Source organism: Hemiscyllium ocellatum, chromosome 30 (assembly GCF_020745735.1).
Source record: "Hemiscyllium ocellatum isolate sHemOce1 chromosome 30, sHemOce1.pat.X.cur, whole genome shotgun sequence".
Classification (NCBI taxonomy): domain Eukaryota; kingdom Metazoa; phylum Chordata; class Chondrichthyes; order Orectolobiformes; family Hemiscylliidae; genus Hemiscyllium; species Hemiscyllium ocellatum.
Genome location: NC_083430.1, coordinates 2323863 through 2468041, shown reverse-complemented (window position 1 = coordinate 2468041; position 144179 = coordinate 2323863). Strand labels below are relative to the sequence as shown.

Below are 144179 nucleotides of genomic sequence, written 5' to 3'. Positions count from 1 at the left end.
GAACAGGAGGCAGCCATTCAACAGCTCAAGAATAGGAGACAGGAAGAGAAAGGAGTCACTCAACTGCTCGAGACTGGGACATAGAAACAGGAGGCAGCCGTTCAACTGCTCGAGAATAGGAGACAGGAAGAGAAAGGAGTCACTCAACTGCTCGAGACTGGGACATAGGAACAGAACGCAATCAATCAAATAATCGAGACTGCGACACAGGAACAGGAGAAATTCACTTAACTGCTCGAGACTGGGACAGATGAACAGGATCGAGTCATTCAACTGCTCTTGACTGGGACACAGGAACTGGGGGCAGTCACTCAATTGCTCGAAACTGGGACACAGGTAAGTGTTGGAGTCACTCAACTGCTCGAGACTGGGAGACAGGAACCAGAAGCAGTCATTGAACTCCTCGAGTCTGGGACACAAAATAGGTGGCAGGCATTTAACTGCTCGAGACAGGGACACAGGAACAGGAGGCAGTGACTCAACAGCTCAAGACTAGGACATAGGAACAGGAGGCAGTCATACAACTTCTTGAGACAGGGACCTAGGAACAGGAGGCAGTCATTCAACTGCTTGAAACAGGGACACAAGAAAAGGAGGCAGTCATTGAACTGCTTGAGACAGGGACACAGCACCAGAAAGAGTCATTCAACTGCTCGACACGGCGACATAGGAACTGGAGGCAGTTACTTAACTTCTCGAAACTTGGTCACGAGAACTGGAGGCAGTCACTCAACTGCTCGAGATGGGACACAGGAACAGGAGAGAGTCACTCAACTTCTCAAGACTGGGACATAGAAACAGGAGGCAGTCATTCAAATGCACAAGACTGGGACAAAGGAACAGGCTGCAGTAACTCAACTGCTCGAAACTTGGACACAGGAACAGGAGTCGGTTATTCAACTGTCCGATACTGGGGCAGAGGAACAGGCGGCAGTGGGTCAATAGCACCAGCCTGGGACACAGGAACAGGAGGGAGTCATTCAACTGTTCGTGACTGGGACACAGGAAGAGGAGGGAGTCATTCAATTGCTCATGACTGGGACATAGGAACAGGAGGCAGCCATTCAACAGCTCGAGAATAGGAGACAGGAAGAGGAGGGAGTCACACAACTGCTCAAGACTGGGACACACGTAGAGGAGGGAGTCACTCAACTGCTCGAGACTGGGACATAGGAACAGGAGGCAGCCATTCAACAGCTCAAGAATAGGAGACAGGAAGAGAAAGGAGTCACTCAACTGCTCGAGACTGGGACATAGAAACAGGAGGCAGCCGTTCAACTGCTCGAGAATAGGAGACAGGAAGAGAAAGGAGTCACTCAACTGCTCGAGACTGGGACATAGGAACAGAGCGCAGTCAATCAAATAATCGAGACTGCGACACAGGAACAGGAGAAATTCACTTAACTGCTCGAGACTGGGACAGATGAACAGGATCGAGTCATTCAACTGCTCTTGACTGGGACACAGGAACTGGGGGCAGTCACTCAATTGCTCGAAACTGGGACACAGGTAAGTGTTGGAGTCACTCAACTGCTCGAGACTGGGAGACAGGAACCAGAAGCAGTCATTGAACTCCTCGAGTCTGGGACACAAAATAGGTGGCAGGCATTTAACTGCTCGAGACAGGGACACAGGAACAGGAGGCAGTCATTCAACTGCTCGAGACATGGACACAGGAACGGGAGGCAGTGACTCAACAGCTCAAGACTAGGACATAGGAACAGGAGGCATTCATTCAACTGCTTGAGACAGGGACACAAGAAAAGGAGGCAGTCATTCAACTGCTTGAAACAGGGACACAGGAAAAGGAGGCAGTCGTTGAACTGCTTGAGACTGGGACACAGCACCAGAAAGAGTCATTCAACTGCTCGACACGGCGACATGGGAACTGGAGGCAGTTACTTAACTCCTCGAAACTTGGTCACGAGAACTGGAGGCAGTCACTCAACTGCTCGAGATGGGACACAGGAACAGGAGAGAGTCACTCAACTTCTCAAGACTGGGACATAGAAACAGGAGGCAGTCATTCAAATGCACAAGACTGGGACAAAGGAACAGGCTGCAGTAACTCAACTGCTCGAAACTTGGACACAGGAACAGGATTCGGTCATTCAACTGCCAGACTCTGGGGCACAGGAACAGGCAGCAGTAACTCAACTGCTCGAAACTTGGACACAGGAACAGGAGTCGGTTATTCAACTGTCCGATACGGGGGCAGAGGAACAGGCGGCAGTGGGTCAATAGCACCAGCCTGGGACACAGGAACAGGAGGGAGTCATTCAACTGTTGGTGACTGGGACACAGGAAGAGGAGGGAGTCATTCAATTGCTCGTGACTGAGACACAGGAACAGGAGGGAGTCATTCAACTGTTCGTGACTGGGACACAGGAAGATCAGGGAGTCACTCAACTGCTCTGGACGGGGACATAGGAAGGAGGTAGTGATTCAAATGCTCGAGACTGGGACATAGGAATAGGAGGGAGTCATTCAACTGCTCGAGATTGGGACATAGGAACAGGAGGCAGCCATTCAACAGCTCAAGAATAGGAGACAGGAAGAAGAGGGAGTCACTCAACTGCTCAAGTCTGGGACACAGGTAGAGGAGGGAGTCACTCAACTGCTCGAGAGTGGGACATAGGAACAGGAGGCAGCCATTCAACAGCTCGAGAATAGGAGACAGGAAGAGGAGTGAGTCACTCCACTGCTCAAGACTGGGACACAGGTAGAGGAGGGAGTCACTCAACTGCTCGAGAGTGGGACATAGGAACAGGAGGCAGCCATTCAACAGCTCGAGAATAGGAGACAGGAAGAGGAGTGAGTCACTCAACTGCTCGAAACAGGGACACAGGAACAGTAGGGAGTCACTCAACTGCACGAGAATGGGACATAGGAACAGGAGGCAGTCATTCAACTGCTCGAGACAGGGACACAGTAACAGGAGGCAGTCATTCAACTGCTCGAAACAGGGACACAGGAACAGGAGGGAGTCACTCAACTGCACGAGAATGGGACATAGGAACAGAACGCAGTCAATCAAATAATCGAGACTGCGACACAGGAACAGGAGAAATTCACGCAACTGCTCGAGACTGGGACACAGGAACAGGAGAGAGTCACTCAACTTCTTAAGACTGGGACATAGAAACAGGAGGCAGTCATTCAACTGCTCGAGTCTGGGACACAGGAAGAGGAGGGAATCATTCAATTGCTCGTGACTCGGACATAGGGACAGGAGGGAGCCATTCAACAGCTCGAGAATAGAGGACAGGAAGAGGAGCGAGTCACTCAACTGTTCAAGACTGGGACACAAGTAGAGGAGGGAGTCACTCAACTGCTCGAGACTGGGACATAGGAACATGAGGCAGCCATTCAACAGCTCGAGAATAGGAGACAGGAAGAGGAGGGAGTCACTCAACTGCTCAAGACTGCGACACTGGAACAGGAGGCAGTCATTCAACTGCTCGAAACAGGGACACAGGAAGAGGGGTCGGTCATTCTACTGCCAGACACTGAGGCACAGGAACAGGCGGCAGTAACTCAACTGCTCAAAACTTGGACACAGGAACAGGAGTCCGTTATTCAACTGTCCTATACTGGGGCAGAGGAACAGGCGGCAGTGGGTCAATAGCACCAGCCTGGGACACAGGAACAGGAGGGAGTCATTCAACTGTTTGTGACTGGGACACAGGAAGAGGAGGGAGACATTCAATTCCTCGTGACTGGGACATAGGAACAGGAGGCAGCCATTCAACAGCTCGAGAATAGGTGACAGGAAGAGGAGGGAGTCACACAACTGCTCAAGACTGGGACACAGGTAGAGGAGGGAGTCACTCAACTGCTCGAGACTGGGACATAGGAACAGGGGGTATTCATTCAACAGCTCGAGAATAGGAGACAGTAAGAGGAGGGAGACACTCCACTGCTCGAGACTGGGACACAAGTACAGGAGGGAGTCACTCAACTGCTCGAAACAGGGACACAGGAACAGGAGGGAGTCACTCAACTGCACGAGTATGGGACATAGGAACAAGAGGCAGTCATTCAACTGTTCGAAACAGGGACACAGGAATAGGAGGGAGTCACTCAACTGCACGTGAATGGGACATAGGAACAGGAGGCATCATTCAAATGCTCAAGACTGGGACACAGGAACAGGAGGCAGCAGCTCAACCACTCAAAACTGGGACACAGGAAAGGGAGTCGGTCATTCTACTGCCAGACAGTGGGTCAATAGCTCAAGCCTGGGACACAGGAACAAGAGGTAGTCATTCAACTGCTCGTGACTGGGACACAGGAAGAGGAGGGTGTCATTCAACTGTTCGTGACTGGGACACAGGAAGATGAGGGAGTCACTCAACTGCTGTGGACGGGGACATGGAAGGAGGTAGTGATTCAAATGCTCGAGACTGGGACATAGGAATAGGAGGGAGTCATTCAACTGCTCGAGAATGGGACATAGGAACAGGAGGCAGCCATTCAACGGCTCGAGAATAGGAGACAGGAAGAAGAGGGAGTCACTCAACTGCTCAAGACTGGGACACAGATAGAGGAGGGAGTCTCTCAACTGCTCGAGAGTGGGACATAGGAACAGGAGGCAGCCATTCAACCGCTCGAGAATCGGAGACAGGAACAGGAGGGAGTCACTCAACTGCTCGAAACAGGGACACAGGAACGGGAGGAAGTGACTCATCAGCTCGAGACTCGGACATAGGAACAGAAGGCAGTCATTCAATTGCTCGCGACAGGGACACAGGTACAGGAGGCAGTCATTCAACTGCTCAAAACAGGGATACAGGAACAGGAGGGAGTCACTCAACTGCACGAGAATGGGACATAGGAACAGGAGGCAGTCATTCAAATGTTCAAGCCTGTGACACAGGAACAAGAGGCAGCTGCTCAACCACTCGAAACTGGGACACAGGAAGAGGAGTCAGTCATTCTACTGCCAGACACTGGGGCACAGGAACAGGTGGCAGTAACTCAACTGCTCGAAACTTGGACACAGGAACAGGAGTCGGTTGTTCAACTGTCCGATACTGGGGCAGAGGAACAGGCGGCAGTGGGTCAATAGCGCTAGCCTGGGACTCAGGAACAGGAGGGAGTCATTCAACTGTTCGTGACTGGGACACAGGAAGAGGAGGGATTCATTCAATTGCTCATGACTGGGACATAGGAACAGGAGGCAGCCATTCAACATCTCAAGAATAGGAGACAGGAAAGAGGAGGGAGTCACTCCACTGCTCGAGACTGGGACACAGGTAGAGGAGGGAGTCACTCAACTGCTCGAGACTGGGACATAGAAACAGGAGGCAGTCATTCAAATACTCAAGACTGGGACACAGGAACAGGCTGCAGTAACTCAACTGCTCGAAACTGGGACACACGAACAGGAGTCGGTCATTCAACTGCCAGACTCTGGGGTACAGGAACAGGCGGCAGTAATTCAACTGCTCGAAACTTGGAGACAGGAACAGGAGTCGGTTATTCAACTGTCCGATACTTGGGCAGAGGAACAGGCGGCAGTGGGTCAATAGCACCAGCCTGGGACACAGGAATAGGAGGGAATCATTCAACTGTTCGTGACTGGGATACAGGAAGAGGAGGGAGTCATTCAATTGCTCGTGACTCGGACATAGGAACAGGAGGCAGCCATTCAACACCTCAAGAAAAGAGGACAGGAAGAGGAGGGAGTCACTCAACCGCTCATGACTGGGACACAAGTAGAGGAGGGAGTCACTGAACTGCTCGAGACTGGGACATAGGAACAGGAGGCAGCCATTCAACAGCTCGAGAATAGGAGACAGGAAGAGGAGGGAGTCACTCAACCGCTCGAGACTGGGACATAGGAACAGGAGGCAGCCATTCAACAGCTCGAGAATAGGAGACAGGAAGAGGAGGGAGTCACTCAACCGCTCGAGACTGGGACATAGGAACAGGAGGCAGCCATTCGACAGCTCGAGAATAGGGGACAGGTAGAGGAGGGAGTCACTCAACCGCTCGAGACTGGGACATAGGAACAGGTGGCAGCCATTCAACAGCTCGAGAATAGGAGACAGGAAGAGGAGGGAGTCACTCAACTGCTCAAGACTGGGACACAAGTAGAGGAGGGAGTCACTCAACTGCTCGAGACTGGGACATACGAACAGGAGGCAGCCATTCAACAGCTCGGGAATGGGAGACAGGAACAGGAGGGAGTCACTCACCTGCACGAGAATGGGACATAGGAACAGGAGGCAGTCATTCAACTGCTCGAAACAGGGACACAGGAATAGGAGGGAGTCACTCAACTGCACGAGAATGGGACATAGGAACAGGAAGCAGTCATTCAAATGCTCAAGACTGGGACACAGGAACAGGAGGCAGCAGCTCAACCACTCGAAACTGGGACACAGGAAGAGGAGTCGGTCATTCTACTGCCAGACACTGGGGCACAGGAACAAGCGGCAGTAACTCAACTGCTCGAAACTTGGTCACAGGACCAGGAGTCGGTTATTCAACTGCGTGATACTGGGGCAGAGGATCAGGCGGCAGTGGGTCAATAGCTCCAGCCTGGGACACAGGAACAAGAGGAAGTCATTCAACTGCTCGTGACTGGGACACAGGAAGAGGAGGGTGTCATTCAACAGTTCGTTACTGGGTCACAGGAACAGGAGGGAGTCATTCAACTGCTCATGACTGGAACACAGGAACAGGAGGCAGTCATTCAACTGTTCGTGACTGGGACACAGGTCGACGAGGGAGTCACTCAACTGCTCTGGACGGGGACATAGGAAGGAGGTAGTGATTCAAATGCTCGAGACTGGGACATGGGAATAGAAGGGAGTCATTCAACTGCTCGAGACTGGGACATAGGAACAGGAGGCAGCCATTCAACAGCTCGAGAATAGGAGACAGGAAGAAGAGGGAGTCACTCAACTGCTCAAGACTGGGACACAGGTAGAGGAGGGAGTCACTCAACTGCTCGAAACAGGGACACAGGAACAGGAGGGAGTCACTCAACTGCACGAGAATGTGACATAGGAACAGGAGGCAGTCATTCAACTGCTCGAGACAGGGACACAGGAACAGGAGGCAGTCATTCAACTGCTCGAAACAGGGACACAGGAACAGGAGGGAGTCACTCAACTGCACGAGAATGGGACATAGGAACAGGAGGCAGTCATTCAAATGCTCAAGCCTGGGACACAGAAACAGGAGGCAGCCGCTCAACCACTCGAAACTGGGACACAGGAAGAGGCGTCAGTCATTCCACTGCCAGACACTTGGGCACAGGAACAGGCGGCAGTAACTCAACTGCTCGAAACTTGGACACAGGAACAGCAGTCGGTTATTCAACTGTCCGATACTGGGGCAGAGGAACAGGCGGCTGTGGGTCAAAAGCTCCAGCCTGGGACACTGGAACAGGAGGGAGTCATTCAACTGTTCGTGACTGGGACACAGGAAGAGGAGGGAATCATTCAATTGCTCGTGACTCGGACATAGGGACAGGAGGGAGCCATTCAACAGCTCGAGAATAGAGGACAGGAAGAGCAGGGAGTCACTCAACCGCTCAAGACTGGGACACAAGTAGAGGAGGGGGTCACTCAACTGCTCGAGACAGGGACATAGGAAGAGGAGGCAGCCATTCAACAGCTCGAGAATAGGAGACAGGAAGAAGAGGGAGTCACTCAACTGCTCAAGACTGGGACACAGGTAGAGGAGGGAGTCACTCAACTGCTCGAGAGTGGGACATAGGAACAGGAGGCAGCCATTCAACAGCTCGAGAATAGGAGACAGGAAGAGGAGTGAGTCACTCAACCGCTCGAGACAGGGACATAGGAACAGAAGGCAGCCATTCAACAGCTCGAGAATAGGGGACAGGAAGAGGAGGGAGTCACTCAACCGCTCGAGACTGGGACATAGGAACAGGTGGCAGCCATTCAACAGCTCGAGAATAGGAGACAGGAAGAGGAGGGAGTCACTCAACTGCTCGAGACTGGGAGATAGGAACAGGAGGCAGCCACTCAACAGCTCAAGAATAGTAGACAGGAAGAGGAGGGAGTCACTCAATTGCTCGAGACTGGGACATAGGAACAGGGGGCATTCATTCAACAGCTGGAGAATGGGAGACAGGAAGAGGAGGGAGTCACTCCACTGCTCGAGACTGGGACACAAGTACGGGAGGGAGTCACTCAACTGCTCGAAACAGGGACACAGGAACAGGAGGGAGTCACTCAACTGCACGAGAATGGGACATAGGAACAGGAGGCAGTCATTCAACTGCTCGAGACAGGGACACAGGAACAGGAGGCAGTCATTCAACTGCTCGAAACAGGGACACCGGAACAGGAGGGAGTCACTCAACTGCACGAGAATGGGACATAGTAACAAAAGGCAGTCATTCAAATGTTCAAGCCTGGGACACAGGAACAGGAGGCAGCTGCTCAACCACTCGAAACTGGGACACAGGAAGAGGAGTCAGTCATTCTACTGCCAGACACTGGGGCACAGGAACAGGAGGGAGTCACTCAACTGCACGAGAATGGGACATAGGAACAGGAGGCAGTCATTAAAATACTCAAGCCTGGGACACAGGAACAGGAGGCAGCTGCTCAACCACTCGAAACTGGGACACAGGAAGAGGAGTCAGTCATTCTACTGCCAGACACTGGGGCACAGGAACAGGTGGCAGTAACTCAACTGCTCGAAACTTGGACACAGGAACAGGAGTCGGTTGTTCAACTGTCCGATATTGGGGCAGAGGAACAGGCGGCTGTGGGTCAAAAGCTCCAGACTGGGACACTGGAACAGGCGGGAGTCATTCAACTGTTCGTGACTGGGACACAGGATGAGGAGGGAATCATTCAATTGCTCGTGACTGGGACATAGGAACAGGAGGCAGCCATTCAACAGCTCGAGAATAGGAGACAGGAAGAAGAGGGAGTCACTCAACTGCTCAAGACTGGGACACAGGTAGAGGAGGGAGTCACTCAACTGCTCGAGACTGGGACATAGGAACAGGTGGCAGTCATTCAACTGCTCGAAACAGGGACACAGGAACAGGAGGGAGTCACTCAACTGCACGAGAATGGAACATAGGAACAGGAGGCAATCATTCAAATGCTCAAGACTGGGACACAGGAACAGGAGGCAGCAGCTCAACCACACAAAACTGGGACACAGGAAGAGGAGTCGGTCATTCTACTGCCAGACACTGGGGCACAGGAACAAGCGGCAGTAACTCAACTGCTCGAAACTTGGACACAGGAATAGGAGTCGGTTATTCAACTGCCCGATACTGGGGCAGAGGAACAGGCGGCAGTGGGTCAATAGCTCAAGGCCTGGGACACAGGAACAAGAGGTAGTCATTCAACTGCTCGTGACTGGGACACAGGAACAGGAGGATATCATTCAACTGCTCGTGACTGGGTCACAGGAAGAGGAGGGAGTCACTCAATTGCTCTGGACGGGGACATAGGAAGGAGGTAGTGATTCAAATGCTCGAGACTGGGACATAGGAATAGGAGGGAGTCATTCAACTGCTCGAGACTGGGACATAGGAACACGAGGCAGCCATTCAATAGCTCGAGAATAGGAGACAGGAAGAAGAGGGAGTCACTCAACTGCTCAAGACTGGGACACAGATAGAGGAGGGAGTCACTCAACTGCTCGAGACTGGGACATAGGAACAAGAGGCAGTCAATCAAATAATCGAGACTGCGACACTGGAACAGGAGATAGTCATTCAACTGCTCGAAACAGGGACACAGGAACAGGAGGGAGTCACTCAACTGCACGAGAATGGGACATAGGAACAGGAGGCAGTCATTCAACTGCTCAAAACAGGGACACAGGAACAGGAGGGAGTCACTCAACTGCACGAGAATGGGACATAGGAACAGGAGGCAGTCATTCAAATGTTCAACCCTGGGACACAGGAACAGGAGGCAGCTGCTCAACCACTCGAAACTGGGACACAGGAAGAGGAGTCAGTCATTCTTCTGCCAGACACTGGGGCACAGGAACAGGTGGCAGTAACTCAACTGCTCGAAACCTGGACACAGGAACAGGAGTCGGTTGTTCACCCGTCCGATACTGGGGCAGAGGAACAGGCGGCTGTGGGTCAAAAGCTCCAGCCTGGGACACTGGAACAGGAGGGAGTCATTCAACTGTTCGGGACTGGGACACAGGAAGAGGAGGGAATCATTCAATTGCTCGTGACTGGGACATAGGAACAGGAGGGAGCCATTCAACAGCTCGAGAATAGGAGACAGGAAGAGGAGGGAGTCACTCAACCGCTCGAGACTGGGTCATAGGAACAGGAGGCAGCCATTCAACAACTCGAGAATAGGGGATAGGAAGAGGAGGGAGTCACCCAACCGCTCGAGACTGGGACATAGGAACAGGAGGATGTCACTCAACTGCTCGTGACTGGGACACAGGAACAGGAGGGAGTCATTCAACATCCCGTTACTGGGACACAGGAACAGGAGGCAGTCATTCAACTGTTCGTGACTGGGACACAGGAAGATGAGGGAGTCACTCAACTGCTCTGGACGGGGACATAGGAAGGAGGTAATCATTCAAATGCTCGAGACTGGGACATAGGAATAGGAGGGAGGCATTCAACTGCACGAGACTGGGACATAGGAACAGGAGGCAGCCATTCAGCACCTCGAGAATAGGAGACAGGAAGAGGAGGGAGTCACTCAACTGCTCAAGACTGGGACACAGGAACAAGAGGTAGTCATTCAACTGCTCGTGACTGGGACTCAGGAAGAGGAGGGTGTCATTCAACTGTTCGTTACTGGGTCACAGGAACAGGAGGATGTCATTCAACTGCTCGTGACTGGGACACAGGAACAGGAGGGAGTCATTCAACTTCCCGTGACTGGGACACAGGAACAGGAGGCAGTCATTCAACTGTTCGTGACTGGGACACAGGAAGATGAGGGAGTCACTCAACCGCTCCAGACTGGGACACATGTAGAGGCGGGAGTCACTCAACTGCTCGAGACTGGGACATAGGAACAGGAGGCAGCTATTCAACAGCTCGAGAATAGGAGACAGGAAGAGGAGGAAGTCACTCCACTGCTCGACACTGGGACATAGGAACAGGAGGCAGTCATTCAACTGCTCGAGACAGGTTCACAGGAACAGGAGGCAGACATTCAACTGCTCGAAACAGGGACACAGGAACCAGTGGCAGTGACTCATCAGCTCGAGACTGGGACATAGGAACAGAAGGCAGTCATTCAAGTGCTCGAGACAGGGACACAGGAACAGGAGGGAGTCACTCAACTGCACGACAATGGGACATAGGAACAGGAGGCAGTCATTCAAATGTTCAAGCCTGGGACACAGGAACAGGAGGCAGCCGCTCAACCACTCGAAACTGGGACACAGGAAGAGGCGTCAGTCATTCTACTGCCAGACACTGGGGCACAGGAACAGGCGGCAGTAACTCAACTGCTCGAGACTGGGAAACAGGAGCAGGAGAAATTCACTTAACTGCTTGAGACTGGGACATATGAACAGGATCGATTCGTTCAACTGCTCTTGACTGGGACACAGGAACTGGCGGCAGTCACTCAATTGCTCGAAACTGGGACACAGGTAAGTGTTGGAGTCACTCAACTACTTGAGAATGGGACATAAGAACAGGAGGCAGTCATTCAAATGTTCAAGACTGGGACACAAGCAGAGGATGGAGTCACTCAACTGCTCGAGACTGGGACATAGGAACAGGAGGCAGCCATTCAACAGCTCGAGAATAGGAGACAGGAAGAGGAGGGAGTCACTCAACTGCTCAAGACTGCGACACTGGAACAGGAGGCAGTCATTCAACTGCTCGAAACAGGGACACAGGAAGAGGAGTCGGTCATTCTACTGCCAGACACTGAGGCACAGGAACAGGCGGCAGTAACTCAACTGCTCGCAACTGGGACACAGGAACAGGAGTCGGTCATTCTACTGCCAGACACTGGGGCATAGGAATAGGCGGCAGTAACTCAACGGCTCGAAACTTGGACACAGGAACAGGAGTCGGTTATTCAACTGCCCGATACTGGGGCAGAGGAACAGGCGGCAGTGGGTCAATAGCTCCAGCCTGGGACACAGGAACAAGAGGTAGTCATTCAACTGCTCGTGACTGGGACACAGGAAGAGGAAGGTGTCATTCAACTGTTCGTGACTGGGTCACAGGAACAGGAGGATGTCAATCAACTGCTCGTGACTGTGACACAGGAACAGGAGGGAGTCATTCAACTTCTCGTGACTGGGACACAGGAACAGGAGGCAGTCATTCAACTGTTAGTGACTGGGACACAGGAAGATGAGGGAGTCACTCAACTGCTCTGGATGGGGACATAGGAAGGACGTAGTGATTCAAATGCTCGAGTCTGGAACATAGGAATAGGAGGGAGTCACTCAACTGCTCGAGACTGGGACATAGGAACAGGAGGCAGTCAATCAAATAATCGAGACTGCGACACTGGAACAGGAGACAGTCATTCAACTGCTCGAAACAGGGACACAGGATCCGGAGGCAGTGACTCATCAGCTCGAGACTGGGACATGGGAACAGAAGGCAGTCATGCAAGTGCTCGAAACAGGGACACAGGAACAGGAGGGAGTCACTCAACTGCACGAGAATGGGACATAGGAACAGGAGGCAGTCATTCAAATGCTCAAGCCTGGGACACAGGAACAGGAGGCAGGCGCTCAACCACTCGAAACTGGGACACGGGAAGAGGAGTCGGTCATTCTACTGCCAGACACTGAGGCACAGGAACAGGCGGCAGTAACTCAACTGCTCGAAACTTGGACACAGGAACAGGAGTCGGTTATTCAACTGTCCGATACTGGGGCAGAGGAACAGGCAGCAGTGGGTCAATAGCACCAGCCTGGGACACAGGAACAAGAGGGAGTCATTCAACTGTTCGTGACTGGGACACAGGAAAAGGAGGGAGTCATTCAATTGCTCATGACTGGGACATAGGAACAGGAGGCAGCCATTCAACAGCTCGAGAATAGGAGACAGGAAGAGGAGGGAGTCATACAACTGCTCGAGACTGGGACATAGGAACAGGAGGCAGCCATTCAACAGCTCAAGAATAGGAGACAGGAAAGAGGAGGGAGTCACTCCACTGCTCGAGACTGGGACACAGGTAGAGGAGGGAGTCACTCAACTGCTCGAGACTGGGACATAGAAACAGGAGGCAGTCATTCAAATGCTCAAGACTGGGACACAGGAACAGGCTGCAGTAACTCAACTGCTCGAAACTGGGACACACGAACAGGAGTCGGTCATTCAACTGCCAGACTCTGGGGTACAGGAACAGGCGGCAGTAATTCAACTGCTCGAAACTTGGACACAGGAACAGGAGTCGGTTATTCAACTGTCCGATACTTGGGCAGAGGAACCGGCTGCAGTGGGTCAATAGCACCAGCCTGGGACACAGGAATAGGTGGGAATCATTCAACTGTTCGTGACTGGGACACAGGAAGAGGAGAGAGTCATTCAATTGCTCGTGACTGGGACATAGGAACAGGAGGCAGCCATTCAACAGCTCGAGAATAGGAGACAGGAAGAGGAGGGAGTCACTCAACTGCTCAAGACTGGGACACAAGTAGAGGAGGGGGTCACTCAACAGCTCGAGACTGGGACATACGAACAGTAGGCAGCCATTCAACAGCTCGGGAATGGGACACAGGTAGAGGAGGGAGTCACTCAGCTGCTGAAGACTGGGACATACGAACAGGAGGCAGCCATTCAACAGCTCGAGAATGCGAGACAGGAAGAGGAGGGTGTCACTCATCCGCTCGAGACAGGGACATAGGAACAGGAGGGAGTCATTCAACTGCTCGAAACAGGGACACAGGAACAGGAGGGAGTCACTCAACTGCACGAGAATGGGACATAGGAACAGGAGGCAGTCATTCAAATGCTCAAGCCTGGGACACAGGAACAGGAGGCAGCTGCTCAACCACTCGAAATTGGGACACAGGAAGAGGCGTCAGTCATTCCACTGCCAGACACTTGGGCACAGGAACAGGCGGCAGTAACTCAACTGCTCGAAACTTGGACACAGGAACAGCAGTCGGTTATTCAACTGTCCGATACTGGTGCAGAGGAACAGGCGGCTGTGGGTCAAAAGCTCCAGCCTGGGACACTGGAACAGGAGGGAGTCATTCAACTGTTCGTGACTGGGACACAGGAAGAGGAGGGAATCATTCAATTGCTCGTGACTCGGACATAGGGACAGGAGGGAGCCATTCAACAGCTCGAGAATAGAGGACAGGAAGAGGAGGGAGTCACTCAACCGCTCAAGACTGGGACACAAGTAGAGGAGGGGGTCACTCAACTGCTCGAGACAGGGACATAGGAACAGGAGGCAGCCATTCAACAGCTCGAGAATAGGAGACAGGAAGAGGAGGGAGTCACTCAACCGCTCGAGACAGGGACAGAGGAACAGAAGGCAGCCATTCAACAGCTCGAGAATAGGGGACAGGAAGAGGAGGGAGTCACTCAACCGCTCGAGACTGGGACATAGGAACAGGTGGCAGCCATTCAACAGCTCGAGAATAGGAGACAGGAAGAGGAGGGAGTCACTCAACTGCTCAAGACTGGGACACAAGTAGAGGAGGGAGTCACTCAACTGCTCGAAACAGGGACACAGGAACAGGAGGGAGTCACTCAACTGCACGAGAATGGGACATAGGAACAGGAGGCAGTCATTCAACTGCTCGAGACAGGGACACAGGAACAGGAGGCAGTCATTCAACTGCTCGAAACAGGGACACAGGAACTGGAGGGAGTCACTCAACTGCACGAGAATGGGACATAGGAACAGGAGGCAGTCATTCAAATGCTCAAGCCTGGGGCACAGGAACAGGAGGCAGCCGCTCAACCACTCGAAACTTGGACACAGGAAGAGGTGTCAGTCATTCCACTGCCAGACACTTGGGCACAGGAACAGGTGGCAGTAACTCAACTGCTCGAAACTTGGACACAGGAACAGCAGTCGGTTGTTCAACTGTCCGATACTGGGGCAGAGGAACAGGCGGCAGTGGGTCAATAGCACCAGCCTGGGACACAGGAACAGGAGGGAGTCATTCAACTGTTCGTGACTGGGACACAGGAATAAGAGGGAGTCACTCAACTGCTCGAGACTGGGACATAGGAACAGGAGGCAGCCATTCAACAGCTCGAGAATAGGAGACAGGAAGAGGAGGGAGTCATACAACTGCTCGAGACTGGGACATAGGAACAGGAGGCAGCCATTCAACATCTCAAGAATAGGAGACAGGAAAGAGGAGGGAGTCACTCCACTGCTCGAGACTGGGACACAGGTAGAGGAGGGAGTCACTCAACTGCTCGAGACTGGGACATAGAATCAGGAGGCAGTCATTCAAATACTCAAGACTGGGACACAGGAACAGACTGCAGTAACTCAACTGCTCGAAACTGGGACACACGAACAGGAGTCGGTCATTCAACTGCCAGACTCTGGGGTACAGGAACAGGCGGCAGTAATTCAACTGCTCGAAACTTGGACACAGAAACAGGAGTCGGTTATTCAACTGTCCGATACTTGGGCAGAGGAACAGGCGGCAGTGGGTCAATAGCACCAGCCTGGGACACAGGAATAGGAGGGAATCATTCAACTGTTCGTGACTGGGATACAGGAAGAGGAGGGAGTCATTCAATTGCTCGTGACTGGGACATAGGAACAGGAGGCAGCCATTCAACAGCTCGAGAATGGGAGACAGGAAGAGGAGGGAGTCACTCAACTGCTCAAGACTGGGACACAAGTAGAGGAGGGAGTCACTCAACTGCTCAAGACTGGGACATACGAACAGTAGGCAGCCATTCAACAGCTCGGGAATGGGAGACAGGAAGAGGAGGGAGTCACTCAGCTGCTGAAGACTGGGACATACGAACAGGAGGCAGCCATTCAACAGCTCGAGAATGGGAGACAGGAAGAGGAGGGAGTCACTCAACTGCTGAAGACTGGGACATACGAACAGGAGGCAGCCATTCAACAGCTCGAGAATGGGAGACAGGAAGAGGAGTGAGTCACTCAACCGCTCGAGACAGGGACATAGGAACAGGAGGGAGTCATTCAACTGCTCGAAACAGGGACACAGGAACAGGAGGGAGTCACTCAACTGCACGAGAATGGGACATAGGAACAGGAGGCAGTCATTCAAATGCTCAAGCCTGGGACACAGGAACAGGAGGCAGCCGCTCAACCACTCGAAACTGGGACACAGGAAGAGGAGTCGGTCATTCTACTGCCAGACACTGGGGCACAGGAACAAGCGGCAGTAACTCAACTGCTCGAAACTTGGACACAGGAATAGGAGTCGGTTATTCAACTGCCCGATACTGGGGCAGAGGAACAGGCGGCAGTGGGTCAATAGCTCAAGCCTGGGACACAGGAACAAGAGGTAGTCATTCAACTGCTCGTGACTGGGACACAGGAACAGGAGGATATCATTCAACTGCTCGTGACTGGGTCACAGGAACAGGAGGGAGTCATTCAACTGTTCGTGACTGGGACACAGAAAGATGAGGGAGTCACTCAACTGCTCTGGACGGGGACATAGGAAGGAGGTAGTGATTCAAATGCTCCAGACTGGGACATAGGAATAGGAGGGAGTCATTCAACTGCTCGAGACTGGGACATAGGAACAGGAGGCAGCCATTCAATAGCTCGAGAATAGGAGACAGGAAGAAGAGGGAGTCACTCAACTGCTCAAGACTGGGACACAGATAGAGGAGGGAATCACTCAACTGCTCGAGACTGGGACATAGGAACAGGAGGCAGTCAATCAAATAATCGAGACTGCGACACTGGAACAGGAGATAGTCATTCAACTGCTCGAAACAGGGACACAGAACAGGAGGGAGTCACTCAACTGCACGAGAATGGGACATAGGAACAGGAGGCAGTCATTCAACTGCTCGAGACAGGGACACAGGAACAGGAGGCAGTCATTCAACTGCTCAAAACAGGGACACAGGAACAGGAGGGAGTCACTCAACTGCACGAGAATGGGACATAGGAACAGGAGGCAGTCATTCAACAGCTCGAGACAGGGACACAGGAACAGGAGGCAGTCATTCAACTGCTCGAGACAGGGACACAGGAACAGGAGGCAGTCATTCAACTGCTCAAAACAGGGACACAGGAACAGGAGGGAGTCACTCAACTGCACGAGAATGGGACATAGGAACAGGAGGCAGTCATTCAACAGCTCGAGACAGGGACACAGGAACAGGAGGCAGTCATTCAACTGCTCGAGACAGGGACACAGGAACAGGAGGCAGTCATTCAACTGCTCAAAACAGGGACACAGGAACAGGAGGGAGTCACTCAACTGCACGAGAATGGGACATAGGAACAGGAGGCAGTCATTCAAATGTTCAACCCTGGGACACAGGAACAGGAGGCAGCTGCTCAACCACTCGAAACTGGGACACAGGAAGAGGAGTCAGTCATTCTACTGCCAGACACTGGGGCACAGGAACAGGTGGCAGTAACTCAACTGCTCGAAACCTGGACACAGGAACAGGAGTCGGTTGTTCACCTGTTCGATACTGGGGCAGAGGAACAGGCGGCTGTGGGTCAAAAGCTCCAGCCTGGGACACTGGAACAGGAGGGAGTCATTCAACTGTTCGGGACTGGGACACAGGAAGAGGAGGGAATCATTCAATTGCTCGTGACTGGGACATAGGAACAGGAGGGAGCCATTCAACAGCTCGAGAATAGGAGACAGGAAGAGGAGGGAGTCACTCAACCGCTCGAGACTGGGATATAGGAACAGGAGGCAGCCATTCAACAGCTCGAGAATAGGGGATAGGAAGAGGAGGGAGTCACCCAACCGCTCGAGACTGGGACATAGGAACAGGAGGGAGTCATTCAACATCCCGTTACTGGGACACAGGAACAGGAGGCAGTCATTCAACTGTTCGTGACTGGGACACAGGAAGATGAGGGAGTCACTCAACTGCTCTGGACAGGGACATAGGAAGGAGGTAATGATTCAAATGCTCGAGACTTGGACATAGGAATAGGAGGGAGGCATTCAACTGCACGAGACTGGGACATAGGAACAGGAGGCAGCCATTCAACACCTCGAGAATAGGAGACAGGAAGAGGAGGGAGTCACTCCACTGCTCGAGACTTGGGCACAGGTAGAGGAGGGAGTCACTCAACTGCTCGAGACTGGGACATAGGAACAGGAGGCATCCATTCAACAGCTCGAGAATAGGAGACAGGAAGAGGAGGGAGTCACTCCACTGCTCGAGACTGGGGCACAGGTAGAGGAGGGAGTCACTCAACTGCTCGAGACTGGGACATAGGAACAGGAGGCACTCAATCAAATAATCGAGACTGCGACACTGGAACAGGAGGCAGTCACTCATCTTCTCGAGACTGGGAAACAGGAACAGGAGGAATTTACTTAACTTCTTGAGATTGGGACATATGAACAAGATCGAGTCATTCAATTGCTCTTGACTGGGACACAGGAACTGGCGGCAGTCACTCAATTGCTCGAAACTGGGACACAGGAACAGGAGTGTGTCATTCAACTGCTCGTGACTGGGACACAGGAACTGGAGGGAGTCATTCAACTTCTCGTGACTGGGACACAGGAAGATGAGGGAGTCACTCAACTGCTCTGGACAGGGACATAGGAAGGAGGTAGTGATTCAACTGCTCGAGACTGGGACATAGGAACAGGAGGCTGTTATTCAACAGCTCGAGAATAGGAGACAGGAAGAGGAGGGAGTCACTCCACTGCTCGAGACGGGGACACAGGTACAGGAGGGAGTCACTCAACTGCTCGAGACTGGGACATAGGAACAGGAGGCAGTCTTTGAACTGCCTGAGACAGGGACACAGCACTGGAAGGAGTCATTCAACTGCTCGACACTGCGACATAGGAATTGGAGGCACTTACTTAACTCCTCGAAACTTGGATAACGAGAACTGGAGGCAGTCACTCAACTGCTCAAGATGGGACACAGGAACAGGAGAGAGTCACTCAACTGCTCGAGACTGGGACATTGAAACAGGAAGCAGTCATTCAAATGCTCAAGACTGGGACACAGGAACAAGCTGCAGTAACTCAACTGCTCGAAACTCGGACACAGGAACAGGAGTCGGTCATTCAACTGCCAGACTCTGGGGCACAGGAACAGGCGGCAGTAACTCAACTGCTTGAAACTTGGACACAGGAACAGGATCGGTTATTAAACTGCCTGATACTGGGGTAGAGGAACAGGCGGCAGTGCGTAATTGCTCGAGCCTGGGACACAGGAAGAGGAGGGAGTCATTCAACTGCTCGTGACTGGGACACAGGAACAGGAGGATGTCATTCAATTGCTCGAGACTGGGACATAGGAACAGGAGGCAGCCATTCAACAGCTTGAGAATAGGAGACAGGAAGAGGAGGGAGTCACTCCACTGCTCGAGACTGGGACACAGGTAGAGGAGGGAGTCACTGAACTGCTCGGGACTGGGACATAGGAACAGGAGGCAGCCATTCAACAGCTCGAGAATAGGAGACAGGAAGAGGAGGGAGTCACTCCACTGCTCGAGACTGGGACACAGGTAGAGGAGGGAGTCACTCAACTGCTCGAGACTGGGACATTGAAACAGGAGGCAGTCATTCAAATGCTCTTGACTGGGACACAGGAACAAGCTGCAGTAACTCATGTGTCCCAGGCTGGAGCTATTGACCCACTGCCGCCTGTTCCTCTGTCCCAGTCTCGAGCAGTTGAGTGACTCCCTCCTCTTCTTGTCTCCTATTCTTGAGCTGTTGAATGGCTGCCTCCTGTTTCTATGACCCAGTCTCAAGCAGTTAAATGCTTGCCACCTATTTTTGTGTCCCAGACTCGAGGAGTTCAATGACTGCTTCAGGTTCCTGTCTCCCAGTCTCGAGTAGTTGAGTGACTCCCTCACTTACCTGTGTCCCAGTTTCGAGCAATTGAGTGACTGCCCCCAGTTCCTGTATCCCAGTCAAGAGCAATTGAATGACTCGATCCTGTTCATATGTCCCAGTTGCGAGCTGTTAAGTGAATTCCTCCTGTTCCTGTTTCCCAGTCTCGAGCAGATGAGTGACTGCCTCCTGTTCCAGTGTCGCAGTCATCTGTTTCAACCCTCTATTTCTCGCCCTCTGTTTCTCGCACTCTGTTTCACCCCTCTGTTTCAGCCCCACTGATTCATACCCTCTCGGATTCAGCACCTCTGCTTCTCACTGTCTGTTTGTCTCTCACTGTTTATCGCACTCAGTTTCAGCCCATCTGTTTCAGGCCCTCTGTTTCAGCCCCACTCTTTCTACCACTCTGTTTCTCGCCTCTGTTTCAACACCTCTGTTTCACGCCCTCTGTTTCTGTCCCTTTGTATCAGCCCCTCTATTTCTCACCCTCTTTATTTCGCCCTCTGTTTCAGCCAATCAGTTCTCGCCCTCTGTTTCTCACCTTCTGTTTCAGCCCCTCTGTTCATGCCCCTCTGCTTCTCGCCTTCTCTTGAAGCCCATCTGTTTCAATCCGTCTGTTTCAGCCCCTCTGTTTCTCGCTCCCTTTTACAGCCCCTCTGTTTCAGCCCCTCTGTTTAAGCCTCGCTGTTTCTCGCCCTTTGTTCCAGCACCTCTGTTTCAGTCCCTCTGATTCCCGCCCTCTGTTTAAGCCCCCCTGTTTCAGTCCCTCTGTTTAAGCCCCTCTGTTTAAGCCCCTCTGTTTAAGCCCCTCTGTTTAAGTCCCTCTGTTTAAGCCCCTCTGTTTAAGCCCCTCTGTTTAAGCCCCCCTGTTTCAGTCCCTCTGTTTAAGCCCCTCTGTTTAAGCCCCCCTGTTTCAATCCCTCTGTTTCTCCCTCTCGGTTTCTCACCTTCTGTTTCAGCCACGCTCTTCCACACCCTCTGTTTCAGCCCCACTGTTTCAGCACCTTTGTTTAAGCCCGTCTGTTTCTCCCCCTCTCTTCAGCCCCTCTGTTTCAGCCCTTCTGTTTCAGCCCCTCTGGGTCTCGCTCCATGTTTCAGCCCCTCTGTTTCTCATACTCTCTTTCAGCCCCTCTGTTGAAGCCCCAGTGTTTCAGCCCTTCTGTATTTCGCCCCCTGTTTCTCGCGCGCTGTTTCAGCCCCTCTGTTGCAGCCCCTCAGTATCTCGCCCTCTGTTTCAGCCCATCTGTTTCTCTCCTACGTTTTCTTGCACTCTGTTTGCCGCCCTCTGTTTCAGCCACTTTGTTTCAGCCCTTCTGTTTCTCGCCCTCTCTTCAGCCCCTGTGTTTCAGCTGATTAGCCCTTCTGTTTTAGCTCATCTGTATCTCGAATTCTGTTTCAGCTGCTCTCTTTCAGCCCCTCTGTTGAAGCTCCACTGTTTCAGCCCTTCTGTATCTCGCCCCCTGTTTCAACCCCTCTTATTTCTCACCCTCTGTTGCAGCCCCTCTGTATCTCGCCCTCTGTTTCAACCCCTCTGTTTCAGCACCTGTTTCTCCACCTCTGTTTCAGCACCTCTGTTTCTGTTCCTCTGTTTCAGCCCCTGTGTTACTTGCCCTCTGTTTTTGCAACTCTGATTCAGCCCCTCTGTTTCTCTTCCTCTGATTCTCTACCTCTGTTTCAGCCCCTCTGTTTCTCGCTCACTTTTACAGCTCCTCTGTTTCAGACCCTCTGTTTCAGCCCCTCTGAGTAGGACTCTCTGTTTCTCGCCCTTTGTTTCTGAACCTGTTTCAGCCCCTCTGTATCTCGCCCCCTGTTTCTTCCCCTCTGTTTCTTGCGCGCTGTTTCAACCTCTCTATTTCTCGCCCTCTGTTGCAGTCCCTCTGTGTCTCGCCCTCTGTTTCAACCCCTCTGTTTCAGCCCTTCTGTTTCAGCTCCTCTGTTTCAGCACATCTGTTTGTCCACCTCTGTTTCTGTTCCTCTTTTTCAGCCCTTGTGTTACTTGCCCTCTGTTTTCGCAACTCTGCTTTAGTCCCTTTGTTTCAGTCCCTCTGCTTCTAGCTCTCTGTTTCAGCCCACTGTTTCATGCCGTCTGTTTCTCGCCCTCTGTTTGAGGCCCTCTCTTTCAGCCCCACTGTTTCAGCCCTTCTATTTCTTGCACTCTCTTTTCGTGCCCTCTGTTTCAGCACTTCTGATGCAGCCCCTCTGTTTCTCGCTCACTTTTACAGCCCCTCTGTTTCAGACCCTCTGTTTCAGCCCTTCTGAGTAGGACCCTCTGTTTCTCGCCCTTTGTTTCTGAACCTCTGTTTCAGAACCTGATTCCCGCCCTCTGTTTCTTGCTCTCTGTTTCTTGACAACTGTTTCAGCCCCTCTGCTTCTCACCCTCTGTTTCAGCCCCTCTGCTTCTCACCCTCTGTTTCAGCCCCTCTGCTTCTCACCCTCTGTTTCAATCCCTCTGTTTCTCCCTTTCGGTTTCTCGCCCTCTGTTTCAGCCTCTTTGTTTCAGTCCCACATTTCCACACCCTCTGTTTCAGCCCCTCTGTTTTTCGCCCTCTGTTTCAGCCCCTCTGTTTCAGGCCCTCTGTTTCAGCCCCTCTGTTTTTCGCCCTCTGTTTCAGCACCTCTGTTTAAGCCCCTGTTTCAGCCACTTTGTTTCAGCCCTACTGTTTCTCGCCCTCTGCATCTCGCCCTCTGTTTCAGCCCCTCTGTTTCTCCATCTGTTTCTCCACCTCTGTTTCTTCACCTCTGTTGCAGCCCCTGTGTTACTTGCCCTCTGTTTTCTCAACTCTGCTTCAGTCCCTCTGTTTCAGCCCCGCTGTTCCTACCCCTTTGTTTCTCACGCTGTTTCACGCTCTCTGTTTCTGCCCCTTTGTTTCAGTCTCTCTGTTTCAGCCCCTCTGCTACTCGACCTCTGTTTTAGCCCTTTTGTTTCTATCCCTCTGTTTCTCACCCTCTCTTAAAGCCCGTCTGTTTCAGCCCATCTGTTTCAGCCCCTCTGTTTGTCGCCCTCTGTTACTTGCACTTTGTTTCACCCATCTGTTTCAGCCCCACTGATTCACGCCCTCTCGGATTCAGCACCTCTGTTTCTCACTGTCTGTTTCTCGCTCACTGTTTATCGCACTCAGGTTCAGCCCCGCTGTTTCAGCCCCTCTGTTTCAACACCTCTGTTTCACGCCCTCTGTTTCTGCCCCTTTGTATCAGCCCCTCTATATCTCGCCCTTTGTATCTCGCACTCTGTTTCAGCCCCTCTGTTTCTTGCCCTTTGTTTCAGCCCCTCTGTTTCTAGCCCTCTGTTTCTACCAGTCCGTTTTTTTCGCCCTCTCTTTAAGCCCTTCTGTTTCACCTCCTCTGATTCAGCCCCTCTGTTGCTCGCCCTCTGTTTTAGCAACTCTGCTTCAGTCCCACTGTTTCAGTCCCTCGGCATCAGCCCGTTTCTCCACCTCTGTTTCTGTTCCTCTGTTTCAGCCCCTCTGTTTAAACCCCTCTGTTTTTCCACCTCTGTTACAACCGCTCGATATCTTGCCCTCTGTTTCAGCACCTCTGTTTCAGCCCATCAGTTTCTCACCCGGTGTTTCTCGCACTCTGTTGCAGCCCTTCTGATTCAGCCCCTCTGTTTCAGCCCCCTTTTTAAGCCACACTGTTTCTCGCCCTCTGTTTCAGCTCCCCTGTTTCTCGCCCTCAGTTTCTCGCCCTCTGCTTCAGGCCCTCTGTTTCAGCTGCTCTGTTCCTCGCTCTCTGTGTCAGTCCCTCTGTTTAAGGCCCTCTGTTTCCTCCACTCTGTTTCTCACGCTCTGTTTCAGCCCCGCTGTTTCAACCACTCTGTTTCAACCCCTCTGTTTCAGCCCCTCTGTTTCTACCAGTCTGTTTTTTCGCCCTCTCTTTAAGCCCCTCTGTTTCAGCCGCTCCGTTTCAGCTCCTCTGTTTCAGCCCCTCTGTTTCTCGCCCTCTGTTACAGCCTATCTGTTTCAGCGCCACTGTTTCAGCCCCTCTGTTTCTCACCATGTGTTACTCGCCCCCTGTTTCAGCCCCGCTGTTTTAGCCCCTCCGTTTCTCGCCCTCTGTTGCAGCCCTTCTGATTCAGCCCCTCTGTTTCAGCACCTCTGTTTGTCGCCCTCTGTTTTAGCAACACTGCTTCAGTCCCATTGTTTCAGCCCCTCTGTTTCAACCACACTGTTTCTCGCCCTCAATTTCTTGCACTCTGTTTCATCCCCTCTGTTTCTCGCTTCTTGATTCAGCTCCTCTGTTTCAACCCCTCTGTTTCAGGCCCTCTTTTTCAGCCCCTCTGTGTCAGCCCCTATGTTTCTAGCCCTCTGTTTCAGCCTGTTTCTACCACTCTGTTTCTCGCCCTCTCTTTAAGCCCCACTGTTTCGCACCATCTGTTTCTCGCACTCTGTTACAGCCTATCTGAGTCAACCCCATTACTTCTCGGCCTCTGTTTCAACCCCTCTGTTTCAACCCCTCTGTTTCAGGCCCTCTTTCTCAGCCCCTCTGCCTCTCACCCACTGTTTCAACCACTCTGCTTCTCGCCCTCTCTTTAAGCCCCTCTGTTTCAGCCCGTCTGTTTCAGTCCCTCTGATTCTCGCCCTTGATTTCTTGCACTCTGTCTCAATCCCTCGGTTTCTCGCTCCTTGATTCAGCTCCTATGTTTCAACCCCTCTGTTTCAGGCCTTCTTTTTCAGGCCCTCTGTGTCAGCCCCTCTGTTTCTAGCCCTCTGTTTGTCGCCCTCTGTTTTAGCAACTCTGCTTCAGTCCCACTGTTTCAGCCCCTCGGCATCAGCCCCTCTGTTTCTCCACCTCTGTTTCTGTTTCTCTGTTGCAGCCCCTCAGTGTCTCGTCCTCTGTTTCAGCCCATCAAGTTTCTCGCCGGGTGTTTCTCGCCCTCTGTTATAGCCCTGCTGTTTCGCCTCCTCTGTTTCAGCCCCTCCGTTTCTCACCCTCTGTTGCAGCCCTTCTGATTCAGCCCCTTTGTTTCAGCCCCTCTGTTTGTCGCCCTCTGTTTTAGCAACTCTGTTTCAATCCCACTGTTTCAGCCCCTCGGCATCAGGCCCTCTGTTTCTGTTCCTCTGTTGCAGCCCCTCTGTGTCTCGCCCTCTGTTTCAGCACCTCTGTTTCAGCCCATCAGTTTCTCACCCGGTGTTTCTCGCCCACTGTTTCTCGCACTCTGTTGCAGCCCTTCTGATTCAGCCCCTCTGTTTCAGCCACACTGTTTCGGCACTTCTGTTTCAGCCAACTGTTTCAGCTCCCCTGTTTCTCGCCCTCGGTTTCTTGCTCTCTGCTTCAGGCCCTCTGTTTCAACCACTCGGTTTCTCACCTTCAATTTCTTGCACTCTGTTTCAGCCCCTCTTTTTCTCTGTTTCAACCACTCTGTTTTAACCCCTCTGTTTCAGGTCCTCTGTTTCTACCAGTCTGTTTTCTCGCCCTCTCTTTAAGCCCCTCTGTTTCAGCCGATCTGTTTCAGCTCCTCTGTTTCTGCCCCTCTGTTTCTCGCCCTCTGTTACAGCCTATCGGTTTCAGGCCCTCTGTTTCTCACATGTGTTACTCACAGCCTGTTTCAGCCCTGCTGTTTCGCCTCGTCTGTTTCAGCCCCTCCATTTCTCACCCTCTGTTGCAGCCCTTCTGATTCAGCCCCTCTGTTTCAGCCCCTCTGTTTTAGCAACTCTGCTTCAGTCCCACTGTTTCAGCCCCTCGGCATCAGCCCCTCTGTTTCTCCACCTCTGTTTCTGTTCCTCTGTTAAAGCCCCTCTGTTTCGGCCGCTCTGTTTCAGCACCTCTGATTCAGCCCATCAGTTTCTCACCTGGTGTTTCTCGCACTCTGTTGCAGCTCTTCTGATTCAGCCCCTTTGTTTCATCCCTCTGTTTAAGCCATACTGTTTTGGCACTTCTGTTTCTCGCCCTCTGTTTCAGCCCCTCTGTTTCTGCCCAACTGTTTCTTACTCTCTGTTTCAGCTCCCCTGTTTCTCGCCCTCGGTTTCTCGCCCTCTGCTTCGGGCCCTCTATTTCAGTTGCTCTGTTTCTCGCTCTCTGTGTCAGCCCCTCTGTTTCACACCCTCTGTTTCAGCCCCACCTTTTCAGCCCCTCTGTTTCTCGCCTTCTGTATCTCGCCCTCTGTTTCAGCCCCTCTATTGCAGCTGCTCTGTGGCCCCCTCTCTGTTTCAGCCCCTCTGTTTCTCGCTCTCATTGTAGCCCGTCTATTTCAGCCCCTCTGTTTCTCGCTCCCTGATTCAGCTCCTCTGTTTCAGGCCCTCTCTGATTCAGCACCTCTGTTTCAGCCCCTCTGCTTCTCGCCCTCTGTTTCAGCCCCTCTGTTTCAACCACACTGTTTCTCGCCCTCAATTTCTTGCACTCTGTTTCATCCCCTCTGTTTCTCGCTCCTTGATTCAGCCCCTCTGTTTCAACCACACTGTTTCTCGCCCTCAATTTCTTGCACTCTGTTTCATCCCCTCTGTTTCTCGCTCCTTGATTCAGCTCCTCTGTTTCATCCCCTCTGTTTCTCGCTCCTTGATTCAGCTCCTCTGTTTCATCCCCTCTGTTTCAGGCCCTCTTTTTCAGCCCCTCTTTGTCAGCCCCTATGTTTCTAGACCTCTGTTTCAGCCTGTTTCTACCACTCTGTTTCTCACCCTCTCTTTAAGCCCTCTGTTTCAGCCCCTCTGTTTTGCGCCATCTGTTTCTCGCACTCTGTTACAGCCTATCTGATTCAGCCCCTTTACTTCTCGGCCTCTGTTTCAGCCCCTCTGCTTCTACCTCTCCGTTTCTCGCCCTCTCTTTAAGACCGTCGGTTTCAGCTCCTCTGTTTCAACCCCTCTATTTCAGGCCCTCTTTTTTCAGCCCCTCTGTTTCAGCCCCTCTGCCTCTCACCCACTGTTTCAGCCCCTCTGTTTCAACCACTCTGCTTCTCGCCCTCTCTTTAAGCCCCTCTGTTTCAGCCCCTCTGTTTCAGTCGCTCTTGTTTCTCGCCCTCGACTTCTTGCACTCTGTTTCAGTCCCTCTGTGTCTCGCTCCTTGATTCAGCTCCTCTGTTTCAACCCCTCTGTTTCAGCCTCTGTTTCTTCCCAACTGTTTCTTACACTCTGTTTCAGACACTCTGTTTCAGTCTCTCTGTTTCAGCTCCCCTGTTTCTTGCCCTCGGTTTCTCGCCCTCGGTTTCTCCCCTGTTTCAGCTGCTCTGTTCCTCGCTCTCTGTGTCACCCCCTCTGTTTAAGGCCCTCTGTTTCCTCCACTCTGTTTCAACCCCTCTGTTTCAGCCTCTCTGTTTCAACCCCTCTGTTTCAGGCACTCTGTTTCAGAATGCAGTTTGTTACATTTGTTACATTTAATTAAGGCATTAACTTTGGGACATTGAATAAATGAGAGAAGCTCTACTCATTGAATGAACACGTGCAGTTTGTTTCATTAATGAATGAGTTAAGAATGAAACACTGAATGAATGAGAGAAGCTCTACTCATTGAATTAACACGTGCAGTCTGTTTGATTAAATGAAGCATGCAGTTGGTTTTGTTGAATGAATTCGTGCAGTGTGTTTCATTGAATAAATGGCAAAAGCTGTGATTCTGTGGACATCATGGGGTGAGGTGGATCATAGATGCAGCACTTCACTGAGGATGGTGTGAATACCGCATCCTTGTGTTTTGCACTGATGTACATGGCTGTTTTATTAATTAGGAGGAGATATTTGTGGAGTCCTCTCCTTCCTGAGCTGTTAAATAGTCCATCACCAGATATAACTGAATGTGGCAGGAGTGCAAGATGTGAATCTGATCCATTGGTTTTGGGATCATTTCACCCTCTCTATAATATATTAGTTCTGTTATTCAGAATGCAAGGAGTCAAATGCAGTTGCTTTAATGGATTGTCATTAGTTTTAGGTACACACTCATCACTGAACACTGAACAGCTTGATAGTAATGGGAGACCAAGGGATTGTCCAGGGCAACAAGTAACACATTGTAGTTGAATACAAATCTGCTTCTGCTGCTGCTGTGGTCTACAGCACCACACAAATGCCTAGTTTGAGCTGCAATATCTGCAATTCAATTCTGCTGCCTATCCCCAATTCACACCAAGATCCATTCTCCCATTACCCCTGTACTCTGGTTTCTGATGTGGGAAAATTTCCATTTCCATATTCTCATTTTTCTGAGGGTTCCTCCACAGCTCCAAGTTCTGCATTCTTAGCACTGCCATCTTCTGTTTAAAGCAAATGTGTTTCCTTCTGTTTCTCTCACTGACCATGATTAACAGCTCTTCAGTGCCAGTGCTGCCACCAGTTATTTCCCAATGTGTAGCACTCCCATGTTGTACGGGGTGTTTGAACAGCTTAGACATGCATTTTCGAAACTTGTTCAAAAACAGAACATGCTGGAGAAAGCCTTGTTTTACATGTCTCAGCTGGCAGCAACTGTAGAGTGAAATCAGAATTAATCTTTTGGGTCCAGTGACTCTTCTTCAAAGCTCCCAATTTCTACAGCAATTCTTGTTCCTGTTTCAGATTTTCAGTATCCATAGCGCTTTGTTTTATTGAAAAATTTCTCTGTGTCTATTCATTTCTGCAGAAACTCAGCAGGTATGCAAGTATCTACGGACAGAGAGAAACAGAGTTAGCATTTCAAATCCAGTGTGACACCTGTTCAGAATCGAAAAGGATTAAAAAGGTGGAGGAGGGGAAAACAGGAAACAGATGCAATGTAAAAGACAAAAAGCCTTTTCATTATGGTGAAAGTGAAACAGATGTAAAATGGGTGCAAAATAAGGAGTGAGAAAAATGGATTATCTCCATTGAGTGCAAGATGAACAAAACACAAACAAGGCAAGGTCATAGAGAGACCAGGAGGGAAATGCATGAAAAATGGATAACAGTCATAATGGGGTCAGACTGTGAAGTTATGGAATTGAACACTAACTCCTTCAGGCTGTAACATAAAAAAGGGTAAAGTGAGCTTGGGTTGTGCTTCATTGGAACACTGCGGCAGCCCAGGACTGAAATATTAGCATGAGAGCAAGATAGCTTATTGAAATGGGAAGCATGAGAAAGTTAGGGATATTTCTATAGACAGAGTGGAAGTATTCCTCAAAACAGTTTCTGTTTGGTCTTGCCAATGTAAATGAGACAGTATTGTGAGCAGCAATGACAGGAGAGTGAATTGAAAGGGTACAAGTGAAATGCTGCTTCATCTGGAAGGTGTATTTGGGGTCTTTGAAAGTGAGGAGGGAAGAGGTGAATGGGCAAGTGTTGCAGCTTCTGCAGTTGCATGGGAAGATGCCACGTGGGAGTGAGGAAGTGGCACACCCCTCCCACCCCCCCCACCCCCATCCAACATGGAGTGGGGAAAATGGAGGGTGTCACAGAGGGAACGGTCCCTGTTAAATGCTGACAGTGACGGGAGGGGACAATGTATTTGATGGTGCTGCTGTGTTGGAGGTTGTGGAAGTGATGGAGCGGAGTTTTTCAAATGGAGATCCTAGTCCAGTGGGAAGTGAGAACAAGGGGATTTCTATCTTTCTTGAGGAAAGGGGGGCAGAAGCACAGGAATGGGTCAGTCAGAACTGGAGGCCATGTCCACCAGAATATTCCTCGTTTAAGGGAAAAGGAGATCATGTCAGAGACTTCCCAAAGGAATGGGATAACATCAAATAGAAATTATAGTTACGGGGAAACTGGGAAAATTGAGTCACTCTCAGCTGTTCAAGTGTTCAGCCACATGCGGAACAAAGAACAAAGACAATGACAGCACAGGAACAGTTCCTTCAGCCCTCTGAACCTGCACCGATCCTGATCCTCTATCTAAACCTGCCACCTATTTTCTAAGGGTCAGTATCCCTCTGCTCCCTGCATGATACATCTTAAATGATGCTAATATGCCCACCTCACCACCTCTGCTGACAATGCATTCCAGGCACCCACCACCTCTGCGTAAAGACCTTTCCATGCATAGCTCCCTTAAACTATTCCCCTCTCACTCTGAACTCATGACTCCTAGTAATTGAGTCCCCCCACTCTAGGAAAAACCTTCTTGCTATCCATCCTGTCTATACCTCTTATGATTTTGTAGACCTCAGTCAGGTCCCCCCTCAACTTCTGTCTTTCTAATTAAAATCATCCTAGCCCACTCATCCTCTCTTCACAGCTAGCACCCTTCATACCAGGCAACATCGCGGTGAGCATCCTTTGTACCCTCTCCAAAGCATCCACATCCTTTTGGTGATGTGGCGACCAGAATTGTACACAGTATTCTAAATGTGGCTGAACCAAAGTCTTGTACAACTGTAACATGACCTGCAAACTCTTGTACTCAATACCCTTGTCTGATGAAGGAAAGCATGCCTGCGTTGCCACCTTCAGGAAATAATGGACCTGAACACCGAGATCTCTCTGAACATCAATTTTCCCCAGGTCTTTCCCACTTACTGCATAGTTTGCTCTTGAATTGGATCTTCCAAAATGCATCATCTCACATTTCCCCATTTGAACTCTATCTGCCATTTCTCTGCCCAACTCTCAATGCTATCTATATTCTGATGTATTGACTGACAGTGCCCTTCACTATCTGCTAGTCCACCAATCTTACTGTCATCTGCAAACTGGCTAATCAGGCCACCTATACCTTCCTCCAAATCGTTTATACCATAAGCAACAGTGGTGCCAGCGTGGATCCCTGTGTAATACCACGGGGCAGCACGGCGGTCTGTGGCCCAGTGGTTAGCACTGCTGCCTCACAGCGCCATAGACCCGGGTTCAATTCCCGCATTGGTCAACTGTCTGTATGGAGTTTGCACATTCTCCCTGTGTCTGCGTGGGTTTCCTCCGGGTGCTCCGGTTTCCTCCCACAGTCCAAAAATGTGCAGGTTAGGTGAATTGGCCATGCTAAATTGCCTCTAGTGTTAGGTGAACGGGTAAATGTAGGGTGGGTTGCGCTTCGGCAGGTCGGTGGTGGGTTGCGCTTCGGCAGGTCGGTGTGGCCTTGTTGGGCCAAAGTGCCTCTTTCCACACAGTAAGTAAGCTAATCAAATGTTGCAATTGTACCAGCTCATTCCATACACGTACCATCCTCTGTGTGAAAACGTTGCCCTTTAGGTCTCTTTTATATTTTTCCCCTCTCATCCTAAACCTATGCCCTAAACTAGAGTTCTGGACTCCCTGACCCCAGGGAAAAGACTTTGCCTGTTTACCCTATACATGCCCCTCATAATTTTGTAAACCTCTATAAGGTCACCCCTCAGCCTCCAGGGAAAACAGCCCCAGCCTGTTCAGCCTCTCCCAATAGCTGAAATCCTCCAACCCTGGCAACATCCTTTAAGTCTTTTCTGAACCCTTTCACTTTTCACAACACCTTTATGTTAGGAAGGAGACCAGAATTGTACACAATATTCCAGTGGCCTAACCAATGTCCTTTGCAGCTGCAACATGACCTCCCAACTCCTGTACTCAATACTCTGACCAATAAAGGAAAGCATACCAAACGCTTTCTTCACTATCCTATCTACCTGCGACTCCACTTTCAAGGAGCTATGAACCTGCACTCCAAGGTCTCTTTGTTCAGCAACACTCCTTAGGACTTTACCACTAAGTGTATAAGTCCTGCTTTCCCAAAATGCAGCACGTCGCATTTATCTGAATTAAACTTCATCTGCCACTTCTCAGCCCATTGGCCCATCTGGTCAAGATCCTGTTGTAATCTGAGGTAACCCTCTTCGCTGTCCACTACACCTCCAATTTTGGTGTCATCTGCAAACTTACTAACTGTACCTCTTATGCTTGCATCCAAATAATTTATGTAAATGACAAAAATTAGAGGGCCTAGCACCGAACCTTGTGGCACTACACTGGTCACAGACCTCCAGTCTGAAAAACAACTCTCCACCACCACCCTCTGTCTTCTATCTTTGAGCCAGTTCTGTATCCAAATGACTAATAATCCCTGTATTCCGTGAGATCTAACCTTGCTAATCAGTCTCCCATGGGGAACTTAGTTGAACGCCTTACTGAAGTCCATATAGATCACATCTACCGCTCTGCTCTCATCAACCCTCTTTGTTACTTCCTCAAAAAACTCAATCAAGTTTGTGAGACATGATTTCCCCCGCACAAAGCCATGTTGACTATCCCTAATCCGTCCTTGCCTTTCCAAATACATGTGCATCCTGTCCCTCTGGATTCCCTCCAACAACTTGCTCACCACTGACATCAGGCTCACTGGTCTACAGTTCCCTGGCTTGTCTTTACCTCCCTTCTTAAACAATGGCACCACGTTAGCCAACTCCAGTCTTCTGTCACCTCACGTGTGACTATCGATGATACAAATATCTCATCAAGAGGCCCAGCAATCACTTCTCTAGCTTCCCATAGAGTTCTAGGATACACCTGATCAGGTCCTGGGGATTTATCCACCTTTATCCATTTCAAGACATCCAGCACTTCCTCCTCTGTAATATGGACATTTTGCAAGATGTCGCCATCTATTTTCCTACAGTCTATATCTTTCATTTCCTTTTCCATCGTAAATACTGATGCAAAATACTCATTTAGTATCTCCCCCATTTTCTGCAGCTCCACATTAAGACCACCTTGCTGATCTTTGAGGGGCCCTATTCTAACCCTAGTTACTCTTTTATCCTTAATGTATTTGTAAAAACCCTTTGGATTCTCCTTAATTCTATTTGCCAAAGCTATCTCATGTCACCTTATTTCACTCCTGATTTCCCTCTTAAGTCTACTCCTACTTCCTTTATACTCTTCTAAGGATTGACTTGATCTATCCTGTCCACACCTTTCATATGCTTCCATCTTTTTCTTAACCAAACCCTCAATTTCTTTAGTCATCCAGCATTCCCTATACCTACCAGCCTTTCCCTTACCTTAACAGGAATATACTTTCTCTGGATTCTCATTATCTCATTTCTGAAGGCTTCCCATTTTCTAGCTGTCCCTTTACCTGCGAATATCTGCTCCCTATCAGCTTTTGAAAGTTCTTGTCAAATACTGTCAAATTTGGCCTTTCTCCAATTTAGAACTTCAACTTTTAGATCTGGTCTATCCTTTTCCATCATTATTTAAAATCTTCTAGAGTTATGGTTGCTGGCCCCAATGTGCTCCCCCACTGACACCTCAGTCACCTGCCCTGCCTTATTTCCCAAGAGTGGTTAAGTTTTGCACCTTCTCTAGTAGGTATATCCACATACTGAATCAGAAAATTGTCTTTTACACACTTAACAAATTCCTCTCCATCTAAACCCTTAACACTATGGCAGTCCCAGTTGATGTTTGAAAAGTTAAAATCCCCTACCATAACGACTGTATTATTCTTACAGATAGCTGAGATCACCTTAAAAGTTTGTTTCTCAATTTCCCTCTGACTATTAAGGGGTCTATAATACAATCCCAATAAGTTGATCATCCCTTTCTAATTTCTCAGTTCCACCCAAATAACTTTCCTGCATGTATTTCCACGAATATCTTCCCTCAGCACAGCTGTAATGCTATCCCTTATCAAAAATGCCACTTCCTCCCACTTGCCTCCCTTTCTATCCTTCCTGTAGCATTTGTATCCTGCAACATTAAGCTGCCAATCCTGCCTATCCCTGAGCCATGTTTCTGTAATTGCTATGATATCCCAGTCCCATGTTCCTAACCATGCCCTGAGTTCATCTGCCTTCTCTGTTAGGCCCCTTGCATTGAAATAAATGCAGTTTAATTTATTAGTCTTATCTTGTCCCTGCTTGCCCTCACTGTTTCTGTTCTGCACCCTCTCTGAGACACCCTTGATCCTGGCACTGGGGAAGCAACACACCATTCTGCTTTTTCGCTGCTGTCCACAGAAACGTCCGTCTGTACCTCGGACTATAGAATTCCCTAACACAATTGATCTTTTGGAACCCGACGTACCCCTCGTTGCATTAGAGCCCCTCAGCTACGCGTATGCTCTGCAGCTTCATCTGCAGCTTCAGAGTCGTCATGCAACCTAACGTGCTGCAGTTTGACACGCTTTCTGCTTATGAATGAATCAGGGACATCAGCTGTCCCTGAACTCCCACATTGAGCAAGAGGTTACCCCGACTGATTGAAAAGAACCAGGAATCTAAATTGTGAATTGACGTCTCACATCTTGGCGAAAGCAGAATATGAAAAAGTCAATGGGTGTACAGGAACAGACAGTTAAGCAGACATTTCCTAATGCACAGCAACTATTGATTCTGATCAAAAGGAAGGACTTGATAAGATGATGAACAACCCATAGTTCACAAAGTCTGTCAAGGAGAGTATTCAACCACAAATTGAGAATTCAAATTGGTGAACATGAGTGTACACCAGATTTGGGACACTTTTAAAGAATCAGACGCAGATGATTGAAAGCAAAACAAAGGAAGAAAATTGTAGTTTATGGTAGTAAATTGGTAAGTGTCACAAAGCTGGTTCCTTTCTTCTAAAAGCTGTTCCTTTTCTCATGGATACCGTGTCCTGCGTTTCTTTCAGAGGGGACATAAACGCTCCTGGTGTCAATTAGACTGGTTTGGTATAGAGATTAAAGGGTATTAAGAAACCTTTTTGTTTTATGTGTAAACAGATAGATTTCAGGCCAAAGTGGTCATGTTTTAGAAGTGTCCTGCATAATAAAAGGGGAGTGGTCAGCTCTCCAGCTGAGCAGTTCAGTTTAGAACTAGTTGGGAACTCAACAGTGAGCTGTATGAAAACAATCTCTCTCTCTCTCTGCTTCTGCCCTTCTAACTTCAACCTGTAAGTATTTGTTCCTTTTTTTAACTGTGTTTCAAGAGGCTTTGCTTATTGGGACTGTTGTGGATATTCGGAACAGCATGATTAAGTCTAGCTTGGACAGATTGAGTTCTGTAGGGGTTCTTTATTCTGCTCTTTGTGTTCAATTGTGTAATTTTGTGAATAAAGTTTTGACTGTTTTAAAACCTGGTAGTCATCCTAGCTACCTTAGTCCAGGTAATTTTGAAAGTACACTCACCGAAACAAATTGCAAAGTTATAGTCTGGGTTGCTTGCTGAAGAATGTTTTGAGTGGTCTGGTCTGGTCCAAAACACTGGGGACTTGTCCGGGGTTTTAAACAATGTGTGGTAAGTCCTAGTGACTTTATTTCAGATGTTGATTTGGTTGGAATAGTAATAGCTGTTTCAATCGCCAAAAGTATTCTGCAAATAGATGCGGTGACTTTGGAAGGTTTGCAAAAGGTGAATAAGGCCAAGCTGCAGCAATTAGCAGACAAACTGGGGTTGGAACTGCCTGCTTCTGTGAGGAAAGGAGAGACAATTACAGCAGTAACTCAACATTTAAACTTGCTAGAGAAAACATCAGAATCTATAGAGATGGCAAATGAAGCAGTTTTTAGTTTGAGGTGAGAGATGAGGAAAGGCAGCAGAAATGAAACAGTTTGAGTTCTGATTAAAAACAGAAGAGAAGGGAAAAGAGAGCAGCAGAAGAGAGGGGAAAAGAGAGAGTAGCAGAAGAGAGGGAATTATAGCAAGCAGCAGAAGAGAGGGAAGAAGAGAGAACAGCAGAGAGGGAAAAAGAAAGAGCAGTAGAAGAGAGGGAAAAAGAGCAGCAGAAGAGAAAGAAAAAGAGAGAGCTTTTGAACTTCAAAAACTGACACTTAAAAAGGAAAGTCAGCTTAAAAGGCTAGAGATAAAGGCTGAAGATAGGCTTAGTGAGGAGGAGCAAGCCTCTGGTAGTCGAGCGAGAAACTATTTAAGCATGTTCAAGCATTGCCTAAATTTGATGAGAAGGATGTGGAAGTCTTTCTCATCTCCTTTGAAAGGTGGCTAAACAAATGCAGTGGCCAGCGGCAATGTGGATTTTATTGATCCAAATGAAACTTGTAGGTCGGTGTCCTGAGGTATTGGCATCACCATCAAAAGAGAGACGAATGCCATAAAAGGTACTAGTAACAGAATTCATGGTGAAACAAAAATGCAATTATGTAAAGTGAGGCTAGAGTACTCCAGAGAAGAGTGGAGAATTTGTGGTAGGAGTATTGGACAAACTCTGAGCTCCAGGAATACAGCTTGTCCTTGCAAGCAATATAGACGATTCACCGTGAGCTGTTTACTCTGGTTGAAAAGCTAGTGGATGCACAGGCAACTGAAGAAATGAAAGATATTTATTCAGGAATTTTCCCAGATTGTGTGGTCATAAGATCACAGAGGCACAAGTCGAAGCAGGAGAGATCAAAAGGCACAGTTTGCAGATGATACGAAGTTAGGTGGACAGGCAGGTAGTACTGAGGAAGTGGGGAGGCTCCAGAAGGGTCTAGACAGTTTGGGAGAGTGGTCCAGGAAATGGCTGATGGAATTCAACGTGAGCAAATGCGAGGTCTTGCACTTTGGCAAAAGAATAAAAGCATAGACTACTTTCTAAACGGTGAGAAAATTCGTAAAGCCAAAGTACAAAGGGATCTGGGAGTGCTAGTTGAGGATTCTCTAAAGGTAAACATGCAGGTTGAGTCCGTGATTAAGAAAGCGAATGCAATGTTGTCACTTACCTCAAGAGGGTTGGAATATAAAAGCACTGTTGTGATACTGAGACTTTATAAAGCTCTGGTTAGGCGCCATTTGGAGTACTGTGTCCAGTTTTGGTCCCCACACCTCAGGAAGGACATACTGGCACTGGAGCGTGTCCAGCGGAGATTCACACGGATGATCCCTGGAATGGCTGGTCTAACGTATGAGGAACGGCTGAGGATCCTGGGATTGTATTCATTGGAGTTAGAAGATTAAGGGGAGACTTACAAGATAATACATGGCTTGGAAAGGGTGGACGCTAGAACATTTTTTCCGTTAGGCGGGGAGACTAGGACCCGTGGACACAGCCTTCAAATTAGAGGGGGTCAATTCAGAACAGAAATGCGGAGATATTTCTTCAGCCAGAGAGTGGTGAGCCTGTGGAATTCATTGCCGCTGAGTGCAGTGGAGGCCGGGACGCTAGATGTCTTCAAGGCAGAGATTGATAGATTCTTGATGTCACGAGGAATTAAGGGCTACGGGAAGAATGCGGGTAAGTGGAGTTGAAATGCCCATCAGCCATGATTGAATGGCGGAGTGGACTCGATGGGCCGAATGGCCTTACTTCCACTTCTATGTCTTATGGTCTTAGGTAAGGAGATGATTTTTGATCAGATAAGTGGGACAGAGAAGAAGCCAACGGGTAAGCATGCAAGTATCTTTAACTCTGCTAAGCTGATCGAGTTACAGCAGAAAGATGAAAACTTAAAACAGTAATATCAAAAAGCATATACAGAGAAAGGAGAGTGAATGCCTTCCTGTGTGTTATTACTTCACAAATGATGTCTTTATGAGGAAATGGAGACCATCCCGCATTCAAGCAGATAAGAAATGGGCAGAGATTTATCCAATTGTTTTGACAGTAGCGTATAGGAAGGAGAGTAAAAACAATGACTGCAGATTGCCTGACCTGCTATGCTTTTCCAGCACCACTCTAATCTAGACTATAGGAAGGAGGGGCTGCGCATGACATTTAGGGATGAGGAAAATACAGGCTAAGATACAAAGACATTTTTACTGGCCTGGACTACACAAAGATGTAGTTGAATTTTGCCAGACATGTCAAACATATTGACTAATCGGAGAACCACAGGAGGTAATAAAACCTGCACCTTTAGTACCAATTCCAGCATTTGAGGAACCTTTCACAAGAGTCGATTGATTACGTAGGTCGGGGAGAAAGTGAGGACTGCAGATGCTGGAGATCAGAGCTGAAAATATGTTGCTGGAAAAGCGCAGCAGGTCAGGCAGCATCCAAGGAGCAGGATAATCCACGTTTCCTGAAGAAGGGCTCATGCCCGAAACGTCGATTGATTACGCAGGTCCCCCATTTCAAACAAAAAGTGGAAATAAGTATTTATTAACAATAATGGATATGTCGACTAGGTTTTCAGAGGCAATCCCATTATGCAATATCACAGCAAAAAGGTTGTAAAAGAATTACTTAAATATTTTTATGAGATACGGATTGCCAATAGAGATCCAGTCAGATCAAGGAGCAAACTTGCACATCCAAACTATTCAAGGAGGTCATGAATAACTTGGGAAAAAAGCAATTCAAATCTACTGCGTACCATCCGGAATCACAGGGAGCACGAGAGAGATGACATCAACACTAAAGACCATATTGAGGGCTTATAGTCAGGATTATTCAGATGATTGGGATAGGGGAGTTTCATTTGTACATTTTGCGATCAGAGATGCACCAAATGAATCGACCAAATTCAGTCTATTTGAATTAATTTTTGGGCATGAAGTAAGATGACCATTAAAATTGATTAAGGAGAAATAAGACTGCGTCCGAGAAACAATGAGAATGTGTCTCAGTAGGTTTGCCATTGCCATGGCCCCTAGGTAACATCTGACTAACAGAGACAATCTACAATCTTTATAAAGCAGGATGAAGTTTGTCACCAAGTTAGATGTGAGGAAGATAAACAAACAAATCAACTTAGAGGCAAAGTTACCAGTTGGATTGAGGTCATGATTTAGAGGTGCCAGTGTTGGCTTGGGGTGTACAAAGTTAAAAATCACACAACACCATGGGCAGCATGGTGGCTCAGTGGTTAGCACTGCTGCCTCACAGCACCAGGGTCCCAGGTTTGACTCCAGCCTCAGGCGACTGTCTGTGTGGATTTTATACATTCTCCCTGTGTCTGCATGGGTTTCCTCCCACAGTCTAAAGATGTGCTATTTTATCTCCTGGAGTCCATCCCCATGTGTAATATCCACACCGTCCTGCTTATGCAGCAACTGACTGTTCTGTCTGGATCACCTTCACTTTCACCTTTGAACGATTTGTGGCTATTTGTTGCCAGAGGCTGAAAAGTAAATACTGCAGTGAGAAAACAGTAGCTGTAGTTCTGGGAACAGTGACTGTGCTGAGCTGATTAAAGAACATGTTCTGGTGTTTTATGCTCTCAGGTCAGTATAAGCTGTGGATCAACCCCTGCTTTTGTTTGGGAGAAGGTGATGTTCAATTCTCTCAAACTTCGGTCACAATCAAGTTCCTCAACCACATTCTAACCCCGGCTCTCCCATTTCTCCTGATTCTGCTGCTCAATGTTTTCACCGTCAGACACATTTTAGTGACCAGCAGAGCCACAGGAGACTCCAGGCTCACATCAATGGAGATGCTCAGTGTGACACAGAAATGCAAAATCAGAAAGAAATCCATCATTTTACTGTTTGCAACCTCTGCAAATTTCATCCTGTTTTGGTCAATGTTAATGTTGTGTTCTACATGGAACCGGATGTCGTGCTTTGGATATGAGTCCGCTCATCTAGATTGGCTTCTGATGTGTTTGGGCTTCATGCTGCAGCTCCTTAGCTGCTGTACAAACACTGCGATTTATGCTGTGATGCAGACTAAGTTCAGATAGCAGCTGAAGAACGTGCTGAAATATTCCTTTATCCAAATTCCTCAATCAATCATATTCACTCATTAAACAAACCTTCCAGGATTTTCCCATTTCAGATCAATGTTTCAGCAATGAAGCAGCCTGTCGCTATGGTAACAGACTGAAGGTAGTGCTGGTTTGTCCAACTTTATCCCACAGGGAGTTGCAGGGACACATTTCAATGTTTTTCTCGACTCAGGGGCCAGTGAGAAAAGGTACCATTCCATTGATGTATCTATCACTTCAATTTGTCAATAATATAAATGTACATTTAAAAGTACCATGCAGCAAAATAGCTTCTCCAACACAAAGACAAACAACATTCTAAGTTGGAGAGAGAGACTCAGCCCCAAGTCCAGGTCCTCAGGGAAGTGGAGGGGACCAGAGCCAAGCTCAGAGTTGGGTTTAAGTCATTCTTGTCCTTGCTTTCACCTCTGGATCACTCCAATTCATCTCTCTCTCTTGTGCCCTGAGTCTCCATGTCACCCTTCCACTCTTGCAATATCCCTCTGTCTCTTCTCCCTTTTTCTCACTTTTTCATTGTCCTAACCCACCCCAGTCCCATTCTCCTACACTGTCTCTCCATCTTGCATTTTCTTTACCTCCCAATCGCCCTCTGTCACACTTCCCTCATACTCTCCATACCTCTCTTCGTCAAACCCACTCTCACCTTCTATTGCTTGGAAAACAGAGTAGAGTGGAATCACATGCCATTGCTTAGGGAATAGTGTGGGATAAGAAAACCAATTGTTGCTAGGAGAACAGCATGAGTGTAATACCACTAGTATTTGCAGGGAAACACTGTGGCAATTAGGTTCAACGTCATTGCTCGGGGAAAGTTGTGTGGGAGTGGAGCTCCAGGCCATTGCTTTGTGAATTAATCTGAGGTTTCTTCCACCTGGCGTTTCTTGGGGAACAATGTGACTTGGGATCACTGCCTATTGCCAGGTGAACAATGTGCAGGTGAGTTCACAGATTGTTGCTTGGGTAACAGAGTGGGCGTGGGACCATAAGATGCTGTTAGGAAAACAATGTGGCTGGTGGGTTCAGGGGCATTGTTGGGGAACAGTGAAGGAAAGGACCGCAGACCATTGCTAGGAAACAGAATGTGTTTGAATCCTAAGCCTATTGTCAAGAGAACAGACTGGGTGTGCTGTAGCAGGCTGTTGCTTGGGGAATAGCTTGGGATTTGGCCAGTGAGTGCTGCTAGGGGATCAGAGTGGGAGTGGGTCTGCAGTCCAATGCTCAGGACACTGATGAACTACAGGCTGTTGTTAGGGGAAAAGCCTGGGAGTGGGTCCACTTGTTGTTCATAGAGAACAGAATGAGGGTGGTGCATAGGCCATTGCTGAGGCAGCAGACCACTGTGTGCTGCTAGGGGAATAGAGGGGTAGGGGTCAAACTATTTCTCGGGGAACAATGTGTAGGATCTACTGGCTATTACTAGGGGAAATGAGTAGGGAAACAGAGGAAAGTCAGGCTGTTGGGCTTTCCTAGGGGAACAGGAGTGGGGCTGACAGCCATTGCTAGGGGGATGGGGGAGTCAGGCCACCTGGCATTAGTAGGGGAAAAGAGCCGGATTTTGGTGAAATAACTCCACAGAGCTCATAACTCCTAGATTGTTGGAAAAAGCAACTTGACTTAAAAATGCTCTTTTGGAGAGGAATTCTGTCATCCTCACCTGGTAACCTCACATGTATAGAAATGCGAGGCTTTGTTCCTTCAATTTACTGTTGAAAGGATTTCAGAGTATTGTTAGATTTTTAGGTGAGGATCCTAGTCCGAGATCCGGAAGCAGCAAGAAGCTTTTTGATTAATCAATCTCAGCAGTTTCCAGTGTCTCAAAAATTTTCATTCCCTCCAATCCTTCAGGAATACAATCCTAGGTTTGTGTAGTCTCACTCCCTTGTCACTGATCCCTTGCTGTCCAGCTAGCATTCTAGTGAGTCGACGATGCATTCAAATTGTCATGGACTCCCAAGTTCCCAATCTTCCTTGCCTTTGTCTATTTATGAAGTCAATGTCAATGCTGTGCTGACATGAAATGGCTGCCGTAAACACACTTAAAATGGCTAACTGACTTGACTGACACCTTCTGAATCATTCATTCTGGCCTTGCAGATTAAAACGCACCTAACAGTTTGTCCATCTCAGCCTCCTGAAGATGAACCACAACGTGATATGAACTGATTCTGTTTGGACTGAGGCAGGACAATATAAACTAAATGGTACAATGTTAAACAAAGAAATTCTGATAAAGGGCTTTTGCCCGAAACATCGATTTTCCTGCTCCTCGGATGCTGCCTGACCTGCTTGCTTTTCCAGCACCACTCTAATCTCCAGCATCTGCAGTACCCACTTCTGTCTATTTAGTTTGGGTCAGGTGTTCTGTCAGCAAGTTCCAGAATCTGTTTAAGGCTACTACCTTGACTCAATTAAAGATTTCAGCAGTGTCTGTTAACTTCCTAAATTTCAAACATGCAGAGTGATAGGAAATTACAAAATGTCACATGCTAGCTCAGCCACTGAATTGCATTGGTGTGGAATTGTTCAGAATCTATCACATTTTTAAACTGGATCATGCTTGCTTTAGCCCTAGAACAGGACAACATCAAATACCACTCTGACACACTGTGGCTTCCAATGTTCTACTGTCTAAAAAAAAGAAAATGATTTGCAAATAAACAAACTTTCTGGGCCCATAGATCCGTGTGAAGGAGTGAGAGTGCATAGGAACTGGGGAAATGGAATTCTGAGGGCATGCATGTGATTGTGAGGGAGTGTAATAGAGAACAAATAAGGGTTAGGGTCTGAGTTTAATTGAGTGAGAGATTGCCTTGGAGTGTGTGTGAGAGGTAGGTGTAAGACTGGGTGATTCTATCAGCTGGTGTAGTTGTAATGAACGACAAGTGTGTGTGTGTGTGTGTGTGTGTGTGTGTGTGTGTGTGTGTGTGTGTGTGTGAGAGAGAGAATATGTGCACACGTGTGAATGCATGACAGAGTGCTTGCATTTGTGAGCATGTCTGTGCAAGAGATTTTGTGTGTTTCTGTGTATATGAAAGATTAATCGTGTACCTGTGTATGAGAGAATGATTGTGTGTTTGTGAATGTATGTCTAAGTGTGTGAAGGAGGAGCTCCAATGGGATATTAACATTTTGAGTGAAATGGAAAATCTGACGACTGAGATGCATATCAAGATTTACACTTGTTTCGAAAACAATCCCCTGGTAATACGTGGCAATGTATCATTTGTCTTCTTATGTGTGGGCTCTACATTATTAAATTTCCGATACCAAAACGTAACCTTGGACAATATGTTTAATAATTTCTCACCACAGTAAACCCAAATATTACGTTTTCTTTTTCTATTCCACCTTCAGACATAAATCACTTTCATATTTCCACTGACTGTTTTAAATATATCTCCCACAATACAGATAGCAGAGTATATGATGTGATGGGATGTAGCGAATTCTGTTACACTTAGTACCTCCATGTTGTATTCTTAAAATACCCAGTCAGATGACAATCCTTCCTCAGGGACAAAGCCTCTTTCAGTCTGGAAGCATGGGCATAGAACGGATATTTTAGTACGACGGTGAGTTAGTTTGGAAATCTCAGCTGCACACAGAGTCATAGAGTCCTACAGCACAGAGACAGGCCCTTTGGCCCAAACTGGTCCTTGCTGAGCAAAATGTCCATCCATGCGAACCCCATTTCTCTGCACTTGGCCCCTAGTCCTCTAAACCTTTCCTGTCCCTGTATTAGTCCTAATGTCTTTTAAATGTTGTTAATGTACCTGTCTTAACTACTGTGTGTGTGTGTGTGCGTGTAGGTGTGTGCGTAACACCCTCTGGGTAAAAAGGCTGCCCCGCAGATTCCCTTTTATTCTTTCCCCTCTAACCTTAAACTGGTGCTCTCTAGTCCTCAATTCCCCAACCGTGGGAAACATTTGCCCACCCTGAGTGCATTTACACAATCCGTGTCTCTCATGCTCTTATACACTTCTATAAGAGCCCCCTCAGTCTCCTATACTCAAAAGAAAAAAAGCTTACCCAATCTGTAACTCAAACCATTGAGTCCTGAAAACATTATCATAAATTTCTTTGGCACTCTTTCCAGTTCAGTGATATCCTTCCTATAGCAAGGTGACCAAAACTGAACATAATATTCCAAGTGTGGTCTCACCAACATCCTGTATAACTGCAACATAACTTCCCAACTCAGTGGTCTGACTGATGAAGGCCAGTGTGTCAAAGGCCTTCTTCACTGTCCTGTCCACCTGTGACTCCACACTCAGAGAACTGTGAACCTGAATTCTAGGGTCCTATTACACTTCTTAAGGCCCTACCATTCACCATGAAACACCTACCTTGATTTGAGTTTCCAAAATACAATACCTAACAGTTCTCTACATTAAGCTCCATTTGTCATTTCTCAGCCCACTTCCCCAGCTGATCAAGGAACTGCTGAAATTTCTGACAACTTTCCTCACTGCCCACGATACCTCCTATTTTAGTGTCATCAACAAACTTACTAAAACTGCCTTGTACATTCTCATCCAAATCATTGATATAGATATAGATACATAGTAATGGCCCCAGCACCAACCCCTAAGGTATGTGACTAGTCACAGGCCTCTAGTCTGACAAGCATTCTTCCCATCAAGCCAATTGTGTATTCAATTTGCCAGGTCCCCCTGGCTTCCATGCAATCTAACCTTCCAGAACAGCCTACCATGTCCTACATTTCTCCAAATTATATTCCACCTGCCAATTCCCTGCCCACTCAAGTAAACCTGTCCATATCTGATTGCAACCTCTTTGGTCATCCCCACAGCTTTCACTCCTACCCAACATGATCTTATCAGTGATCTTGGAGACATTACACTTATTCTGTCCGTCTGAATCATTGACAACAATTCAAAATGGCTGTGGCTTTTGCAGCGACCTTTCTGGAACCCCAATAAAACAAGCTGTCCAAACTGGAAATTAACCAGCTTACTGACCCCCAGTCAATCCTCAAACCTCCTCCAGACACAGCAAACACTGTTTCACTAACTACAGAGTCTGACTTAAATTATAAATTTGTAATATATTCTCAGAAAACAACCAGAAGTGAGAAGGCAGATAGAGAAGCGAGAGGCAGAGTCATAAAGTCATAGACATAGGCGCAGACACAGATCCTTCAGTCCAATTCATCTATGCTGACCAGATAACCAAAATTAATCTAGCCCCATTTGTCAGCACATGCTCCATAACCCTCTACACCTTTCCTATTCATATACCCATTCAGATGACTTTTAACTGTTGTAATTGGACTAGCCTCCATCGTTTCCTCTGGCAGCTCATTCCATACGTGCTCCAACCTCCGTGTGAAAAAGTTGCCCTGCAGGTTTCTTTTAAATCTATCCCCTCTCACCCAAAACCTATGCCCTGTAGTTCTGGACACTCCTACCCCAGGGAAAAGAACTTATCTACTTATCGTATCCATTCTCCTCATGATTTCATGAAGAGACAAACAGAGAGAGAGAGACTAAAAAGGAGAGACAATAGAGAAAGAGAGCTGTGAGGGTTCACCGAGTTGAATAGCTCCCCAAATGATGATTCGAAATTCAGAGACAGATCTACAGTCATTGGACAGTGTGGTGAAGGAATTTGACACCTGTGGCCAGGCACTTGATTGGAATAATGTAGAGGGGATCCCCCACTCTGTTCCTAACCTCATACTATACCTGTCCTGTGAGCATTTGATATGAATAGTGTCGAAGGATATTTAGTCTGTATCAAATCCTGGATTGTTCATGCGCTGGTTATCGAGTATATTACAGAAGCAGTATTTCTCTTTGATATCATTGTCGTGGGAATTTCGATAGGACAAAGAGTAAATGGAGATGCTTGAATATTTGAAATATTAAACATTGCCTAGAGATCAGATTTAACACAGGACATTCACACAAGTGAGTCAGGCTCACATTCACTTCTCCCTGTATTACACACCGGACAGGTATCAGAGACTGTGTTTGGGAGCACATGATACATGGTATTAGGCAAACTGTTCATGTCGATGTTAAGAACCAGAAATCTTGCCGAGAATCAGTACAGAGAGAATCAAACAAAGACCATGAATTCGTCGAAGGGGTCAGTTCCTGCTGAGAATGTTAAGCCAGTTATATTTTGATCCTTTTGGGAGTTCAGGATTGTGCCTTTATATTGTCCATGTCTGTGTTTTGGGGGGTATGTGAGTTTTACTCTGCATCTCTGCTCGGATTACGCCTGTCCTTGACACCTTTGACTGTACCATCATTGCGAGAGCTTCCCATGCTGATCCTGCCTACCTGTTCTCTACCTAGTCTAGAATTTTAGACACACACAGTTTAGGGAAAGCTTTACTTTCAATCCTGTACGTGCTCTAGTGTTGTTAATCTGGAACACTGCAAACATGTGTTCTGAATTTTGATAGAAAACAGCGCACATGCAGAATTCTAGGATAAAGGGGCAGAATGAAAATGACATTGACAGTGAACAAATGATGCAATAGCATTGACTGTCAAGTTCCCAGATTTTCTTGCTTGTCTATATCTGAAAAGGAAATATCTGTTCGTGCTAACATCAAATGTAGAGGCAGCTTACTCTATAACTAAGCCATGTTGTACCTGTCCAAGAGTGTTTGATGCAGACACTTTCGAGACAGCTTTACTGCATATCAAACGCCATAAAACAGGAGATCTTTCCAAAATTTGCAGATGATACAAAAATTGACACTGGAGTAAGCAGGGAAGAGAACAGTAGCAGACTTTAGGAGTGTAAAGGCAAAAGATGTTTACAGTCGGTCTGAGGATTAAAATGGTCCACAGCATTCTTGATGCTGTCTCAGTAAAACAGTCACAGCAAGACTTCCTTATTCTTGATGGCCAATTAAAAGAAAACTCAAAATTCCAGTGAAATAGACATGAGAGAGATGAGAGCTTTCTGTTTGTCTTCAAGAGCAATACAGTCACCTATCCAGAGTGGGGTGGGGTGGGGTGGGGTGGGATGGGGCGGATCGGAAGATTGGGTAGTGACTCTACTTGTACAGGTCTCACCTGGGGTTGCATCTGAACTGGAAGGGGGCCAATGTCCTTGGTGGAAGGTTTGCTCGAGTAGTTTGAGAGGGTTTAAACTAGTATGGCATGGGGCTGGGAACCTGAACTGTACACCAGAGGTGAGAGATGATGCAGATGAGGCAAGAGGTAGACCAGCTAGGCGGAAGGATTTCCCTGGCAAGGAAACAAGGTATCAGTTAAAATGTGTTTGCTTTAACGCAAGGAGTATCAGGAATAAAAGTGACGAAACTTAGAGCATGGATAAGTACCTGGTGCTATGATGTTGTGGCCATAACAGAAACATGGGTTTCTCAGGGGCAGGAATTGTTCCTGGATGTTCCAGGGTTTAGAGCATTTAAAAAGAATAGGGAGGGGGGAAAAAGAAGAGGGGGTGTAGCACTACTAATCAGAGAGGGTATCACAGCTACAGAAGCTTCCATTATCGAGGAAGATCTGCCTACCGATTCAGTATGGGTGGAAATTAGGAACAGTAAGGGAGCAGTCACCTCTTTAGGGGTTTACTACAGGCCCCCCAATAGCAGCAGGGAGATGGAAGAAAGCATAGGTCGGCAGATTTTGGAAAAGTGTGGACGTAGTAGGGTTGTTGTAATGGGTGACTTTAACTTTCCCAATGTTGATTGGAACCTCCTTTGAGCAGAAGATTTGAATGGAGCTGTTTTTGTAAGGTGTGTTCAGGAGGGTTTCCTAACTCAGTATGTTGACAGGCTGATGAGGGGAGAGGCCATTCTAGACTTAGTGCTCGGAAACGAGCCAGGGCAGGTATGAGATCTTGTGGTGGGAGAGCATTTTGGTGATAGTGACCACAACTGCCTCACATTCTATATATATATGGAGAAGGAGAGGATTAGGCAAAATGGGAGGATATTTAATTGGGGAAGAGGAAACTATGATGTGATTGGACATAAGTTAGGAAGCATGGATTGGGAGCAATTATTCCATGGTAAAGGCACTATAGACATATGGAGACTGTTTAAGGAACAGTTGTTGCAAGTGATGAATAAATATGTCCCCCTGAGACAGGCAAGAAGTGGTAAGATAAAGGAACCTTGGATGACGAGAGCGGTGGAGCTTCTCGTCTAAAGGAAAAAGGTAGCTTACGTAAGATGGAAGAAGCTAGGGTCAAGCTCAGCTCCAAAGGATTACAGGCAGGCGTGGAAGGAGCTTAAAAACGGGCTGAAGAGAGCCAGGAGGGGGCACGAGAAAGGCTTGGGCAGAACAGATTAGGGAGAACACAAAGGCATTTTACACTTATGTGAGGAATAAGAGAATGGTCAAAGAAAGAGTAGGGCTGATCAGGGATAGCATAGGGAATTTGTGTGTGGAGTCTGAGGAGGTAGGGGAAGCCCTAAATAAGTTTTTTGCTTCTGTCTTTACAAAAGAAACAAACTTTATAGTGAATGAAACCTTTGAAGAGAAGGTGTGCATGCTGGAATGGATAGAGATAGAGGAAGCTGATGTGCTGAAAATTTTGTCAAACATTAAGATTGACAAGTCGCCAGGCCCGGACTGGATTTGTCTTTGGCTGCTTTGGGAAACGAGAAATGTAATTGCTTCACCACTTGCGAAGATCCTTTCATCCTCGCTCTCCACTGGAGTCGTACCTGAGGACTGGAGAGAGGCAAGTGTAATTCCTCTCTTCAAGAAAGGAAATAGGGAAATCCCCGGCAATTACAGACCAGTCAGTCTCACGTCTGCCGCCTGCAAGGTGTTAGAAAGGATTCTGAAGGATAAGATTTATGACCATCTGGAAGAGCATGGCTTAATTAAATGCAGTCAACACGGCTTTGTGAGGGGCAGGTCATGCCTCACAAACCTTATCGAGTTCTTTGAGGATGTGACTAGAAAAGTTGATGAGGGTCGAGCTGTGGATGTGGTGTATATGGACTTCAGCAAGGCATTTGATAAGGTTCTCCATAGTAGGCTCATTCAGAAGGTCAGGAGGAATGGGATCCAGGGGAACATAGCTGTCTGGATACAGAATTGGCTGGCCAACAGAAGACAGCGAGTGGTAGTAGAAGGAAAATATTCTGCCTGGAAGTCTGTGGTGAGCGGTGTTCCACAGGGCTCTGTCCTTGGGCCTCTATTGTTTGTAATTCTTATTAATGACTTGGATGAGGGGATTGAAGGATGGGTCAGCAAGTTTGCAGATGACACAAAGATTGGAGGCATCGTTGACAGTATAGAGGGCTGTTGTAGGCTGCAACGGGACATTGACAGGATGCAGAGATGGGCTGAGAGGTGGCAGATGGAGTTCAATCTGAATAAATGCAAGGTGATGCATTTTGGAAGGTCGAATTTGAAAGCTGAGTACAGGATTAAGGATAGGATTCTTGGCAGTGTGGAGGAACAGAGGGATCTTGGGGTACAAGTACACAGACCCCTTAAAATGGCCACCCAAGTGGACAGGGTTGTTAAGAAAGCATATGGTGTTTTGGCTTTCATTAACAGGGCGATTGAGTTTAAGAGTCGTGAGATCTTGTTAAAGCTCTATAAAACTTTGGTTAGACCGCACTTGGAATACTGCGTCCAGTTCTGGTCGCCCTATTATAAGAAAGATGTGGATGCTTTGGAGAGGGTTCAGAGGAGGTTTACCAGGATGCTGCCTGGACTGGAGGGCTTATCTTATGAGGAAAGGTTGACTGAGCTCGGACTTTTTTCATTAGAGAAAAGGAGAAGAAGAGGGGACCTAATTCAGGTATGCAAGATAATGAGAGGCATAGTTGGAGTTGATAGCCAGAGACTATTTCCCAGGGCAGAAATGACTAACAGGAGGGGTCATAGTTTTAAGCTGGTTGGAAGAAAGTATAGAGGGAATGTCAGAGGCGGGTTCTTTACACAGAGAGTTGTGAGAGCATGGAATGCATTGCCAGCAGCAGTTGTGGAGACAGGGTCATTGGGGACATTTAAGAGACTCCTGGGCATGCATATGGTCACAGAAATTTGAGGGTGCATACATGAGGATCAGTGGTCGGCACAACATTGTGGGCTGAAGGGCCTGTTCTGTGCTGTACTGTTCTATGTTCAAATCACACCCTGAAGTCACTTCCTGTTCCTTTCCTCAGAGGGTGGTAGATGGGGCCTAACTCGATGTGCATGTTGATAGAGTTCCGGTTGGAATGGCCACACGACTTCACCACAGGAAATGACATCACCAACCCAAAGAAACCCAAACATATAAATAGAAAGCAGGAATTTTCAGTATTGCTTCGCATGAGGTCCACTGAAGATGTTACCTAGTAAGGTAACGAAACATCTGGAAATGAACCTTTCAGCTCAGCAAGTAAACCTACATCCAAAACCTCAACCTGAGCTACAAATCTTCTCAAAACTCACTGAGACTTCCTCATATTCCTCTTACAATCTGCTGGAAATAACTGACAATTTGTCCTCCTCATGACTAGCTCCACAATCATGTTAAATTTCTGATACCATAAACCCCTCTGGACAATAATGTTTAATAATTTCTCACCATTTTAAACCAACTATTCTGTTTTTCCTATTCTTTGACAGACATGAATTGCATTTCATTACATTATATTTCCTCTGGGCAATGTTTTAAATACTGAAAATATGTTGCTGGAAAAGCGCAGCAGGTCAGGCAGCATCCAAGGAGCAGGAGAATCGACGTTTTGGGCATGAGCCCTTCTTCAGGCTCATGCCCGAAACGTCAATTCTCCTGCTCCTTGGATGCTGCCTGATCTGCTGCGCTTTTCCAGCAACACATTTTCAGCCCTGATGTCCAGCATCTGCAGTCCTCACTTTTTCCTAGAATGTTTTAAATACTGTATACCTCACACAATATAGGCAGCAATGTGGACGACATGATGATCTCTGTTACAGAGAATTCTGTCACACTCAGTACCTCACGTTGCAATGTTATAATATGCAGTCAGAAAAATGTTCTCCCCAGCAATAAAACTCACTGGGTCCAGACTGGGCAGGGCACACATATTTTAATCATTCACCAAGTTAGTTTGGATCTCTGCGCATGGATATTTCTCCATACTTTATTCTACCTGCCAATTGCCTGCCCATTCAGTGAACCTATCAATATCTATTTACAGTTTCTTTGGTCTTCCCCACGGCTTTCTCTCCCATTCAGCGTGGTCTTCTCAGTGAACCAGGAGACATTACAATTGTTTTCTTTGTCTAAGTCATTGATAGCAATTGTAAATGATTGTGGGTTTAGCAGTGACACTATTGGCACTCCTACTAACACCAGCTCATTAGATAGAAATAACCTGTTTACTGTTCACCAGCAAACCCTATACACTGCAGGACACAGCCAACACCGTTACATTGATAGGGATAACAGCAGTTCTTGGGTGAAGGTATTAAATTAGGGGAAGGCAACCACCAACAATATGATTGGCAGGAACTGGAGAATTTTGATTGGAGGTGGCCGTTTAAGGGTAAATCTACATCCAACATATGGGAGTATTTCAAACGTCAGTTAATAAGTGTTCAGGACAAAATGAATAGGTATGGCAAGTTATGTACGAACGACCATCTGAATAGTAACCCACCCAGACCCATTCCCCTACCCTATTATCCTATAATTACTCCTGACTAATGTAATTTACATACATATCCTGAACACTATGGGCAATTTACCTAATCTTCACATGTTTGGATTGTGCGAGGAAACCAAAGCACTCGGCAGAAACCCATGCAGGCACGGGGAGATTGTGCAAACTCCTGGAATTGAACCCGGGTCTCTGGTGCTGTGAGATAGCAGCACCATGCTGCCCCGAGTAGGAAAGAACGTAAACAAAGAAATTAGAAAGGCTAAAAGGGTCATGAAAAGTTGTTAACAAACAGTTAACAGCTGGACCTGGTGTTGGGGAATGAGCCAGGCCAGGTTGTAGAAGTTGCAGTGGGTGACTTCTTTGGGATTAACGACCATAATTCTGTAGGTTTTAGAATACTCGTAGACAAAGATGAGAGTGGTCCCAAGGGACAAGTACTAAACTGGGCCAAGGCCAACTGTATCAAAATTAGGCAGGAGCTGGGAAATGTGGTTAGGACACAGCTATTTGAAGTAAGTCCACACTTGTTATGTGGGAGGCTTTCAAAGATAGGTTGAAGATAGTGCAGAATAGCATGTCCCTTTGAAAACAAGAGATAGGAAAGGCAAAATTCATGAACTGTGGATGACAGGAGAAATCGTGCGACTAGCAAGAGGAAAAGGGAAGCGTACATAAGATGCAGGCAGCTTAGAACAGAATGCGCCTTGGAGAAATATTCGAAGAGTAGGACAAATCTTAAACGAGGTATCAAGCGGGCTAAAAGGGGTCATGAAATAACTTTAGCGAGCAGAATTAAGGAGAATCCAAAGGCCTTTTATTCTTGTATAAGAAGCAAGAGGGGAACCAGAGAAAGAGTTGGACCACTAAAGGATAAGGAAGGAAGGTTGTGTGTCGAACCTGATAAATGGGTGAGGTTCTCAATGATTACTTTGCATCAGTGTTCACTGAGAAACGAGAGGTGATGAATGCTGAGATCACAGCTAAAAGTTTGTTTGCTCTGGATCACATTGATATAAGGAGGGAAGATGCGTTGGGTTGGCTAAAGTGGAAAAATCCCGAGGACCGGATGGGATCTATCCCACGTTGCTGTGGGAGGTGAGAGCGGAAATAGCTGGGACCCGGACAGATATCTTTGTAGCATCCTTAAACACACGTGACGTGCCGGAGGACTGAAGGGTTACTCATGTTGTTTCCCCCTGTACAAGAAGTGTAGTAGGGATATTCCAGGTAACTACAGACCAGTGAGCCTGATGCCAGTGGTGCGAAAGTTGCTGGAGAAGGTACTGAGGGATAAAATCTATTCATATTTGGAAATAAATGGGCTTACCAGTGATAGGCAAATTGGTTTTGTAGTGGGGGGAGATTGTGCCTTACCAACTTAATAGAATTCTTTCAGGAAGTGACCAAGTTGATAAATGAAGTAAGGGTTATAGAGGTCATATACATGGACTTTATGAAGGCGTTTGGTAAGGTTCCCTGTGGTAAACTAATGGAGAACGTGAATTCATATAGTGTGCAGGATGTTCTAGCTAGATGGATAAAGAACTGGTTGAGCAACAGGAGATAGAGATTAGTAGTTGAAGGGAGTTTCTTGAAATGGAGAATGGTGATCAGTGGTGTTCCACTGGGGCCACTGTTGTTTGTAATATACATAAATGATCTGGAAGAGGGCATTGTTGGTCTGATCGGTAAGTTTACAGATGACACGAAGATTGGTGGAGTAGCAGAAAGCATAGGGGACTGTCAAAGAATACAGGAGAATATAGATAGACTGGAGAGTTGGACGGAGAAGTGGCAGATGGAGTTTAATCCAGGTAAATGTGAGGTGATGCATTTTGGGAAGTCTAATTCTAGAGTGAATTATACGGTAAACAGAAGCGCCTTGGGAAAGGTTGATGAGCAGAGACATCCGGGAGTTCAGATCCATTGCACAAGTGGATAGAGTGGTCAAGAAGGCATACAGTATGCTTGCTTCATCGGATGGGGCATTGAGTATAAGAGCTGGCAAGTCATGTTAAAATTATTCAAGACATTGGTTCAGCCACATTTAGAATACTGTGTCCAGTTTTGGTCGCCACATTACCAGAAGGATGTGGACGCTTTGGAAAGGGTGCAGAGGTTTATAAGGATGTTGCCTGGTATGGAAGGTTCTAGCTATGAAGAGAGGTTGAGTAGGTTAGGTTTGCTTTCACTATAAAAAAGGAGATTGGGGAGGGACCTGATTGAGGTTTACAAAATCAAGAAGGGTATAGACAGGATGGATAGAGACAAGCTTTTTCCCAGGGTGAAGGAATCAATAACGAGAGGTCACGCTTTCAAGGTGAGAGGTAGAAAGTTTAAGGGGGATACACGTGGCAAGTACTTCACACAGAGGATGGTGGGGGTCTGGAATGCGTTGTCAGCAGAGGTAGTAGAGGCAGGCACGGTAGATTAATTTAAGATGCATCTGGACAGATGCATGAGTATGTGGGGAGCACAGGGATACAGGTGCTTAGGAATTGACCAACAGGTATAGACAGTACATTTGGATCGGCTCAGGCTTGGAGGTTCAAAGGGCCTGTTCCTGGGCTGTAAATTTTATTTGTTCAAACAGGATTAAGGAGAATTCCAAGGCATTTTATATGGATATAAAAAGCAAGAGGGAACCAGGGACAGGTTAGCCCCCTCAAGGACAAAGGAGGAAATCTATGTGTGGAGCCAGAAGAAGTAGGTGCAATACATACTTTGTGTCGGTATTCACCAAAGAGAAAGACTTGGTGGATAATGATTTCAGGGCAGGGAGTGCCGAAATCCTCAGCCACGTTGCTATTAAAAAGGAAGAGGTGTTGTTCAGCTTAAAAAGTATTAAATAAATAAGTCCTTGAGTCCTGATGAGATCTATCCAGAATATTGAGGTAAGAGAACAAATTGCTGAAGCATTGACAGACATCTTTATATCCTCTTTTACAACAGGTGAGGTTCCAGAGGACTGTAGAATAGCAAAGGTTGTACCACTGTTTAAGAAGCAGGCACAACCCTGGAAATTACAGGTCTGTGCACCTCACATTGGTGGTCGGGAAATTATTGGAAAAGGTTTTCAGGGACAAGATCTGTACACATTTAGAAGCAAATTGACTTATTGGCAATAGATAGCATGGTTTTGTGCAAGGGAGGTCATACCACACTAACTTATGGGTGGCACGGTGGCACAGTGGTTAGCACTGCTGCCTCACAGCGCCAGAGACCTGGGTTCAATTCCCGACTCAGGCGACTGACTGTGTGGAGTTTGCATGTTCTCCCCGTGTCTGTGTGGGTTTCCTCCGGGTGCTCCGGTTTCCTCCCACAGTCCAAAGATGTGCGGGTTAGGTGAATTGACCATGCTAAATTGCCCGTAGTGTTAGGTAAGGGGTAAATGTAGGGGTATGGGTGGGTTGCGCTTCGGCGGGTCGGTGTGGACTTGTTGGGCCGAAGGGCCTGTTTCCACACTGTAAGTAATCTAAAAAAAGACTTGATGGAGTTTTTTGAGAAGGCAATGAGTATAATTGATATTATCTACATGGACTTCAGTAAAGCCTTTGACAAGGTCCCTCATGGCAAACTAGTACAAAAGTTAAGTTACATGATACCAGGGGTGAGCTGGCAACAGCCTCAAAAGAGTGAGGGTGCAGAGTTGAGTATGGTGGCTCTCACCAAGGAAAAGGTGCCAGAAAGACTGAATGGCCTGAAGGTAGATAAATCACCTGACCAGATGGATTACAGAATGATTAGCCTAATGTCAGTCGTGGATATGATCCTGGAATCCATTGTGAAATAAGGCAAAGTCAGCACGATTTCATCAAGGGGAGGTCAGGCATTACAAATCTGATGGAATGTTTTGGGGAAGTAATCAGTAGGTTAGACCAAGGAGACCCAATGGAAGTTACCTACCTGGGCTTCAAGAAAGCCTTCAACAAGGTGGTTGCACAGGAAGCTACTGAGTAAATGATAAGGGCCTATGGTGTCAGAAGTATGGTGTTAGCACGGATAGAAGCTTGGCTGTCTGGCAGAAATAAGAGAGTTGCCATAAAAGGGTTGTTCACCGGATGGCAGCTGGTGATAAGTGGAGTTCCACATGGCTCAGTATTGGGACCACAACTTTTCACTTTGTACATGAATGCTCAAGATGAAGGAGCTGAGGGTATTCTGGCTAAGTTTGCAGATGATACAAAAATAGTTAGAGGGAGAGGTAGCACTGAGGAGCTGGGGAAACTGCAGAAGGGTTTGGACAGGTTAGGAGAATGGGCAAAGAAGTGGTAGATGGAGTGCAATGTGGGAAAGTGGGCACCCATGCACTTTAGTAGGAAGAATAGAGGTATAGACCCCATTTTCTACATGGGAAGAAAATTCAGAAGTCTGAAGTGAAAAGAGACTTGCCAGTTCTAGTCCAGGGTTCTCTCAAGGTAAACTTGCAGGCTAAGTCTGTAGTTAGGAAGGCAAATACAATGATGGCATTTATTTTTAGAGGACCTGAATATAAAAGCAGGGATGTGATTCTGGGTAGTCCAAGATGGAGAACAGGAAATATTCTGGCACTGAGAGGCAGCAGTGTTAATGACTGAGCCACCATGCTGCCCTCTTCTTGTGGGATGTGAGAGTTTGTGGGTTACTGAGTATTACATCTGAAATTACATCTGTCGTTGGATGCAAATCCTACCAGATCGAATGGATCGGCTGGAGGGACAGTTAGAGGTAATGAGGAATTTACAAGAGCAAGGGGTTGTGATGGATGGCAGTTACAGGAAGGGAGAAAAATTGCAGATACAGTCACATCGATGGGTTAACTCCAGGAAAATTAAGAGAGGTAAGCAGGTAGTGCAGGAGTCTTCTGTAGTTATCCTTACTTCAAACAACTGTGCTGTTTTACAATATGTAGGAGGTGATGGGTTCTCAGGGGAATGTAGTATGAACAGCCAAGTTTCTGGTATTAAGACTGGCTCGAATGCAATGACGGATACATTGGGTTCCAAGAGATCGATTGTGGTAAGGGACTCTAATCCGAGGCACAGACAAATGTTTCTGTGGCCAGCAGTGAAAAATCAGAATAGTGCGTTGCTTCGCTGGTGCCAGGATCAAGGATGTCTCAGAGAGGGTGCAGAATGCTCTCAAGGGGGAGAGGGCCCAGTAGACGGTCATTGCACACATTGGAACCAATGACATAGGAAATGAAAAGGTAAAGATTCTGAAGAGTGAATACAGAGTTAGGCAGGAATTTAAAAAGGAGGAGCTCAAGTATAATGATATATGGATTATTCCCAGTGCTACGAGCTAGTGAGGGTAGGAATAGGAGGATAGAGCAGATGAATGCATGCCTGAGAAGCTGGTGTATAGAAGGGTTCACATTTTTGGATCGTTAGAATCTCTTCTAGGATAGATGTGACCTGTACAAGAAGGACGGATTGCACCTACATTGGAAGGGGACTAATATACAGGCAGGGAAATTTACTCAAGCTACTCAGGAGGATTTAAACTATTAAGGTGGGGGGGGGGGGAATGGTGGGACCCCAGGAGATAGTGAGGAAAGAGGTCAGTCTGAGACTGGTACAGTTGAGAAAAGAAGTGAGCCAAACAGTCAGGGTAGGCAGGGACAAAGCAGAGAGTAAGGCAGGACTGATAAATTAAACTGGGGTTTAGATTAGAGCGGTGCTAGAAAAACACAGCAGGTCAAGCAGCATTCGAGGAGAAGGAAAATCGATGTTTCGGGCAAAAGCCCTTCATCAGGAATTCCTGATGAAGAGCTTTAGCCTGAAACGTTGATTTTCCTGCTCCTCGAATGCTGCTTGACCTGCTGTGCTTTTCCAGCAACACTCTAATCTAAACTCTGGTTTCCAGCATATGCAGTCCTCACTTTTGCCTGATAAACTAAACTTCATTGATTTCGATGAAGAGGCTGAACAAGGAAGGCAAATGAACTCAGGGCATTGTTAGGAACATGAGACTGGGATATCATAACAATTACAGAAACATGGCTCAGGGATGGATAGGATTTGCAGCTTAATGTTCTAGGATACAAATCTATAGGAAGGACAGAAAGGGAAGCAAGCGAGGAGGGGAAGTGGGGTTTTTGATAAGGGATAGCATTACTGCTATACTGAGGGAGGATATTCCTGGAAATACATCCAGGGAAATTATTTGGGTGGAACTGAGAAATAAGAACGGGATGATCACCTTATTGAGATTGTATTGTCAGAGGGAAATTCAGAAACAAATTTGTAAGTAGATCTCAGTTATCTGTAAGAATAATACGGTGGTTATGTTGGTGATTTTAACTTTCCAAACATACACTGGGACTGTCATAGTGTTCAGAGTTTAGATGGCGAGGAGTTTGTTAAGCATGCACAAGAAAGTTTTCTGATTCAGTATGTGGATGCACCTACCAGAGAAACTTGACCTACTCTTGGGAAATAACACAGGGCAGGTGACTGAGGTGTCAGTGAGGGAGCACTTTAGAGGCCAGCAACCATAATTCTACTAATTGTAAAATAGTGATGGAAAAGGATAGAAGTTGAAGTTCTAAATTGGAGAAAGGCCAATTTTGATGGTATTAGGCAAGAACTTGGGGGCAGATATTCGTGGGTAAAGTGATGGCTGGAAAATGGGAAGCCTTCAGAAATGAGATAACGAAAGTGCAGAGACAGTATATTCCTGTTAGGGTAAAAGGAAAGGCTGGTAAGTATAGAGAATGCTAGATGACGAAAAATTGAAGATTTGGTTAAGAAAAACATGGAAGCATATGTTAAGTATAGACATATACTTAGAAGTCAATCCTTAGAAGAGTGAAAAGGCAGCAGGAGTATACTTCAGAGGGAAATCAGGAGGGCAAAAAGGAGACATGAGATAGCTTTAGCAAATAGAGTTAAGGAGAATCCAAAGGGTTTTTACAAATACATTAAGGACAAAAGGGTAACTAGGGACAGAATAGGTAAAGATCAGCAAAGGCAGCCTTTGTGTAGAGCCACAGGAGATGGGGGAGATACTAAACCAGTAATTTGCGTCAGTGTTTACTGTGGAGAAAGACATAGAAGATATAGAATGTAGGAAAATAGATGGTGACATCTTGAAAAGTGTCCATATTACAAAGGAGGAAAAGCTGGATGTCTTGAAACACATAAAAGTGGATAAATCCCCAGGACTTGATCAGGTGTACCCTAGAACTCTGTGCAAAGCTAGGGGAGTGAGTGGTGGGCCACTTACTGAGGTATTTGTATCATTGATAGTCACAGGTGAGGTGCCGGAAGATTGGAGGTTGGCTAACGTGGTGCCACTGTTTAAGAAAGATGGTAAGGACAAGCCAGGGAACTATAGATCAGTGAGCCTGATGTCAGTGCTGAGCAAGTTGTTGGAGGGAATCCTGAGAGGCAGGATGTACATTTATTTGGAAAGGCAAGGACTGATTAGGGAGAGTCAACATGGCTTCGTGCATGGGAATTCATGTCTCACAAACCTGATTGAGTTTTTTTGAAGAAGTAACAAAAAGGATTGATGAGGGCAGAGCGATAGATGTGTTTTATGTCATGGTTCTGTTCGCCTAGCTGGGAATTTGTGTTGCAGACATTTTGTCCCCTGTCTAGGTGACATCCTTAGTGCTTGGGAGCCTCCTATGAAGCGCTTCTGTGATCTTTCCTCCAGCATTTGTAGTGGTTTGAATCTGGCGCTTCCCAAGCACTGAGAATGGCACCTAGACAGGGGACGAAACGTCTGCAACACAAATTCCCAACTCGGCGAATAGAACCACAACAACGAGCACCCGAGCTACAAATCTTCTCACAAACGTTGAAGATGTGTTCTATATGGCCTTCAGTTCAACAAGGTACCCCATGGGAGACTGGCTAGCAAGGTTAGGTCTCATGGAATACAGGGATAACTAGCCATTTGGATACAGAACTGGCTCAAAAGTAGGAGACAGAGGGTGATGGTGGAAGGTTGTTTTTCAGATTGGAGGCCTGTGACCAGGGGAGTGCCACTAGAATTGGTGCTGAGTCCACTACTTTTCACCATTTCTATAAATGATTTTGATGTGAGCTTAAGAGGTATAGTTAGTAAATTTGCAGATGACACCAAAATTGGAGGTGCAGTGGGCAGCGAAGAGAGTTAGAACATAGAACAATACAGCACAGAACAGGCCCTTCGGCCCACGATGTTGTGCCGAACATTTGTCCTAGCTTAAGCACCTATCCACATACCTATCTAATTGCCGCTTAAAGGCCACCAATGATTCTGACTCTGCCACTCCCACAGGCAGCGCATTCCATGCCCTCACCACTCTCTGGGTAAAGAACCTACCTCTGACATCCCCCCATACCTTCCATCCTTCACCTTAAATTTGTGTCCCCTTGTAACACTCTGTTTTACCCGGGGAAAAAGTCTCTGACTGTCTACTCTATCTATTCCCCATATCATCTTATAAACCTCTATCAAGTCAATCCTCATCCTTTGCCATTCCAATGAGAAAAGGCCTAGCACTCTCAACCTATCCTCGTACGACCTATTCTCCATTTCAGGCAACATCCTAGTAAATCTCCTCTGCACCCTCTCCAAAGCTTCCACATCTTTCCTAAAGTGAGGCGACCAGAACTGCACACAGTACTCCAAATGTGGCCTTACCAAGGTCCTGTACAGCTGCAACATCACCTCACGACTCTTGAATTCAATCCCTCTGCTAATGAATTCTAATACACCATAGGCCTTCTTACGAGCTCTATCCACTTGAGTGGAAACTTTCAAAGAACTATGAACATAGACCCCAAGATCCCTCTGCTCCTCCACCTTACTAAGAATCCTACCGATAACCCTGTATTCCACATTCTTATTAGTCTTCCAAAATGGACAATCTTACACTTGACAGGGTTGAACTCCATCTGCCACTCCTCAGCCCAGCTCTGCATCATATCTAAGTCCCTTTGCAGCCGACAACAGCCCTCCTCACTATCCACAACTCCACCAATCTTCGTATCATCTGCAAATTTACTGACCCACCCTTCGACTCCCTCTTCCAAGTCATTAATAAAAATTACAAACAGCAGAGGACCCAGAACTGATCCCTGCGGAACTCCACTTGTAACTGGTTACCTCAGATTATAACAGAATCTTGATCAGATGAGGCATGGGCAGATGGAGTTTATTCAGATAAATGTGAGGTGCTTCGTTTTGTGAAAGCAAATCTAAGCAGGACTTATACACTTAATGGTAAGGTCCTAGGGAGCGTTGCTGAACAAAGAGACCTTAGAGTGCAGGTTTATAGCTTCTTGAAAGTAGAATCGTGGATAGATAGGGTAGTGAAGAAGGTGTTTGGTATGCTTTCCTTTATTCGTCAGTGTATTGAGTACAAGGAATTGGGAGATCATGTTGCAGCTGTACAGGACATTGGTTGGGCCACTTTGGAATACTGCATACAATTCTGGTCTCCTTCCTATTGGAAGGATGTTGTGAAACTTGAAAGGGTTCAGAAAAGAAATACAAGGATGTTGCCAGGGTTGGAGGATTTAAGCTGTAGGGAGAGGTTTAATAGGCTAGGGCTGTTTTCCCTGGAGCGTCGGAAGCTGAGGAGTGACCTTACAGAGGTTTATAAAATCATGAGGGGCATGGATAGGGTAAATAGACAAGGTCTTTTCCCTGGGATGGGTGAGTCCAGAACTATAGGGCATAGGTCAAAGATGAGAAGAGAAAGATATAAAAGGGACCGAAGGGCAATATTTTCACGCAGTGGGTGGTGCATGTGTGGAATGGGCTGCCAGAGGAAGTGGTGGAAGCTAACACGATTGCAACATTTAAAAGGCACCTGGATGGGTAGATGAATAGCAAGGGTTTGGAGGGATATGGTCTGGGTGCTGGCAGATGGCACGAGATTGAGTTGGGATATCTGGTCAGCATGGACGAGTTGGACCGAAGGGTCTGTTTCCATGCTGTACATCTTGATGACTTTATGATTCTATGTACTTCGGAGGCTCTATAAAGCTCTGCTCAGACCACATTTGGAGCACTATGCACAGCTTTGGACCCTATACGTCAATAATGATGTTGTGGCTCTGGAGTGTGTTCATGACAATGATCCCAGGAATGAAAAGCTTAACAATATGAGGAAGATTTGAGGACTCTGGGGCTATACTCAATGGAGTCTAGAAGGATAAAAGAGGATCTAACTGAAACATACAGAATACCGAATGGCCCGGACAGAGCAGATCTATCCATTGTTAGGATAAACTGGGACCCAAAGACATAGCCTTAGAGTAAAGGGAAAAACTTTTCAAAGAGAGATAAGGAGAAACTTCTTCAGCCAGAGAGTGCGAATCTGTGAAATTCATTGCCACAGCAGGCTGTGAAGGCTAGGTCATTGAATATATTTAGGACTGAGATAGATAGGTTCCTGAGTATCAAGAGGACCAAGGGTTTCGGGGAGAAAACAGGAGAATGGATTGAGAAACTTATCAGCCATGATTTATAGGAGAATAGACTTGATGGGCTGAATGGCCTCACTTCTACTCCTATGTCTTATGTTCTTATGGAAACATAACTGGCTTAGTTTCAGAAACAGAGAGTAGCAGTAGGAGGTTGTGACCAGTGGAGTCCCACAGGTATCAATGCTGAGACCTCTGCTGTTTGTGATCTACACAAGTGATTTGGAGGAAAATGTAACAGGTCTAATTAGCAAGATAAATGGAGTTGAAGATAGTAAGGAGGACTATCAGAGATACAGCAGGATATTGCTATAAAATTGCTTATGACTCTGAGAAAAAGATGAAATTATTACTGAAATAGCGCAACATTTAAATGTGCGGGAAAAGCCATTAGAATCTTTGGAAAAAGTTAGAAGATAAAGAAAGGGAAAGAACAGCCATGTTAGAAGGTAAAGACAGGGAGAAAAGATTCTTAGCTGAACAAAAAGTACAAGGAGAGAAAGAAGAAAGAGAAAGGGAGACAGAATTTGTGAATTAGTCAGGAAAGTCAATTTAACAGGACGGAGATGAAGAGAGAAGGTAGGATTAAGCCCAAATATGTTAAATATTGCCACATTTAGATGAGAAACATGTTGAAACTTTTTTTCATATGAATAATTGGCTAGGTAACTGCGGATTATGCTAGTTCAGACCAAGCTGGTAGACAGAGCTGGTGAGGTATATGCGGCACTGTCACAGGAGGGATCCAGAGATTATGCAAATGTCAAACAGGCTATTTTGAGTGCTTATGAATTTGTACCAGAAGCATACAGACAGCAGTTCAGAAACTTAAAGAAGGAACAGGGGCAGACTTACGTTGAATTTGAAATAATTAAACATAGTAATTTTGATAGATGGGTGTAGGACTGAAAAATAGATAAGACCTATGAGGCTTGAAGAGAGATTATTCTGCTGGAGTAGTTTAAAAACCAATTCCAGAGATATTAAGAATTTATGTGGATGAATAGAAAGTTCAAGAAGGTAGAAAAGCCGCAGAGATGGCAGATGAATATGCATTGGTGCACAAGCTGAAATTTCGCCTCTGTCCCGTGACGGATAGAAATTGGGAGAAGGAGAGATCTTTAACTACAAAACAAAGAGTAGATCACCCTGGAAATAGTTTACCACAGGTGAAAAAAAGAAACCCAAAGAGGTGAAAAGGAGTGGAAAGGCTTATAATTTCTGTCTCCTATGATCTTGCCCCACTACATAATGTAGGAGCAACACTTCAAAAGCTTGTACTTCCAAATAAACCTATTGGACTAGAGCCTGGTGCTGTGTGATTTTTAATTTTGCACACCCCAGTCCAACAACAGCACCAACACATCATGGCTCTGTAGGAAAGTCATTGATAGTTTCAAAATATAACACTTTAGTCTGTGCCATCCTGAATCCCAGGAAGCCTTGTAAAGGTGGCATCAGATCATGAAGACCATGTTAAGAGTGTACCATCAGGGTTACCCAAATGATTGAGATAAAGGCATTGCACTCATATTGTTTACCATGCCCCAAACAAATCTACTCAATTCACTCCTTTTCAGTTAATATTTGGACATGAAGTGAAAGGGCTGTTGAAATGAATTAAGGAAAGATTGATCGGACCAAAGTCGGAGATCTCAACCTTTATGTATTGGAGGTGAGGGAGAGATTAAACCAGATAGGTGAATTAGCTAAACAACACCTGAAGAGGGCAGAGCATAGAATGAAGCAGGAAGCAGATAAAAAAAATTCAGGCATTTTCCCATGAAGTGGCATATATGTATTGTTACCAATGGTAGGCGATCCCTTCAAATCCAAATATAGTAGTTCCTATCAAACTGAGAAAAAGTTGAGTCAGATAAACTATCTGGTGGAGATGCTGGATAGAAAAAAACTGAATCAGGAATGTCATGCGAATATGTTCTTACTATAACAGAGACAGGGAACTGGAGAAACAGGTGTTAGTTACTGCCCCGCACTGTTGAGGAATCAAATCCAGATGGTGGGGATTTTTGATGTACCTCAAAATACTTTAAATAACGAGGAAGCCCTGAAGAATGGATAGGATAGTGAGCTGTATGTCTCAGGAGCAAAGAACAGAGTTGAAAAGTTTGTTGCAGTACGAAGTAGAAAATCTGCAGGAATAGAATGGGGAGGACTAATACTATTGCGCATAATGTGGAAGTAGGCAATACTGTTCTGATAGAACAACACCCCTACAGGCTTAATCCTCTCAAAGCCACACAGGTCCAGAAAGAAGTGGATGTGATGCTCAACGAAGTCATCGTTGAGCCGAGTCAGAATGAGTGGAGTTCACCGATTAGTTCCAAAACCTGACAGGACTCAATAATTTTGTGCGGACTATCAGAAGGTCAGACTCCTATAAATCGGACTCCTCTGCAGTATTAAGATTGGAGGACTGTGCAGAGAAAGTTGGACAAGCCAATTAGATCACCAAATTGGATTTACTGCATGGTTATTGGCAGCTACATTTATCAGTGAAAGCAAAATAAGCTTCTGTGATTGTTACCCCAATGAACAGAGTTGTGGCTGGATTAACAAATTGTGGAGTATACCTGGATGATGTAGTGATCTTAAGCCATTCATGGAAACATCATATGGAACAGTTGACAGAGCTCTTTGGACGATTACAAAAAGCAAACCTAATAATAAACTTAAAGAAAACAGAATTTGCAGAGGCAGAGATGATGTTCTCGGGACATGGAAGGACGACCTCCAGGAACGTGAATACAAAGGCCATCAAGGAATTTTCATGACCATTCTCGAAGAAAGAAGTGCTTTAATTTTTGGGACTGACTAGATTATACTGAAAGTTTGTTCCAAACTTCAGCAGCATGGCGGCATTGCTGACAGATTTACTAAAGAACACCACAAACTTTCCATGGATAGCACAATACCAGGAGGCATTTGAGAACTTAAAAGCCGTATTGACCACCACACCAGTTTTGGCAATGCCAAACATTTTGAAACCCTTCAAAGTTGTATTCAACGCTAATGATATAGAGGTTGGATGTTATGAAGTCAAAAGAGTGTGTGTTCCACTTTAAGATAAAACGTGTTTTCTGAACGTCAAAAGTAAATTTAAAGTTCAGCCTCAGCTGCAGAACAGAACAGCTAAGAAACAGGCTATTCCAAGTTAGATATATATAGCAAATGGCTGTTAAATGGATACCGGAGTTTTGGTTTCTGTTATGACAACAATTAAAATTTAACCAATTTTAATTTAAATTATGCCCAGGATACTAAAATCCAAATAAGCTTCAAATTTATTGTACTGACAACATCGGACCAATGGCAGGGTATGATGTTGGGGCATGTAAAATCAGGATATTTTGAAAATTCTAAGAGCCCCAAATTAGTTATGGACCAGGCCAGACCCCTCAAAATATTTCAAGAAAGTAGCCCAGACACTACCTTTGCAAGTTGTTTTCAGCAGGTGTAATGCTGATATTCCAGGAGGGATGCAGTTGGCCAAACCACTTAGTTTTAAACAAAACAAGAATTTATTTACAAGATTACTGAATGAAACACAAACAAACGAGAACAGAATACCGAGTAACTTAATCTACCTGAAGACCCAAAAGATTATCCCAACTTAACAGTGCTATTTGAAATACTTGCAACAGTCCCCATAAACACCCCTTGGCACAAAAGGTAAAATCAAACATAGGGTCTTATGGTTGCTTTCAGTGAATAGTCAGACCAAACCAGAGTAAAGCTGAATTGGAGGAACTGGCCGCTCCCCTTTTATTGCACAAGTGTTTATTTAAAAACTTAAAAGCCTTTTCTATGAGACAGTATCTGTTAACCATAATCAAATTTGCCCTAAGACCCTGCAACCTTAGACTTTTCAGAACCTGTGTTTTTATGACCTCCTGAAAAATAAACCAAGGCCAACATAACCTTGTTAAAGGAGCAATATCATCACACCTCCCCTCTTAAAAAAATGAACCATCAATATCCAAAGATGGTTTCATTTTAAAACCCTTTAAACTTAAATTGTTCATGCTCTACAACATTGACAATACATTACATTGACAATAACCATGCAAACATGCACGTCTACATTTTGTTTCAGTCTTTTTACTCCCATCATTGAACATTTCCATTTCTCATCAAGTCTCGACAATGCATCAGCAATCACGTTTTCTCGTCCTGCCATATGGACAATTTTCAAATTGAATGGCTGTAACAACAAGCTCCATCTAAAGAGTCTGGCATTTTTGTCCTTAAATTTCTCCACAGACTTCAATGGGTTTGATCAATGTACAAGATTGTCTCAGATACATTACTGATAACATAAATATTGAAATGTTGTTACGCCAATACCAAGCTCAAAGCCTCCTTGTCAACTGTTAATTATTTCTGCTGATGATATGTTCAATTTCCTGGAGAAATACCCAATAGGTCTTTCTATCATCTCGTTGTCTTCTTGTAAGAGCACAGCACCACAACACTCGCATTGATGGCTTTGCATAATTAGGTATTGCCAGAAGCAAAGCAGTGGTTAACACAGTTTTCAGACTGTCAAATGCCTTCTGACATTCCACTATCCACTGAGACGTCTTGTCTTTCTTTAGCAATTCAGTGTGTAGAACAGCCACACTGCTAAAGTTTGGTATGGATTTTTGATAAAATCCACTCAATCCCAGGAACCATAGTACTGCTCTTTTTGTCAATGATGTAGGAAACTCCCCAATTACCTTTGTTTTTTGTATTCTGTGAAGCCATTTCTCCATTTCCAATAACATGGCCCAGGAAAGTGACTTGCGCTTTGGCAAATTCACTTTTAGCCAGGTTTATCACCAAGCTTGCCTTTCAAAGTCGCTTGAACAAATCTGATAAATGATGCAAAATGTTCCTTCCATGTGTGACTAAAAATCACCAGGTCATCGATACATACGACCCAAATGGTAATCCGGCAATGACCTTATTGGTTAGTCTCTGAAATGTGGCTGGCACGTTTTTCATAGCAAATGGCATGCCTTTAAATTAATACAGTCCATTTGGCATTACGCAAGCCAAAACTGCCTTCATTCTTTCTGACAAAGATACCTGCTAGTATCGACTGAGCAAGTCCAATTTAGAAATAGAAGTTGCTGGTCCCACCTTCTCAACACAGTCTTCCAAACATGAAATCGGATATGCATAAGTTTTTGTAACTGCATTGACTTTGCGTTAGTCCACACATTACCGTTGAGTACCATCTGGTTTTGGAACCACTACTATGGGTGAGCTCCAGCCACTTTAACTCACTTTGATTATGTCGTCTAGGTGCTTGCATTCAATCTCCTTTTGAATCTGTGCCAACTTTAGAAGATTATACCTAAAAGGATGTTGCTTAATCAGAACGGCATCTCCTATATTTATATGATGGACGGCACGGAGCTCAGTGATTAGCACTGTTACCTCACAGCGCCAAGGATTTGGGTTCAATTCCACCCTCGGGTGACTGGCTGTGTGGAGTTTGCACATTCTCCCCATGTCTGCGTGGGTTTCCTCCGGGTGCTCCGGTTTCTTCCCACAGTCCAAAGCTGTGTGGGTCAGGTGAATTGGCCGTGCTAAATTGCCCATAGTGTTAGACGCATTAGTCAGAGGGAAAATGGGTGTAGGTGGGTTACTCTTCGGAGGGTCGGTGTGGACTTGTTGGGCTGAATGGCCTATTTCCATATTGTAGGGAATCTAATCTTAACTAGGTTAGCACTTCCCAGCTTATTTCCATCTCCCTATGTGATAGTAATAACCTTTTCAGGTCATTTCAATTTTCCTCTGAAAGGTAACTCAGTAATGTATCCCAATTTTTGATAACTTTCCCATTGTCCAATTTAATTTGAGGAATATCAAATGCAGAATCCTCCGAACTTGGTTCTTCACTCTATGTTGTAAACAATAACACAGTCTTCTTTGGCTTTCCTTCCTTGTCAAAATACCTTTTGACCATATTTACATGATACATTCTGTAAGATTTGTTTCTGTCTACAGGCCATATCAAATAGTTCACAAACATAATTTCCTTTCAACTTGATAAGGTCCTCAAAACCTTGCTTTTAAAGGTCCACCTATCACTGGAAGTAACACAAACTTTCTCTCCCTCGTAGCCCTACACACGGATGAAAAAAAACATAATTTCGACTGGGACAACACATCTATCCTGGCACAGGCTAAGCAAAGACATGCCAGAGAATTCCTAGAGGCCTGGCACTCCAATCACAACGCCATAAACAAACACATAGATCTAGATGCCATCTATCAACCCCTCAGAAAACGAACAGGAAATGACATCGCTACAAACCTCAGGAACCCCATCCAGGACAAACATCTAAATAGAAAGCCGGAGACAACAGCTCCGCTTCACTTGGAGGTTGCCACTGATGATGTTACCTAGCCAGGTAATGAAACATCTGGATATCAAACCTACAGCTCAGCGAGCAAACCTACACCCTAAACCCCGAGTCATACAAATACTTTATCTCCAATAGCAAAATTGTGAGTTTCTGATTTCTCGTCTGCTTCTTGTTTCACTGTATGCTGTGATACTTGTAAATGTTATCCAACCAAATCCCCTGCTCCATTTAATCATTCCCGAAAACTTGACACATAATCCAAACATGTGGCATGTGGTTTCTGAATTCTAACTTACCAACTGCTCCTTAACCTATTTTAGCAGTCCTCTCACTTCATGTCCAAAAACTGATTCAAATGGACTGAATTCGGTTGATTCATTCAGCGCATCTCTGATGGCAAGAAGTACAAACAGAATTCCATTATCCCAATCATCTTCATAATCTTGACTATAGGCCCCTAACATGGTTTTTAAAGTCTGATGCTACCTTTCTAATGCTGCCTGCAACTCTGGATTACATGTAGCAGATTTCAATTGTTTTATTCCTCAGTTGTCCATAACTTCCTTGAATAATTTCAATGTGAAAATTTTGAGTAACTCCTCTATGATCCTTTTAGCTGTGATATTGTGCAATAGAATGGCCTATGGAAGTCTAGTGAACGTATCCATTATTGTCAACAAATACTGATTCTCATGTTTTGTTTTAGGTAGGAGTCCTACGTAATCAATTAAGACTCTTGTAAAAGGTTCCTCAAATGCAGGAATAGATATTAAAGGTGTGGGTTTTATTACTGCCTGTGGTTTTCCAAATACCTAACATGTTGGCTTGTCTGGATAAATTCAACAACATCCTTTGGCAATCCAGGCTAATAAAAATGTTTTTGTATTTTAGGGTGGCAACACTTTTCTATAATCCACTAGCAATATGACTTTTCTGCCCATTTCTCACCTGCTTGAATATGTGAGGGTGTTCATTTCTTCATTAAGACATTATTTTTAAGATAATAACATTCAGGGATACATTCAGATTCTTTATCTGTGTATGCTTTTTGATATAATTGCTTTAAATTTCCATCTTTCTGCTGTAACTCAGTTAATTTACCTGAGCTAAAGATGTCTGTTTTGTCATCTATCTGCTCCAACATCGGATCAAATAAGATCTCTGCTGATTCCACTTCAATCTTATCTATACTCTTTAGTCCCTCCTGTTTCAACTGGTGACTTTGTGAACTTGTTACCACACAGTCAGGAAAAATACCAGTATGCGTGTCCTGTGATAGTTGAGTTGCCACTGGCACAGTAGGCAACACTCCTACCTGTGAACCAGTGATATCATTAGCAAGGATAAATTATATTCCTGGAGCTGAAGGTTCAGGAATATAATTTGAACACAACTTCTCCATTCTTCATTGGACACTTTAACCTCATTCTACATAATTGAGCGCTTCTTGTCCCGTTAGTAGCACCTTATCTCGCAAGTCTTTCAGAGGTACATATCTCATCTTTCAACATCACAAATTGAGAGGATCCTGTATCTCTTAATATTAGAACCTCTGTTGCTCCCGACTTACGAGAGTCAACATTACCTTCACAGGTAAAGGTGATCCTTAACCAACCTCCAACCAGGTTGCATATGCTGGTGCAACTTTCTAGCCTCCACTGTGCTTTCCATTACCACTCCAACAAAATTCACTGGTTTATCCAGAACAGATGTAGAACACTCCTACATCTGGCTTCTAAGTGCTTTTCCTAACACACCTACAGCATGATTTCATACGGCCTACTTTATTGCAGTGAAAACAATGGTGCATTTTAACTTGACTTTGCCCTTCAGGGTTTCCTAGTTCTAATAATCGTCATTGAGTTCTCCCTTTCTCTTTTCATGTGAGGATTTCTCTTTTCCCCAGTTTCTACCCCTCATGGATTGAAATTGATTTCAGAAGCCACACATGATTTATAGAGCAACTCATAATCATCAGTAATTTTAGTTGCTAATCTTGCCAATTTAATTCTCTGCTCTTCCGCGAGTTCACACTATTTCAGGGAGCAAATGTTTGCACTCCTCCAAAATGATCGTCTCTCATAGAACATTCTAGCTTTGCTTTATTTTTAATGTCTTTATCCACCTATCAAAACTACTTTGCTTCAGCCTTTCAAACATAAAGTAGGTTTGACCAGTGTCCCTGCTTAGATTCCTGAAACATTTCTGTAGGCTTCTGGTACAAACTTATATGCATTTAAGATGGCTTTCTTCACCTCCTCACAAGAACCAGATACCTTGTCTGATACTGATGCAAATACCTTATTGGCTCTACCTACAAGTTTTATTCAGATCAACAAAACCCACATGGTCTCTGGTCACTGCATTTGTTCAGCCACCTTCTCAAATGAGAGGAAAAAAGCTTCCACATTCTTCTCATCATATTTCAGTCTTTGACTACCATGGGTTTCTTCATCCTCAGTCTCTTCCTCACTAAGCTAACCTTCAGTTTTCACATCCATCCTTTTACGTTAACTTTCCAATCTAATGTGCCAATTTCTGAAGTTCAGACTGCCTCTCTTTCTTCCTTTCCTCTGTCCTTATATCTTGATTTCTGCTAAAGTGATTTATTCTTTTTCTCTTTCCTCTGCTTTTAATTGTAATTTGAACTGATTAATTTCTGTTGCCCTTTTCGTGTCTTTTGCCTCTAACTCAAGCTGTTTCATTTTCTGTTGAATTTTAGCCATCTGTAAAGATTTTGATGGCATTTCCAGTGAATTTAAATGCTGAGCTATTGCTCTAATTACCTCTACTTTCCACGTGGAAGGACGCAGCTCCAACCTAAGTTTATCTGCTAATTCCAGCAGCTTGGCCTTACTCACTTTTGCAAAACCCCCCAAAGTCACTTCTTCCACTCCAAAAAACTCTTGGTGACTGAAAGAGCCATTGCTATTCCAAGCAATGTTTAAACCACTTGCTGCCTTTGTGTCCAACAATCCGAATCCCAATTTGGAACTATAGAACACAGCCCGCAAACAGCCCTCGATCTGTTATGGACAAGGTCAGACACCCTCAAAACCTTTCAAGAAAGTAATCCAGTCTCTAACTTTGCTTGCTGTTTTAAATAGGTGTAATACAGATATTCCAGGAGTGATGCAGTTGGCCAAACTACTTAGTTTTAAACAAAACAGAATATATTTACAAGATCACCAAAGGAAAGACAAACAAAAGAGAACAGAATACCAAATAAGCTACCCTGTCTGAAGACTCAAAACAGTATCCCAATTTAATGATGCTGTTCCAAATACTTGCAACAATCCCAAGAAACACCCCTTGGCACAAAAGGTGAAATCAAACACAGGGTCTTACAGGAGACATGTCAGAGAGAGAGGAGGATCTGTATGGACCTGCTTCTTTAGGTCCAGCAGCTTTTACAATTGTCTGACTGCATTCAGTGAACAGCCAGACCAAACCAGAGAAAAGCTAAGCTGGGAGAATAGTCCACACTCCTTTCATTGTATAAGCGTTTTTTTAACTTAAAAGCTTTTTGACTGAGGCAGTATCTGTTAGCTGTAATTAAGTTGTCCCTAAAACCCTTCAATCCCAGACTTTTCAGAACCTGTACTTTTACAACTTACTGAAAAAGAAACCATACTACCTTATGAAAGGAACAGCATCATCACAATTGCCACCAAACAGCACAGCAACTGCTGTGGAGCAGGAAAGCTAATTGCCCATCTAACATCTTGCTCTCCAAGAAATAAGAAAGCACTCTCTGTCAAAAGGTATCATTTCCTGTAAAAGCAGTAAAAAGAAAGAATACGGCTAAGGGAGATCAGCAGATGGAAGATTGAAGACAACAGGGAAGACAGGGACTGTGTGGGCTTGAGACGAAGTTAATGTAATGTTTAATAATTGTGTTCATGGAGCAGCATTTTTATAGGGTTGAGGTCAGATCGTAATTAGTTAAGAAAAAGGGGACTAGGATTTGTTAATAATTTTTGTTTAGAGTTCTGTTAAGAACATAGAACAGTACTGCACAGTCCAGTCCCCTCAGCGCTCAGTGTTGCGTCGGCCTTTTATCCTACTTTAAGATCAGACTAACCAACATACCTTTCATTGTACTAACTTCCACATGCCTACCCAAGAGTCATTTAAATAGCCCTAATAAATCTGACTCTACTACCACTGCTAACAATGCATTCCACTCACCCACTACTCTCTGAGCAAAGAATCTACCTCTGATACCTTCCCCCAATTACCTTAAAATTATACCCCTCCTGATAGACATATCTGCAATGGGGAAAAGTTTCAGGCTATCCACACTCTCTATGCCTCTCAACACCTTATACACCTCTACCAAGTCACCTCTCATTCTTCTTCGTTCCAATGAGAAGAGTCCTAGCTCTCGCAACCTTTCTTCATAAGACAAGCCCTCCAGTTCAGGCAGCATCTTGGTAAATCTGCTCTGCCTCCTCTCTAAAGCTTCCACACCTTTCCTAGAATGAGACTATCAGAACTGAACACAATATTCCATGTATGGTCTAACCAGGATTCCAGAGAGCTGTAGCATAGTCTTGCTACTCTTAAGGTCAATCCCCCTGCTAATGAAAGCCTACATGCCATATGCCTTCTTAACAACCCTATCACCTTGGGTAGCAACTTTGAAAGATCTATAGACATGGACCCTAAGATCACTCTGTTCCTCCACACTGTAAAGAATCCTGCATTTAACCCTGTCCTGTGCATTCAAATTCAACCTTCCAATGTGAATGGCTTCACACTTTTCCAGGTTGAACTCCATCTACCACTTATCAGTTTGACATCCTGTAAATGTAACAGCCTAGAACAGCCCTCCACATTATCCACAACTCCACTGATACTAGTGTCATCTGCAAACTTACTAACGCACCCTTCCACTTCCTCATCCAAATCATTTATAAAAATCACAAAGAGCAGAGGTCCCAGAACACCACTGGGGAATACTACTGGTCACCGAGCTCCAGGGTGAATACTTTTCATCTACTGCCATCCTCTGCCTTCTATGGGCCAGCCAATTCTGTATAAATTGTTTCCCTGTATCCATGCCTCCTTACTTTCTGAATGAACTTACCATGGGGAATCTTATCAAACGCCTTGCTAAAATCCATGTACACCACATCCACTGCTCTCCTGGTTAGGAACCTAAATAATGTATTTTTTAAAATAGTGAAAGTCAAGAGGTCTCATTCACATCCCTACACCTATAACAAATTTTGAGGTGAAGCGAGGTTTGCTGGGTATTTAGTTTTAATTAATAGATAGGTTTGGCCTCCGCATCATAACAATATAGATCATAGAGTCATAAAGATGTACAGCATAGAAACAGACCCTTCAGTCCAACTCATCCAAGCCGAACAGGTATTCTGACCTAATCTAGTCCCATTTTCCAGCACTTGGCCCATATCCCTCTAAACCCTTCCTATTCCACATATATCCGTCTATATGCCTTTTAAATACTGCAATTGTACAAGCCTCCATCACTTCCTCTGACAGCTGATTCCATACACGCACCATCCTCTGCATCTTAGGTCCCTTAGATCCCTTTTATATCTCTCCCCTCTCACCCTAAACGTATGCCCTCTAGTTCTGGACTCCCCACTCTCTCCCAAGGGAAAAATCTGTTTATCCTATCCATACTCATGATTTTAAAACCTCTATAAGTCACCTCTCAGGCTTCGACACTCCAGGGAAAACAGACCCAGCCTATTCAGCCTCTGCCTATAGCTCAAATCATCCAACCCTGAAACATCCTTGTAAAGCTGGATGGAAGTTTGCTTGCTGAGCTGGAAGATTTGTTTTCAGACGTTTCGTAACCATAATACATAACATCATCTGTGAACCTCCAGTGATGCATTGGTGTTATGGCTCACTTTCTATTTATGTGTTTAGGTTTCCTTGGACTGGTGGTCATTTGCTGTGGTGATGCCATTTCCTGTTCTTTTTCTTGGAGGGTAATAGATGGGATCCAGATTGCTGTGTTTGTTGGTAGAGTTCCGGTTGGAATACCATGCTTCTAGAAATTCTCGTGTCTCTGATTGGCGTGTTCTAGGATGGGAGTGTTGCCCCAGTCAAAGTGGTGTCCTTCCTCATCTGTATGTACGGGTACTAGTGATACTGGGTGATGCCTTTTTGTAGCTAGTTGATGGTCATTACACTAGTGCTTCACCGGAGGCTCACTAATGATTTTACTTAGTATGGTGATGAAACGTTTGAAAACGAACCTTTCAACTCATAGAATCCTGACAGTATGGAAACAGGCCATTTGGCCTAACAGGTCCACACCAACCCTCCGAAGAGTAACCCACACAGGCCTATCCACCTTCCCTATTATTTCACATCTCTCTGACTAATGCACCTAACCCACACATCCCTGAACACTATTGGCAATTTCACATAGCAATCCACCTAAAGTATACATCTGTGGGAGGTAACCAGGGTACCCGGAAGAAACGCCTGCCAAGATGGGGAGAATGTGCAGACTCCACACAGACATTTGCCCAAGACTTGAATCAAACCCAAGTCTCTGGCACTATGAGGCAGCAGTACTAACCACCAAGCCACCATGCTGCCTGTTATGGCTTATCTATGTCCCTCTGTAACCCGCAATATCCTTCCATGCTGTCCATAACTCCACCAATCTTTGTGTCACCCACAGTTTATGAACTCATTTTTGTATGCCATCATCTAGATCATTTATAAAAATGACAAATAGCAGTGGCCACAAAACAAATCTGCTATTAACTCCAACCAATTAGAGAGGATGGGGGCGGGCTGGACCTCCAAGCTTTCAGAGAGACGTGGTTATAGAACATAACAGCGCAGTACAGGTCTTTCGGCCTTTAATGTTGCGCCGACCTGTGAAACTAATCTGAAGCCCATCTAACTTACTGAACCATCTAACCATCTGAACTCCAGGATGAACATCAATCACCACCCTCTGTCTTCTTACAAGCAGCCAATTTCTGATCCAAACAGCTAAATCACCCTCAATCCCATGCCTCCGCATTTTCTGCAAGAGCCTACCATGGGGAATCTTATCAAATGCTTTAATGAAATCCATATACACCACATGAACCGCTTTACACTCATCCACTTGTTTGGTCACCTTCTCAAAGAACTCAGTAAAGGTTTGTGAGCACGACCTACCCTTCACAAAACTGTGTTAACTATCCCTAGTCAAATTATTCCTTTCTAGATTACTATAAATCCTATCTCTTATCCTTTCCAACACTTCTACCACAACCAAATAAGGCTCACTGGTCTTTACTCCCCTCCTTGAACAAAGGGACATTTGCTATCCTCCAGGCACTATTCCTGTAAACAATGACTTCATAAAGATCCAAGCCAAAGGCACTGAAATCTCCTCCCTAGCTTCCCAGAGAATCCTAGGATAAATCCCATCCAGCCCATGGGACTTATTGATTTTCACAATTTTCGGAATCCCTAACAGCACCTCCTTATGAACTTCAATCCTGTCTAGACAAATAGTCTGCATCTCAGTATTCTCCTCGACAACATTTGTCTTTTTCCTGTGTGAATACTGACGAAAAATATTCATTTCGTGCCTCTCATGTCTCCTCGGACTCCACGCACTTCCCATCACTGTCCTTGACTGGCCCTAAACCTACTCTAGTCATGCTTTAATTCCTGACATACCGATAGGAAGCTTTAGGGTTTTCCTTGATACTTCCTGCCAAAGACTTCTCATGTCCCCTCCTGTCTCTTCTTCGCTCTCTCTTTAGATCCTTCCTGGCTAAACTGTAATTCCCAGTTAACTGAATCTTCACATCTCATCTTTACATAAGCCTCCTTCTTCCACTTGACAAGAGATTCAACTTCGTTAGTGAACCACGACTCCTTCATTAGACCACTTCCTCCCTGCCTGACAGGTACATACTTCTCAAAGACATGAAGTAGCTGTTCCTTGAACAAGGTCCACATTTCAATTGTAGAGGTAAAAACAATGACTGTAGAAGCTGGAAACCAGATTCTGGATTAGTGGTGGTGGATGAGCACAGCAGTTCAGGCAGCATCCAAAGTGCAGCGAAATCGACGTTTCGGGCAAAAGCCCTTCATCAGGAATAAAGGCAGTGAGCCTGAAGCGTGGAGAGATAAACTACAGCCCATCCTCTACAGCTTCCTTCCCCATCCTGTGCATCCTAAATCTTGCGTAATTACATCATAATTGCCTTTCCCCTAGCTACATCTGTTGCCCTGTTGCACATACCTATCACTTTCCAATGCTAAAGTAAGCGTAATCAAATTGTGGTAACTATCACCAAAGTGTTCACCTACCTTCAAATCTAACACCTGGCCTGGTTCAATACCTAGGTTAGTGCTCCAACCAATCAGTGAATGAGGAGGTGGGTCTGGAACTGTGCGTGGAGCATGCGCCAAAGCGTCAATGGAGCTATAACACTCTATCCTGGAGGAAGGGAAGGATGCCTTTTTGCTCAGATTTAACAGCACATTGAATGGGAAGCATTTCCAAATCGACATTTCGGGCAAAAGCCCGAAACATCGATTCTCTGCTCCTCGGATGGTGCCTAACCTGCTGTGCTTTTCCAGCACCACACTCTCGACATCTCCAGCACCCTCAGTCCTCACTATTTCCACACTGTAAGTAATCTAATCCAATCATGATATATTTTCCATCCATAGTTACCATTCCCCTATTTAAATGATTTATGTAAATTTGAAAGACTGGGTAGTGTATTAGATCCAACCATTTACAAGATGAGCAAGAGACATGGGGAATAAAATTTAAAGCCGCACATAATGAGGATATAGCCATTATTATGGATGACTTTAATCTGCATATAATTTGGACAAATCAAATCGGTAGCAATACGACAGAGGAGGAATTCATGGAGTGTATATGGAATTGTTTTATGGATCAATACTTTGAAGAAGCAATTGAGTATCGGGTAATGTTATGGATCAGGCTAGACCTCCTCAAAAATATTTTAAGGAGGTAGCCCGGACCCTAACCTTTTCTTATTTTATAGGCAGTTGTGAAGTGGATATTCGAAGTGTGTACAGCTGGTCAAACCACTCGGCTTTAAGCAAAATAGAATTTATTTAAACCCTATAGTTGAAATAAAAACAGAAGGAAACAGAATTTAGAATAATTTAGCTCCTGGAAAACTTAACCGATTTATAGCAACTTAACTAAGAAACCATTCTAATCCAGTAACATCCAATAAACACACCCCTTGGCAAAAAAGGTAAATTGAAACACACATTCGTACAGGAAGGAGGGAACAACTTCCATAGAGATGTCAGAGAGAAAAGTCAGTCACAAATAATCTGCTGAGGCCTGGGACCTTTCCTGGACTCCAGTATCTTCTAGCTAAACTAAACTAGAAAAAGCCTGAACTGGGAAAACTGGCCATTCCTCTGCCATTGTCAAACCAGGCTCTTCCCAGATCCTTCGGCATCTCTCTTTTATAACCCCTCTTTAAAAAAACCCAAGGACAAAATGACCTTGTTAAAGTGACAGCATTAATAACAAAGTAAATAGGAAAGACAGTTATAAGAAAGGAATAAGTGACAATCAGATTGACCATGGGCCCTTAGGGAACACTGACCACAGTAGGTTAGAATTCTTCATTAAAATGGAGAGTGATGTCATTCCTTCTGAGACTAGTGTCCTGAAATTAAATGAATGAAGTTACAGTGGTATGAAGCGTGAGCTAGCTGTGATAAATTGTGCATGAGTATTTAAATGGAAAATGGGAGATGGTTAAGATAAACATTTAAAGAGTGAAGAAATAAGCTACAAAAGTTATTTATCCCAGGCAGGCACAAAAGCAATATAGGAAATAAGGTCAACCATGACAAATAAAGGAAATTTATGCGTCGTATTTAAGGAAGAAGAATACATATTTGCAAACTAAAATAACACCTCGGGATTTGGAACAGTTTAGATTTCAGCCAAAGGATTAATTAGGGGGGAAAATAAAGTATAAAGAGTAAGCTTGCAGGAACAACATAATGGTTTTAATTCATTCACAGGATGTGGGTGTCACTAGCTAAGCCAGAATTTATTGCTTATCCCTGACTGCCCAGGGAGCTGTTACAAGTAAACTACTTTGCTATGAGGCTGCAGTCACATGAAGGCCAGAACAGGTAAGCATGGCAGTTTCCTTCCCTAAAGATGAAGACATGAAGGAGTCAGGAGGGTTTCCTGACAATCAACAGGCCTCTTAATTCCAAAGTGATAGGAAAATCTTCAAAGGTCAAAACAAGAAAAAGATAAGTAAAGATGAATATATGGTCAGAAACAGATGGCAGACCATTAAATACATATTTAAACTTTGTTTTCACAAAGGAGGACACCAATAAGGGAATCATAGGGTCTAATGGGAAGGATGAACTAAAACAAATTAGTAGGATATTTAATTATGGGATATGATGAAATGGCTGAGGCATTGAACAGGTATTTTGTATCGGTCTTCATGGTAGAGAACACTAATAACATGCCAGTGATTGACAAAGAGATGAAGGTAGGTGAGGACCTGGAAACACTTACTAATACGGAAGAGGTAGTGTTGGACAAGCTAATGGAGATAAGGATTGATAAGTCTCCTGAACCTGATGGAATGCATCCCAGGGTACTAAAAGAGATGGCGGGAGAAATAGCAGGTGCACTGATGGTAATTTTCCAAACTTCGCTGGTCTCTGTCCCAGTAGATTGAAAAACAGCAAGTGTGATGCCACTGTTTAAAAAGGGAGAAAGACAAGATATGGGGAATTATGGACCAGTTAGCTTAACTTCTGTAGTGGAAAAGATGCTTATCAAGGAAGTAGCAGCAAGGTATCTTGATAGAAATTGTTCTGTTGGGAGATACAGCATGGGTTCACGAAGGGTAGGTCATGCTTGACAAATCTTTTAGAATTCTATTAAGATATTACGAGGGAGGTGGACAATGCGGACCAAGTGGATGTGGTATATCTAGATTTCCAAAAGGCCCTCGACAAAGTGCAACACAAGAGGCTGCTGGATAAGATAAAGATGCAAGGCATTGGGGTAAAGTATTAGCATTTATAGAGGACTGGTTGGATAACAGGAAGCAAAGAATGGGGATAAATGGGGACTATTTTGGCTGGCAATCAGTGACTCGAGGTGTGCCTCAGTGATTGGTGTTGGGACCGCAATTATGTACAACTTATATAGATGATTTGGAGTTGGAGACCACATGTAGAGTGTTAATGTTTGCAGATAACACTGAGATCAGTGGCAGAACAAGATGTGCAGAAGACTGTGAAACTTTGCAGAGGAGCACAGATACATTGAGTGAGTGGGCAAAGATCTGGCAGATGGAATACAATGTAAATAAATGTGAAATTAGCCATTTGAAAGGATTATTACTTGAATGATAAAATGTTGCAGCATGCTGCTATACAGATTCAATTGGGTGTCCTTGTGCATGAATCATAGAAGGTTGATCTGTAGGTACAACAAGCAATTAGGCAGGCAAATGGAATTTTGTCCTTCATTGCTAAAGGGATTGAGTTTAAAAGCAGAGAGGTAATGTTACAGCTGTACAAGGTGCTGGTGAGGCCACACCTGAACTACTGTGTTCATTTTTCATCTCCTTGCTTGACAATGGATGTACTGGCCCCACCTCAGGGAGGGGGTGATTCCGGAGTTCAGGGGTTTGGCTTATGAGGAAAGACTGACTAGATTGGAATTCAGAAAATTGAGGGGTATTTTATAGAAACATATAAAATTATGAAGGGAATAGATAAGCTAGAAGTAGAGGGGATGTTTCTACTGGTAGGTGAAACTTGGACAAGAGGGCATAGCCTCAAGATCAGAGGGAACAAATTTAGGACTAAATTGAGAAGGAACTTCCTCGCCTAGAGAATTGTAAATCTATGGAGTTCCTTGCCCAGTGAAGTAGTTGACACTACTTCAGTAAACATTTTTACAGCTAAGGTAGATTTTTTTTGAACAATAAAGGAATTAAGGGATACAGTGAGAGTGTGGGTAAGTGGATCTGCACCACAAAAAGATTAGCCATAATCTTATTGAATGGCGGAGCAAGCTTGAAGGGCCAGACAGCCTACTCCTGCTCCTAGTTCTTATGTCTTATTATTGTAAAGACTCTCAACTCTGAGTGAAAACAAATGTTTCCTCATCTCTTTTTGAACATGATCACACTTTTATGTTAAGAACTGGCAGATGGAGTTCAATTTAGATAAATGCAAGATGCTGCAATTTGGAAAAGAAAATCAGAGCAGGACTTAATGTTAAGGAACTGGAGAATGTTGCTGAACAAAGAGACTGTGGATTGTAGGTTCATAGTTCGTTGAAAGTAGTGTCACAGGTAGATAGGATAGTGAAGGCAGCATTTGGTATGCTTTCCTTTATTGGTCAGACCATTGGGTCTCAGAGTTCGGAGATCATGTTGCGGCTATACAGGACATTGGTTTGGCCACTTTTGGAATATTGCATGCAATTCTGGTCTCCTTCTGGATATTGTGAAACTTGAAAGGGTTCAGAAAAGCTTTACAAGGATGTTGCCAGGGTTGGAGGATTTGAGCTATAGGGAGAGGCTGATTAGGCTGGGGCTGTTTTCCCTGGAGCTTCAGAGGCTGAGGGCATAGACTTAAGGTGAGAGAGGAAAGATTTATAAGGGGCAACTTTTTCACAAAGAGAGTGGTGTGTATAAGGTATGAGCTGCCAGAGGAAGTGGTGGAGGCTGGTACAATTACAACATTTAAAAGGCATCTGGATGGGTTTATGAATAGGAAGGGTTTAGAGGGATATGGGCCAGGTGCTGGCAAATGGAACTAGATTAATTTAAGATAGGTTAGCCTGGATAGGTTGGACCGAAGGGTCTGTTTCCAAGCTGTACATCTCTGTGACCTGCACCAGGTTGTGAAGGGATCCACCCTTCTGAAACACCAGTGAGTTGACTGGGGGAGAAACTGTTCCCCTATTCCCACTCTGGGAAGGTGTTTATTTATCCCATCGTCTATTCCACCAGCAATTACACACTGGGGAAAAGCTGTTCACATGCACCATGTGGAGGAGGGGATTTGCCCATTCATGTAACCTGCCCATTTGCCCATTCATGTAACACTAGTGAGTTCAACAGTAAATACAGTGTTTGGATTTTGCAGCTTATCACATCCATGCCTTAACCATGTTCAGGGGACTCTGTTTCTGCTGATGTTCTCAACTCAGTAATGGGTGTTAATACTCTGCATCTCAAATAAACTATCTTTGTATTACATTTAGTGTGATGTCTTTTAAATGTTTCTAACACAAGATCATTCCTTTTCAAGCACTCTCCCTCTCTCCATGTCCTCCATCCTCAACTCCATACACAAGAGCGAGAAACCCATGAAGCTGCTTTGTCAGAAGACTCTATCACTTTCTATGCTACTTAAGTTAAAAATCACACAACACCAGGTTATAGTCCAACAGGTTTAATTGGAAGCACACTAGCCTTCGGAGCGACGCTCCTTCATCAGGTGACTGAGGAGCGTCGCTCTGAAAGCAAGTGTGCTTCCAATTAAACCTGTTGGTCTATAACCTGGTGTTGTGTGATTTTTAACTTTGTACACCCCAGTCCAACACCGGCATCTCCAAATTATGCTACTTAACTATGTGATCTGCCTATATTGTTTGCAAGACAAAACCTTTCACTGTGACTCGGTACATGTGACAATAAATTTAATTCAATTCAATTCAGAATGGATACAATCTGATCAGCTGTTCCTGCCGCTTCCCTCTCTTTCACTCTCCCAATGGGCCAACCTCCCCTGATGGTATCCAGTTTGTCTCTGAACTCCCTTTGGGCAGGTTTCCAGTTTGGACTAATGGTGGTAGAATTAGTTGAAGTCTCTTCCCTGCACACACTCCGCTAATGAAAATGCTGACAAAAGCGCGGATGGGGTGAGGATATTGTCTGAGATCGACAAAGAAAGCTGTGCCTGAGTTACATTGAAACAGACTCACTCAGGGAGTGATCAGCTCGCACGGATTTATGACACAAGTTGTATCTCTCTGAGTTACATTTTAAACAGGCTTGGGGATTCGTGAGGTTGCATTGAACAAGCTGTGTTGGAGAGTAGGAGTAGGCCACTCCGCCCCTCAGGCCTGCTCCTCCAATCTAGATCACAGGTAATCATCTCTCTCTGTACCGCATTCCCATACTATTCCCATATCCCTGATGTCACTAATGAAAGGAAATATATCAATCTCTGTCTTCAACTTCAACCTACTGAACTTCCTCACCCCTCTGGTTCATCAAAAGTTCATCAACCTCGGAGAGGAGTCTCCACCTCAATTGGAAAAGGCTTGCCCTTTATTCTGAGATTCTGTCCCCAGTTGTGGACCCCATAGTCAGGGGTAACATTCTTTCTACATCTATTCTCTATCCCTTTTGAGAAAGTGTACATTTCCATAAGATCATTTCACATTCTAATCAACTGCAGTGATTAGAGACCCAATCTGCTCAATCCCTCCTCATACAACAGTCCCATCATCCCAGGAATCTGTCTGGTGAAACTCCACATGCACTGCCTCTATGGCAAGTACATCCTTTCCAAGGTAAGGGGACCAGAATTCTGCATAATCCTCCTGGTGTGGTCTCCCCAGTGCTATGTACAAGCGAAGCAAGATTGCTTCAGTTCTTGACTCCTTTTGCAATAAAGGAGAACATCTTCACTGGACCAGGCATAATAACTTTCAGTGAGTTAAGAAAAAAGGACGTTTTTGGACATCTTTCCAATCTCTCACCATTTAAGAAATGCCTTACATTTTTTCGAACCAAAGTAGATAACCTTACTTCCCCACATTATATTCCAACTGCCATGCTCTTGCCCACTCTTTATTCTAGTCTAAACTCCTTGAAGCTCTTTACAGATGTCTTGCATTGCACATTCCCATTAACATTGTGTCATCTGCAAATTTGTAAATTTTATAAATCCATTCCCTCCCCCCTCTAAAATCGTCACCACCAGGTCCCACCTCCAGCTGTGAATAGCAGGAGTCCAAGCATTGATCCTTATAATAACCTATTGATCACAGACTAGCAACCTGAGAATGACCTATGCATTCCTACTGTCTGCATTCTGCCTCTCAGTTGATCGTAGCATATTCTTATTAATCCAGTGCACTTTAGTTTTATTCACCACCTCTGTACAATGTTATCAAAACCTTCTTAAAATCTACAAAAACCACATTCATTTATTCCCATTTCTTGATTCTGCTGGTAATATATTTAAAGAACAGACAAGATGTTTCTGAAACATAATTTCCCCTTAATAAATCGATCTGACCTGCCCAATTGGATAATTATTTTCTGAATATTCAGTGAGCACTTCTTTATAATAGACTCTAGCATTATTCACCAATTAACGTCAATCTAACAAGTTTCTAGCTCTCTGGTTTCCCTCTCCTTTCTTTAAAAGTGCCGGGACATTTACAACCTCTCAATCTGCAGGCAATCAATTGCAAAAATAATCAGAGTCACAGAGATGTACAGCACTGAAATGGACTCTTTGGTCTAACTCACCCATACCGACCATATGTCCTAAACTAATCGAATCCCATCTGCCAGCATTTGGCCCATATCCCTCTAAACCCTTCCTATTTGTATACCCATCCAGATGCTTTTTAATATTGTAATTGTACCAGCCTCCAGCACTTCTCTGGCAGTTTATTCCATACACTCACCACCCTTTGACAAATTGTACCTTTGGTCCCTTTTAAATTTTTCCTCTCTCACCTTAAATGTATGCCCTCTAGTTTTGGACTCCACTACCCTGGGGTAAAAACCTTTGCTCTTAACCCTATCCATGCCCCTCATGATTGTATAAACCCCAATAAGGTCACTTCTCAGCCTTGGATGCTCCAGAGAAAACAGCCTCAGCCTATTTAGCTTCTTGACAACATCCCTGTAAATTTTTTCTGAACCTTTTCAAGTTTAACAACATCTTTCCTCTAGCAGGGAGAGGAGAATTACACGCTGTATTCCAAAATGGTCTAACCAATGTTCTGTACAGCTGCACCATGACCTCCTAACTTCTAAACTCAATCATTGATCAATAAAGAAAAGCACTCCACTTTCAAGCAATGCAAGGTCTCTTTGTTTAGCTACACTCCCCAGGACTTTTCCACTAAGTGTATATGTATGGCATTTTAACATAAGTTACTAATTTATCTACTATCTCCACAACCATCACTCAATAATGAAGGTCCTGGAAATGTCTCAAGTTACAGACCTATTGATTCCTCCAATTCTACTTGTTTATTAATCTTAGAATTTTTCATCATAATTATTTCTGGGAGACTTCTTGTATGTGACTGTGAAGATAGACACAAGTACTCAGATTCTTTGCTGTTTCTCTATTTTCCATTAAAAATACTCCATCTCCTCCTGGGATAGACCCACAATTGCTTTTGACAATCTTTTCACTCTTGCATACTTACAGACATCTTGACAATCCAGTTAATTACCTTTTCCAGGTCAGTTGAGGAGGAAAATGCTTTTAACTCAATCATGACAGGAAACTGCAGGGAAGTATCAAATGAAGACCGGGGGAATATCTGTCTCACAAGAGTAAAGCTCAGAGTAACAGTCAACCCAGTGCAGCATCTGGTTATTTCCTTTCCTGTGTATTTCACCATCTGCCAATTTCAGGCAGAAGTGATGGTTGTACCAAGTTCTTTCTCGATCGCATCACACACAGCACATAGATTTCAATCAGTGACCGCAGTTTGGATTTCTTTGCTCTGATTGACCCAGTGTTATTTGCACTGTATCTTCCTGCAGTAGACATGACGGTCTTGGTTCATTCCTAGTGGTGCAACAATTGCCAACAGGAATTAATCAGCACTTCCCCATTGGAGATGTTTATTCATAGAACATATCAGAGATTGAATTGTAGATCTTGCACAAAAGATCAACTAAAGCAGAAGTTCAGAACAGCAGTGTAATCAGGGAAAGATCACAGACAGTGTTTTAATCAGAGATCCTGCAGCACTGAAAGACAACGACACATCCAGAATATCAAACACTAGTCAGTTACAGGAGATGTTTACAAACCACACATTGTCAGCCTATCAATCCTGGGTGTGATTAACAGCAGTAGTAACAGCAGAATCCAAATGCTGCACTAACGTGTGAATTCGCTGATGTGTCAGTAGATGAGATGACCGAGTGTATCCCTTCCCACACACTGAGCAAGGGAACGGCTTCTCTCCAGTATGAGAGAGTTCATGTAAATGCAGGCTGCCAGACTGAGTGAATCCCTTCCCACACTTGGGGCAGGTGAATGGTCTCTCCCCAGTGTGAGTGCGTTGGTGTGCAGTGAGGGTGGATGACTGCCTGAATGTCTTTCCACAGTGAGTGCAGCTGAATGGCTTCTCCTCGCTGTGAATTCGCTGATGTGACCGAAGGCTGGATGAGTTTGTTAGTTCCTTCCCACACACTGTGCAGGTGAAAGGCCTCTCTCCAGTGTGAACTCGCTGGTGTGCACTGAGATTGGATGAAGATCTGAACCTTTTCCCACAGGAAGTGCAGGTGAATGGCCTCTCCTCAGTATGAACTCTCTGATGTGACAGCAGATTCGACGACAAAGCAAATGACTTCCCACACAAAGAGCAGGTGAATGGCCTCTCCCCAGTGTGAGTTCGCTGGTGTGACTGGAGGCCCGACAACTGAGTGAATCCTTTCCCACACTCTGAGCAGCTGAATGGTTTCTCCCCAGTGTGCACTCGCTGGTGCACAATGAGGTTAGACGAACACGAAAACCTCTTTCCACAGTGAGTGCAGCTGAAAGGTCTCTCTTCAGTGTGAACCCGACGATGTAACAGCAGCTGGGAGGACACAGTGAATCCCTTACCACACTCTGAACAGATAAATGGCTTCTCCCCTGAGTGACTGTGGCGATGGTTTTCCAGCTGGTATGGATAATAGAATCCTTTCCCACAATCCTCACATTTCCACGGTTTCTCCATGGTATCATCCCCAATGTGACTGCGTCGATGACGTTCCAGCCGCGATGGATAATTGAATGCTTTCCCACAGTCCTCACATTTCCATGGTTTATCCATGATATCCTTGTGTCCCCAGTTTGGACAATCAATGGTTTCTCCTCACTGGGAATGGGGGATTTTTTTCAGGCTGAATCACTGGTTAAAGTTCTTTACAAAGTCAGGAGACTGGAACACACCATTTGGGCAGGTGTGGGTGATGTTCTCGATCTGTTTCCAGTCACACAGATGTTGAAATCTTCTTCCTCAAACACAACTTCTCCTTTTACATTCAAAGGCCAATGATGTGTAAGTTATGCTGAATCCAGTGAATCTTTCAGATCCTGATGTGAAATTTACTTTCTGTGAATCTTCTCCTTATAACCTGGAAAAGAAGCATAAAACAAATTCAGGACAAACAATTCTAGTTATTACATCAAAGATATCCTCTCCCTTTCTGTCAAAAGCTGTAAATCCTGACCCACACCTTCTCCCTCGGCTGAAATTCAAACTTAGTTCCAGCATTTATTTTCTCCAGCCACAGTTTTCACCCTCCCTGTACTATGGGATTAGAAGGGAGGGAGGGTGTGACACTGAAGGGAACCAGTCCTTGAAAAGGAGCGATCTTGTGTTCGAGAAATTAAAAAGACTCATCACTTAATGTGTTTAAACACAAAATGAATTTATTTCATATTCATCCATAATATCAGCATCTGTGACTGGACTGGACTGGACTCAATTAACCCCAACATAAACATACCATAATGACCATTAGTCAGTGTGATTAACTGAAAAATCCAATCACTATTGTTACTTGTGAATTTCTTGGTGTCTCAGGGAAGTGGATATCTGACTGAATTCCTGTCCACACATGCAGCAGCTGAATAGGGCTCTCATCAGTATGAGTATGCTGGTATCCAGTGAGTTTATCTGATCAACTGTCACACAGTGGAAGCAGCTCTTTGATCTCTGGTAAGTTCATGGGATATCAGGATCCCAGAACTTCTATAGCACTTTGTGAATTGGCCGGTGTCTCAACAGACAATATAACTGAGTGAATTTTCTCCCACACTGGGAACAAGCAAATGGCCTTACTCCTGCGTGAATGTACAGATGAGTTTCCATTTTGAATGGGTAATTGAATTCTTTCCCACAGTCCCCACATTTCTCCTTATTGTGTCTGCACGTGTACATAGACAGGTCAGATGATTGCCTGCATCCTCACTCACACACACAGCATGTGTATAGTTTTTCTCCACTATGAATGTGGCATAGCCTCCCATGTTCACAATTCAAGATAGCGTTCAGATCTGAGAAATTGGATTACTCTTTTAGATTCTGATGGGATGTGTGGTTAAAGTTTCTGCCTGCAAGTTATTCTGATCCAGTATCTTATGCAACTGACCTAAAAAAAAGGGAATGATTGAGAAACTACAAAATCAAAAAGGCAGGTTGTCAAATTGACAAATGAATTTGATCATTTGTCAGGTCAAAACTAGGAAATGGGAACATAAATATTGATAGACTATCACTGTTCTATGATCTCCTTCAGTGAAGAAACCCAGTTTGCAGGTCTGTACTTACATATGACTCTGGCCCCCAAGGGAGGAAAGAAAATATTAGAGAGAGGGAGAGAGTGAGGGAGGAGTTCGAAGTTTGAGGAGATTTGTAGTACAGATTGTGGATTAGGCTGTTGACTTGCTCGCTGCGATAGGAGTGACAGGGAGCAAAGGGTGAACATTTTAGGTGTCATTAACACAACAAGATGCTTGACAGAACTTGCCAAACTTACAATCTTGAATACAGAAGCAGCTGCATGGAAAAATCATTGTTCCTAAATTTCTCTTTGAGTTCACTGTCATGACTTGCCCAACACTCAGTTCAAGATACTTTGAAATTCTGCATATTAAAAAATTAGACTTTCGAAGTCATCGTCTTCAATCCCCATTGCAAACACCACACTCCAGCCAGTGCTTCCTGTCAAAGGTGTGAGGCTAAACCAGGCTTCTTGAAAGTTTGGTAAATGATTTGCCTTCGAGATGAGCTTCCAACTACATATCCACACTATCATTATGACCATGTTGTTGCATCTCAGGAAAAGTACCTAACTCTACCCCACCTCAGCTCATCTGCTTCTGAAAAATTACATGATGCATTTGTCACTACTCAGTTTGATTTTTCTGTCATATGCTTGACAGCCTACAACATTCTATTCCGCATAAATCTCAGATCATCCAGATCAATAAACAAAAAACAAATAACTACAGATACTGGAAATCTGAAACAAAACAATAATTGTTGGAGAATCGCAACAAGTCTGTCAGCATCTATGGAGAGAAAGCAGGGTCAATATTTCAGGTCCAATGACCGTGTCACATTCCAGATCACTGCTTACTATTGATTGTCATGTGTGCTGAAGTAGAGAGAAAAACTTTGTTTACAAGCAGTTCTGCAGATCACAGTAAGCAAGGATGTACAGATCAAAGGTTGTAAAAAAGCTTCGACAGAGGCATATATATTGCATTGCACAAGACATGTCCTGGTGAGATCAGCATATTCTAATAACAGCCAGGAAAAAGCTGCTCCTGAATCTGCTGGAGTGTGTGTGTGTGTGTGTGTGTGCGCGCGCGCGCGTTCTGTATCTTCTGCCTGTGAGGTTGAAGGCTCCCTCACATCAAGTTTGTTTCACCTATGGTTGTTGTGCTTTCTCATAATGCAGCAGCTCAATTTTTAAAACTCAGATTCTCCCTCATAGCCATGTCCCTCAATATCTGTGTCATCTTCTCCAGCTCTGCATCTCGGAATCCAAAGAGCTGAGCCAGTGTCCAACATTCTCATTCGAGATGATACTGAACCCCAGGTATCTGAACTGAAAATGTGTTGCTGGAAAAGTGCAGCAGTCAGGCAGCATCCAAGGAGCAGGAGAATCAACGTTTCGGGCATGAGCCCTTCTTCAGGAATCTTCCTGAAGAAGGGCTCATGCCCGAAACGTTGATTCTCCTGCTCCTTGGATGCTGCCTGACCTGTTGCTCTTTTCCAGCAACACATTTTCAGCTCTGATCTCCAGCATCTGCAGTCCTCACTTTCTCCCAGGTATCTGAAGCCTGGAACTGGGAAATGAAAAAAAAGGACAGTTGAGGAATGCAGTCGAACATTCACAGCAAACTATACTCCATTCATATTGGGAGGGTAAGTTAGAGATTAGAAAGACTCACTCACAAAATTCCAGTAAAATATTCCTGAAGGAAAAGGTTTCCTGTCTGGAAATGCTCACCCTCTCCCACCCTGCAAAAGGAGTTTCCAGGAGCTGTCAGGCAGTGCAGGACAGTAACACACCAACATTCTCTCTTCCTGCTTCCCAACCATCAGCACGCATGCCTCCTGACTGCCTGTTCTCATTGGCCTGCATATGCGCGTGTTCACAGCCGTGATTGGTACTGCACCTGAACAGTGACTCCCCCAGTGAGAATCGGGCAGTCACCCTCGCAGTGCATTCTGGGTAAAATGTACCCATTAATAACTGATATCTCCCCAGATTGCACAATTATAGATAAAATTAAAAACAAACAGGCATAAAAATTGCTGAAGGGAAACTGGACTCAAAAGATTCACTCTATTTTCTCTAACCGGGTGCTGACCCGATGTTGTGTTTCTCCAGCTCTCTTTGTTTTTGTTTCCTCTTTCTTAGCATTTCAGGATTAGATTACTTTACAGTGTGGAAACAGGCCCTTAGCCCAACAAGTCCACACCAACCCGCCGAAGCGCATACCACCCATACCCCTACATTTACCCCTTACCTTACACTACGGACAATTTAGCATGGCCAATTCACCTGACCTGCACATCTTTGGACTGTGGGAGGAAACCGGAGGACCCGGAGGAAACCCACGCAGACACGGGGAGAACGTGCAAACTCCACACAGTCAGTCGCCTGAGGCAGGAATTGAACCCAGGTCTCTGGCGCTGTGAGGCAGCAGTGCTAACCGCTGTGCCACCGTGCCGCCCAGAGGATCTGGGAAAGAAACGTCTGTCCATCGACTAGTCTCCATTTCTTGTGAGGAAATTTGCTGCCGAAGGCAGAATGGCCGAGAAAGTCAAATGGGATTGAATGCTGCCTTATTCTGTCGACAAGGAGGAGACTGGAAGAACACAGCAAGCCAACAGCATCAGCAGATGGAGAAGTCAACTCTTCTTCAGGACTGCATTGGGGGTAAAGGGAGCTGCAGATAAAGGGGATTGTGGGGTAGGACTTTGAGTGGGGAGAGGGTAGAATGGTGAGGTGAACACAGACAGAGGGTTACGGCCTGGGTGATCAATGGGAGGAATAAATCCAATTGTTAGCTGGAAGGAAAAGTTGGTCAGAGGAATGGAAGGGAGGAGTCAGGGGCTAAGAAAGGAGTTTATTTGAAATTGGAGAACTCTGTCACCAGAACATTACTGCGCATTAATGCTAGAAGGTCCCAGCAGACTATCTGCTTGGAGAATACATGATGCACCTCGTGGAAGCTGAATGTGACCTCAGTAATTCAGAGTCTTAACGTCTCGTAGAGCCTGGGACAGAGCTTTCTGCAGTGAAGGTGTAGGACACCATGGAGCAGGCTGAATGTATGTGAACTGGAATATTCACACTCTCTTCATCGATACATCTGAGTTATAAAGTCATAGAGATGTACTGCACGGAAACAGACCCTTCAGCCCAACTTATCCATGCCAACCAGATATCCCAACGCAAACTAATTCCACCAGCCAGCACCCAGCCCATATCCCTCCACACGTTTCCTATTCATATACCCATCCAGATGCCTTTTAAATATTGCAAATGTACTAGCCTCCACCACTTCCTCTGGCAGCTCGTTCCACACACATAACGTTTTCTGCATGAAAACGTTACCCCTTAGGTCTCTTTTATATCTTAACCCTCTCACCCTAAACCTATGCCCTCTAGTTCTGCACACCACACCCCAGGGAAAAGACTTTGTCTATTTATCCTATCCATGCCCATTATAATTTTATAAACCTCGATAAGGTCACCCCTCAGCCTCCAATGCTCCAAGGGAAACAGCCCTGGCCTATTCAACCTCTCCCTATAGCTTAAAAGCTCCAACTCTGGCAACAGCCTTGTAAATCTTGTCTGAACCCTTTCAAGTTTTGCAACATCTTTCCGATAGGAAAGAGACCAGAATTGCATGCAATATTCCAACAGTGGCCTAACCAATGTTCTGTACAGCCACAACATGACCTCCCCACACCTGTACTCAATACTCTGACCAATAAACAAAAGCATACTAAGCTCCTTCTTCACTATCCTATCTACCTGCAACTCTACTTTCAGGAAACTATGAACCCGCATTCCAAGGTCTTTTTGTTCAGCAACACTCCCTCGGACCTTAACATTAGGTGTATAAGATTTGCTTTCCCAAAATGCAGCATCTCACATTTATCAAAATTAAACTCCATTTGCCCCTCCTCAGCCCATTGGCCTATCAGATCAAGATCCTGCTGTAATCTGAGGCAAACTTTTTCACTGTTCACTACACCTCCAATTCTTGTGTCATCTGCAAACTTATTAACTATACCTGTTATATTCACATCCAAATCATTTATATAAATGATGAAAAGTAGTGGACCCAGCACTTGTGACATTCCACTGGCCACAGGCCTCTAATCTGAAAAACAATCCTCCACCACCGCCCTCTGTCTTCTACCTTGAGCCAGTTCTGTATCCAAATGGCTAGTTCTCCCTGTATCCCATTAGCTCTAACCTTGCTAACCAGTCTCCCATGGAGAACCTTGTTGAACGCCTTACTGAAGTCCATATAGATCACATCTATTGCTCTGCCCTCATCAATCCTCTTTGTTACTTCTTCAAAAAACTAAATCATGTTTGTGAGACACGGTTTCACACGCACAAAGCCATGTTGACTCTCCCTGATCAGTCCGTGCCTTTCCAAATACATGTACATCCTCTCCCTCAGGATTCCCTCCAACAATTTGCCCACCACCGACGTCAGGCTCACTGGGCTACAGTTCCATAAGACTAGAAGACCATAAGACATAGGAGTGGAAGTAAAGCTATTCGGCCCATCGGGTCCACTCCGCCATTCAATCATGGCTGATGGGCATTTCAACTCCACTTACCTGCATTCTCCCCGTAGTCCTTAATTCCTCGAGACATCAAAAATCTATCAATCTGGCTTGTCCACTTTTCTTAAACAGTGGGACCAGATCAGTCAACCTCCAGTCTTCCGGCACCTCACCTGTGACTATTGATGATACAAATATCTCAGTAAGAGGCCCAGCAATCACTTCCCTAGCTTCTCACAGAGTTCTAGGGTACATCTGATCAGGTCCTGGGGATTTATCCACTTTTATACATTTCAAGACATCCAGCACTCCTCCTCCGTAATATGGACATTTTTCAAGATGTCACCATCTATTCCCTCTTCCACAGTAAATACTGATACAAAATACTCGTTTAGTATCTCCCACATTTTCTGCGGCTCCACATAAAGGCTGCCTTGCAGATCTTTGAGGGGTCCTATTCTAGTTGGTGAGCGTTTCCAGCATTTTCTCTCATTGCAGACTTCCACCTCATATCGTTTTTGCTTGTGCATGTTTCAGGGATTGTTCTCAGAAATCACTGCAGAAGCACAGGCGGGCAGATATATCTTGGATGAGAAAGACAGTCTCTTGCATGTGAGATTTTATTTAATTCTATCAGTTTGAGGTGGAGATGGAGGAAAAGTTGCTGTTTTTCAAAAATAATCCAACTAAACAACTTCAACTGTGGGACTGTTAGAGGAGACAAGTTTTGAGAGATATCGAGTTATTAAATAGGCATTATCCATGCCATGTGAAAGAAATATTATATTAGATGGAGGGAACACTGGTACCTGATCAAGGTTGTCCACACCCAGATTAGCAACACCTGGAGCTCTGTTTGTACTGAGCCCAGGAAATTCCTTTTCTACTGAGTCAAAGTATTTACACAAAGTGAACTCAAGAGAAACATTTGTCTTTCCTGGACTGAGAATGAAAGGCTTTGGAGTGGCTAGTTATTGAAGATTGAAGGGCAGTGAGCTGGAAATTATACTCTGTTCCCCCTCTGTCTCCAAAGATAATGCCTGACCTGCTGAGGATTTATGGCACTCTTACTTTCTTGCAGACTTTTCTTACTGCAACACAGTCTTGTGTCTGTTGTAGGAATTGCTCCCAGAACCCAGTCTCGAACTATAGGCAGATTGATTAAAGAGCTGTTTTACATCCGGGAGATGGTTGGATGCAGAGGTTGGTCTGAGGCCGCCTGTGAGAGTCACTTTTTGTTATTTCCTTTACATCCAGAGTGGAGTGCGAGGAGAAGCTGCTGGATTTAACCCCCAGCACTGCTGAGACTGATTGGCTCCAATAACTTCCAATGAGAGGCTTTTAAGGGAAGTATTCCCTAGATTAGTTGCTAAACTGAAGTTGTGTGTCCAAAGTTCAGGCATTTGTTTTAGGACAAGGTATTTCTCAAGAATAGTTCTAATCTAATTTTATTACTGAGACACATCCAAGTCTAAAGAGGCCAGCATTCACTGCTGTGCTGCTGTGACAGTTCTTCCACAGTGCTGCTCAATAAGAAGTTACAGGATTGTCAGACAGCAGCCAAAACAGCAACATGGCAGCCAAAACAGCAACAAGAGGACAGTGTGTGTCTGGAGGCGAGTTTACAGCTAATGGTTTCCTACACAGGTTGGTCTTGATGTTCTTCAAGGGAGAATCTGTCAGTGTTATTTCTGTGATGTAGATGAGGAAACCATGAATTGAAATATCCCACTACTCTCACTGTCTCCCCTCCCATTGAGGGCTTGAGTCTGTGAAGGCCCAGAACAGGCAGTAGATTGCCATCCTTGAAGTACATTTATGAACTAGTTGAGTTTTCATGATAATTCAGTAACGTTATTTCTGAGTGTCTATCACACAAATTACCATATTCAAGCAACTCCATTTCAGAATTTCCTTTACTGTCTTAAACAATTGTCTTTCTCATACTCACCTTTTCCTAATTTAAATTTGTTTTACATAGAATCACAGTGCCACATTTATCAGCAAGAATTCCAAACAAACATCCCATCAAGATCTGACATGAGTCAATTCATCAGGACTTGAAAATCATTGCATTGTCAATATCTGTCTGTTCTGTCTTTGGGAAAAGATTTCCAACATCAGTGTGACTGAAAACATTAAGGTACATCCATCCATGTGAATATTCCAGTGAACAGACTGTGGACAGGTCTTGAGCCAAATACCACAGCTTAAAATAACATCACTCTATTCACACTGGGGGGAAAACTGTATCCATGTCTTAAGTATGGGTGAGGAGTCAGCTGATTATCCAGTATGAAGAGACATGAGAGACATGAGGATACCTGCACCACAGAGAAACCATGGAAATGTGGGCACTGTGGGAAGAGTTTCAAATACCCATCCCAGCTGGAAGCTCATCGACGCACTCACCACTGGGGAGAGGTCATATACCTGTTGTGTGTGTGGGAAGGGATTCACTCGGTCGTTTGACCTTCTGAAACTTGAACATACTCACATTGGGGCGAGGCCATTCGCTTGCTCCGAGTTTGGGAAGGGATTCAGTGACTCATCCAACCTCCTGACACACCAATGAATTCACACTGGAGACAGGCCATTCCCCAGCTCCGAGTGTGGCAAGACATTCTCTGTTATCCAACCTCAGTGCACGCCAACTGGTTCACACTGCTGAAAGACCTTTCCAATGTTCGCACTGTGACAACTTTAACTGCAGACATGAAGTGCTGACACATGAACACAGTCACACTAGTGAGAAGCCATCCCCGTGCTCTAAATGTCAGAAACAATTTGTCCATTCAAAAATACCTTCTGAGGCACAAGCTAGTCTACACTGGTGAGAAGTTGTTACCTGCTCCCTCATGGGAAAGGAGTTACTCTGTCATTCCACCTGCTGAGATACCAGCCAGCTCACAACTGACTGCAGAGCAGCTGTCTGTTGCTGCTGTTGTTCTTAGTAAAACTTTGAGTTATCCATCCCCTGGAGGACTGGGTAATCGATATGATGGAGAATTGATCCATCCACTGGAGAGCAGGAAGCAGGTGCAGTGGAACAGAAAAATATCTACTGCTTGTGATGTGTCATGGAGAAGCAAGCAGAGAGACACAGAGTGAGAGGGAGTGACTGTGACTTTGATTCATCACATTTTAATTCATTCATTCAAAGTATGACCCATTGCAGCCAGAGCTGGGCCTCCACACACACACTGACACGGAGAGACACAAAACCATATTCATAGACACACATACACCCAGACAGAGAGAACACATAGGTAGGTCACATCAACAGACAGAAAAACAAACAGAGACAGGCCCGCAGAGAGAGAGACACACAAACACAGACACACACACGTAGACACTCACAAAAACATCCATATAGAGGTACACACAAACACTGTCCCACAGCATATCTCCACGGTTGAACTCAAGTTCATTTGTACAATAAACTTGATAATTTGCACAATAGATTTGTGTAATTACCGTTTGTTTGTGAAATGGTTTGATGCATTTGTAGATTTCTCAGAAACTCAAAGTAAACCTGCTGATTTTGGATTAGATGAGAGATTAGATTCTCTACAGTGTGGAAACAGGCCCTATGACCCAACCAGTCCACACCGACCCTCGGAAGAATAACCCACCCAGATCCATTTCCCTTTGACTAATGCACCTAACACTGTGGGCAATTTACCACGGCCAACTCACCCGACCTGCACATCTTTGGACTGTGGAAGGAAACCGGAGCACCCAGAGGAAACCCATGCAGACATGGGGAGAATGTGAAAACTCCACACAGTCAGTCGCTCGAAGCTGGAACTGAACCTGGGACCCTGGTGCTGTGAGGCACTGAGCGTGACTTGTTCACTTCAGTCCCACTTATACCTTGTGTTGATCTGTGTGAAAAATTCTGTGAAATAAATATGTTCATTGGTTGCAGAAGCCAGTGTTCTGCTGTCTAAATGAATCTGAGTTGTGGCTGCTGCCAGTTTGAAACTACAGTAGTTTTGTCTTGGTGTGGATTTCAAGTCTGAGATGAACTGGGAGAAGGACAGTGACAAACAGAGGCAGTCTGGACTAAAGTATTCAGCTGCTTTTTCCCCTCACACCACTTCCTTACTCCTTCGAATCTCACAAATATGTCTCTTGGTGTGGCCCATACCTGGGGAAGGTTTGCTCCAGTAAACAGAGCTGGGAGCCAACTGGATGAGTTGAGATTTGGGTGGAGACGGGTCATTGAGCGACAGACCTGAAAGTGTTTGAAGTAGCTCCTTGCAGCCATTGTTCCTTTTGCCATGTGGACAGGCGAAGAGGGCAGTATCAGAGATTTCTGTCTGTCTCTACATCTGTGTAAGAATGTGTGTGGGTATTGTTGGAATCTCAATGTTAGTTTTGATTCATTAACCTACCACATCCCACCCTCTCCCTGAAGCAAATCCCAGAAGCAGGGTCTGGCCCTCCTGGAAATGAGAGAGCATGAGAAACTAGTGAGGGAGCTAGGACCCCAACTACAACAGTGAATATTGCTTCTCCAGTCTCTCCATAACTCCTGTATGTTTCTCTGACTTCTTTTCACTTTTCTTGCTCTCTCTCTCTCTACCTCTCTTTTATCTGCGCTCTCTTACTTTGACTTGTTCCTTTGTACTTCTAACTTTTACTGCTTTCTGCCTTTGTCTCTGTTCTTTCTCACACCTTACTTTTGTAATCCCATTTCTTTTTCATGCCATTTTTCTTTGGTTTCATTCTCTACCTCGTCTTGCTGCCTTTATCTCTGTTCCTGCTCAAAGTTTACATCTTCCCTCTTCTTGTTTCCTCTCTTTTTCCTAACTTGTATTACCTTGTCTCTTTTTTCACTGTGTCTTTACAGATCTCTGCCAGGTTCTGCAGCCCCTCTACAAATTATACATCCCCAAAATGATGCAGTCCTCCCACCAAGTTGTGTGTCCCCACCAAATTTTGTAGTCCCACAATAGTGGGCGGCATGGTGGCACAGTGGTTAGCACTGTTGCCTCACAGCGCCAAAGACGACTGACTGTGTGGAGTTTGCACATTCTCCCCATGTGCTCCGGTTTCCTCCCACAGTCCAAAGATGTGCGGGTCAGGTGAATTGGCCACACTAAATTGCCCGTAGTGTTAGGTAAGGAGTAAATGTAGGGGTATGGGTGGGTTGTGCTTCGGCAGGTCGGTGTGGACTTGTTGGGCCGAAGGGCCTGTTTCCACACTGTAAGTAATCTAATCTAATATTGCACCCTATCTATCCATCAGATGTTTGCACACCCTCTAACATTGGTTCTCCTCCTGAACATCAGTTTGTGTGGCGCCATCCAATTTTGCAAACCCACAAATCTTGCTGTCCCTGTGCTGAATTATACATCCTCAATGCTAGATTCCGACTAAAAATGGACATCCCATTTTGTCCCCCCAAAACTTGGACGTGCACCTCTCAAATGTTGCACCGCTCCAAATATTGTGCCCCAAATAGTGTGCACCACCCTGACTTTACACGCCCCAGCTTTGTGCCACCAAACTTGTGCAAACCCCTCCAGTTTTGCACCCCGATATTATTCTCTCTTGCAGCCCCCAGAATGTCCCCACTAAGTTATGCACTGCCTCATTTTGCTGCTCTCCATGTCTTCCTCAGCCCCAATTACACAATAGCCAATATTTTGCTGAGTGCCCCAAAAGTTTTACACATTCTCCCAAATTTTGCACAACTCCAAGATTTGTGCCACTGCCAAATTTTGGATTGCTAAGATTTTTTTTCTATATTCTTTCATGAGATGAGGACATTGCTAGCTGGGCAACATCTATTGCCTACCCCTAATCTCAGACAGCAGTTAAGAGGCAACCATACTGTTTTGGGTCTGGAGTCACATGTAGGCCAAACCACGTAAGGATGGCAGTTTCCTTCCCTAAAGGGCATCAGTTAACCAGATGGGTTTTCCTGACAATATCACGAGATCTTTAATTCCAGTTAATTACTGAATTCAAATTCCACTATCTATCGTGGCAGAATTCAAACCCAGGTCCCCAGAATGTTATCTGGGTCTGTGGATTAACAGTCCAGCGGTAACACCACTAGGCCATCTTTTAACACCCAAACTTGCATCCCCCAACCCAGGTTTTGCAGGCCTTCCCAAATGATGCACCTCCACAAAACTACATCCACCCCAATTATACAGCCACCTCTCCAATTTTGTGCCACCCATAATTTGTAAGCCTCCCATCAAGTATTTGCAAGTCTTCAAGATCCCCCTATTTTTGTGCCTCCAAATTTTACATTTCCCCAAATGTTGTCCCCACCTCAGATTTTGTACTCCCCAATAATTTTTTACCTTTCCTCAAACATTATCCCTCCCCCATATATTTGTGCCATTCCGAATTTACATGCTCCCCATATTTTGGATGCAAAACTGGAGGGAATGGCACCACTCTCCCCTTTTCTCCTCCAAGTTTTACACCTTTCAATTTTGCCCCACCCCCTCCAATTTTTAAATTATCCCAAACACCTCAATAAGATTCCAATCTCTAACTCACTCCCATGCATCTATGACTCTGTACATAAATCACCTCAAACCCCTTAATTAGATTTTAGTCTGTAACTCACTTCCAGGTATCCATTAGTCTATATAAAAACCAGCCTGAATCCCTGGATTAGATTCTAGTCTGTAACTCACTCGTGATTTTGTTATCTTCTATATAAAACGACTCAAAATTCCTCAATCAGATTTGACTATAACACATTCTCCAGTATGTGTTATGCTCTATATAAAACCCTTGTCCCCTTGAATAGATTTCAGTTTGTAATTCATTCCCTGTTGTGTTATGCTTTAAATAAATTCACTGAGACCATCAATGAGATTCTAGCCAGTAGAAACTGAATAACCGAATGTTAAACTGGGAGCAGGAAAAGAGAGAGCTGCAATTTAGTTTTTGCTACATTCTGTTTCTCCAAACAAATAATTTTATGAAGTGCAGAGGTTCAATAAGGCAGCTCACTACCACTTTCTCAAGGGCTGATAGGAATGGGGGATAAATGCTGATCCAGCCAGTGATGCTCTCATCCCCAGGACAAATGAAAAAATACGAAGTCTTTGCCCTCATCATCAACTGCTACTGCCGCAGTCTAACTCAATGTGATGTGCTTCCTATCCCAGGACACTCACTCCCTTCTGTATCTGAATCCTGCAACATCTCCCCATTTAAATTAAAAGATCTCTATACATTCTTCCTGATAAACATCATACTCTCCTCTCTGTACCACATCAGACAATGTTTTACCCACTCACTGACTATCTCTATATTGCTCAGTTTGTATACACTTTACATCCTCTTCACGACTTATCTTCCAAATGATTTTCAGCAAGAAAATGTTCAATTTTTAAATCAAATACTGACCTGAACTGATGCCTGTTGGAAATCCAAATATTCTTCTGTTGTTCTCTGTCCCTTGGTCAGCGTGTTTCTGTCTGTTTCTCTCTCCTCTTCTAAAATAGCTGTAATTGCCACTTTCATCCATCGGCCTTCTTGAGTTGGTTCATTGTGAGCATATCCCCTGTACAATCACAGCAAGACTTCCTCACTTCCCTAGTCCCAAGCCGTGGTAATAACTGGCAACCCATTAGTTGTTCTACTAATAGTTGGTGACACCATGACATTAGGTTTTCGTGAATCGTGTTCATCAATCTGAAAAATAATGTTTAATAGCAAGGGTAAAGAACTACACACACACATACACGCGCACATATATTTATTAGGAGCATGGAATGACAAAATAATATTAGGATTTTCAAACATTAAAGCTCCATGAAATAATCCATAGATGTCAGATTAACACAGGACATTAACACAGCTGTGTCAGGATCAAGGCTTACCTCCCCGTGAAACCTGACAGGCTCCTGTATCACATATTGTGTTGGAATCAAATGTTGTTTGTGGGAGCAGGCCATGGCACATGGGATAGGATGACTTCATGGGTGGATATTAAGGACCAGGAATTTAATAGAGAATCAGAACAGAAGAGAGAGAATCAAATAAAGAACTTGGAGTTGAATTTGTGGAGTGGTCCCATTCTTATTGAGAATGTTTGACCAGTGACATTTTGATGCTATTGTCTCAATGGCAAGAATTCAAGGATAAATCTTTGTATGTTTGTGTGTGTATCCGATGCAATGTTTTACTGTACCACGGAGTGGTTGATGGGGACACTGGAGAGCAACTTTACTTTCTTTCCATACCAATGCTATCCCAGTCCTGGAATTGCTTGATGAGGATACAGTAAAGAGAGCTTTACTGTGTATCTAATACCATGTTTACATTACCTGGGAGTGTTTGATGGGGCCATGTGGGGAATATTTGCTTTAGAACACAGGAACAGGAGTAGGCCATTCAGCCCTCAAGCCTGCTCCATCCTTCAATGGAATTATGACTGACCTGTAGCCTATTGGCCTGACCCCAATACCTTCCTCTGGCTCATATACCTTGCCACCCTTTACGTACCAAAAACTTATCTATCTCAGATTTAAACTTAACAACTTACCCAGCAGCCTGCCACTTGTGGAAGAGAGTTCCAACATCTACCATCCTTTGTGTGTCAAAGTGCCTCCTCAATGCTCAGACTCTGCTCCCTCATTCTCAAGTCTTCAACGAGTGGAAATAGTTTATCTTTATCAACCCTGTCTTGTCCTATTAAGAACTTAAGGTCTTCAATCAGATCAGTTCTTAACCTTCTAAATTCTCAGATAACACTGCTCATTTGTATAATCCCTCCTCAGAACATAACTCGTGATGTCTATTTATAAACCATCCCAAAACCTCAATAAGATTCCAAACTATTACACACTCCCACGTATCTGTTATTCTACATATAAACCATTTTGAACCTCTATTAGATTTCAATCTGTAACTCACCCCTTCAATCCAGTAATTCTAAATCTAAACCACCTCTAATGCTTTGATTAGATTCTAGTATGTGTTATTCTATGTATATGACACAAATGCCTCGATTAAATTCGAACCAGTAACTCAGTCTGTGATTCTATAATTCTCTATATAAACCCCTCAGTTAGATTCTAATCTGCAACTCACTTACATGCATCTGTTATTCTAAGTATGAACCACCACAAACCTCTCGATAAGTTTCCAATCTATAAGTCCATTCCATGTATCTGTGACTCTGTACATAAACCAGTCTGAATCCCTCAATTAGATTTCAGTCTGTAATGCTCTCCTGTGTATGATATTCTACATACAATCAACCCCGAACCCTTCAGATTCCAGTTTCTAACTCATTCCAGGGTATCTACTTTTCTACATAAAAACCATGACCAATTCCCTCAATTAGATTCCAGTCTGTAACAACCACCCCAACCCCTTAATTACATTTAAGATGGTAACCCACTCTTGGGTATCTGTGACTCTGGACACAAACTACCTCAAACCCCTCAACTACATTCAATGCTGTAACTCTCAGTCTTGAGTATTTGTTATTTTGTATAAACACCACACATCCCCTGGATTAGATTCCAGTCTGTAACTCACTCCATCGTACCTGTAACACTGTATATAAATTATCCCAAATCCCTCCATTAGATTTCAGACTGTAAATCAATTCCCCTGTGGGGCTGCTGGTGACGTCAGAATGGGGATATTTCACAGTGAGTTTAACTGTCTCTCTCTTCAGACTATACCTGCCCACCACATGATGGATTGGGACATTATCAAGAGAACTTTGTCCCAGATGTAATGTCTGATAGTCTAGGGAGTGGTTGATGGGGACGGGGCTGGGAATCTTTACTTTGGGGCAGAGGAACAGAAGGCCATTCAGCTCCTTGAGACTAGAATCTGATCGGGGTGGTTTAAGCGTAGGGCAGTTTTCGACGCAATATTGCGGCACGAGGAATTCATAATTACTCAAGATCTGAAGTCCCAAATATAGGTTTTCCGGAGCCGCAGGAAGCCCCCGGCTGGTTCCCTGAAACATTCACCGGCTTTCGGCCGCCATCTTGGTTCACCGGGGGAGGCGGGGGTCAGCGCGGTGACGTCACCGTAAGTGGGCGGTGTCATGTGTCGCCCCACCCCGGCTCTCCACAAACCTGAGCTCTGTGGGTTTGTTTGGTTACTTCTGGTGGGAGGGAGGGCTTACTGGGGGAAAAGAACAAATATGAAGGGAAGCTAAAGCTGGTTGTGATTTTAAAAAAAGCAGCAATCCCAGCAGAATTCAACTTCTGTAACCCCCAGAAATTTACAGGACTCTTAGCAGCTGGATACCTGACTGAATCCTTCCTGCACTTGGAGCAGGGGAATGGTCTGTCCCCTGTGTGACTGCACCATCGGGTGGGCAGCTCAAGTGGGAAACTGTATTCCTGTCATTGTCCTGATATTTCCACAGGATCTACATAGTGTAGGTATGTCTTTGTCTCTCGACTTAATGGTCAGGTTAATTCTAGTCCAATGCACAGAACATTGAATAGTGCACAAAGTCATTTCAAGTTAAAGCTCTTTCCATAGCCAGAACATTCGCACTCAAGCTGTGTAACAGGTTTCTCCACCGTCTACTGCAAGACCATATGTAATACGAATAGGAGTAGGCCACTGGGCCATTCCTGATGAAGGGCTTATGCCCAAATGTCAATTCTCCTGCTCCTTCGATGATGCCTAACTAGCTATGCTTTTCCACAACCACATTCTTCAACTCTGATCTCCAGCATCTGCAGTCCTCACTTCCTCCATTGGGCCATTTAAGCCTGTTCTGCCATTCAATAGATTGTGACCGATCTTATGTTTCTAATGTCCTCTTTCAGCACATTTCCTGTAATCCTTGTAAAATATCTCCACTAAGGCTAGTATCCTGTCACCAAGTCACCCTTTATTGACACAGGGATAGTATTTGACATTGGTCTAGCTCCCTCAGAGTTTACTCTTAGAGTAAACAGAACCTCTGGCAAGCCTGTTTGTATCTGTCAACCCCAAACAGGAACTCATATTCTATGAGGTCCATCTCAAATTGTCCATTTTGGCTTTAAATATGCGCATGGACTTTGCCCTCACAGTTCTGTGGCAAGGAGTTCCACCTATCTGACAGAAGGAATTCTTCCTCATTTCACTTTAAATTGGAGCTCTTTATTCAGATACTATGCCTTCTAGTCCAAGACACTCCCATGAGGATGGAACATCCTCTCAGCATTTACTCTGCAAAGCCCCGAAAGAATCCGATTTGTCTCAATGAGATCATCTCTCATTGTTCGAAATTCAAATCAGTACTGTTACACTCACTCAATCTGTGTCACTGCTTAAAGCTCTTCCACAGTTAGTGCACTGTGTTGGAACCCTTGCTGATTATTTAAAAATAATTTTTGGTTTGAAACTGAGAACTAAATGGGGTTTTCTGGCTGTGAATAAACAAGCTGTTGTTTGTTTTTGAGGCCAGGCCTGAAAGTTAATTGCAGGTTCGTTCTTAATCAAAAATTCTACTAGACTCTTTAACTCTGTCGTGTGGCAGGGAGGCATAGCCAGACAGGAGCCATTTGGCCATTAAGGAGGTCAGTATTTGGGAACTGGTGCCAGCAAATCTGAGAAAAACAAACAGAAGGAGGGGCTAGAGTTTTTTGAACTAGGATTTTCTGAGAAAAGGAGTTTGCCTGTTGATGCCACAGCATGAAGGTTTGATAATCCTATGTTCCTGTGAAACAATGCATCATGGAAACTGCTTAAGTAATCTGGTCTGTGAGAAACAAAGCTCACTCACTTCAATAATTTCAGTCCGAGACAAGATCTGAATCAATAGTGTCATTTATTTTACACTTGCAAGTGGGTGTGATGTCCACAAAGCAGGGACAAAAAAACACACTGAATTCAACAAATACTCGATATTTATATAATTTGGTTCCTACATTTTTTTTCTTATTTCATTGTTTCCCCCCCCCCCCCCCCCCCCCCCCCCCACACCGTTTACATCCTCCACTTCCCTAAGACCGGTACCCATTACTCCTGTTTATCTCTTGTCTTATCTGGCCTTGTCCGTGAGAAAATGCTTATTCCTGTTCTCACATGGCCATTTGACCTCATCCTGCTGTGGGCACATCCTTGCCTTGCCATTATTTACTCCCTCCATCTGTGCCGCCCCTCTCAGCATCTTATCACTAAGCCCTTTTAATTGGGGTTTATTCCTGTGTTTCTGTAAAAGTGGGAAACAGATGTTTATACCTACTGTTTATACGGGCATATTTAGTTTAACTGCTTCTCTTTACAGCATTTTATCTAGTGCCTGTATTATCTACCATTGTTTTGCAGTCCCGTTTCTTTCTTGCATACATTTTTAGCTAATACAAAAAACAATTATGCATTTCCTCCACATAGTTTCCATTCTTGTTGACTCAGCTCTTGGCTGAAACAATTACACACTGATGTGAGTTCATTCACCTTGTATCAGAAATTATAATTGCAGAATTGCAGAAGTAACATTAATTTACCTATATCTCACATGGTCAGTTTTTTAAAATAATTTTAATTGATCCATTAACTGTTTGTCTATCTGTCTTTGGTGTGAATGGGGCTGTAACAAAGATGATTGGGTTAAATCATTGCTGTGTTCACTTAGTATGTGCAGCCTGTTCTTGAAAGGCTGTCGTGAGATTGATTGGAAAATGTCTGCACCTTTGTCACGGAGCTGGCTGCCAATGTCAAAAAGGCTGAGAGAATCAGTCAGAAAGTGAAGGGGAGTAACTGAGTGGGTGGGGGTGATTTGGAAATTGGGGGCATCTTCTCCACCCCCACCCCCCCAACAGGCACACATACTCCCACTCCCACTAAACCCTGGCTCCAGCTTTCCTTCCCTCCCCCATTTCACTGCTTCCCCACCCCCTCCCCTCCTCTCCCCATTCCCTCACCCCCTCCCCTCCTCTCCCCATTCCCTATCTATTCTCTCCCTTACCCCATTCACACCTCTCTCTTCTTCCCTCTCCTCTCCCTCCTCCAATTTATTCCTTTCTCGTGCCTCTTTTCCACCTCCCCTCATCCTCCCCTGTCCATGCCCCAACCCCTTCTTGTTATGGATCATTTATTTATTTGTTTGGTATTTTCTTGTTATTTCAGTCGATTGTGTCTAAATGAGGTTTCCATTGCTGCCCATCTCTGGTCATATGCTGCTGATTTCCCAGCTTTATCTTCCCATGGTCAGGAATTGTTTGTCCTGCAATGGAGCTAATTTCTGCTTCTGCGCTAATGTTTGTTCATTCATTTGTGGAATGAAAGCATTGCTGGCTGGCCAGCATTTATTGCTCGTCCCTAGTTGCCCTTTAGAAGGTAAGGATGAGCTGCCTTCTTGAACCGCTGTAGTCCACCCACTGTGCCATTATGGAGGGAATTCCAGGATTTTGACCCAGCAACAGCGGAGGAACAGCGATATATTTCCAAGTCAGGATGGTGAGTGGTTACGAGGGGAACTTGAAGGTGGTGGTATACTCATATATTTGCTGCCCTTATCCTTCTAGATGAAAGTATTCGTGGATTTGGAAGATGCTGTCTGACGATCATTGTTTAATTTCTGCAATACAGTTACACACTGCTAATACTGAGCATAGGTAGTGGATGCTTGTGGATGTGGTGCCAATCACGTGGACTGCTTCGTCCTGGTGATGGTGACAAGCTTCTGGAGTATTATTGGAGCTGCACTCATCCAGGCAAGTGGGGAGTATTCCATCACACTCCTGACTTGTGCTTTAGATTAGATTACAGTGTGGAAACAGGCACTTCGGCCCAACAAGTCCACACCGACCCGGCGAAGCACAACCCACCCATACCCCTACATCTAACACTACGGGCAATTTTAGCATGGCCAATTCACCTAACCTGCACATCCTTGGACTGTGGCGCTGTGAAGCAGCAGTGCTAACCACTTTGCCACCGTGTCACTTCATAGAATGGACAGGCTTTAGGGAGTCATGAAGTGAGATATTAGCTGCAGTATTCCTAGCGTCCAACCTGCTCTTGTAGCCACTGTATTTGTGTGGGGTGTCCAGTTGAATTTCTGATCAATGATGACTCTTGGGAAGTTGATAGTGAGGGATCCAGTAATCATAACAACACCATGTCAAGGCTAGTGGTGACATTGTCTCTTATTGATGGTTGTTGCAAAGGTGGGGGGGTTGATGTCCCTCTGATAATTAAAACTGAAACACCCAGAAAGGAGAACTTAGCTTCATAATCTGATAAAGAAGTGTGACAAGAGGTATAAACTACCTCTCACCCCCATAATCTGTTATAAAGGGGTAGTGAAATGAAATGCAGTCCTTTCACTCATTCTATAGTTAACAAGTAACAATTTATTTATCTAACTTCAACAGTGAACAAATTAACAAATTCCAAAGAAACTGAACAGTTACTCCCTAACTACGACCTATTCCCTAACTTAACTAAGTGGTATTGGTGTGCTGTTTCAATAACACAGGTCCCATTTATATAAATCCAGGTAAAAAGAAAATAATAAATTAAAACTTAAACTCTCAAATTTCACAAAGAAGGTGTCTCCGCTGATTCTGCTGTTTAGGATGTTTTCTCTGTAATTCTTCTGTTCTGACTGGCTCTCTCCATTGAATTCTGGTGTCAGGAATATTCACTAAATGTGCTGAGTACCTTTGTGAATAGATGATTTTTGTCCTGAGAACATGGAGATTTCTTATCTCTTCAGCAGTTATCTGTAAGAACCCCAATAAGGTGTTCATGACAGGGGCTTTTCACATTCCAAACATAGACTGGGACTGTCATAGTGTTAAGGATTTAGATGGAGAGGAATTTGTTAAGAGTGTATAAGAAAATTTTCTGAATCAGTATGTGGATGTACCCACTAGAGAAGGCGCAAAACTTGACCTACTCTTGAGAAATAAGGCAGGACAGGTGACTCGAGTGTCAATGGGGGAGCACTTTGAGGCCATCAACTATAATTCTATTAGTTTTTAAATAATGATAGAAAAGGATAGACCAGATTGTGGGATATAGGTAAAATAGTGTTACTTCTGCAATCATAATTACTTATGCAAGGTAAATGCACTCACACCAGTGTGTAATTGTTTCAACCAAGAGCTGAGTCAACAAGAATGAAAACTATGTGGAGGAAATATATAATTGGTTTTGTATTAACTAAAATGTGCATACAAGAATGAAACGTGCCTGCAAACAATGGTAAATGTTACAGACAAATAGATAAGGCTGTGAAGGTGTAGGTTAAGCCAGATATGCTTGTACAAGCAGTAGTTATAAGCATCTGTTTCCCACTTCTGCAAAAACAAAAAAAAAACAATGAAAAGGTCATAAGGATCAATATGGTTGGGGAAAGGGACTGTGAGAAACTAAGCTCACACACTTCAATAATTTCAGTCCGAGACAAAATCTGAATCAGTAGTGTCCTTTATTGTACTCTTGCAAGAGGGTGTGATGTCCACTGTCTCTCTACAAGGCAAGGGACTCACATACCAAATTCAACGAATACTCGATATTTATATAATTTGGTTTCTGTATTTTTTTATTTCATTGCTCCTTCCCTGTTTACATCCTCCACTTCCTGAAGACCAGTACCCATTACTCCTGTTTATCTCTTGCCTTATCTGTGACAAAATGCTTATTTCTGGCCTCACAAGCCGTTTGTGGGTCATTGTTAGGCATATCCTTTCCTTACCATTATCTACTCCCTCCATCTGTGCCTTCCCTCTCAGCATCTTATCGTTAAGACTCTTTTAATTGGGGTTTATTCCTGTGTTTCTGTAAAAGTGGGAAACAGATGTTTATACCTATTGTTCGTACAGACATGTCTAGCTTAACTGCCTCCCCTCACAGCATCTTATCTAGTCGCCTGTAATATCTAGCTGGTCAAAGCACAGCAGGTTAGGCAGCATCTCAGGAATAGAGAATTCAACGTTTCGAGCATAAGCCCTTCATCAGGAATAAGAGAGCTAACCTGCTGTGCTTTGACCAGCAACACATTTGCAGCTGTGATCTCCAGCATCTGCAGACCTCATTTTTTACTGCCTGTAATATCTACCATTGTTCTGCAGTCCCATTTCTTTTTTGCATACACTTTTAGCTAATACAAAAAAAATTATGCATTTCTTCCACATAGTTTCCATTCTTGTTGACTCAACTCTTGGCTGAAACAATTACACACTGGTGTGAGTTCATTTACTTTGTATAAGTAATTATAATTGCAGAAGTAACGCTACTTTACCTATATCCCACAATTTCCCCTTTTTCTTTAATTACCATTTGTTATCTTCTGCATTTTTCTTTTAAGCATTGCCCCGAAATTCGCAAGCATCATACCGGAGATTTCATCCATCTTCGTCTCACTCCTCCCCTCATCATTTAGTCGATAAGGTTCCTCTGATTGATTCCCTTTTAGGGGCATCTGTTTCATTCAGGCTGTCTCAATTAATGTTGTAGTTCTGTTCGCCGAGCAGGGAGTTTGTGTTGCAAACATTTCGTCCCCTTTCCAGGTGACATCCTCAGTGCTTGGGAGCCTCCTGTGAAGCACTTCTGTGGTGTTTCCTCCGGCATTTATAGTGGCTTGTCTCTGCCGCTTCTATATCGGGTCCAGGTCGATGTGTTTGTTGATAGAATCTGTGGATGGGTGCCATGCCTCTAGGAATTCCCTGGCTGCTCTCTGCTTGGCTTGCCCTATAATAGTAGTGTTGTCCCAGTCGAATTCATGTTGCTTGTCATCTGCGTGTGTGGCTATTAAGGATAGCTGGTCGTGTCGTTTCGTGGCTAGTTGGTGTTCATGGATGCGGGTCATTAGCTGTCTTCCTGTTTGTCCTATGTAGTGTTTGGTGCAGTCCTTGCATGGGATTTTGCACACTACATTGGTTTTGCTCATGCTGGGTATTGGGTCCTTCGTTCTGGTCAGTTGTTGCCTGAGAGTGGCTGTTGGTTTGTGTGCTGTTATGAGTCCTAGTGGTCGCAGCAGTCTGGCTGTCAGTTCAGAAATGCTTCTGATGTATGGTAGTGTGGCTAGTCCTTTGGGTTGTGGCATGTCCTCGTTCCGTTGTCTCTCTCTTAAGCATCTGTTGATGAAATTGCGCAGGTATCCATTTTTGGTGAATACCTTGTATAGGTGTTCTTCTTCCTCTTTTTGCAGTTCTGGTGTGCTGCAGTGTGTTGTGGCCCTTCTGAATAGTGTCTTGATGCAACTTTGTTTGTGTGTGTTGGGATGGTTGCTTTCATAGTTCAGAACTTGGTCTGTGTGTGTGGCTTTCCTGTAGACCTTTGTGCTGAATTCTCCGTTCGGTGTTCTCTGTACCATCTCGTCTAGGAATGGGAGTTGGTTGTCCTTTTCTTCCTCTCTCGTGAATTGGATTCCTGTGAGTGTGGCGTTGATGATCCGGTGTGTGTTCTCTATTTCTGTGTTTTTGATGATTACAAAGGTGTCGTCCACATATCTGACCCAGAGTTTGGGTTGTATTTGCGATAAGACTGTTTGTTCTAACCTTTGCATTACTGCTTCTGCTATGAGTCCAGAAATGGGTGAGCCCATGGGTGTTCCATTGATTTGTTCATATATCTGGTTGTTGAATGTGAAGTGTGTTGTGAGGCACAGGTCCAGTAGTTTAAGTATGCCATCTTTGTCAATAGGTTCAACGTCTTGTTGTCTGTTCTGTATGTCCAGCAGGTTGATTATTGTTTCTCTGGCTAGGGTTTTGTCAATAGAGGTGAACAGTGCCGTTACATCGAATGAGACCATGGTTTCTTTCTTGTCTATGTGTATATTTCTGATGATGTCCAAGAATTCTTGTGTTGATTGTATAGATTGTCTGGATCTGCTGATTAGGTGTTTCAGTTTCTGATGTAGTGCTTTAGCCAGTTTGTGTGATGGTGTCCCTGGTAGTGACACTATGGGTCTGACTGGGATGTCTGGTTTGTGTACTTTAAGTAGTCCATAGAATCTGGGGGTGTTGTTGCTTTCCGGTTTCATTCTTTGTAGGTCAGACCTGGTTATATGTCCGTTTTTTTGTAGATTCCTCAGTGTGTTGTTTATCCTATTGGTGAGCTGTAGGGTGGGGTCAGACTCCCTCTTTTGGTAGGGAGAAATATACACATAGACAAGGAAGAAACCATGGTCTCATTCGATGTAACGGCACTGTTCACCTCTATCGACAAAACCCTAGTCAGAGAAACAATATCCAACCTGCTGGACATACAGAACAGACAACAAGACGTTGAACCTATTGACAAAGACGGCATACTTAAACTACTGGACCTGTGCCTCACAACACATTTCACATTCAACAACCAGATATACAAACAAATCAACGGAACACCCATGGGCTCACCCATCCCTGGACTCATAGCAGAAGCAGTAATGCAAAGGTTAGAACAAACAGTCTTACCGCAAATACAACCCAAACTCTGGGTCAGATATGTGGACGACACCTTTGTAATCATTAAAAACTCAGAAATAGAGAACACACACCGGATCATCAACGCCGCACTCACAGGAATCCGATTCACGAGAGAGGAAGAAAAGGACAACCAACTCCCATTCCTAGATGTGATGGTACAGAGAACACCAAACGGAGAATTCAGCACAAAGGTCTACAGGAAAGCCACACACACAGACCAAGTCCTGAACTATGAAAGCAACCACCCCAACACATACAAACAAAGTTGCATCAAGACACTATTCAGAAGGGCCACAACACACTGCAGCACACCAGAACTGCAAAAAGAGGAAGAAGAACACCTATACAAGGTATTCACCAAAAATGGATACCTGCGCAATTTCATCAACAGATGCTTAAGAGAGAGACAACGGAACGAGGACATGCCACAACCCAAAGGACTAGCCACACTACCATACATCAGAAGCATTTCTGAACTGACAGCCAGACTGCTGCGACCACTAGGACTCATAACAGCACACAAACCAACAGCCACTCTCAGGCAACAACTGACCAGAACGAAGGACCCAATACCCAGCATGAGCAAAACCCCAAAGTGTACAAAAAGTGTAGTGTACAAAATCCCAAGCAAGGACTGCACCAAACACTACATAGGACAAACAGGAAGACAGCTAACGACCCGCATCCATGAATACCAACTAGCCATGAAACAACACGACCAGCTATCCTTAGTAGCCACACACGCAGATGACAAGCAACATGAATTCGACTGGGACAACACTACTATTATAGGGCAAGCCAAGCAGAGAACAGCCAGGGAATTCCTAGAGGCATGGCACTCATCCACAGATTCTATCAACAAACACATCGATCTGGACCCGATATACCGGCCAGCAACGGACAGCAAGAACTGACAACCGGAAGCGGCAGAGACAAGCCACTACAAATGCCGGAGGAAACACCGCAGAAGCGCTTCACAGGAGGCTCCCAAGCACTGAGGATGTCACCTAGAAAGGGGATGGATGAAACGTTTGCAACACAAACTCCCAGCTCGGCAAACAGAACCACAACAACGAGCACCCAAGCTACAAATCTTATCCCAAACTTAGTCTCAATCAATCTTTGGGTGAGCCTTCGTATACAGGGTATGATACAACAGCCAATGGCCACCAATACCCTGACTACTACTATCAGGTAAGTAAGGATGGAAACCACCACCACCTTCCTTCTGCTAAAATCATAGCAAGGGCCATTCTGTTCTCCCTTGCCATTCTACTTGTCACATCAAGCTGTTCTGATATTCCTTTAATTGCATCTCTTGTATAATTTATAAATCGCTGTTTATAGAAAATGTAATTTATCCAATCTACATTTTTATTAATTGTTACCTACCAAAAGAGAGCTGACTCAAAGCCTGCTGCAATCTGGTTACGAACCTTGAACTCATCAGGTTTTCCCCCCTAGGGACTCCTATAGAATTGAGATAAATCCTGTCTTCAAAAGAAGTGTCTAACTATAATCTTTTCCCCACTATCTGTTCCTTCTCCAATGCCAGGGTAAATGGAACTGCCAATTGTACAATTGCACATATCCCTCTCCAATCTGGAGGTAGGGTGGGTCTCAATATTTTGCCTCCACAGTACCACCACAGATCCACTCGGGGAACCTTTAGTGCTGAGTAGTTCCCTCCCATCTCTGTTTCAATAACATTTTTAATCTCTGTACGTAATTTCAGCTCCCCTGAATCTCTAGACCGACTTGTACCTCGTCTACGCACACACAATGTGTGATTTCCAACTGCGGTGGAAAATGTGGGGGGGATCTTTTACATCTTTCTTCTCCAAGGGAGGGAACATCAGAGATAGGGAGGTACAGTTCCTAAGATTCCATGCAGTCTCATCCTGATACAGGGCTATCATACATTTCATGCCCTTCCTGCCTCACCTCCATCCGAGCGGAAAGGGAACCACCTGGGCCACTGGCATACTGGAGGCACATGCATAGCAATTGCTTTTGTTCAGACTTTTTACAGTATACTTTACCCATTCAACCCAGGCATTTGCATCCCTGTACCAAGTTTCTATTTCGATAGTCCGTTTCAAGTCCTTTACCTCTATAATTTTCACTACTTTAGGATCAGCAGGAGGGGTGAAAGGTTGTATCTCATTATCCAGCAGTTCCGCCCATTTTCCCTGTCCTACGCTAATTCGAAAACAACAGCCCGAGAAATCCTTCCCGTTTGCTTTCATTTCTATCCCAAATGTTTCATTTAATTGTGTCTCATAGGTGCCCCCCCGCCCCCAGAATTGCTTCGTGCCATGTGGTTTTCTTTATCGTTAGGTATATTGGGTTACACTTTTTATCGGGGCAATCACGAGCTGGTCGGAAGGGGGTCCGGCGTGCTGTGACGCGACTATTATACCATGTACCATCCCCAAGGCCATCCCCATAGGACTTAAGATATATCTCAGAGCTGCGGTACTGTCTCTGATTATCTACATCCCCACAATTTACTAAGCTGCATGCATCAGCGTCTATTACTTGTAGATTATCAGACTCAGGAATCGTTAATAATACATATGAAAGTGATATTTGACAAAATCCCAATACTAAGAGGGCTAGCATAATAACTCTAAGCATTCCCACTATTCTAAAAATCATGCTGAAGCACAAAATGACTTAATATACAATCCTACAGAAATAATCCCACGCTCACATCGCCGCTGTATCATCAGCTTACTCAAACTCTGTTTAGTCTGAGTTTCAACGGGTCTTGCGTTGATTCGGCTGTCCAGGCGTCTTCCTCAACTGGAGAGCCCACTGGCCCTTTGATCCGAGTGTAGTGAGTCCAGCCTTTCTCCACCATCCGTATTGCCGTTTCGGTAGTTAAAAGAGCCTGGTACGGCCCTTCCCAGTCCGGCTGCAATTTAGTCTCTGCCCATGATTTTACTAAGACCCAATCTCCCGGCCGGATGGGATGAACAGTGGATTCAAGGGGTGGAGTCTGTGCCAATAAACCCTGTTTCCTGAGGAAAGACAAAGAGGAGGACAAGCCCAGTATATACTTTAAGAACAAATCTTTAGTTTCGTGAATTGGCAATTCTCCATTCGTTCCCAGATAAGGTAATCCAAATAAGATTTCATAGAGGGCTAGTCCCAAATCTTTCCTTGGGGCTGTTTGTACTCGCAAGAGAGCTATAGGTAAACATTTGGTCCACGGGAGTCTGGTTTCTATTATCAATTTAGAGAGCTGTCATTTGAGTGTTTGGTTCATTCTCTCAACCCTTCCTGATGATGGCGGGTGCCATGGAGTATGGAACTCCCAGGAAATTCCCAACCCTTTCATTATCCCCTGTAACACTTGAGAGGTAAAATGAGTTCCTTGGTCGGAATCTATATGGTTTACTAGCCCATATCGGGGAATTATGTGCTCCAATATTGTTTTAGACACCCCACTCGCAGTGGCAGTAACAGCCTGCACACACTCAAGCCATCCCCGGGATACTGGATCCAATAACTTCGAAAGATATGCTACTGGCTGTTTCATTCCTCCCCACCTCTGAGTTAATACTCCCAAAGCCGCTCCCTTATCTACAGTAGCAGAGAGGTGAAAAGGTTTATCTAGGGAAGGTAAGGCTAACACAGGGGCATGGATCAGATCTCTTTTGAGTTCCTCAACTAGTTCTTTTTCCTCATCATCCGAACTTAGACACTTTGGTTCCTCCTCTAATAATTTGAGATATAATTTCTTAGTCTTTTGAGCATAAGAATCAATCCACAATCTGCAATATCCCATTAGACCCAAAAATTTACGTTACTCCCGTTTAGTCCTGGGCAGCGGCATCCCCACTATTCCCACTATCCGTTCCAGGCTTATCTTTCGCTTTCCCTCACTGACTAAATGTCCCAAGTATTTCACTTCCCGCTCCACATATTGTAATTTGTTTTTAGATACTCGCAGGCCCTGCTGGCCCAGGAAATTCAACAATTTGTTAGTGGCTTCTACTACCCTTTCTCTTTTTTCCTGTTACTAAGAGGTCGTCTACATACTGCAACAGGGTAGTCCCCTTGGGGCTGCTAAATTTCTCCAATATTTATTCTAACATCTGTCCAAATAAATTCAGGGATTCCATAAACCCGTGGGGGAGCACAGTCCACCGGTATTGCTGTTACCATCCTGTCTTGGGATCTTCCCATTCAAAGGCAAACAAATTCCTACTTTCCTCCGCCAAGGGACAAGCCCAAAAGGCATCCTTTAAATCTATCACACTAAACCATTTGTGATCATGAGGGATCTTACTCAATAACGTATAGGGGTTTGGCACCACTGGATGTCTGATCTGTACTATTCGATTTAATGTTCTCAAATCCTGCACCAATTGATAAGTTCCATCGGATTTCCGCACGGGTAGAATTGGAGTATTATAAGGAGACATTCTTGGCTCCAACAAGCCATCTCTAATCAGTCCCTCAATTACTGGCTGCAGTCCTCGTTTAACTTTGTATGGAAATGGGATATTGTCGTTCACAGACAACGTCCCCTTTCCTTTTTAGATTTATTTCAAGGGGAGGGATCTGTAGTCCTCCACGATTCCCTTCCCTAGCCCATACAATAGGGTCGATCTCTCTCTCCATCTCCTCTGTCAACATTGCCATTTGTACAACTAATTCTTTTTCCTGAATTCCAATCTCCAGTCCTAAGAGGATAATTAAGTCTCTCCCTAGTAAGTTACTTCCTATATCAAGGATATACAACAGTTCGCCTGTGACCCTATCCTTAGGGCCTGCTATCATCATAGGTTCAAATATTGGAACAGTAAATCCCTCCCCTTTTACCCCGGAAACAGTAATTGACCATGTCGATATTTCTACTTTCTTTGGTTTAAAATTCAGCGATGACCGTGCTGCCCCCGTATCTACTAGGAAGACTACTTCTTCCCTATAGGGTCCCACCTTCAAGTTTATCAAGGGTTCCTGGTGGGCCCCTGAAAGCAGGAACCCCTGACACCCCTATTCTTCATCAAAATTCATAAGCGGAATTGCTCTTTCTTCCCTTTGTAGATCAGGACACTCCCACCTAAAATGCCCTATCTTTCCACAATAATAGCATCCTTCCTGTGGAGACCTCCATCTCTGCCCCTGTCGCTCGAACCCTCTATCAAATGCTCCCCCTTGTCCTCTCCCTCTTCCCTTCCTCTCTGTCCTACATGCTGCCACCCGCCACTCCGGTTGCTCAATATTGGTTCCATTCTTTTCGTAACTACCTCATCAACCGTAGCTACTGTCATTTTCACCTTCTGTTTTGTCTTTCATCCTCTCTCTTTACAAACACTTTCTGTGCCTCTCTTAACAATTCATCTAATGGTTTTTCACTCCACCCTTCTACCTTCTGTATCTTTCTCTGTATGTCTGGCCATGCCTTTGTCACAAAATGTACTTTCAAAAGACCCTGTGCCACTGGGTCCTCAGGGTTCATTCCAGAATATTTCCACATTGAGTCTCTTAATCTTTGCAAGAAAGCTGAAGGAGTGTCATTTTTCTCCTGTCTAACTTCAAAGGCTTTAGTCAAATTCTGCAACTTCGGAACTGCCTCTCTTATTCCTTTTAGAATCAGGTCTTTCAATTCCCTCATTTCTTCTCTATGCTCCGGGTTTTGACTTTCCCACTGAGGGTCTCTGAGGGGAAACTTCATCTCACCCTGTCCAGTATCCCCATCTCCAATCGGGTGTTCCCTGTCCCATATTTTAATGGCTGCTCCTTGCATAAGTCCCCTTTCTTCCCCAGTAAATAATATATATATTCAAAATAGACATTAACTCAGCCCACGTATACAGACTGGGCCCCAAAAATTGATCAATTTGTTCAGACAACCCTACCGGATCCTCAACCAGGATCTGCATTTCCTTTTTAAATGTTCTGACCTCCCCGCTGGTGAGGGGGCCAATTACAAACCCAATCTCTTTGTCCCCTATTGGTACCTCCCGAAGGGGATAAGTCGTTACATTCTTCCCTTTTTTTAATTAAGAAATATTGCAATATTTCTAGTTCCCCATAACTTCAAATACCAATTCATCAATTAATGCTTGACTAACTTTAAAGCCTGTTCCTAACTTGTAAATATATTTATATATTTACATTCATTTATTCAGTATTTAATATCTAAAATGTAAAATGCATACAGTTCCTAACTTTGAAATCCACTATAATTATCCAGTTCTAGTCCCTTAATTTAAATCCAAAATTAGTTTTCTTAAGTAGTCCTGACCAATCATTGCTCAATTACAATTACAGGTCGTGAAATAATCAGAGCTGCCTTAAAAGAATTTGTCTATTCAAGTTAAAAAAAACTTCTCATGCATGAACAATGGCCGAATCCAAGGTCACAGATATTAACCATAGGATTTTGTTTTGACTACAATCTAATGTTGAACTGAAACTTCACCTGTCCTCCATAATTCGCTTTTATGTAAGGATAAAAGAGATTAGTTAGAAAGAGATAATAAGGCAGTCATGACCTGTAAAAAGAACAGGAGTTATCATTTATTTTTCATAATCTCTATAGAATCCTTAACCTTAAAAGAAATCATGTTAAGTTTCCATAATAAAAAGCAGATTCAAAACAGTCCTGGAACTCAAGCTCCAGGAAATAAAGCGCAAACATTCAATCACCAACTAACAAATGTGCATTCGAACCAAATCACAAAGGGTTAAACTTTCTACCAGCTGTACAGCTCTTTTCATTCTCTCTCTCTCTCTCACACATTGACATATAAATTCAGATATTTACAAACTCAGTCTTCGTCTGACCTGTACTTTGGCCAGAAGACGGCGGGACGAAGAATGGATTCCTTAGTCCATACAAAGCAACAATAGTTAATCATCTTTTTCCCTTGTACAAGTATTATTTTTCCAATTCCACAACACCCTGCCCAAAGGACTTTCTGAAGATATGTTGTAAGGGACCCTGCCTCCATTTCCATTAACTTTTTCTTCTTTTGTTTACCTGGAGGCTTTTTTCCTTACCCACGGCACAACCCATATTGAGTTCCTTCGTTAGTCCCTTATTAACTACTAAAATTCAATCCCGGCCACCAAGGCAGTACTTAAAAGTCAATTTTCTTACCCTAGTCTGTGCACAGAGTTGCCTGGCCCCTTTTTGCCATATCTTCTATCAACCTCCTTTCACTGTCTGATTCAGATGTCTCTCTTGTGGGATTCATACCAGTCGCCCAAGGGAGCGGACCAAACCGGGACACGAGACCGCTCCTCAATTGGGAACGGGACGCATCTTCCCAGTGTCCAGGGCCAACCACTCCCCCGGCGATGGAAGAACATCCCGGACGAGCCCCCAATTGTGAAAAACTAAGCTCACACACTTCAATAATTTCAGCCCCAAACGAAATCTGAATCAGTAGTGTCCTTTATTGTACTCTTGCAAGAGGGTGTGATGTCCACTGTCTCTCTACAAGGCAAGGGACTCACACACTGAATTCAACAAATACTCGATATTTATATAATTTGGTTTCTATAGTTTTTTTATTTCATTGCTCCTCCCCTGTTTATATCCTCCATTTCCCTAAGACCAGTACCCATTACTCCTGTTTATCTCTTGTCTTATCCGGCCTTGTCTGTGACAAAATGCTTATTTCTGGTCTCACAAGGCCATTTGACCTCATCCTGCTGTGCGTCATTGTTAGGCATATCCTTTCCTTACCATTATCTACTCCCTCCATCTGTGCCTTCCCTCTCAGCATCTTATCGTTAAGACCCTTTTAATTGGGGTTTATTCCTGTGTTTCTGTAAAAGTGGGAAACAGATGTTTATACCTACTGTTTGTACAGACGTATCCAGCTTAACTGCCTCCCCTTGCAGCATCTTATCTAGTTGCCTGTAATATCTACCATTGTTATGCAGTCCCGTTTCTTTCTTGCATACACTTTTAGCTAATACAAAAAAAAACAATTATGCATTTCCTCCACATAGTTTCCATTCTTGTTGACTCAGCTCTTGGCTGAAACAATTACACACTGGTGTGAGTTCATTTACTTTGTATGGGTAATTATAAATGCAGAAGTAACACTACTTTACCTATATCCCACCGGAGGAAATGTCACAAGTGGGGGAAATAGATAGCAGTGAAGGAGGATATACCTAACAATGGACCACAGCAGGATGGTCAAGTAAAACTTGCAAAGGTCGGATAAGGCAAGAGATAAACAATAGTAATGGGCACCGGGTTTGGAGTAGTGAATCCTATATAAGATATGTACTTGCTAAACCCTGCGTGTCTATTTCAGGCACCACGCTTGCAAGCATATAATAAACATACTGATTGCTTCAGATCTTGTCCTGGACTGAAATTATTGAATTGAGTGAACTTTGTTTCTCACAATTGGGGGCCATCCAGGATATTCTACCATCGCCGGGGGAGTGGATGGCCCTGAACACTGGGAAGACGCGTCCCATTCCCAATTGAGGAGCCATGTCATGTCCCGGTTTGGTCCGCTCCCTTGGGCGACTGGTATGAATCCCACAAGAGAGACATCTGAATCAGACAGTGAAAGGAGGTCGAAAGAAAATATGGCAAATAGGGGCCAGGCAATTCTGTGCACAGACCAAGATAAGAAAACTGACTTTTAAGTAGGGTGTAGGTTTGCTCGCTGAGCTGTAGGTTTGATATCCAGACGTTTCGTTACCTGGCTAGGTAATATCATCAGTGGCTACCTCCAAGTGAAGCGAAGCTGTTGTCTCCTGCTTTCTACTTATATCTTTCTCCTGGATGGGGTTCCTGGGATTCGTGGTGGTGTCATTTCCTGTTCGTTTTCTGAGGGGTTGATAGATGGCATCTAGATCTATGTGTTTGTTTATGGAGTAGTGGTTGGAATGCCAGCCCTCTAGGAATTCTCTGGCATGCCTTTGCTTAGCCTGTCCCAGGATAGATGTGTTGTCCCCGTCAAATTGATGGCTTTTTAAAATCTGTGTGTAGGGCTAAGAGGGAGAGAGGGTCGTGTCTTTTTGTGGCTAGCTGGTGTTCGTGTAACTTTCTGCCTATTTGTCCGATGTAATGTTTGTGGCAGGCCTTGCACGGAATTTTGTAGATGACGTTGGTTTTGTCCATGGGATATACTGGGTCTTTTAAGTTTGTTAGTTTTTGTTGAGAGTGTTGGTGGGTTTGTGTGCTACTAGGATTCTGAGGGGTCTTAGTAGTCTGGCTGTCATTTCTGAAACAAACTCAAGAACAAACTACGACAAGTAGACCAAACACAGCCAGAAATCCTAACCACCTTACCATACATCAAAGAAATTTCAAAGGGTGCCAAATCCCTATACGTTATTAAGTAAGATCCCTCATGACCACAAATGGTTTAGTGTGATAGATATAAAGGATGCCTTTTGGGCTTGTGGCTTGGTGGAGGAAAGTAGGAATTTGTTTGCCTTTGAATGGGAAGATCCCAAGAGAGGACGGAAACAGCAATACCAGTGGACCGTACTCCCCCAAGTGTTTACGGAATCCCCGAATTTATTTGGACAGATGTTAGAACAAATATTGGAGAAATTTAGCAGCCCCAAAGGAACTACCCTGTTGCAGTATGTAGACGGCCTCTTAGTAATAGGAAAAAGAAGAGAAAGAGTGGTCGAAGCCACTAACAAATTATTGAATTTTGTGGGTCAGTAGGGACTGCGAGCATCTAAAATCAAACTACGATATGTGGAGCGAGAAGTGAAATACTTGAGGCATTTAGTTAGTGAGGGAAAGATAAGCCTGGAACGGATAAAGGGAATAGTGGGGATGTTGCTGCCCAGGACTAAACAGGAGTTACATAAATTTTTGGGTTTAATGGGATATTGCAGAATGTGAATTGATTCTTATGCTCAAAAGATTAAGAAATTTTATCTCAAACTGTTAGAGGAGGAACTAAAGTGTCTAGGTTGGGATGATGAGGAAAAAGAACGAGTTGAGGAACTCAAAAGAGATCTGATCCATGCCCTCGTGGTAGCCTTACCTTCTCTAGATAAACCATTCCACCTCTTTACTACCTTTATTAACCCAGAGGTGGGGAGGAAGCATAACTTTCGAAGCTATTGGATCCAGTATCCTGGGGGTGACCTGAGTGTGTGCAGGCCGTGGCTGCCACTGCACTGTTGGTGGAGGAAAGCAGAAAGCTTATATTTGGGGGAGCCCTTAATACTAAGCACCCCACACCAAGTGAGAACGATCCTAAACCAAAAAGCTGGGTGATGGTTGACAGACTCGCAGATTCTGAAATATGAGGCAATATTAATAGAAAAGGATGATCTAGTATTGGTCACGGACAATTGTTTAAATCCAGCTGCCTTTCTTTGGAAAGGGGAAGGAGAATCTCCTCAGAATCCAGAGCATGACTGCCTTGACATTATAGAATACCAAACTAAGGTTCACATGGACCTGAGAGATGTTCCGCTTCATGCAGGAGCCCGACTTTTTATAGACGGATCATCCCGGGTGACTGAAGGGAAAAGACGTAATGGGTATGCAGTCATAGACGGGATGAAAGGTAGTGTGGTCGAGGCAGGAAGGTTGCCAAATCGGTGGTCAGCTCAGACCTGCGAATTCTATGCATTGGAAAGAGCCCTTAGGGCGTTAGAAAATAAAGAGGGAACAGTATACACTGACTCGAAATATGCATTTGGTGTTGTGCATACTTCCGGAAAGATATGGCAGGAAAGAAAACTGATCAATAGCTGGGGGAAGGAATGAGCACATGAGGAGTTGATTAAACGGGTCTTGGAGTCCCTATTACACCCCCGAGAAATAGCGGTAGTGCATGTAATTGGTCATCAGAAAGGAAATGAACCAGAAGTTAGGGGGAATAGATGAGCCGATGAAGTGGCTGAGGAAGCAGCCCTGAACCCACAAGAAGTGGTGATTCATTCCTTAATACCTACTATCCCAGATCCTTGGGAAGCTCCTATATTTACTGAAAGAAAGGAAAAAGAATTGAAAGATTTAGGGGTTGCAAAAACAGCAGATAGGCATTGGATGTAACTTGATGGAAGGGAAATGTTAAACAAAATGATGTTAAACAAAACAGACCCCAGGAGGAAGAGACCCGGGATTGAAACCCTTCCAGAGTATAAAAGTAGATTATACTGAACTACCCAGAGTAGGAAGACTGAAATATATGCTGGCTATAGTAGATCATCTATCTGGTTGGGATGAGGCATACTCCCTAGCTACCGCCAGTGCGAGTGGGGTGTATAAACAATATTAGAGCACATAATTCCCCGATATGGGCTAGTGAACCATATAGATTCCGACCAAGGAATTCATTTTACCTCTGAAGTGTTACAGGGGGTAATGAAAGGGTTGGGAATTTTCTGGGAATTCCATACTCCATGGCACCCGCCATTATCAGGAAGGGTTGAGAGAATGAACCAAAAACTCAAACGACAGCTCTCTAAATTTATAATAGAAACCAGACTCCCTTGGACCAAATGTTTACCTATAGCTTTCTTGCGAGTACGTACAGCCCCAAGGAAAGATTTGGGACTATCCCCCTATCTGGGAACGAATGAAGAATTGCCAATTCCTGAAACTGAGGACTTGTTCTTAAAGAAGTATATACTGGGCTTGTCCTCCTCTTTGTCTTTCCTCAGGAAACAGGGTTTATTGGCACAGACTCCATCCCTTGAATTCACTGTTCATTCGATTCAACACGTAGATTGGGTCTTAGTAAAATCATGGACAGAGACTAAATTGCAACTGAACTGGGAAGGGCCGTATCAGGCTTTTTTGACCAAAATGGCAATAAGAACGGCAGAAAAAGGCTGGACTCACTACACTCGGATCAAAGGGCCAGTGGAATCTCCAGTTGAGGAAGAAGTCTGGACAACCGAATCAATGCAAGAACTGATTATGCAATGGCGACACGAGTGCGGGATTATTTCTGTAGGATTTTATATTAACTCTTTTTGTGCTTCACCACAATTTTTAGAATGCTGGGATGCTTAGAGTTTTGATACTAACTCTCTTAGTATTGGGATGTTATTTACGGTTCCTGAGTCTGATAATCCACTGATGGTATATTGTGGAGACGCAGATAATCAGAGAGAATACCGCAGCTCAGAGATACATCTTAAGTCCTATGGAGATGGCCTCGGAGATGGTACTTGGTATACTGGTCTCGTCACAGTACACCCGGCCCCCTTCCGACCAGCTCTCAATTATCCCAATAAAAAATGTAACCCAATATACCTAACGATGAATGAAACCACGTGGTCACAAACAAAGCAATTCTGGGCTGGGGGGGGGGGAGTGGGAGCATCTATCAGGTACAATTAAATGAAACATTTGGAAGAGAAATGAAAGCAAACATTTCTTGGGCTGTTGTTTTCGAATTAGCATAGGACAGGGAAAACGGGGGCAGAACTACTAGATAATAAGGCACAACGTTTCACCCCTCCCGATGACCTTAAATTAGTAAAGATTATAGAGATAAAGGATTTAAAACAGACCATTGAAATGGAAACTGGGTACGGGGATGCAAATGCCTGGGTTGAATGGGTAAAGTATACTGTAAAAAGTCTGAACAAAAGCAATTGCTGTGCATGTGCCTCCGGTAGGCCAATGGCCCAGGTGGTTCCCTTTCCGCTCGAGTGGAAGCAAGACAGGAAGGGCATGAAATGTATGATAACCCTGTATCAGGATAAGACTGCATGAAATGATAGAAATTGCACCTCCCCTCATCCTTCGCCATTCCAATGAGAAAAGGCCTAGCACTCTCAACCTATCCTGGTACAACCTATTCTCCATTCCAGGCAACCTCCTGGTAAATCTCCTCTGCACCCTCTCCAAAGCTTCCACATCTTTCCTAAAGTGAGGCAACCAGAACTGTGGCCTTATGTGGCCTTACCAAGGTCCAAATGTGGCCTTACCAAGGTCCTGTACAGCTGCAACATCACCTCATGACTCTTGAATTCAATCCCTCTGGTAATAATGAACCATAGGCCTTTTTACAAGCTCTAGCCACCTGAGTGGCAACTTTCAAAGAGCTATGAACATAGACCCCAAGATCCCTCTGCTCCTCCACCTGACTAAGAATCCTACCATTAACCCTGTATTCCGCAATCTTATTTGTCCTTCCAAAATGGACAACCTCACACTTGACAGGATTGAACTCCATCTGCCACTCCTCAGCCCAGCTAAGTCCCTTTGCAGCTGACAACAGTCCTCCTCACTATCCACAACTCCACCAATCTTCGTATCGTCTGCAAATTTACTGACCCACCCTTTGACTCCCTCTTCCAAGTCATTAATAAAAATTACAAACAGCAGAGGACCCAGAACTGATCCCTGCGGAACTCCACTTGTAACTGGGCTCCAGGCTGAATATTTACCATCTACCATCAATCTCTGACTTCGAATGGTTAGTCAGTTCTCTATCCAACTGGCCAAATTTCCCACTATCCCATGCCTCTGACTTTCCGCATAAGCCTATCATGGGGAACCTTATCAAATGCATTACTAAAATCCATGTACACTGCATCCACTGCTCTACCCTCATCCACATGCTTGGTCACCTCCACAAAGAATCCAGAAGACTTGTAAGGCAAGACCTACCCCTCACAAATCCGTGCTGGCTGTCCCTAATCAAGCAGTGTCTTTCCAGATACTCATAAATCCTATCCCTCAGTACTCTTTCCATTACTTTGCCTACCACCGAAGTAAGACTAACTGGCCTGTAATTCCCGGGGTTATCCCTATTCCCTTTTTTGAAAGGGGTACAACATTTGCCACTCTCCAGTCCCCTGGTACCACCCTCATTGACAGTGAAGACGAAAAGATCATTGCCAACGGCTCTGCAATTTCCTCTCTTGCTTCCCACATAATCCTAGGATATATCCCGTCAGGCCCGGGGGACTTGTCTATCCTCAAGTTTTTCAAAATGCCCAACACATCTTCCTTCCTAACAACTATCTCCTCTAGCTTACCAGTCCGTTTCATACTCTCCTCTTCAACAATACGGTCCCTCTCATTTGTAAATACTGAAGAAAAGTACTCATTCAAGACGCATAAAAGGCCTTGGGGCTATCCTTGATCCTACCTGCCAAAGATTTTTCATGCCCTCTCTTAGCTCTCCAAACCCCTTTCTTCAGCTCCCTCCTGGCTACCCTGTTTCCCTTCAATGCTCTGTCTGAACCTTATTTCCTCAACCTTATGTAAGCCTCCTTCTTCTTCTTTACTAGACATTCAACCTCCCTCGTCAACCAAGGTTCCCTCACACGACCATCTCTTTCCTGCCTGACAGGTACATACATATCAAAGACACATCGTATTTGTTCCTTGAAAAAGTTCCACGTTTCAACGACATCCTTCCCTGACAGCCTATGCTCCCAACTTATGCTCCTCAGATCCTGTCTTGCAGCATCGTATTTACCCTTCCCCCAATTGTGAAACCTACCCTGTTGCACACACCTATCTCTCTCCATAACCAAGGTGAAAGTCACAGAATTGTGACACATCTCTCATGGGATGGCTTGAATCATGATTTGGAAAATGGAAGGGGGTGGTGGTTTCCATCCTTACTTACCTGTTAGTAGTACCAGGGTGTTGGTAGCCATTGGCTGTTGTATCATACCCTGTATATGAGGGCTCACCCAAAGGTTGATTGAGACAGCCTTAATGAAACAGATCCCCCTAAAAGGGAATCAGGCAGAGGAACTTTAAATAATGAGGGCATGAGTGAGACCAAGATGGATGAAATCTCCGGAATGATGTTTGCGAATTTTGGGGTCGATGCTTCAAAGAAAAATGCAGAAGATAACAAATGGTAATTAAATAAAAAGGGGGAAATTGTGGGATATAGTGTTACTTCTGCAATCATAATTACTTATGCAAGGTAAATGCACTCACACCAGTGTATAATTGTTTCAACCAAGAGGTAAACAAGAATAAAACTGTTTGGAGGAAATATATAATTGTTTTTGTATTAGCTAAAATGTGCATACAAGAACGAAACCTGCCTGCAAACAATGGTAGATGTTACAGACAAATAGATAAGGTGCTGTGAGGATATAGGTTAACCCAGATATACTTGTACAAGCAGTAGTTATAAGTATCTGTTTCCCGCTTGAGCAAAACCAAAAAAAGACAAAAAACAAAAACAAAAAAAGTCATAAGGCTCTGTTTAAGTAAAGAATAAAAGGAAATATTGCTTTGGTAAGCACAGAAACAGGTGGCACTGAAGAAGGTTATATAACAATAAGATCACAGAGGGAGGTGGTCAAACGGCCTTGTGAGGCCAGAGATAAAAAGTTTGTCATGGACAGGGCCAGATGAGTTCAGAGATAAACAGCTGGGTTTAGATTAGAAATAGATGTAATCAAGGGAGGAGCAATGGGAGGAGGAAAGAGAAACAAATCACATAAATATTGTGTACTCGTTAAATTCAGTGTGTGTGTGTGTGCCCTGTGGACAGTGGACACCACACCCCTCTTGCAAGAGCGTAATAAGTGATACTACTGATTCAGATCTTGTCTTGGACTGAAATTATGGAATTATGAGTGAGCTTCGTTTCTCAAAATCGGGGGCTTCGTCCGGGATATTCTTCCATTGCCGGGGGGGGGGTGCAGTGGCTGGCCCTGGACACTGGGACGACGCTTCCCTTTCCCAATTGAGGAGCAGTCCTGTGTCCCATATTGGTCCACTCCCTTGGGCGACTGGTATGAATCCCACAAGAGAGACATCTGAATCAGACAATTAAAGGATGTTGATAGGAAATACGGCAAAAAGGGGGCAGGCAACTCTGTGCACAGGCCAAGGTAAGAAAATTGACTTTTAAGTACTGCCTTGGTAGCTGGGATTGAGTTTTAGTAGTTAATAAGGGACTAACAAAGGAACTCAATATTGGCTGTGCCGTGGGTAAGGAAAAAGCCTCCGGGTAAAAAAAGAGAAAAGGCAAAGGAAATGGAGGCGGGGTCCCATACAACATACTCCAGAAAGTCCATTGGGCAGGATGTTGTGGAATTGGAAAAATAATACTTGTACAAGGGGAAAAAAATAGGAAAAAGATGATTAAATATTGTTGCTTTGTATGGACTATATTCTTCGTCCCGCCATCTTCTGGCCAAAGTATGAGTCGAATGAAGACTGGGCTTGTAAATATTTGAATTTATATGTCAAAGGAAAACAGCCTTACATTCAGGAGGAATCAGATTATGATTTGTGTCGGAAGGGCTAGTAACTGAAGTGCTACTGAGGGTACACTTCATAACTAAATCATGGCTAGACATCCAGAAAAATATTCAAAAGATAGAGGGGTGAAGCGAGGACCACCTAGAGGTGTTGTTGTGGGAACCTCAGAAAGTGTCTCTGAGATATGGTGTTTGAGAGAGAGAAAAGAGCTGTACAGCTGGTAGAAAGTTTAACCCTTTGTGATTTGATTTGAATGCACATTTGTTTGTTGGTGATTGAATGTTTGTGCTTTGTTCCCTGGAGCTTGAGATCCAGGACAGTTTTGAATCTGATTTATATTATGGAAATTTAACATGATTTATTTTAAGGTTAAGGATTTTACAGAGATTATGAAATAAAATGTTAACTCCTGTTCATTTTACAGGTCATGACTGCCTTACTATCAGTTTCTTACTAATATCTTTTATCCTTACATAAAAGCGATTAATGGAGGACAGTTGAAGTTTCAGTTCAACATTAGATTGTAATAAATCAAAAAAAATCCTATGGTTAATATCTGTGACCTTGGATTCGGCCATTATTCATGCATTAAAATGTTTTTTTAACCTGAAGAGACAAATCCTTTTAAGGCAGCTCTGATTATTTCACAACCTATAGCATTGTAATTGAGCAATGATTGGTCAGGACTACTTAAGAAAACTAATTTTGGATTTAAATTAAGGGACTAAAATTGGGTAATTATAGTGGATTTCAAAGTTGGGAACTGTATGCATTTTACATTTTAAGTATTAAATACTGAATAAATGAATTTATAATATATAAATATATATTTACAAGTAAGGTTCCAAAATGTATAGTTAGGAATAGGCTTTAAAGTTAGACAAGCATAAATTGATGAATTGGTATTTGAAGTTATGGGGAGTAAGAAATATTACAATATTTCTTTAAAAAATTTTCAAGGTCTAAACAAAACATTGTGTGATGAAGAATCATCATTAGGTGGCCCTAAAGCTGTTCAGTTGATTAAATCGGGTCAGCAATTGATCTAGCAACGTAACATGAGAAGTAGAAACAAAAGGCATAAATAATGGTAGCCACGGTTGATGAGATAATAAAGAAAAGGACAAAACTAAAAGGAGAAAGAAACCAGAATGGTCGGGGAGGAGATGTTAAGGGGTCTGGTGGACAGGAACAAGGATTGAAGTGGAAATCCCCACAGACGGGATGTTATTACTGTGGAAAGATAGGTCACTTTAAGAGAGAGTGTCCAGATTTGAAAAAGGAAGTAAAGGCAGTACCGTTTATAAACTTTGATGATAAATAGGGGTGTCAGGGTTTCCTGTCCCTGGGGAGCCTCCAGGAACCTTTGATAAATTTAAGGTGGGACTTTATAAAGAGGACGTAGTTTTCCTAGTCGATACGGGGGCAGTAAGGTCATCCTTAAATGTTAAGCCCAAGGCAGCGGGAGCGAAAGAGTTAATTGGATTATGGCAACGGTTTTGTGATGAAAGGCATGAAGAATCAGTTTTGCGCTCATGACAAGATACTGCCGCCAAATTGGGGATTGAATTACCTGCAAATGGTGCTATGAAATCTGTTGAGGTTCTTAAAAATGAATGTGCTCGAATAAAACAGTTACAGAAACAGAATGAGAAGTCACAAGTGACTGGTAAACAAACAGAACAGCGCAATTACGGTTTTAAAAATGTTTTAGTCACTTGTTGCATTTCCACCTGAATTGCAGACTTTTATATAATATATATAATTAATAATTAATACTTATATGAGTGTGAAAATAGACATGTCCCCTGGGCCAGATGGGATCTATCCTAAGATCCTCTGGGAAGCAAGGGAAGAGATTCCCGAGCCTTTGGCATTGATCTTAAATCATCATTGTCTACAGGAATAGTGCCTGAGGACTGGAGGATAGCAATTGTGGTTCCCTTGTTCAAAAAGGGTAGTAGGGACAATCCTGGTAATTACAGACCAGTGAGTCGCACTTCAGTTATTAGTAAAGTGTTGGAAAAGATTATATGAGATAGGATTTAGAACTATCTAGAAAATAATAATCTGATCAGGGACAGTCAGCACGGTTTTGTGAAGGGTAGGTCGTGCCTAACGAATCTTATTGACTTTTTTGACAAAGTGACCAAACAGGTAGATGAGAGTAAAACGGTTGATGTGGTGTATATGGATTTCAGCAAGGCGTTTAATAAGGTTCCCCACAGTAGGCTATTATACAAAATGCAGAGGAATGGGATTGTGGGAGACATCGCAGTTTGGATCAGTAATTAGCTTGCTGAAAGAAAACAGAGGGTTGTAGTTGATGGAACATGTTCATCTTGGTGTCCAGTTACTAGTGGCGTACCGCAAGGGTCGGTGTTGGGTTCACTGCCGTTCGTCATTTTTATAAATGACCTGGATGAGGGCTTAGAAGGGTGGGATAGTAAATTTGCGGACGACACTAAGGTCAGTGGAGTTGTAGATAGTGATGTATTAGGTTGCAGAGAGACATAGGTAGGATGCAGAGCTGGGCTGAGATGTGACAAATGGTGTTTAATATGGACAAGTGTGAGGTGATACACTTTGGCTGGAGTAATTGGAATGCAAAGTACTGGTCTAATGGTAAGATTCTTGGGAGTGCAGATGAGCAGAGAGATCTCGGTGTCCATGTACACAGATCCCTGAAAGTTGCCACCCAGATTGACAGGGTTGATAAGAAGGCATACAGTGTTTTGGTTTTATTAATAGAGGGATTGAGTTTCGGAACCAGGAGGTTATGCTGCAGCTGTACAAAGCTCTGGTACAGTCACACTTGGAGTACTGTGTACAGTTCTGGTCACCGCATTATAAGAAGGATGTGGAAGCTTTGGAAAGGGTGCAGAGGATGTTGACTAGTATGGAAGGAATGTCTTATGAAGAAAGGCTGAGGGACTTGAGGCTGTTCTCCTTAGAGAGAAGAAGGTTAAGAGGTGACTTAATAGAGACATACAAGATAATCAGAGGGTTAGATAGGGTGGACAGGGAAAGCCTTTTTGCAAGTATGGGAATGGCACACACAAGAGGACACAACTTTAAAGTGAGGTAGTAGTACTGCAACGGTAGTAGATTCGCCAAGTTTAAGTGCATTTAAGTCGTCATTGGACAGGCATATGTGTAGGTGGGATGGGCTTCAGATTAGTATGACAGGGCGGTGCAACATCGAGGGCCGAAGGGCCTGTACTGCACTGTAATGTTCGATGTTCTATGTTTTATCATAAATCGATTGTGTTAGTCTGAATCAGTACTAATTGGAAGGATCGCTTCACACATTCTCAGTGACCAGTCATATTGATTCATGGTTAATTTAAAACATGACTGCATTAATTCATTGTTAATTAAAGAATGGAAAGCTATATTACTGGCTGATAAATAACTAAAGAAGCAGCCCTGAATCCACAGGAAGCGGTGGTTTATTCCTTAATACCGACTGTCCCAGGTCCTCGGGAAGCTCCTGTCTCTGGCCACTGCCAATCCCAGAAATTAAAGACTTGTTCTTAAAGAAGTATGTACTGGGCTTGTTCTCCTCTTTGCCTTTCCTCAGGAAACAGGGTTTATTGGCACAGACTCCGCCCCTTGAATTCACTGTTCATTCGATTCAACAGGTAGATTGGGTCTAGTAAAATCATGGACAGAGACTAAATTGCAACTGGACTGGGAAGGGCCAAATCAGGCTCTTTTGACCAAAACAGCAATAAGAACGGCAGAAAAAGGCTGGATTCACTACACTCGGATCAAAGGGCCAGTGGAATCTCCAGTTGACGAAGAGGTCTGGACAGCCAAAACAACAGAAGAACCACTGAAACTCAGGCTAAAGAGACTTTGAGTAACCGATTATACAGTGGCAACGCGCGCGCGGGATTATTTCTGTAGGATTGTATGTTAAGTTTTTTGGTGCTTCAGCACGATTTTTAGAATGCTGGGGATGCTTAGGGTTATGATACAAGCTCTCTTAGTATTGGGGTTTTGTCAAATATTATTTTCATATGTGTTATTAACGGTCCCTGAGTCTGATAATCTGCAGGTAATGGATCCCGATGCTTGCAGCTTCGTAAATTGTGGGGATGTAGATAATCAGAGACAGTACTGCAGCTCAGAGATACATCTTAAATCCTACGGGAATGGCCTTGGGGATGGTACTTGGTATAATGGTCTCCTCACAGTACACCGGGCCCCCTTCTGACCAGCTTTCGATTGTTCCAATAAAGAGCGTAACGCAAAATACCTAACGATAAATAAAACCACATGGCACAAACCAACTCTGGAGGGGCACCTATGAGATACAATTATATGAAACATTTGGGATAGAAATGAAAGCAAACGGGAAGGATTTCTCGGACTGTTGTTTTCGAATTAGCGTAGGACAGGGAAAACAGACAGAACTACTGGATAATAAGATTCAACCTTTTGCCCTTCCCAACAACCCAAAAGTGGTAAAAATTATAGAGGTAAAGGACTTGAAACAGACCATCGAAATAAAACAGGATATGGGGATGCAAATGCCTGGGTTGAATGGGTTAAGTATACTGTAAAAAGTCTGAATAAGAGCAATTGCTATGCATGTGCCTCCGGTAGACCAGTGGCCCAGGTGGTTCCCTTTCCGCTCGGGTGGAAGTGAGACAGAAAGGGCATGAAATGTATGGTAGCCCTGTATCAGGATGAGACTGTATGAAATGATAGGAATTGTACCTCCCTACCTCTGATGTTCCCTCCCTTGGAGAAGAAAGATTTAAAAGCATTTCCCCGCCCCCCCCCCCCCCCGCCTACATTTTCAGCCGCAGTTGGAAATCACATGTTGTGTGTGTGTCAGCAAGGTACAAATCAGTCTGGAGACTTGGGGGAGCTGAAATTATGTACAGAGATTAAGAATGTCACCAAAACGGACAAGGGAGGGAACTACTCAGCACTAACGGTTTCCCGAGCAGATCTATGATGGTACTGTGGAGGCAAAATATTGAGACCAACCCTACCTCTGGATTGAAGAGGGATATGTGTAATTGTACAATTGGCAATTCCATTTACCCTGGCATTTGAGAAGGAAAAGATAGTAGGGAAAAAGGGAAGAAGTAAAAGATCATTATTAGTCACCTCTTTTGATGACAGGATTTATCTAGACTCTATAGGAGTTCCAAGAGGGGTACGTGATGAGTTCAAGGCTTGCAACCAGATTGCAGCAGGCTTTGAGTTTCTTCTGGTGGGTAACAATTAATAAAAATGTAGATTTGATAAATTACATTTTCTATAATCAGCAGCAATTTATAAATTATGCAAGACATGCAGTTAAAGGAATATCAGAACAGCTTGATGCAACAAGTAGGATGGCATGGGAAAACAGAATGGCCCTTGATATGATTTTAGCGGAAAAAAGGTGTGTGTGTGTGTGTGTGTGTGTGTGTGTGTGTGTGTGTGTGTGTGTGTGTGTGTGTGTGTGTGTGTGTGTGTGTGTGAGTGATGTTAGGAGGAAGCTGTTGTACCTTTATTCCTAATAACACTGCACCTGATGGTTCAATTACTCGGGCCTTAAGGGGATTGACTATCTTAGCAGAGGAACTTGCTGAGAATTCAGGAGTAGACACATCTCTCATGGGATGGCTTGAATTGTGGTTTGGAAAATGGAAGGGGGTGGTAGTCTCCATCCTTACTTCCCTGATAGTAGAAACCAGGGTATTGGTAGCCATTGGTTGTTGCATTATACAGTGTATACGAGTGCTCACCCAAATACTGATTGAGACAGCCTTAATGAAACAAATGCCCCTAAAGAGCAATCAGAGAGAAGTTAAACAATGAAGTAATAAGTGACCTCGGGGAGATTTCCAAAATAAATGAAATTTTGGGAAAGATGCTCGTCAATTTGGAAGCGACATACAAGAAAAATGCAGAAGTTAACAAATGATAATTAAAGATAAAGGGAGAAATTGTGGGATATAGGTAAAGCAGTGTTAAATCTGCTATCATAATTTTTTATGCAAGATAAATGAACTCACACCAGTATATAATTGTTTCAGCCAAGAGTTGAGTTAACAAGAATGAAAACTATGAGAAGGAAACATATAATTGTCTTTGCATTAGCTAACATATGCATACAAGAATGAAATGTGCCTGCAAACACTGGTAGATGTTACAGATAAATAGATAAGGTGCTGTGAGGGGAGGAGGTGTAGGTTAAGCTAGATATTCCTGCACAAACAGTTATAAGCAATTGTTTCCCACCAGCAAAAACAAAAAAAAACACCATTAAAAGGTCATAAAGCTCTGTGTAAATAAAGAATAAAAGGAAATATTGCTTTGATAAGCACAGAAACAGATGGCAGTGAAGAAGGATAAATAACAATAAGACCACAGAGGGAGGTGGTGAAACGGCCTTGTGAGGCCAGAGATAAACATTTTGTCACAGGCAAGGCCAGATGAGTTCAGAGATAAACAGCCGGGTTTAGATTAGAAATAGATGTAAACAGGGGCGGGGCAATGGGAGGAGGGAAGAGAAACGAATTACATAAATATTGTGTACTTGTTAAATTCAGTGTGTGTGTGCCTTGTGGACAGTGGACACCACATCCCTCTTGCAAGAGCGTAATAAATGATACTACTGATTCAGATCTTGTCTCGGACTGAAATTATTGAAGTGAGTGAGCTTCATTTCTCACATGAGATAACTAGAGTCCAGAGACAGTATATTCCTGTTAGGGTGAAAGGCAAGGCTGTTAGGTGTAGGGAATGCTGGATGACTAAAGATATTGAGATTTTGGTTAAGAAAAAGAAAGAAGATTATATCAGGTATAGACAAGAGAGATTGAGAATATCACGAGAAGAGTCTAAAGGCAGGAGGAGTATACTTAAGAGGGAAATCAGGAGGGCAAAAAGAGGACATGAGATAGTTTTGGCAAATAGTATTAAGAAGAATCCAAAGCATTTTTATAAATACATTAAGGACAAAAGGGAGAGAATAGGGCTCTTCAAAGATCAGCAAGGCAGTCTATGTATGGAGCTGCAGGTGATGGGGAAAGATACTAACTAAGTATTTTGGATCAGTGTTTACTCTGGAGAAGAAAAATATAGAGTATGGGGAAATAGATCGTGGCATGTTGAAAAATGCCCATATTGCAGAGGAGGAGGTGTTGGATGTCTTGAAATGCATATAATTGGATAAATCCCCCGGGCCTGATCAGATGCACCCTCGAACTTTGTGGGAAACCAGGGAAGTGATTGATTAGATTTTTAGATTAGATTTACAGTGTGGAAACAGGCCCTTCGGCCCAACAAGTCCACACCGACCCGCCGAAGCGCAACCCACCCATACCCCTACCCCTAACCTAACACTACGGGCAATTTAGCTTGGCCAATTCACCTGACCCGCACATCTTTGTGACTGTGGGAGGAAACCGGAGCACCCGGAGGAAACCCACGCAGACACGGGGAGAACGTGCAAACTCCACACAGTCAGTCGCCTGAGTCGGGAATTGAACCCAGGTCTACAGGCGCTGTGAGGCAGCAGTGCTAACCATTGCTGGGATATTTGTATCATTGGTAGTCACAAGTGAGGTGCCTAACGTGGTATGACTATGAAAGAAAGGTGGTAAGGAAAAATCAGGGAACTATAGACAGGTAAGCTTGACATCGGTCGTGGGCAAGTTGTTGGAGGCAATCCAAATATATGTTATTTGGAAAGGAGAAAGTAAGGACTGCAGATACTGGAGATCAGAGCTGAAAATGTGTTGCTGGAAAAGCGCAGCAGGTCAGGCAGCATCCAAAGAGCAGGAGAATCGACGTTTTGGGCATGAGCCCTTCTTTCCTGAAGAAGAGCTCATGCCCAAAGCGTCGATTCTCCTGCTCCTTGGATGCTGCCTGACCTGCTGCGCTTTTCCAGCAACACATTTTCAGCACATGTATTTGGAAAGACAAGGACTGATTAGGGATAGTCAGCATGGCTTTGTGTGTAGGAAATCATGCCTCACGAACTTCATTGAATTTTTTGAAGAAGTAGCAAAGAGGATTGATGAGGGCTGAGCGGTGGAAGTGATCCATAAGGCGTTTGGCAAGGTTCTGTATGGGAGATTGATTAGCAAGGTTAGATCTCATGAAATACAGGATAACTAGCCATTTGGATACAGAACTGGCTCAAAGGTAGAAGACAGAGGGTGGTGGTGGAGGGTTTTTTTCAGATTGCAGGCCTGTGACCAGTGGAGTGCCACAAGATTTGGTGCTGGATCCACTACTTTTTGTCATTTATATAAATGATTTGGATGTGAACACAGAAAGTAGTTAGTAAGTTTGCAGATGACACCAAAATTGGAGGTGTAGTGGGCAGCGCAGAAGATTGCTTCAGAATACATTGGGATCTTGATCAGATGGGTCAATGGGCTGAAGAGTGGCAGATGGATTTAATTTAGATAAACACAAGGACTTATACACTCAATGATAAGGTCCTAGGGAATGTTGCTGACCAAAGAGACCTTAGAGTGCAGGTTCATAGTTCCTTGAAAATAGTTGGACTAAAGGGTCAATTTCTGTGCTGTACATCTCTATGACTCTATGAGATAGCAGTTGGCTCTCCCCTTTCTATCCAATTGCCCCCATGTGGACATATTAATTTCTTTTCAATTAGATTGTTTCAAGGTTATCAACACCATCAGATTTAAATTCGATTGTCTCTCAATCTCTAAATGCTTGGCTTATATTAATTGACTGATTTTGAAAAGACTTGTCGTCTTGAAATGTGCGAAGGACAAATCACAAAGGAGAGTCTTTGTGGGTGATCAATCTAGAGTGATCAGTATACCAGGGTAAACAGACAAACCGGCCTTCAGCATTACACTGAGCCTGGCTCCACCAGGTCCACACTCACCTCTCACAAACCACATTGCCGTTCCCTTTTCCTGCTGTCCACTCTGTTCTTGTTTTAACCAATTGCAGGTCAGAGAAGAGCAGCTGATACATGCAGGGAAGCATTTCTGACTGGTCCACAGCTAATTCTGCTTCTAAAGATCAGGCAGTATTTTAAATTTATTACTGTAAATGTTAACCATTAACAGGCCATGGCAGAGAAAGTACTGAATCCTAATGACTAGACTACCGGGGAAGATCTCTATTTATATCATTCTGGACACTGTCTGATTCAGCATTGCATTCTCCCCTCTTTCCGGACATGATCCCCTCAGCTCTGTCTCGATTTTGTTGCATTTTGCTTTATAATATACAGGCTATCCAATCATCTATTATATTGCTTCTGGTGCATGAGACCTTATGGGAAAAGATCTGCCACCCTGCCTACCCACAGCATGGCCATACAGAACACAGAAAATCAAGCCTCTCCAGACCGAAGAAGAAACACCCAGAATGCCTCAGCATTGACCAAACAGGCTGACACGGGAAACCAGACATGACTACAGTCACTCGCTAACCAGGGAATACATTTCCCAAGACAACCTGACAATAAGCCTCCTTGGCCAGATAAACAAAGCTGTCCCAAAGCCTTAAGGGCAGTCTCGTACCCTAGTGATATCAAAGCCACACAAAGGTCAGGTCAGATGGAGACGCACCAGAAGACCTTGCTCACACGAGAACAACAATGGAAACACTTTACTGCAACCTACCCTCGAAGAGAACTGGAATCTCCTGATCCCATTAAAAACTGATTGATACTGCCGGGCTCGAAACGTCGAATTCTCTATTCCTGAGATGCTGCCTGGCCTGCTGTGCTTTGACCAGCAACACATTTTCAGCTGTGATCTCCAGCATCTGCAGACCTCATTTTTTACTCGAAGATTTTAACCTACTGCGAATCCTCTTACAAGGATGCCTTCCTTGAAGAAGCTGTCTTCCTCTGAAGGGCTTATGCTCGAAACGTCGAATTCTCTATTCCTGAGATGCTGCCTGGCCTGCTGTGCTTTGACCAGCAACACATTTTCAGCTGTGATCTCCAGCATCTGCAGACCTCATTTTTTACTCGAAGATTTTAACCTACTGCGAATCCTCTTACAAGGATGCCTTACTTGAAGAAGCTCTCTTCCTCTGAAGGGCTTATGCTCGAAACATCGAATTCTCTATTCCTGAGATGCTGCCTGGCCTGCTGTGCTTTGACCAGCAACACATTTTCAGCTGTGATCTCCAGCATCTGCAGACCTCATTTTTTACTCGAAGATTTTAACCTACTGCGAATCCTCTTACAAGGATGCCTTCCTTGAAGAAGCTGTCTTCCTCTGAAGGGCTTATGCTCGAAACGTCGAATTCTCTATTCCTGAGATGCTGCCTGGCCTGCTGTGCTTTGACCAGCAACACATTTTCAGCTGTGATCTCCAGCATCTGCAGACCTCATTTTTTACTCGAAGATGTTAACCTACTGCGAATCCTCTTACAAGGATGCCTTCCTTGAAGAAGCTCTCTTCTTCTGAAGGGCTTATGCTCGAAACGTCGAATTCTCTATTCCTGAGATGCTGCCTGGCCTGCTGTGCTTTGACCAGCAACACATTTTCAGCTGTGATCTCCAGCATCTGCAGACCTCATTTTTTACTCGAAGATTTTAACCTACTGCGAATCCTCTTACAAGGATGCCTTCCTTGAAGAAGCTGTCTTCCTCTGAAGGGCTTATGCTCGAAACGTCGAATTCTCTATTCCTGAGATGCTGCCTGGCCTGCTGTGCTTTGACCAGCAACACATTTTCAGCTGTGATCTCCAGCATCTGCAGACCTCATTTTTTACTCGAAGATGTTAACCTACTGCGAATCCTCTTACAAGGATTCCTTCCTTGAAGAAGCTCTCTTCCTCTGAAGGGCTTATGCTCGAAACGTCGAATTCTCTATTCCTGAGATGCTGCCTGGCCTGCTGTGCTTTGACCAGCAACACATTTTCAGCTGTGATCTCCAGCATCTGCAGACCTCATTTTTTACTCGGATGTCTCATTGTATCTACATTCAGGACATTCTTCTGATAATTGCTTTGTGATTATCACCATCGTAACTTGATTACTTGACTAGCAAAACCATTGTATTTTCACTATTTTTAAATTAGCATCATTGTACTAAATTCCTATATAAAAAAACTGGCTTGATTCTCAGCCCAGGGTTTCGGCTACCTGGACTAACTGTGGCCTTTTCAGCTTGGTCAATTTATTTTCTGTGATATCGCTGTGTTAGTAAATAGTTTATTAATTTCACTTCGATCTGTGTTTTGTGATCTCTGCTTTATTGGGCTAATTTCTCTGACAGACCCCCCTCTCTCACACGCTGTAGTGTCTCTGTACTGGCTGTGTAGCTCAGTGGTTAAAGCAATGGTCCCGGGATCAGGGGTTATCAGGTCAAGCCTCACTAGGGCTTGTCAAAGTATTTGTACACCTGCTGCATCCAACATCCAAGCAAGCACTTTGCTGTAAGCAGACTCTGGTACTAACTCTGAAATGGGTCCAAATAAGCTAAGTGGGTGAATTCCTACCTGGTCTTTTTTGAGGCTTCTGTCACTCTTGGGGGAATGTGTCTGTGTGTTTTCCTCTGTGGGTGAAAATGAGGTTCATTCCCAGAGGGGGCAGGAACACAATTTTCCCATCTCCAATAGAAAACAGAAGCTGCAGGAAAAGCTGTTTCTGAGGAAAGTTTACCCAAAGCATTAACTCTGATTTCTCTTCACAGATGCTACCAGACCTGCTGAGCTTTTCCAGCAATTTCTGTTTTTGTTTCCCATCCCAATTGAGTTGGTTGAGTCCAAAAGGCATAGCTACTGGACTGGGTCTGTGGCAAATGGTAAGAGAATCAACAAGAGGAAAAAACATACTTGACCTCATCCTTACCAATCTGCCAGCTGCAGATGAATCTGTCCATGACAGTATCAGTAAGAGTGCCACTGCACAAACCTTGTGGAGACAAAGTCCTGCCTTCGCATTGAGAATACCCTCCATCATGCTGTGTGGCACTATCACTGTGTTAAATAGAACAGACTTTGATCAGATCCAGCAACTCAAGGTTGGGCATCTTTGAGCTGCTGTGGGCCATCAACAGCAGCAGAATAGGACTCCAGCACAATCTGCATACTCATGGTCCTGCATAGCTCCCACTCAACCATTATCATTAGGCCAGGGGATCAACCCTGGTTCAATGGAGGGTTTAGGAGGGCATGTCAGGAGCAGTACCAGGCACACCTGAAAATGAGGTGTCACCGTGATGAAGCTCCCAAACAGGACTACTTGCATGCCAAATGGCATAAACAGCAAGTGTTAGACAGAGCTGAGCAGTCTACAACCAATGAATCAGATCTAAGCTCTGCAGTCCTTCCACATCGAGTCGTGAGCAGTGTTGGATGATTAAACAACTAACTGGAGGAGGAGGGTCCACAAAGATCCCCATCCTCAATGATGGAGAGCCCAGCATATCAATGCAGAAGATAAGGCTGAAGCTTTCGCAGCAATCTTCAGCCAAATGTGCCAAGTGGATGATCCATCTCAACTTCCTCCAGTGGTCCCCAGCATCACAGATACCTGCCTTCATTGAATTTGATTCATTCCATGTGATATCAAGAAACTGTTGGAGACATTGGATACTGCAAATACTACATGCCCTGACAACATCCTGGCAATAGTACTGAATATTTTGCTCCAGAATTTGCCACTCCCCTAACCAAGCTGTTCCTGGAGTTACAACACTGGCATCTACCTGACAATATGGAAAATTGCCCAAGTATATCCTGTATGTAAAAAGCAGGACAAATCCAACCCACACAATTACCTCCCCATCAGTCCTCTCTCAATCATCAGTGCCATCAACAGCACCTTCTAAGAAAAAAGGAGAGAGAGAAAAAGAAGACAGAAAGAAAAAAGAGGGAGAGAGAGAGAAAAACAGAGAGAGAGAGAGAGAGAGAGAAGGAAGAAGGAGAGGAAACGAAACAACACTTGTCACCAGTTGACACTTCGAAAAAAAATCTGGACTGTACACATCAGTAACCAATCTCTTGACAGTGGAGTGTGTCTAAGAAAAATCAAACAGCGAAATTCACCGCTGGCCTTGGTGTGGGAGAGCTCACAGCATGGGAGAAGCTAGGTGCATAGTTTTTAAGTGTAACATTGCTGTAAATCTGCAAAAGTTAATAGAGTGGATCCTTTTTGGTTTATGTTTTATTGAGATCTGCCTCGATGAAATTTTAAAAATATAAAATAGAGGCACTAAGTGTTTTTTAGAGCAGTAAGACAGTGCTATTTTCAGTAGACTATTAAGGAACAAAGATGGCCTTTAATAGAGTGTTATGCTCTTCCTGTCAGATGTGGGAGTTTCCATGTTGCTAATGATTATGTCTGCAATAAGTGTGTTTGGGTGTGAATTCCTTCAGGTCCAATGAATCGTTTGGAGTGGCAGTTAGTGGCAATGAGCAATTTACAGGAACTAAGGGGTGTGATGGATGGCAGTTATAGGAAAGGAGAAAAACCGCAAGTACAGTCAGGTAGATGGGTTACCTCCAGGAAAGGTAGGAGAGGGAGGCAGGTAGTGCTATCCCCACCTCAAACAAGTATGCTGCTTTGGAAAGTGTAGGGGACATGGACTCTCAGGGGAATGTAACATGAACAGCCAAGTTTCTGATACCAAGACTGGCTCTAATGTAATGGTCACATCAGGGTCTAAGTGGTTGGTTGTGATAGGTGACTCTTTAGTCAGAGGCACAGACAGACATTTCTGTAGCTAACAGCAAGAAATCAAAATGGTGTGTTGCCTCCCTGGTGCCAAGATCAAGAATATCTTTGAGATAATGCAGAATATTCTCAAAGGGGAGAGAGACCAGCAGGATTTCATTGTACAAAATGGAACTCATGACATAGGAAGGGAAAAGGATTAGATTCTGAAGGAAAATTTAAGAAGTTAGGCAGGAATTTAAAAAGGATGCCTTCGCGGTTAGCAATATCTGGATTACTCCCGGTGAGAGGAGCTGGTGAGGGTAGGAACGTGAGGATAGAGCAGATGAATGAGTGGGTGAGGAGCTGATACAGGAGAGAATGGTTCACATTTTTGAATCATTGGAATCTCATCTGGGTAGAAGTGACTTGTACAAGACAGATCGCATTTGACTGGGAAAGGGACTAATACACTGGCGAGGAGATCTGCTAGAGCTGCTCAGGATGATTTAAATTAGTAAGTTGGAGTGGTGGTTGGGGGAGGTGGGGGGGAGGGGGTGGTGGTGGTGGGTGGGGCGAGTAGTGGCACCCAGGGAGAGAGTGAGGAAACTGATCAATCTGAGACTGGTACAGTTGGGAAAATGAAGGTGTCAAACAGGAAGACAGGGACAAAACAGAGAACAAGGTCGGACTGACAATTTAAATAGCATTTATATCAATGCAAAAGGTCTAACAGAGAATGCAAATGAACTCAGGATATGATTAGGAACATGGGACTGGGTTATCATAGCAAGAACAGAGACATAGCTCAGGGACGGACAGGACTGGCATCTTAATGTTCCAGGATACAAGTGCTACAGGAAGGATCAGCACAGCAGGCCAGACAGCACCCGAGGAGCAGGCAAATCAACGGTTTGGGCATAAGCCCTTCATCAGGGTAAAGGGCTTATGTCTAAAACGTCGATTCGCCTGTTCCTCGGATGCTGCCTGACCTGCTGTGCTTTTCCAGGACCACACTCTCAACTGTGATCTCCAAAGTCTGCAATCCTCACTTTCTCCTATATGAAGGATAGAAAGAGGGGCAAGAGAGGAGGGAGATGTTGTTGACCTTGGAGTGCAGGTCCATAGTTCCTTGAAAGTGGAGTCACAGGTAGATAGGATAGTCAAGAAGGCATTTGGTATGCTTTATTGGTCAGAGCATTGAGTACAGGAGTTGAGAGAACATGGGTGGCTGTACATGACATTGGTTAGGCCACTTTTAGAATATATTGTGCAGTTCTCATCTCCTTCCTGTAGGAGGAAGGATGTTGTGAAACTTGAAAGGGTTCAGAAAAGATTCACAAGCATATTGCCAGGGTTGGAGGATTTGAGCTTGAGGGAGAGGCTGAATAGGCTAGGGATGTTTTCCCTCGGGTGGAGGAGTCCAGAACTAGAGGGCATAGGTTGAGGGTGAGAGGAGAAAGATATAAAAGAGACCTAAGGAGCAACTTTTCAGTGGGGCCTCTGATATATTCAAGGATATTAACTGATCCGAAACAATGAACAGATTCCTGTAAGATCTGCTTTGTTTTTGCTGGTGTCACAGTCAGGAAAAAACAACAGTGTTGTTTTTTCCTGACTGTGACACCACCAAAAATGGAGCAGATCTTACAGGAATCTGTTCATTGTTTCGGATCAGTTAATATCCTTGGACATATCAGAGGCCCCTCTGAAAGAAGGGGAAATTGCCTTGACTCTCTCTGCTCAGTCAGCCAGTACACCCTTCACTCTCCTCTGATTCTGCTTACCAAAGAATTTCTAAAGATTCACAAAGGTGAGACTGGGCTTTGTTGTTAGTACCCTTTCTTTGGGTTTGGGAAATGAAAAGATGCCCATGAGCAGCATTGGGACTATTTCAGCTCCCCGCCTCTGACAGCACTGTGAGATTGATTCTGGTGTTATCGGGTACATTTACTCATGGGAGACAGTGAAAGGATTCTCATCCCTGCAGATCAGGAGTTCAAACCACATCTTGGCTTCAGGACAATGAGAAAGATGAGTTTGGAAATACAAAGAAGCTGTGAATGACACTCAAGTTAAGTAGGAGCGGAATCTACAATCTCCTGATGTAGAGTCAGACACATTGCCCATTGCGTTCCTGACCCTGTACAGACCAACACCCCCATGTTGCAGAGTTCTGATGTTTACACAGACATGAGCAGCAATGGGAACAGTCACAAGGTGAACAACTAGTAAAGATCATCACTGTCACTGCTTGACTTCAATAGTCTCCACTTTGTAAAGTGATGCCATTCACTGGAAAAGGAAACATATTTGTCTTCAGGTGCCTGCTTCTGGGTTGCCTCCTTCTCTGCTGGAACTATCCATCATTTTGTTCCCAGTTACTGTGCTAATCATGATCCACTAAAGTAAAATCTACTTTCATTCTTTGAGTCATGGATTCTTTGAGTCAAGATGTTGAATAAATTCAGTGAGAAACCCCAGGTCATATCCAGCCGAGGATCTAGAATTGGGCAAGTTGAATAATGCCTTTATTGGTGCCGCCCCTTCACTGCAGCTTAATGTCTCAAAATGAGCCCCTGTTAGCATCAGCCTGTTGTATACCTTCCTGGAGTACAGGAACAACATCAGATTATCACAACTCCACCTTCTTCACTTAAACCCAGGATGATAATATGAACTGTTTGAAAACATGGAGTGAGAAACATTACTGCTGAAGATGGTTATGACATAAAGAATAGACATGGTGGGTATCACGACTGCAAGGGGATCAGGATTGGGAGCTGAATATTCAAGGATGTACATCCTATCAAAAATATAGCCCAGTGGCCAGTGGGGGTGGGATGCCTTATTAGTAAGAAATTAAATCAAATCAATAATAAGAAATTAAGTAGGGCCAGATGCTGTAGAATCTGTGACGGTAGAACTTAGGAACCACAAAGGTTAAGAAGAACCATAAGCCTCCAAACAGTAGTCAGGATCTGGGGCGCAAGACACACCAGGGGATAGAAAAGATGTTTTAGCAAGGGAAAGTTACAGCGATCATGGGGGATTTCAATGTGCAGGTGGACTGGGAAAATCAAGTCGCAAGCAGATTGCAATAGGGCAGCACGGTGGCTCAGTGGTGAGCACTGCTGCCTCACAACACCAGAGACCCGGGTTCGATTCCAGCCTCAGGCAACTGTCTGTGTGGAGTTTGCACATTCTCTCCGTGTCTGCGTGGGTTTCCTCCGGCTGCTCTGGTTTCCTCCCACAGTCCAAAGATGTACAGGCCATGGTAAATTGCCCATAGTGTTAGGTGCATTAGTCAGAGGGAAATGGGTCTGGGTGGGTGGACCGAAGAGCCTGTTTCCACACTGTAGGGAATCTAATCTAATCTAGAAATAACAGTTCAGGGAATTTGTGAAATATCTACGAGATGGCCTTGTGGGGCAGCTTGTGATGGAGCCCACTAGGGAACAGGCAATACTGGATTTAGTGTTGTGCAATGAGGCAGACTTGATAGACAATAGACAATATGTGCAGGAGTAGGTCATTCTGCCCATTCTGCCCTCAATCAGTATCCTGTTACTGCCTTATCCCCATAACCCTTGATTCCACTATCCTTAAGAGCTTTATCCAACTCTTTCTTGAAAGTATCCAGAGACTTGGCCTCCACAGCCTTCTGGGGCAGAGCATTCCACACACTCACCACTCTCCGGGTGAAGAAGTTTCTCTTCAACTCTGTTCCTAATGGCCTACATTTAAACTGTGTCCTCCGGTTCGGGACTCACCCATCAGCGGAAACATGCTTCCTGCCTCCAGAATGTTAAATCCTTTAATAATCTTATACGTCTCAATCAGATGCCTCTCAGCATTCTAAGTTCAAGGGTATACAAGCCCAATCACTCCAATCTTTCAACGTAAGATAGTCCCACCATTCCAGGAATTGACCTCGTGAACATATGCTGCACTCCCTCAGAATGTCTTTCCTTAATTTGGAGACCAAAACTGCACACAATATTCCAGGTGCAGTCTCACCAGGGCCTGTACAGCTGCACAAGAACCTCTTTGCTTCTATACTCAATTTCTCTTGTTATGAAGGCCAGCATGCTAATAGCCTTCTTCACTGCCTGCTGTACCTGCATGCTTGCTTTCA

At 44.6% G+C, this 144179-nt stretch overlaps 1 protein-coding gene across 2 annotated transcripts; it reads right to left on the bottom strand.

The window, feature by feature from the left end:
- Nucleotides 1-27767: 27767 nt before the first annotated feature.
- On the bottom strand, nt 27768-101861 carry LOC132829996 (gastrula zinc finger protein XlCGF8.2DB-like). Of its 2 annotated transcripts, none has more exons than XM_060847449.1 (4): nt 101773-101861; nt 99259-99546; nt 84268-86170; nt 27768-28502 (listed from the first exon to the last, which is right to left on the bottom strand). In XM_060847449.1, the coding sequence occupies exon 3, from the start codon at nt 85864-85866 to the stop codon at nt 84874-84876; it is 993 nt and encodes a 330-aa protein (XP_060703432.1). In that variant the 5' UTR covers nt 85867-86170; nt 99259-99546; nt 101773-101861; the 3' UTR covers nt 27768-28502; nt 84268-84873. The 2 variants fall into 2 exon arrangements, with proteins under 2 accessions (XP_060703432.1, XP_060703433.1); XM_060847450.1 differs by lacking the exon at nt 101773-101861 and adding an exon at nt 99735-99751.
- Between the last annotated feature and the right edge of the window lie 42318 nt (nt 101862-144179).

What these genes read in the sequence shown, in the direction of transcription:
- LOC132829996 (XM_060847449.1), bottom strand. Translation starts at nt 85,866, where the DNA reads ATGGATAAACCATGGAAATGTGAGGACTGTGGGAAAGCATTCAATTAT.